The sequence below is a fragment of the Vanellus vanellus genome, assembly GCF_965231255.1.
Source record: "Vanellus vanellus genome assembly, chromosome: 2".
Lineage (NCBI taxonomy): Eukaryota > Metazoa > Chordata > Aves > Charadriiformes > Charadriidae > Vanellus > Vanellus vanellus.
Window position 1 is genome coordinate 27554811 of NC_138906.1, and position 143717 is coordinate 27698527.

Sequence of the window (143717 nt, forward strand, 5' to 3'; positions counted from 1 at the left end):
ATTATCCCTTCCAGGGCACTAGCTGGGTATTGCATTGCCCAGGATAGGTCTTGATGTGTGACCAAGCACCCAATTCTGAGACTAAAAAGTAACGTGAGATGGAGCTGCTCACAGATTTTGGGCTCCCTTTAAATCCCAGGTCCACTTCCGTATGCCACCCCAAGATACTCCTATAAAAGTCAAAGACCCAGTGAGGTAAGAAGTAATAGCCCATTTTCTCAAACATGTTATCAGACATCATACCCCACAGTGACGCTGTTAAATGACGGCTTTCCTCTACAGTTAAAAACAGCGCTTAAATTGAACTTTGACTTATGAAACGGGCCTGGTTTTTTAAGCCATGGTCAGAAAGCTGCAACAAACGCAAGTGGGGTTCCCTAAATGACAGCGCCAGGTATGTAAAGATGTTCAGAGGGACACTCTGGGCCACTGCTCTAGGCAGCATGGCCAAAATTCACAGCCCCAGGGAAGGGACACAGGCAGGATCCATGGGGTAGGGTGGCCAGTCTCCCCCAAGGGAGGTTAGACTGTCCCCATTTCTGTTTGAAGGCCAATTACCAGAGAAGAGGTTTGGTATGGGGGACACACTCAAAACTGTATCACTAGTTACCTGCAATTTTCTGTCACGGAGCGTGCTCATTCATCCACACTAAGTGATACGTCAATTGAAATAAGAAGGTTTTTTGAGATTGAGAACCAGAAATGGAGTAGGAGAAAGACTAAGGCAAGCACAGCTGACTGCTTTAATTCAAAATCCAGCGGTGAGAGAAAAATCAGTAAGAAAAACAAATCTTGACTAGTTTTCCCATCGTGTTCCCTCTCTGAAAATGGGAATACAGCTCATGCCTGAAATTTTCTAACTGAAAGCCAATGTCATTTCAAGCAAATAGCCCACTACCCTCACAAAAGCTCTTCGGGTAGCGCAACATCAAACAGGAGACCCAGCAGCAGGCAATCAGCTTAACTAAGCACCCCTTTGAGAGCAGCTCTTTAGGGAGAGCCAGCTGAGCCACAAAAACTGCTGGGGATGAATGACATCAATGCAATTTACTGGCTTTCTTCAAATAAAGACCTCAGCGTAAGGAAATGATTTAAGAGACAACTAAACTCTGTTAGAGTCATAATGAGTAAATAATAGGTTCCATTACACATATTGGTGTATACAACTAATGCAGGATAATTAACAGAAGCATACGACAGAAGACAGAAGCAGCTCTCTCTTTTTTCACAAAAACATTTTATTAACATTACTTATGAATTCATATTTAGAAAATATTGTAGGTGAAATTAATTGAAATTCAGACATGGCTCAAATACAAAACAAAAGAAGGTGCAATAATACCACCATAGGCATAATCTACCATAAGAAATACAATAGTGCCTCAAAAGAGGGATTACATGAAATTCTGCTTTCCTGCTTTAACAGCCACCGCATAAACACAAATATCAAGATCCTCAGCAAATGTAATCAGTGTAGCTCCATTAAAATCAATAAAAAGATGCTGACAGGAGGATCTGGAGTGTAACTTAGCAGAAATTTCTAATGTCATGAAAAAGTAACGGCTACATTTTCATTTTAATACTCAAGTAGCTTATTCACTGCCTTTGTCAGAGTGTTTATCAAAGTACCCCTATTTCTAATTTTTTCTTGTGGGATGAGCCAGATTTAAGTTTGCACTTCTTTTACTGTTATGAAAGCTTCTGAAAGCCTTGACTATGAACATAACTGTAAAGCACAATCTACTTAAATGATAGTGCCAAAGTATGTAAAATGGCATGGCAATAAACTTCTGAACATACTTTTGAAAGGTTGCTTATCTTTAGCAAGCAGAGGATGCCAAAAAAAAATCCATGGTAGAGATTTAGCTTTGTATTCTCCTTAGTTATACTATGAGACAATTGATTTTTCAAATCTGAATTGATTTGTAACAGCTGAAATATCCTCCCAAGGCAGTAGTAACATTCCCCCATAAAAATATGGAAATCTAAATACCTGGCTTTGCCGAAGTATTACTGCAAAGACAACAGAGCAGAAGAACCAAACTTAGGCTCGTTCTTCTTCTATTAAATGCAGTTCTTTATAAAAGTAAGTTGGAAATAAAAAGCAGTTCTGAAAGACAGAACTATGTCAGTGTATAAAACCGTGTGGAAACTATCTTACAAAAGAACATGGAATCAAAAGGTGGTGTTTCAAACATCCAAGTGCACATCAGTTTTGAGACTTCGGGTTATAAGGCTGAGGTTTTTTAATCAGTTTTCTCATCATTTTTCTGCGGAACACATTTGTTGGTTTGTCAATTCTTGGTTTCTGAGTCCCTGCTAAGAAAACAAAGGAAGCAGTTAGGGAAACTATGACAAAACTGTTACTACTCTTTATTGTTTGGGCTTTTATTTTTTTCATGTTACACTGTTTAAGCAGCTGAGCCAATAATAACAAACACATCAGAAACTGTAAAATGTGTTCTGAACACCCCATTCTCACACACTGTAACGTCTCCAATGTGTCCACCTTTGGCACTGGAGTCCTATTTTGCTGCTCTTTTCCTGAGCAAGCATCATCATAGCTTTTCTAGCTATCCTGCAGTCACAGTAGAATGGAAGTAAACACGCTGCTCTATCTGAGAAAAAAAAAAAAAAAACAACCAACCAACCGAAAAGATCTATTACTACATTTCTCTGAACAACACTGGGGAAAAGTCTTGTGGGAGATGAAAAGGTGAAATGATTTGGGTTTCTGTACAGGACTCTGTTTCACACAAAAGCTGTAGAGTGGCCAAAGACAGTCAGGGTTATCTCCAGGGATGCTTACGAAGGCCTCATGAAATGTGTGAATCCAGTTCAGAAAACGAGTACTTTGCAAACCTGACTGAAAATCTTATGTCTTTATGCCACCTGTTCACCTGCACGCAGAGCCCCTGTGGCCAGTTCCCAATCCTGTTGCCCCAACGTATTTATTCTGTTTTCCAGTATAATTTTTTTGTAATGAAATGAATCAGAAACCTTTTCACTCCAAAAGCTATAGATCAGCTCAAACAGCCGTTGCATATTTGCACAGGGAAGGTCAACTGAATTCAACTTGAGACTCCAAAAGGTAACAGGAAAGATGCTGGGGAGGGAATTATAGGAGCGGGAGAGAAGGAGTGGCTTAAGTTGCTTTTAAAGATTTGCTTAATGCTGCTGTACACTCCCAAGCTATAGAAATGAATATGTATAGCACAACATTAATTAGCACTAATTATGCCCTTAACTATGGGCTTTGGCTGTAGCAAGCCTTACTGAATTGTGAAATCCACGTTAGTGAAAAAGCTTACAGCCGATCCTTTACGTTTGGCTACCTGGTGCTCCAGTTACGAGGCAGACAGCGTTTCCTTACTTCTTTCTTCCACAAAAAGAGTGAGGAAGAGAGAACCCCCAGGTGGGTCTGGCTGGGAGCGGGCAGGGGCAGAGCGCGGAGGCGGTTTCCTCCCTCCTCCCTCTTTGCACGCTTGGGCTGGAGCCTGGCCCTACCATTTCCCAGGTACTAATAGGTGCGGATTAGATAATCACAGATAGACTTAGCATGCTATTAAAGACTCCCTTACCATACTCAAATGGCAGAGACGCACTCAGACTTGTCACCCGCAGAAATATTACTGCCATGACTAACTGGCAGACAGTATTTTTACTTCTGAGGACTGTGCCTGGGGTGCAATCCTTGCTCCAGCCCTGGATTTCTAGCTCAGAAATAAAGAATCATCTCCTGACTTAGGCATTCTGACTACACATCTTAAATCATGACATACTCAGGCCTTGTGCATATCTCGTGTTTAAAACAAAGCTACTTTTTGGCTTTTTTGATTTTGTTTCCAAAGTCAATGTACATGCTAGATATAGCCTTAATTTTTTTCCCCATTAGTATCATTTTTTTTAAATATTGTGCTGTGACTGCTTCCTGAGCGCTCTGGGGGTCAACATTAACTATGCTTTTCTCCCTCTCATTGATTTATATATCAAATAAATTAAGCTAGAGTATTAAAACTTGCAATAGATGGTATGAACATAGGACTGCTGGTAAAAGCACAACTATTTTGACCTACAAGCACAGCCAGTAGCTGATTTGAATAAAACCATTAAGAAAAATCAATTAGCACTCCCAACCCTTCCCCCCACAGCCACAGAAGCAGTTGACTCAGCACAACTGATGAGGCAGAAGTCTTCAGTAATGGGAATGGGAAATGGGAACAGGCAGTGGGGAATCAAGGGTGGATGTGGAGGAAAAAAGCAAATGGATTTCACAACTCACTTTAATCCTACTTTAAAATATCTAGAAGAAAATGATACATTAACTAGCGTTCATGCAGGTACCGAACAATTTAAAGACTGGTTCCTTGTGGGCTCCAGTAAATTAATTAGCCTTTTTGTGTGCCCTTCTCTACGCTTCATTCAAAAATGGTGTAATCACCTCGCATCACACTGTTCTTCTCAGAAGGATTTAGTGTTGCATCTGTTTTCCCTGCCTTTTAAAACACCGAGTCCAAAATGCAAAAAGCATACGCTGGTAGCAAGTCAAGGTGAGTAAAAGAACACTGAGAAAACCTGTTACTTGGATTACTTTATCTGCTTATGACTGACAAAATACAAAAAAACTTACCTTTTCTGCAGACATTGTAGCAATCCGTTTCAGTAACAAAGTTATTGGCATTTCCACCACAGCCAGTGTATTTGAACTCCTTACATGATTTAGTCTTGGCGTCATAGTAATAGCGAGACACAGAAGAAGAACACAATCCTTCATCCTTTGGGCTGTAGCATAGCAGAGGACCAGCTTGGAAAAAAAAATAAAAAAAGAAAAAAGAAAAAAAAAGGGAGAGAGAGAAAGACAAATTACATAAATGTAACCTCTGCCTGGCTTCTTAAAATGTGCCCTGCAATAAATTTTGTGGCTAAACAGCACCTGTTCCCATTGAACTGACATGACTGTTACCTCAGACTTCAGAGCCTTACTACATCTTATTCCTGGGAGTTATGAATTAAGAAAGCAACAGATAGTCCCAGAAAATAGGATTACTATCCCGAAAGTGAAATTCATCAGCTTTCCCCATTTGTGGTGCCATGCATACAACAGCCGAGATATTCACATGGTCTGGCCAGAAGTCGTGTTCCATATACATAGGAATATGACAATAATTCCAGTGGAACTACCTCTGTAGAGAAAAAAAGGCACTATTTTATTTATCCTTGCTATGAGTTTGCCAGCAAACCCTGCCCGCTTGCAGCAAAAAGTACAAAACCCACCAAGAATCATGTTTCGTTTTGCCTTAACAAAATTTTACTTTTCTTGCTGGAGATCTTTTACCAATTTACGGATGGGCAACAGAGAAATGAAAAATAGTTCAGCATTCACCTAAGAAAATGCTGATTACCTGCCATCAGCCAAAAATAACTGTCCCATCAAGCACTAATAAAGCTTAGCCACTGACAGCTTTTACACATTCTGGTAGATCTCTCTTCTTCAAAGATCCCGTCTTGCACTGGATATTAACCTGGTGTTTATGACAACACTTTGGTATAGTCACCTGCTTATAATTACTATCTTTCTTCTTTGAAGTTCATATAGAGAGACAGTGAAGAATCATGTCAGACAAAAAACTTTTACCAGTTGAGCTGGTGAGTGCGGAAAACCCCAAGCCACCTAATACCATCTCTCAGGCCTCAGCTGTAGAAAGGCACTGCTGCTTTATAATAGGATACCGCCACCCTGAACGTGACTGCCACACGTCTCATCCATCTGCCTCAACACAGAACTCCCAACCTTATTTCCCTTCAAATTACACATGTACAGCTCTCTACAAGTCACGAGATCGGTTGAGTGTAGCTGTGGGCACATTTAAGGTCACAACATTAAACTAACACAGCATTTTGCTCTTTCAGTAACAGCTGAGGCAAGTGCACCTGAAAGTCTGTAGACAATATAAACATCTTTTTCACAAAAGTCTTCAAAAATACCACTTTACGGGTATCCAGAGGAAAATATCAAATAAAATATCATCTTCGTATCGCTTTCAAACCATCTATTTTATTAAAAATTTGGAACAATCATTACTTTTCTCTGGGAGACAGTGGTCCACACAAGACTGCAAATCTCTGAAGTTGTTGCCATTTCCGTAACAGCCACCATAAATGAATTCCTCACACCTCATTGAGCTCAAGTTAAAGGCGTATCTTTTTAGATGACTCCTGCAAGGTCCTCCATCAGCCTCCATCCGGCATAATTTGGGCACTTCTGCAACAAGAATAATTTCATCCTCTGTAAAATCAGCGCTTCATGCTCCCCCTATTCAACAACACGGTAGCGTAGCCAAAACACTATTACTCCGGTCGCAGGCAAGTCCCGGCTTGTCCCCACTACCTGCACTCTTTAAAAAAGTGGGATAAGCTTTACAGGAGGAATCCGATGCATTAATTAGCAACTTGTTATAATGCTACATTACATTCAAAATATTAATAGTTAAATTCCGCACGTTGCCTCTGAGACGACTCCCTCTGCTTTCTCTGCATCAAATTGACATCAGCCAGCCAGTCGCGACATGCAGGAGGGAGAGACAGGGCGGCTGCACAGCATCCCACCACCAGCGCAGCCTCCCCACTGCTCCCACAAGCCCCCCCTTAGCCCCCTGCCACCCCGAGGGGGACACATCGGGGATGTGGGCCCCGCCGGCTCGTCCCCCCGGGGCTGAGGAGGGCGTCGGGGCCGGTCCCTGCACTCACTCTTGATGGTCCAGCACCTCTTCTCGCAGTCGTCGAGGGTGAGGAAGTTGTTGGCGTTGCCGTGGCAGCCCCCGTAGGTGAACTCCTGACAGCTCTGCGTGTACCTGTCGTAGTACCAGCGCGGCACCAGGGCGCGGCAGGGGCCGTCGTCGGGGGGCAGCAGGCAGGAGCGCTGCTTCTCTGCGGGAGACACCAGCGACCGGGGCTGAAGCCACCTCGGCGGCGGAGGCGGCCCCGGCCCCGGCCCCGCGTAGCCGCCCGCGGGGTCCCTACCTGTGAGGGTGCGCGGGGCCAGGGCCGCGCAGGCCAGCGGCAGCAGCAGCGCGGGCAGCGGCAGGCGGCGGCCGGCGGCCATGTCGCGACGGCGGACGGGAGGGAGGGACGGATGGAGGGAGAGAGGACGGGAGGGTGGCAGCGGGGTCCCGGGAGCGAGCGGCGCTGCCCGGCCCGACGGCAGCGCTTTATATGCGCCGGCACGGCTTCCCCGGGCCGCCTCCCTCCTTGCGCATGTGGTGGGAGGGGAAGGTCTGATTCAGCGGGGCAGCAGGTCCCCGCTGACCCGGGCCGTCACCGGGGCGCGGCGGGATGCCCGCCTGCGTGAGCCCCAGAGCCGGGGGGCGCCGGACCACCCCCGCCCCGCCGCCGCCGGGAGGGCCCCAAGGCCGGGGGGGAGAGCGGCCGGGGAGCGGGGGGCGCCGCCGGGGCTGGCTCGCCATCGGGCTGCGCTGCCCGCGGCGGAGGGGCCTCGTTGCGGGGAGCTGGCCAGGGTCCACGGCTGTCCCGCTCCCCCCCTCCCTCCCCCCCTCCTCCTCGCACATTACGGGATGATGCTCAAGGAGCATTTCCTGTTAATCACGGCGAAATCCGGGACGGGTCGCTAAGGGAAAGTCCTCTCCCCCCTCGCCCCCGTGGTGGCCGCTCCCCACGGGAGGCGGGATGCTGAGCATCAAACCGTGGCGCCTCCGGCGGGTCCCGATCCAGGCGGGTGAAGCAGGGGCCGCTTAGCCTGTGCCGCTAGAGATAACACCGGTAAAACCGTTTACTAGTTTAATACCGTTGTGTGTCACGCTAAAGAACTTGTGAAAACCATCAGCGGGGCTCGAACTCCAGGGAAACCCGAGGGGATGAATGGATGAAACCTCTGGCTCGTTTGGAGAGCTGGATTCCAGAAAATACCATGACTTGTCTTATTCTGTAGATTTTAACCCCACCAGGCAATCCGGAGTGATCTGGTGGAGGAGGGGGTGAGCAGCGAACGGCATACTTTCCCTCTCTAATCGGTTAGAGCCATTACATTAATTAGTGTTTACTCCAGATTTAATACAGTAAGAGAGATAAGAGTGGCTGCAAATTAGGCATGCTTTCTATAGATAACAATAAACTAATCTGATCTCCTATTGTTCTCCACTCCCTTTACAGCCACTGTGTTGGGCCTCAGTCCTTCAGGCAGGCGCTGCCGTCGATGGGATTGCGAGACAGGGCCCTGGAAATCCGTGGCCTGCAGGAATGAAGCCACAGTCCGTACCGGCTGTAAGGAGGAAGAACTTCATGGCACCCTGATTATTTCAGGAACTAGACTTTCTTTCCATGGCTTTTCTGCTTTTGTAATCTCACAGAGGATTACAGCAAACATTAGTTTTCTGACATAATTTTATTTTTCATAAAGACAAGAAAGAGGAGCAAATTCAACCCCCGCCCCACCTAGAAGATATGAATGGTATCTCTCTCCCTCCTTTTTCAGCACTGTTCCTTTTTTTCAGAATCTCCAGTTGCCAAGGGAAAAGTGGGTGCTTTAGTGACAAAAAAAAAAAAAAGAGCTCATAAACCGTGAGACAGTTTGAGACATCACCATGGGACACATCTGCTGTATTTTGAAATCTTATAACTACAACTGTTAGTAACAGGTGTCCTTCTTTGTATATTTTTAAGCTTATTAAGCACAGCAACTATAATAAAGCTTAGGTTCCTCCAAGGGGGGCGGGGGGGAGCAAACCAACATACATTTTCTATTTCCAGAAAAAATCAAAAGACCATTTTTCTAATATTAGGAAACTCTCAAGTGATTTTAATATTACTAGACTGATGTCCTTTAGTTTTCATCAGATTTTGCTGGAATTGCAAAGAAAGTCATTGAAATACCACAAGAGCAGTAAAATGAATGCTGTCATGCAAATACCATTTTCCGTATTTTCCATTTCCTCTGTGCATGCACACATACAAATCAAAGTTTGAGCTAAACCCACCTATCCATCAATGCTGCAGCACGGTGCAGTATTTATTCAGTGGCTCCTTTGCTTTAACAGCAAAGAAGTTCACTTAGATTAGGCAAGTATCTTTAGAAATATATGACCTCAAATAAAAGTTAATATAGCAAGTGGTAGAAAGTCCTTTACTAACTTCCATCAGCAGAGCTAGTCTTGTCAGCAGACAGCTGACGGCAGGCTTCCCATTACAGGGTTATCAATACCAAGCTGCAACTGTCCTTCCCGCTATCACGATGCTAATTGTGTGCCAGAGCCCACCCTCAGCTCGCTCCCGCACCCTACACCGGCCACCGCCACACCACACGCTGTCTACCTCTCCGCACTGCAATATTTCTGCTCCCACCGACAGCCTCGGCTCCCCCGAGATCCTGACCAGCCAGCTCCTTCCACCTGTTCTGACTGGCCCAGGGACCAGCAGCTGGTGGGGTCTGGGGATGCAGCTGCCAGTGTAGATTATGGGGATGTAGAAATTGCATACCGACAGCTGGGAAGGGGGAGAGAATAGCCAGAGGGAGGGGAAGAGGAACTGATGTTAGCGAACTGGCTAAAATAAAACAAATACAAACCCCAAGAGCACTACAGGAGCAGCACTGGAGAAGAGAGATGTAAATCTTGCATACTGCTGACAGCTGCTTACATCTGGTGAGTGGGGAGAGGAGGAGAAAGGAGTGTCTTTAAGAGGAAAAGCCAGAGATAGAAAGAGAGAAGAGCGACTGCCTATAGGGACCTTTGAAGTGCCAAATAACAGAAGGACTCATACAGGCCCATTTTAATGGCCTGCAGCTTTGTTCTGCATAACGGGTCCTGGATTCTGCCTCCACTGTTTTTGCAGGAAAGCGGCTGCTGGGGTCAGAGATGCTAGGTGTTGTACAAACACACATGGAGGGATCACCGTGTCCCAAAGAGCACAGTGCCCTGTTTGGAAACTAGACCTCAAAAGTATATGCAGCCATGGGAGAAGAATGGCCTGGTTCCTTCTTTTAACCCATAATTTCTCTTACAGACAGTGCCCCATCCTCAACACCCGTCATAACTCCATGACTCCAGAGATGCTCTGTGTAGGTTGGCCATGACATCCCTCCCATGCGGAGTGGCAACTCCGCTTTGCAGACACAGCTACCGACAAAAGTTGTTGTGTCTGCCACTGACTGCCTGGCCGCCTGCGGGACACTTGACCTAAGAGCGGCTCCCTCCCCTACCTTTAGTCCAGTTTATTCATAGTTTCAAGGCACAAGTATCGAGTAATGTGCCCGCGCAAACCGCTTGCTGCTGCCTTAGCTGCTGGGCAGAGGAGCACGGCCCCGAGGGATGCTGGTGGCACGGGAGAACAAGAACCATGGCTAGGGCCAGGAGGAGCAGAAGGAGGCGGCAGGGGGAAGAAACACCCCACCGCTGGGCCAAAACACCCGCCCCACCTCGCCGCCTTCGCTCCACGGTGGTGGCGGAGAAGGAGAGGAGGGGGGAGGCCAGCACTGGAGGGTCGCTGCAGCTCCCCTCTCCCGCCGCCGGCTGCCCCACGGGGCGCCGGGGCGATGCGGCGGCGGGGCCGAGCGCCCGGTCCGGGGGCCGCAGCGGGTCGGCCGGACCCTCCCTGTGCAGGCAGGGCCCCCGTCAACGCCCCGGCGCCCCGGCAGCGGGGCCGCGTCGGGCGGCGGGATTTAATCCGGTTTAGGGGGGGGGGGGGGATTAACGTGTCGGTTTAAAGGCCGGAGCGGAGCGGGGAAGGGGTGCCAGGAGCACCGGAGAGGAAGCGGCCGCCGCGGCCGCCGAGCAGCGGGGCAGCCCGGACGGCACCGTGTGAGTGAGCCCCGGGGGCGGGCCGGGGGCGGCCGTCCCACCGCCCCGCCGCTTCGCTCCCTCCCGGGGGCTCCGGCCCCGGCGCCCTGGCTGCCCAGAGGTAACCTTTTGTCCTCCCTCCCTCCCTCCCTCCCTCCGCGCGTTGGCAGTGTAGACGATGCCAGCCATCAACATCGAGGACCTGAGCGAGAAGGACAAACTGAAAATGGAAGTGGAGCAGCTCCGGAAAGAAGTGAAGCTGGAGAGGCAGCCGGTGAGTGGCCGCGGAGAAGGGGCCCGGGCCTGCCCGGCCGCCGGGGCAGACGGCAGGGCCGGGGGCCGGGAGAAGCCCGTTACTCCCCGGGCGGGGGTGCGGGGGCTCATGCGGCGCCCGGGGGCACGTCGGGCGGGCGGCGGGGCCGGGCCGCGGCAGCCCAGCGCGGAGCGGGAGCGCCCCGTCCCGCCGCGGCGGGGCCGGCGGAGGAAGGGGCAGTGGGGCTCCGAGGAGCCGCTCTCCGGGGGAGCACCGGCCGTTTTGGGGCGAGCGGAGTTTACACCGACGGGTCCAGACGCCCCCATTGGGGCATGGACCGGGGAGAGCGCTGGCGACAGGCAACCGCTAACACCGTGTAGGAGCGCGGGTCCTTCGCGGGGGTGGCTGTGGAGCGAGGAGCGGGAGAAAGGGGCGCACCGCCCCCGGGGTAAGGCACCCCGAGGGGCCGGTACCGGCCCGCTGGCTTGCGGCTGTTCCCCTTTCACTTGCCCCCCCCCTTGGCTTCCCCTCCCTGGCGAGTCCCTGGAGCCCAGCGCCAGCACAAGGCAGCCTTGCCTGGCGAGGGAGGAGCGCGTCGAGCCCGGTTCCCCTCCTCTGTAAAACGCGTTGGGATCTGCCAGTGCCAGGTGAGGGGGCGGTGTGCCGGAGGGACGCCCTGCGGCGGCACCGCTCCCTGCCCCGTCCCGTCCGTCCCGTCCCGGAGCGCACCGCAGCCGGCGGGGGCCGCGGCCACCCTCTTCCCCAGGTGGGCACCCGGGCAGAGGGCAGGAGCCGAAGGACTGCTGGTGCGGAGCCATGATCCATCTATTGACCTATAGAAACACCGCACTTTTGGTCATTTACGCTGATTGTTCCTTTCCGCTGGTGAAAATTCCCAGTGAAATTTTTGTATTTTTGCACATTTTCTGTAGATGAAAGACATGCAGGACTGATCTTGCTCCATGATAAAACTGCTATTCTTTTTCTTTTCTTTTTTTCTCTCTGCATGCCAGCAGAAGCAAACTACATCTAAATAAACGCTTCAAGTTAGGACTGAAAATACATTTATATGTGGGAATCAGTGACATCAGTCACGTGAATTTCATTGCAGGTCTAGGTGTTCAGCCTAGAAAATAAGAAAGACACAGTTATGTTTTAGCTGTCAGTTAGGTATCAGTGATTGTTGGTGTTATGGTATAGTCTGAAGCTCCAGCAGTACTGAAGACTCCACATCCAAGTACTATAGAGATCTATATCATCCCTCACAGAGTTTCCAAGCAACTGAAATATACTCTGTAGGATATACAGATTTCAATACTACTACTACTACTACTACTACTACTACTACCAATAATGATAATAATATTTTCTTGCCTAAATAGTTGGAATAAACCAAAAGCCTTATCACTTTATGGAAAGGGACATTTTCAAATCACCTGTAGTAAAGCACAAACAATATCCTCAATTTTACCAGTACATTACAACAGAAGTTTCACTGTGAGAATGAAATCTGTGTTGCAGTTGTCACAGTCCCCTGGTAGCTGTATGGGTGTTACAGGGACAGGGAAATGCAGAAGCCATACTTCTGTGGTCACCAAAAGTAAAAATGTTTAGCCAAAGTTTTCTTGACCCTTTCCTATACCTTTACAGCACAAAGAGGAAATATCCTTTTGAATATTTTTTTTTTTTAAATAATAAAAATGTCTGAATGGGTATTTAGGCAGACATTTTTTTCTTATTGCGAAAAAGATCCTGATAGTGCTGACTGAAGTAAAACAAATTGCAGTCCTGCCTATACTTTGGAACACACTTTTACTATGGCGTAAGGTGCCCAATTTGAATGAACAGGTTTGCGAGGCACAAAAAAGTGAGGCGTATGTAATGGGATTTGCAGGTCCAAATCTCTGCTGTAAGGCAGCTAGCGGTAGTTAGACCTTATTTTATGCACTGTTTAATTGGGAATTAATTCCGAGTTCTTTCTGATGGCTTAAAGCTTAATTTTGCACAGGACACACTCTGTTGGTCTGCGATACAGCAGGTAAAATCATTGTTTCTCTTGTCACAATTTTACCTATGGAGTAAAATATAATTAACAAAGAAGGCAAGGGGCCTTAAATTAGAGATACTAGTCATCTAGTGGCCTGGCCGACAGCTGGTTCCTGCTGCTGACTCTGCACCGCTGTGCCTCCGCAGGGACTGTGGGTAGGAAGGGAGGAGATGGGGACAGAGCCAGGAGCGTGTCCTCAGGCATGTCAGGTATTCAAGCACCTAAGGACAGTTTCTGCTGACATAGGGCAGGGAAACAAGAGACGTGCGTGGACAAGGATCCTCTGAAGCTGGTGGGATTTGCTTGTGCTTTGCAGACACTGTTAGTACACGTGCTGCATGTTGTCCTGTCTCAGTGAACGCAAAGTAAACCCATTTAGTCTTCACAGACGGGTTCTGTGCAGGCTTACCTACATCAGTGCTAGTTTGCTGTGAATGTCATGCAAAGTGTCATGCATATTATGTTCTCTCATAACACGATAGGCTGTTTTATTAACCATTGTTCAAAATAACCCCAGGTAACCTGTAACTAAATTGTCTTTCCAAGGCAGGTCTTTACTCCCATGGTTGCTATTGTAGAACTGCAAGATGAGAATTTGTTTTGCCACTGAAAAGTCATTACTGAATGTTTTGTTTGGGAAAAACAGGCAAAGTCATAAATACTTTGAAATTGAATTGAAAGTTACCGATCCAGAACCCATTGACCATAAGTCATGCTGATGTCAAGAGAGAGTGTGACCTGCAGCTTAATAAAACTGTATCAGCTAATAAATAAATAATAAAAAAGCAAGTTTAACTATGCAACAACTGCTGTTCCGAGTGGCATATATATTCCCGGTGATCCTCACATGTTCTGTGAGTGTCAGGCCAGTGGAAGGAAGCCGAGTCTGCACATGGTTTAAGTGCTGCTGGCTCTGCGGTCAGATCTTTTATGTTTGTTGGGATGGCAAATAAGGGGAAGCAAGGGTGTGAATTCTCTGTTTCGCTGTTGTGACATGCACAGAGAGCTCGGGCCGTAATGCAGCCGCTTCTCTCTTCTTCCGCGGCAGGTGTCCAAGTGCTCCGAAGAGATCAAGAACTACATCGAGGAGCGCTCGGGCGAGGACCCGCTGGTGAAGGGGGTTCCCGAGGACAAGAACCCCTTCAAGGAGAAGGGAGGCTGTGTCATCGCTTAGGAGGACGAACCCAGCGCCTGCCACCGGAGCAGACACTCTCCTTGTACCTGTAGGGAGTCACTAGCGTGTCCCCACCGCCGCCGGTCCTTGTTGAACGAGCACAGGAGCGGATTTCTTTTCTTTTTTTTTTTCATTTTTTGTTTTGTTTTCTTACACAAATAAAGAAAACAACCCGAAAGCAGCCGGGAACCGCGTCGGTGGCTCGGCAGGAACGGCTGCCCCCCCTTCCCCCGCCCCCTTCCCCGCTCCCGCCGGCGGCCGGGACGGCTCCTTTCGCTTCGCGGCGCCCGCTTTCGCCACCCGTTTATCGGTTGCTTCATGGCTGTTCCTTGGCATTAAAGAAAACCTGCCTGTAACCCGAGAGCCTGCCGTGGCCTGCTGCGGGGGAGAGGACCGGGAGGAGGGACGGGGCGGTGCGGGGGGCCGCCGGGGCGACCCGGCGGAGCCGTTAAAGCCCGCCGGGCCAGGCCGCGGCCCTCGCTGGGGCGGAGCGGAGCGGGGCAGGCGGCGGCGGCGGCCATGGCGCTGCGCGGCGGTGGGCGCTGGGCGCGTTTGGCCTCGGCCCTGCGGGGCGGCGCGGCCCCGGCGCGCGGCGGCAGCTCGGGGCGGCGGGAAGGAGGGCACCTCGGTGACACGCCGCAGCACCGCGACTTGCGGGCGGCCCTCAGGAAGGTACCGGCCGTGGTGGTGGTGGTGGTGGGACGGACGGCGGGAGGGGGGGTGCTTCCCTACGGTGGGACGGCCGCACCGCGCCGCCCCGTGAGGGGAGAGCAAGCGGGGCAAGGCCGGCGAGCCGCCCGGAACGGCTCGGGGTGTGTGTAAATAAGTGAACTTCACTTCCCCCTCCTTCCCCGGCCAAGTGTCAGAAATGAAGCCATGTGTGTCCCTGGCGTATGGCGGGCGGAGTGGCAAAACGCGGGTGAGGGTGCGTTTGGGGATGCAGAATGCAAGAGAAAGGGGAATGGAGCCCCCGTGTCGTTGCGCTGCTCCCAGAAGGGGAGCAACAGCGGGTTGCTGTAAAGCTGAGCCATAAATCAAGAGGAAAGGAGGCACTTCTCGTCAGGTAATGCATAAACTGCATGGTAAATGACAACCTGCACGTAATGGTGGTGAACTCAGTGTATTCTCACCAGTGTCACCTGTGGAAGGCTGTGGTATAATGAAGCCCACCTGCTGGAGGTAGGGAATTCAGGGGGTTGAGGGCAGAAGGCCCTGGTGTGGCTGCGGGAGAAGTCCGCCTTGGAACTATGAACCCCTGAGACCAGTGCTGAAGGTCAGTGCTGACCACGAGGAGTGCGCGGCGTTATCGTGGCAGCTGCATACGAACAAGCAGAAGGTACCTTCAGAGGCAGGCGTTACGGAGCAGAAGGACTTGTCCCTCATTTATCTGTAACGAAGTTTAAAAGTCCTAGCTGGTGCTGCAAGTGCTCACGCTGTAGCTTTTTTAAAACCCATATGCAATGCATTGCCAAATATTAACTCATTTCATGTGGCTTCGGAGCTGTGCTGTCATATCCTTGATAGGTGCTTTTTAAGATTACTTGAGGAATCTTACATATTCGTGGATAAATGTAACCTTTTCCAAATTTCACCTCTTTCCCAGCTCACTGTGGGCAACAGATAGTGGAAATACTTCTGAGTCATGTGATTTTTACTTTTCTTTGGGTTTTCTTAAGAGTCAACTTTCCACTTCCAGTGTTAAAACAAGATATCCCAAAGGCCGTTTAATTAATCAATTTTTCTATCACTGAGATGACGCCAGTTATCCCTGAGCTTTAGCAGTTGTGGATTCATCTTCTGTGTTACAAAAAAAGAAACCTGAGCAATAAGGAAAAGCCATGCACGGCCAGTCTGTTTCCTCAGAAATTAATTCATTAGTTTAAATTCCCAGACCTTCTGCATCACAGAAATAAGGTGACAGAAAGGATCAGTAGAAGTTGGAAATGAATCCTCTTCTCTCACCTGGATTAACAGTACAGGATTTTGCAGCTAATACCATAGTGTCAAGTTTGTGCTGATCCCGTCTGGAGCGAGCCTTCGCTCTGGGAATCTGCGGAGTTGTCTGCCCACTGAACTTGTTCCCTGGCACACTGCTCATGATTACCTGTCTGGGCACTACAACCGCATTGGTGAAAAACTAGTGTCCTTCTGAAATACAGAGGACAGAGCCAGACCTTGTGAAGGCAATAATCTGGATCTGGAAGATCTTAAAAGTCCTGCTTTGCTGGGGATGGGTGTTTCTCAGGTGTTCTCACATATTGTTGCTCAGGCACACATTTATCTCAGATGTTTGCAGCTGTGTATTTGCGGAGGGATCGGGAGAAAGTGGCTGTGTCAGTGTCTGCTGGTGCAGTGTTTGCTGCTCTGCTGTGTGACAATGCATTTTTTTACAAATACAAATACTTCTTCCCCTTCCCCCCCAGCCTTGTTTTGATTCCCCTCATGCCTGTTGAAGTGCAGCTAAGAGTATGCCCTGCTGTGTTGGGTTTAGTGGGGGTAATTGCATCATGGTCTAAGAGGGAACGTGATGCTACATTTATCACATAAATCCCTGTGATGAATATATTGCAGAAGAAATTATAGTAAACAGCATAAACCAACTTTTATCATTGTCCTGTATTTTACAAAATGCTTATACAGCATTTATTTTAGATTTTTTTTTTCTGATCATATAGAAAAATAAAAGTCAAAATCACCAGTTTATGTCAAATCCAGTCTGATCACCCCAAAGCTTCTAGCAATAAGTGTTTGTTTGGGCTTAAGTTAAACTTGTCCTCAGTGCCTTCAGGATAGACTGAAAAGTAAAGTCTTTGGGAGAGAACGACCACTCAGGATCTGTAACAGGTTTTAAGTGTGCCTGTTACGTAATTTAGAGCACTCTCCTCTAGTTAAATCCAGATGCAGCTCCCAAAGAATTCGGAGAAACGAGTAGTGCAATTCCATGAGTGAGAGCTGTTATTTTTTTGTCTCCATTCATTTTATTTTTTTAGTCTATGAAATTAATGGATTTTAAATGGTCTGTAATTTTCCAATTGTTCTGAGCAGGATGAGGAAGAGACTTATAATTCCAGGGGGCTGTTTTTAGCAAGGGTATTGAAATAAGCTTGTGAGTGGTTTCCTTTACAACTTTGTAGGTCACCACCCTTCCTCTTGGAAATCGAAATCGTAGCGTAACTTGTTGAACAATGCTTGCAGTGCAGTGGTATCCTGCAGCTTGCTGCAGTAACTGAATTACAGTATAACTGGCTGGAAGGAAAAAGATTTAACCTACTCTCTGTGTGTGTGTGTATGCATATATGTGTAGGATATATCCATGCTGTCTATTTTTCTTTTCCTCTGGCATTAGTAGTAAGAAGCTTTGGGAAATAGGTTTGAAAAGGATTGGCACATATTTTGCAGGAGTTGCATGTAATATAAATGAGATTTCATTTTATATCCGGCGGTGACTTGGTCTACTTACCCTGTGTTACATTTCTGTAGGCTAAGGGGGATTTTGCCTGGGACAGTAAGACTCCACCAAAGGACACTGCTACCTTATTTGCCACTCTTGGCTTGTATGTCATGAGTTTCTGTTTATTAATGTATGTATTTTTGCAAGAATTAAAGCCCCTTCATATTAACAGCATGCAGGATCTGAATTAAATACTGATATTCACATTAACTTTCCCGTAAAATTACTGTAAATACTCTGTCTAAAGATTATGGCTCTTTTTGACCTTCTGCAAAATACTGAAAGGTGACCACCACTGCCACTGGAACACCTTGGATGGAGTTGGTTTGTTTGTCTTTGTAACAAATCATAAACCCCGGTAACAGAACAGCAAAGTAGTAGGTTGCTGGTAAGTCAGTTTCTCACTAAATTGGGAGGGAGAAAAGACATAGCTGAATCTGCAAAATACATGACTTTCATCTGTAATTTTAAAACCTTAGTTATTGTGCACCTGAGGTAAAAGTTTCAGGAAGGAGACAGTTAAAAACTGTGACTGCAGTAAGGCTCACAGATTTCCACTGAGTGCTGTTCTGTCTAAGGGAAGTAAAATGTATTCCCAGATTCTGGGGTGTTTGCAATAGCCTTTGTCCTCTTGTGTCGGACAGAAACATCATATAAACATTTAGGGGCTAGTTCTCTTGCTGGTATAGATAAACACAGCAACATGCTTTACTACTGCCAAGAATTTTTGGTGGTAATTTAACAGAGAGGAAATTTTCATAATTGATTTTTGTTGTTATTGGAAGGGGCAGCTGGGATATACCACTGTAGTAAGAGGGACCGTCCAATATGTTCACTAGCACCCTACCAAGAATTGCTTTTAAATCAGTTTAGGAGGGCAGGAGAGGAAAAAAAAAAAGAGCTTCAGCACAGTCAAGCAAGCTCTGTAAAAAGCTTTTTCTGATAATCAGAAAAATGTCACTCAATGCGCAAATACTTTATTGTGTAGCAAAAATGCAGTAAAGGCAATTTTATAAGCAATGCTTTTATTTGTTACTCAGTGTCAGAGTAGTGTGTACACCTGAGATTGCAGTTGCTGCGCCCAAACATTTTTCCTATCCAATACTCATGTTAGAACAAATTTCCACTGCATCTAGTTAGACTTTTCAATGAGCATCTTTTAGTAGGAGAACTGGGCCTACGGGATATTTCTGTGGGCTCAGGTCTAGCTATTATATTGCTTTATCATTGTCACACCTGATTGGATTAGGCAATACAGGTAGGCACTTCTGACAACTAAAACTGTGTCTTAATAAGCAGTTTATGACTGAGCAGACATCTGAGGTTTATATAGGTTTTGCCACAGCTGTTCAGAAAATGTAACTTTGCTTAAATCTTTTTAGGTCACATCTGCTTGGAAACATGCAATTAAATCTTTCCCCCTGCCCGTGTACCCCTACTAATGAATGTCACAGTTCCCAGCCAGGTGTCGGGGTGATCTGAAAGCTCATCTGTGCTTCAGTTCGTCTTGCTCTGGACTTTGACTTTCTGGGAGATTTTTCTCCCCACCTCGCCCCGTGTGGACTCGGAGTGTGAAAGCTTACATCCAGCTCTAGTCCTTGGAGATGAAATTTGATAGATGAACGCTTATAGATTATGTGAGGAGACTTCCAGGGTACTTGGTGTGCTTCTTAAAGTTATCTGCTGTCATGCAGCCAGGCCTGTGCATCTAGACAGTGATTGTTGTATTTTCAATGTCCTTTAAGAGCCAAAGATCCCTAGTCACTAGCCCTGGTAGCGCCACCTGAGCTGTATGTTTTCTCAGATAGGTTTCAATGACTAGTTTTTAACTTCTCATTAAAAAATTAGAGCATTAGTTTCTCTGTAGGAATAGGTCAGGACAAGCTTGATATTTTAAGTATTTCCAGGAATGCCATTATATCTGCAATCTGCCATTTTATATATGGCAGCCTTCAAAATATGCCACGGAAACTTGAAATTGGGCAAATTGGTACAGGTGGCATACTGCATTCCTGAAAGAGTCAGAAGTGTATGAAATGGTGAGATGCAGAGATCCTAAGGAGAAGGGAGTAGTGGGGAAGCCAAGTTGTTGCACCTGAAGCTGCTTTTCAGTGGTGGATGTTCTGCTCCCTGCCCACACTGCGTGCCAGGCCACCCGGGGAGAAGGTGCTCCATGAAAGCTAAAGGGTGGAAGGGCTGGAGTATGGAGTATGCTCCAATGCACTCTTGACCATGGCTCCTGGTGTCCGGTCTCTGTCACCGCTGCAGAACCAGCAGGATTTTGTCTGTCATCAGGAGCCTTTTTTCTTCTCTGTCAGCATCACCCAAGCCTGGTGTGGACAGATGCTGGGTTGGAGAAGCACTGCAGTGTTAGAAAGCAGAGCTGCTCTTCAGGCAGATTTGGGAGGGTTTCTTGGGAGCGTGTCTTCTCAGACCCCCTGTGACAAATATTGCTGTTAGAAGTGTGCAGTGGGATAAGCACAGTGGTGTATGTGGTGAATGCATTTCCAGAGGCAGAAAAGGAAATCAGAAATTCCTGTCTTATTCTTCAGAAGAAAACAAATTTTCCTGGGAAACTGATTAAATGCTGGAGAAAAATCACCTCCTTTGGAGAGAAATGTGGACCATTTTATTTCAACTTAGCTTTCTCTCAGCCACAAAAAAAAAAAAAAGGGTAGAAGGAACTAGACCGTACTGAATAAAAATGTTTTGCATGATGTTGGAGCAATGCAGTAAGTAGGTCCTGTGTAAACTTCTTGTGGTTCAGATGACAGTCTAAATCTTTAGGTAATGATTCAGTATTATGAACTAGCAGACCTTTAGCTGTTTTAATCTGTGAGGATACCCCAAACTTACTAGGTACTTGGCTGATATGGTGATGAGCACAGTTTAAGTGCTAGCACATATATAAACTGGCATAAGCTGCAGGTCTGTGGTGGGTCTCCATCTACAGTTCAGCATGTGCAGAGCCATTCTTTGAATAGCTCTAGAAAATATTTTTTCCTCTTTCAGTGACTCAAGACAAAGAAAAAGTGAGGGTGGCAATAGAGTTAGGATCAGTTCCTTGGACTGGGTATTTTCTGTTTTATCTGAAGGATTCAGTCATAATGTGGGCCTCTTAGATGCAGTCAGGAAACCCTGTCTACTGGACTACTTGTCTGGGTACAGGTGTGCCAGCACAGATAGCCCTGTCTGAATGTGGCCCACTGGTGCACCTGGAAGTCCTACAGGTATGACAGGAGACCCTGGTTGCCACTTGTGGTCCTGGCTGGTGAAAAAGCATCAATGAACATTGGGAGCTCTGCTAATGGAGACAGATGTCTTGAGGATGGAAATCCGTCAGTTCAGATGAATGGTGTAGCCCAACCAGCACTTGATGCAACATTGCTTAACAAAGCCAATCTCTCCAACTTCTATCCAATTTTCAGGTTGCACTTCTGCCTTGGTACTGCATTAAGTCCTCAGCCCTGTGACGGGGAGCAGTGTGTGGGTGGCAAAGACAGATAACCTCCAGAAGCACATGCCTTTGAAGTTGGATCCCATGGTGTAATTCCACGATGCACTGGTACCTTGCAGTGGAGAGGTGGTCTGGGATGGCATGGGCCACAGTTAGATAACTTCTTTTGTTCCTGCAGGGGTGTAACCCAGAGTCAAAAGCAGGATCCAAACCCCAGCATCCCAGCCTCTGGTGGGCATTACACTATACCTCAGCTCAGCATCTCTGCGTTGGAAAGTATGAGTTGCAGGGGCAAAAGAAATTCTTCACGTGCTCAGTTCTGCATTGCTTTCATAAGTGGATGGCCATCCTAAAGTCTTCTCTGAGATCAGCATCTAGACTGACATGGCACACGTTTTTGCTCTTGTAGGACTACCCTGTTTTGAATGCATCTGCCTTTATATCCTAGGAATAGCCATGCCCTTGGTGCTCACTTGTTCTCACTAATTCTGGGCTGCCTGTATGCCAAGCCAGAAAAAAATCCCATCTTTGCCTATTGTATTGTGAAAGTGTGTGGTTTGTGCTCACTCTGGTTTCTTCTGGGATGAGCCTTCCAGTTGAAGGCCAAGATGATTGGGACAGTCCCATGTGGGAGTTTTTGGATATGTTGTAATTTGTGTGTGGGGGGGAGAGGTTAGTGACAAGATTAAAATTGTGAAATCATGTGTTCTGGGGGTTGGTGCTGTGAACAGCCCCACAGAGCACCTGGAGACGTTGCTTTGTTACCAAATACGAAGAATCACATTTCTTATGAACAGAACTTGTGGTTGCTGTGGATGTATCTGAAACCAGTCAATTGATGGCTGGTGGGAGGTGAAAAACAGGATTTCTTTGGCCTGTTTTTTCCCCCACAATGATACCACTTGCACACGTGGTTCTTGTCCAAGAAGAACACAGGGCCCCACGTGGCTTAAAACTCATGGTGTTGAGTATCAAATGAGAAATGGTCTTTTGATGGCATATTGCTTTGCCCGTTGTGGTGTGGTTCAATGGAAGATGCAGTAGATACTACCAACAGAGAGGTAGCTTAAGTAAAATACAATCTGCATGTGTTCAAAGGAGAGAAGGTGAGAAAGTCCATGGAACTTAACACAGAACTGATTGTCTGATCTCGGGAGGCTTTGCAAATATGTTCCTATCCTTCTCTGCTGGAGAACAGATTTCAGAATGGTAACTGCAGTTCTTAAGAGTCCAGAGTGGGTAGGAAATTTTGGGATCCTCCCCTTTCTGCCATGTTCTTGGATAGGGCAGTTGAACAGGGTTGTGGTTGGGAGAGGGTAGAGACTGCCAAGACCTCAGGTCTGTACCGGACGGATTTGCCTATGCAGCTGTCCTGGGAAGAAAGACATAGGGAGACATTAGAGGTTGGCTAGGATCCTGTGGGGCCTTCCCCAGTTGGAGCTGGTCTTCCAGCATGTCATTCCTCAGGAAAAGGTTAAGCTGGGCTCAGTCCCAGGTCCTGGACTGGACCTTTTACTTTCTTAGTATGGTGATGTTGTGTGCCTTCTGCTCCAGCGGTGGGGCTCCCAGATGCACCAGCAGCTGCGCAGGGTGGATGGCAGTGCATGCTTCTGCACTCCCTAGCAGACTTGTGCGTTTTTAAGTTTTAGGTAAGCATTGGCAAAAACTTTGTTGTTGATTCAAGGTGTGGGGTTTTTTGTCTCCTGAACTGAAAACTGTAGCCAGATATACGGGACCAAAAGATTTTCAGTATTCAAATTTCTGAACCAATCATCAGCTTTGCTTTACGTGTTATGTATGTTGCGAGGAACTGTGTTGCAGTGAAAGGGAAGAAACACAATGATTTAAGCAGAAGCGTGTCCAGTTACCGCCAAATGAATAGACCAGGCAAAATTGCAGACTACTCATAAAATGCGTTTGTTTGGTTTTTTTTTCTGAAAATCAGATTTTGTAAAAATAGATGAGGGCAGGTATGTTTTATTATATAATGAGGTGTTGCCAACTCTTACATTACAGGGTTTTCCCCTCCACTATTTCTTTTTCCCCTTTGAGAAAGGGAAAATTTAATTTAGTAACAGTTTGTTCCTGTATTTGCTGATCACTGCAGTCTTTGGTACCCAGTGCTGTAGCAGATTGCATGATTCCTTTGTTGCCTGTGGCACGGCATAATTGAAGGTACAAAAAGGAATTGTGGTGCTCTAATTAATCAATTTTAAATATACGTCTCCCTATTTCAGCCATGTATTTTCCAACACTCAGGAAATTTTTCTGTTTTTCTCTTATATGAGTCTACTGAGTATTGGTTTTAAATCCACTGGAAGCAGCTGTGGCCAGAGCCGAGTTTCCACAGAAATGTGCAGTGGCAGTGGAGAAACCCAGACGTGAGCCAGGCCTCTTCACCCGCACTTAGAAGCAATGAACAGAGAAGTAGAAGTATCCCAAAGATACCCAAGGCGCTAGCGATGACATGTTACCTGCCCCTTTGAGCCAGCTTTATAGTGCTAAGCTGGAATGGCTGGTTTTCCTTATTTCTTAATGCCTCGAGCTTACGTACCACCCATTGGGAAAGGGAAAAAGGGAAAGCTAAACAGCGTGAAATCTGTTGTATGTACATCTAAATGCGCACACATGCACAGAGTGGATTCAGGAGGGGTTATATGTGACATACCTGCTGTGGTTGACAGAATCATAGAGTCGTCTGAGTTGGAAGGGACCTTTAAGATCATCTAGTCCAACCATTAACCTAACACTGCCAAAACCACCCCTAAACCATGTCCCTCAGCACCCCACCTACCTGTCGTTTAAATACCTCCAGGGATGGTGGTTCCACCACTTCCCTGGGCAGCCTGTTTCAATGTTTGATGTGTCTATTTCTTTATTCTGTCTAGTGCTTAGTATATTTAAAAGTGAAATAAAAGATCAGCAATGCAGTCCATGGAGAAAGAGAGTGACGAGCATAAGTGCCTGCCGTGGAGCCCATGCTCGGCCAGGTACTTCAGTGTGATTGTAACCTTAGCTCTGTGTAATCCCACCAAGGCAAGGGGACTGGCAATGTGTTTAATTAGGGTAGGTGGAACCATTAGTTTGCTTTTCAACATCTATTTCAGGTTTTTAGGTATGGAATTAAAAAAAAAAAAGATAAATTTTAGTTGTAATTGATTTGGCTTTTTTCTCCTCAGTGATATCTTCTGGCTGGCTTGGAGTGTCCTTTTACATTGAGAAGCTTTTTTCACCAGGCTGGTCACATCTTGTCCTATGCAGAGTGGTTGGGTTCTGCACGTGAAATGCGAGAAAAGTTGGGGACACCAAATAATCTGAAGGGCAAAGACAGCAGAGCATAGTCTTTTGGATCTCCCCAGGTCTGGACCTTTTCAAGGGGTGGGCATTGGCAGCCATCCTGCCTGGTGTATGAATGTCTAGCATGTTCTTCAAAGTTCATGAATAAAGGACAAAGTTTTGAGAGTGACTTTCCAACTCTCCCTTTTTAAGTATTCCTGGAACCACTCATTTCTTGCTCAGAAGTGTTTGTTTAGTGTTCAAAAAGATGCTGGTAAGAACAGCCCATCCCACTGTTTAATACTGTTTATTTCCCCAGGACTTCTATGCGATTGCTTTTTAGTCCGTGAATTTCAGTCTGTGCATCTCTCCTCTGTGGGATGTGCTTGGGGTGATGTCAGTGAGCTTGTTTATAAGGGCTAAACACATCACATTTCACGTTAGACCTGTTAGTCCTCAATTATAACGGGGAGAAATGTAATAAAAAGAGATGGAGAGTAAACCAACGATACAACTTGAGGGACATTTTTTCCTTCAAATGCAGTAAAGGCTTTTTAAAAAGACATTAATATGTGTAGGTAGTTCCTCATTCATTTTAGGTTTTCACAGGAGGGAAACAAGATTGAAAATTCTGAGTAACAAAATGTTTAGAAAAAAATGTTTCCAGTAGTCATAGAAAAATGAGGAAAGAAATCAAAGCTGTGATTTATGTGAAAGTTTAAACCACACTCTCTAGATTCATTGCTACTGGCTGTAAAGTTTTAAGTTAGACAGATACTTAAATAATGTGTGTTTTTCCTGCTGTTCCCTCCATATTCTATGGGCTGTATATTCTGTTACTTAGTATCTTGATGATGACTTGAAAATACTGAGACTTTACAGCAAACTGCCATCTAGCTTATAGTTTTAGAACTTGTTGTTTTGGGGCTTGTAAAATGAATCATGCAGCTCTAAAAATCTTAAATCAAAATACTTCATTTTTGGTCTTTATTTTAATTATCTGGATGTTCTGGTTTTGAGACGTTTTTTTTTCTGCCAAGTGTTTTTCACAGGGTCATGAAGCGCATGTCTATGCTTAAATCAAACTTTTTCAGTTCAGCCCTGTGTTGTTGTGGAAAACACTTTCTTGGCTTGTTCCCAGCAACAGTCTGATGACAGCTCAGAGTACAGAAGTTTCCATATCATCATTGAGGCCCAGTCCCAAATCCTGTACTCAAATAGGGCAAATTCCTCTGTGACAGCTCTTGTGACACCTGGGCAAAGGACTGTCTACATCATGTGTTTGGCTGAGTAGTCAAGTGTGAATTCAGAATGAGAGGCGCAGATTGTATCCAAATGCCAAATCTTTCACACTGTGGGTGAAAGGGAAACTTGCCTTCCTCATGCAAAGGGGAGATGTGTTTTGGCAGTGTCTATGACATTTGCTACCTTGACAGAACCCCTTGCGTAGCTGTGAGCTATTTTTTACATGTATCTCCTATGTGAGTCCTAAACAAGAAAAATATGTATGTTTTTACAAGGGAATGAGTGAGGGCTATCTCCCTCGTTTCAATTAATATTAAAAAACAAACAAACAAAAAATCCCCAGAAAAAAAGTCCTGCAGAACTTCCTGAAAAGCTTTCCCCTGTGGTGGTATGTGTCCGGAAAAAGGAAGCGGTAGGTTGCAGCTTTGCTCTCTAGATCCCTTCAGGCCTCAGGCAAGCTGGTAATATTGGATTTTGGTTGCCAGAAGAATGTGCACTAAACCACTTTGTATGAGCAGACAAGGTTAGCACTGCAGGGAATGTTTTCTGCTTGCTGTGTGGTTAAATCATCTTTGTGTGATGGAGTTATTTTTAACCTGTTGTCGTCTTCTAAGTCACATGCTGCCTCTGCTTCTGCATGGAATGTCATTGGAGACGGAATGATTGCCTCTTCCATTGAGGTACTGACCGCTGCAGGTCCAGGCTTGTCACCACCAGGCTGGGTGATCTGGGCACTTGGGTGGCTCATGGCTGCTGCCACAGTCAGGATGTCTAAGCACATGTCACGGGGACTGGAAACACAGGAGCAGCTGGCATCCTGCCAGCACTGAAGGGACCTCACGAGTGCAGGAGGGACAGCAGGACCCAGCTTTGCTCACCATGTGCCAGTAGAAGTCCTCATCAGCAAGGTGCCATGGTAGAAGTGTCATTCTCTCCACAGCCTCTCTAGTAGGTATGAGGAGTTGACCTCCTTCTTTCACCCACCTGGATTTGCCCCAGTTCTGTCCTGAATGTGTTTCCACATCCCAGTCTCTTTCCCTGTGCCCTTTCCCTGCCTTTCTGAAGAATAATACTGGGAAAGGATTGGCCACCAAACTTTGTTTAGTGCTTTGGTGGAGCTGTGAGGCAGTTGAGGGGGACCATGGCCTCCAAACCCAGGAGTGAGAAGAAACAGGGAATATACACTGGAAAACTCGTTCTGGTGTGCTTGGGATGCCTGCCTTGGGGGGACTCAGGTAGAGACCAATGTGTAGGAAATGAACAGCTGCTGTTTGCATGTATAAGTGCCCCCTCCCGAGGAGCAGCTTGAGAGGACCCGCACAGGCTGCGGCACGGTGGCTGGCGAGGAGCTCACCGGTGGTCCTGGCTGCCTTGTACCCATGGGGTGGGTTTTGGCAGCCACATTGGGTATCGCCCATGGGTTTGACCACCTCAAACTCTGCCTTAGGTCTTGCTGGAACATTGCCTCGTCCTCAGCACTGGCATTTGTACGGTGCCGAGATGTCTCGCAGTGCAGTTGTTGCTGCTGGTGGTTGTGAATAAAACCACAAGGAGAAATGTTGGGTTTTGGGCTGTTAATTGTTTTCTTTAGTTATTGCTGGTGTTGAAGGCAAAGGGCTCTCTGGTCTGTTACCTCCTTCCTTTCAAGTCAATGTTATGCTAATGTCTAGATATAACCACTGAAGAACTGTCATTAGTGGTTTGTTGCTTACTGATTAGCTTTTTTGTTACATTAATAATCCCATTAATTTTGTCATCTTTGGTTAATAGAGCTAAGTTCAATTACTGTAACTTGATTTAAAGGAAAAAAATGCTCCTTGTAACATAATATGGTACAGTTGTGTGGCACCACTAAATCCATTTAATCTTCTTAATACAAAATACCTTTTTCTCAGACATTTTCTCTTGCTTTTCTAGTAAGTAAATCTAATCTCAGCTTAGTTATAACTCACAGGAAGCTTTAGTGTAAATTTCTGTCATTTTATAAGAATTCAGTTTTTTGTTTTCTTTTCAAGATTCATCATCTTGCTAATTGTGTGCTGAAATACAGTTCCACTGTACAGTATTATAAGGGATAGATATAAGAGGTATTGTGTGTAGAAGTGGTATGGCCTTTAATTTCTGATTTTAATTGCCTGATAGAAAGTAAACTTGCTTGTGAATAATGGGAATAAATCTTTAATTGCTGTAAAGGAGATCTGTACACACTCTCGGTAGCCAAATTAATTCAATTACAGTTTCTACTGCTGTAGAAATAGTGTATTTATTTTAGAATCCAGTGAGAATTAAATGGCAATTGCTAATGTTTCTGGATAGGTGCTGGTACAATATCAATACAAAATACTGAGTATCATGTGAAGGAAAATCCCCAAATGTGCGTTTTTGTTTCTTTTCTCATTTAAACAGTGTACTAACTTCCAGTGGAAAATAATCAAAACGTGCAACTATCTGGCAATGTTTTTGGGAGATATTTTCATTGCTCTGTTTTAGAGAGAAATTAGAATAGTCTATAACAACAAAAAAAAAAAAAGCTGAATTTCTGTGTTTATTCCCACCCCAACCTGCCACCGCATTTCCCCATTCCTGGGCAGGAAGTACAGGTGCTGTTTTCACAAAACTTTGTCAAGACTATTTTAAATGAAAACACTTTTATTTTTCTTACCTTCTTTCAACACAAAGTGAGTTTGGCTTGATCGGTTTCCGACTGGGCAAATATCCATAGTGGTTTTTGAAATAACTCACAGCTGGTATCATCCCTGAAGCCATTCTTTCATAGGCTCCCTGGAGAGCAGCCCAAACTCTCGCTGGGATGCAGGCTGAACCAAGGCTGCCTCCACAGCTGAGTCTTCAGTGTGGCGTGCATCTTCGTGGTTTGGATGAAGCAGTTTGGGAAAAACACCGGTCCAATACATGAGACTTATTGTGCCCTCACCATCAGGAAATTAACAGAGTTTACGTTATGGTTTACTGGTACTTCATCAGCAGGTGGGAAAGATATATGGCTCCTAAACTGTCTTTACATGCCAAATTCCACTGAGATTTGGCTAGATCAGGTAAAAAGATTTCCTTCGTGTCTGTTAGATAGCATCTGCAGTGCTCTGTGTTAAAATATTTCTACTGAGAGGAGTTTTAGGTCTTGTTACAGTCAGTATCCTAGTGATGCAAGTCTAAATGCTATCACCCGTGATTTCCACATTTCTTATGATAAAGCATATAAAAATAAACAATCCAGCCGCTCACCTACTTCTGAAAGTAGTAGTATACTTCTGTATACTTGTCAAACACTGCATGTTTACCTTATGATTTAGGTTAAAGTGCCTGCATAATTTGTGCCTGCAGCTCTCGGTGTTTGCTTCTTAAAGCTGTGTGCATTCAAAAAAAAAAAAAAAGAAATTAATTCAAAGTTAATTAGTCAAGATTTAAACTAGTTCAAGCGTGAAATATTTCTCTGGAGGCACAGATGTGATAAACAAGGGAAGGGGCAAATTAAGAGGCTAGGTATGCAGCATGAGTTGACCTGCACCCACATAAACCTGTCTATAGTGATGTTTTAAGCACATGTTCTCTAATTTTATGTGTTTCTTCAGTCATTGCTGGCTTGGAGCTCTGAAAATATCTTTGTTTCAATTTGCTTTTATGCGAAGGGATGATAATATCCAATAATCAGTACTGAAGCATCGGCCAATTGCCCAGCGCTGCAGTTCTCCAGCACTGCGGGTTATGTTTGTACGCGGTGGTATAAGGGGTGGTGTTTCCCCAAATCCCCTCTCCCATCCAAGCCGTCTGCCCTCTCATTGCCCCACAGCCTGCTCCTCCCCTCTGACTCTGTGCAAATTACCGGAGGATGTGCGTTTTCTCAAGGCTTATTTTGAGGGGTGATACTTTTAAAGGACTGAGATTGCATGGCTGCAAGTAGGTTAGTTTGTTTAGAGTCTTACTTATGATTGTAAATAGCATGTGGGATTTTTTTGCAAATGATTTGTTTCTAAAGTTTGAAAAGCTTTTGTCAGAACCTATTTCATTTTTTTTCAAAAACATAGTCTAAAGCGAATGGTCCAGTGGCTAAGAAACAACTATGGATATCAGTATCTGGACTGTGATAGTCTTTTTTTTTTTTTTTTTTTCTTCAACTCAGAGGCATGCAGTGTTTGTGGTTTGTGCAGCGAGGCTGTCTTCATTTTTTTTGTTGTTGTGTCATGTAAGGAAGATCTCGTTTTACTCAACATGGCAAACTTCACCTAGTAATAATTAAAGTTTGTTAAACAATTTGAGTTTTACTCAAAGTCACAGGAGCAAGCAGGTCATAATTTGTAGAAATGACGTAAAACCACTTCTCTAGAGCCTTAGTCATTCTTCTGACTCCATTTAACTTCAAAGGTTACTTTGTGTATAGGCTGTGAAGCATTTGGCCCAGTACCAGCCATAAGAAGCACAAAACTGTGTTAGTACCTTCACTTCATACTTTTGCCAGGATCCATCAAAATGCTGCGATAACTTTCAGTACATACTGCATAACCTCTTTCAGGCATTTCCCTGGATGTAATCCAATGAACATTACCAGATGTCGTTACAAACAATAACAACTCAACATTAAGGGCCAGCATCCTAGAATCTGAGCGTCTAGGATATGGCAGTATAGAAGTTAAATGTGCGGTCTCCTAGATAGTGTCCTGGTGAGTATTTTGTTACTGTTAATCATGAGACCTACGTTATTCAGTGTAAGAGAGGGAGAGAGATGATGATTACTGAATGAGTGGAACATTCAGTATATACATTTCTCAGAATTTGGTGAGAGGAGTGAAAAAGTGATTTTTCTGTTACCAACAGTGAAGTATCTTTATTTCTGTGGCCAACTGGGAAGCAGAAAGCAGCCATATATGGGCTGAAATTCTCTGAAGAATGTGCAATAAATAGATAGCTCAGAAGAAGGCTCCGTAGGGTCTCATGAGCACAGCAGTTTGGGAGGGAGAGGAGTCTATTTCCAGCTCAAGAAATAGTGAGCACCACAGGACTTGTTTATTTATTGTGGAGAAAAGACTAAGAGGAGTGAGTTCTTAAAATTATAAATTCTCTCTTTGTAAAACAGTGTAGCAGTAAAATTGCAGTCATGGATTAAAGACATTTACTTTCTATTGGGAATTGGTGTTTGTTTCGGTCAGGGTGGCTTTTCTGTTTTGCATTTGGACCCTCTTGCACGTGCTGACCCAGGTACACACTGCACTTGGCGACACGGCAGAAGCAGCCTGCGCCAACCCCTGGCTTGGCTTGTGGACATAGGCAGGGGTGGGCACTATACCTATAGCTCCTTTTCAGAGCTATTGAGACAATAGGTGGGTAGGCACGGGGAGCAAGAATGAGGTGGCAGAAGTGCGAGAGCCCGGTGCACCATGTGGCATAAGGCCATTTGGCACAGAGCTGGCTCTGTTTGGGAGTTACTGCCATGCTTAGAGGTCGGCTGCAAAACTGCAGGTTGCCCATTTTTGCTCCCTTCCCATGGCCAGGGAAATCTGGGAGTTTCTGTGGCGAGATGTCCAATCCTTGTGCTGTGAAACCTGGAAGTGTTACTGAGCGTAGTGGCTGTACTCCAAATGTGTTTTGCCTGCAACAGCTGGAAGAGAAGACAGCGACTTGAATAGAGCAAGGGCAGTAGCCAGACAGCTAAGGACAGTGACCTTTGGAAGGCGTGCAGCAATAGCCCAGTTGAGAGTTGTTCAGGGACTAGACTTGGAAATGCCATAAAATCTGGAAGACGACCATTTTTCCAGTGTGTGTTTTGTCAGATCCTAGGGAAGTCTAAATGCAGACTGGATGCAAGTGCCCTGAACAGTGCTGACGTCCTTGAGAGCGTTTCAGGCAAAGAGAGGGGAAATGAGGTCTCTCCCCCTTGCCTGTCTTGTGTACCGTGTGTGGTCATTGTATCATCAACCTTCTTTGGCAAGGTCCCTCTGAGGCCAATCCAGGTTTCCCTTCCTGTCACCTTCTAGAAACTGTAGCAAATGGTGAGGGGAAACTGCCACTTTCATAGGTCTTGGAGAGGCTTAAACCAGCCCTGATGACTTCCTGTGGTAGTAGTTGTAATTGCTAAAAGAATTATTTATATTTGCCTCTTTGCATCTGTTGTAGTAGTTGTGAGCGGGTAGAGAATAAGGGCATCCAACAGAAATTAAGAAAATTAATGTGTTTTCAAAATTCTGTACATTTTTTTTTCTTTTTAAATTAAAGTTTTTAGACAAAAGTAGTCAAAGGTGCTTCTGTAGGAATGTCTGTGTTAATAACTTTTAAAATTTATTTTCAAATCTAGCTCATCGACAAGGAGATTAATCCCTTTGTGGACAAGTGGGAAGAAGAAGGACAGTTCCCAGCACATAAAGTATTTAAAACCCTGGGACAGGCTGGATTCCTTGGTGTGGATAAGCCAACAGGTAGGAAAGTGTACAACTGCCGAGTATTGATGTTGACGGTGACAGACTCATTATGTTATCTCGAGTTGCTTTTGCCCCAGATCAAAGCATGGTTCAGAATTCAGTGCAAAGTTTACTTATATTCGTCAGTCACAGGAGTGCTGGTTACCAAATACAGAAAATTAGGCTTCTGAGTGCTTGACTTCATATTCTCCTAAATAGAAACATTATAAAAAACCTGAGTGATTGTTATTTTAAGGTCAGTGAAATGACCGTCGCTTCAAGTTTCAACATGCAATCTATGTAATGACTTTCCTTTCCTCTGGATCCAGACACATATGGAATAATCTCAATCTTCATTAAAGGAACCACAATTTGAAGGCATTGAAAGTGTTGTAAGACTGACCTATTACACTTCCTTAACCTGTAACCTCTACATCATTCTAATGTATTCTGTCTTGCTGTTCAGAGGATGAGGTTTGTGTGGATTTTAGGCCGTTATTTCCTAGACTGTCTTTAAAATGCACTATTTCAGCCCAGAGAAGCATGTACAGAATGAGAAGCTAATGATATACATAGCAAGGACAGAACAAGTTTCATGTTTACATATATATATTTGTGAGCAAAAAAGTCAGGAAGTCCAGAGAGTAGGAGGTATTTCTACTCTTCAACTAAATATATGTTCCCCTATTTATTTTGTTCATATGCGATGTAATATATACATGATTTCTTCTCAAATGTTACTGTTACGTGTCCCTGTCAGACTTCGCTGAGGGTTTTTCCTCCATTTTCTTCTTTGTGGTTAAAAAGTGTAAACCAAAAGCAAGTTTGCATAGGCAAACTTTTAGCAATTGTGGTGAACTCAGAGCAGCCCAAGTGACAATGTTTGAACAGTTAACTGCAGATAATCGTCTATATGGAGCAGGTCACACAACCTTAGCTGTGCCACACCACATCATTGTATTGCTAAGGGACGGGGTTTGAACTGTGGAACAAATTATGTCTTTTTACCACTTTTTTCAGAGGAAATTTTTCCTCTTGAAATGAACTTTCATATTGTTATACGTTCCAGCGTGGAAGGTTTTTTCTCTAGCTGTTCAGCTGTTGGAGCTCACAGAACTGTTTAGCTGTGATTTTTCTGACAAATCCAATTAGGTCTGAGCTGGTATTTCTTTACAAAATGCTGACAGTTTGAAATTATACTTAAGATCTATTTAAAGGACAAATAGGATTACTGGGGGAGGGAGAAAACCACCTCTACCTTCTGCTGTAATTGTTTGATAGGCAGATTTAAAGTCTGTCTCAGAGGGATCTCCTTCACACTACTAATATTCATGCTGGTTGTAATAATGGTGTGTTGCACTGCTGCCCCATTACAGCCCCATCTTCTTGTTATATTCAGCTTGGGGCATGCAGAGGCCTCAGCTGGGGTAAAGAGCCTCAGTGCTGAGCATCCTGCCCATAAAACATTGTGGAGGTGGGAACTTTGTGTAATGCTCACAAAATAGCTAGGACAAGAAATAACTGGAGTGAAATCTAGTGAAGAAGGGACTTGTGGAGGTAAAGATGGGCACAGAAGGTTGCGTGCACTGGCTACGCTTGTTATACCCATGATTAAGAATATTTTAGCCTTGGCTTTGACACTTGTATCTGCTGTTGGTCTAATTTGTTGGGCCTCTGCAGCTACATTTTATAGAAGCTATGAAAAAATGGATAAAATTCTCAGCAACACAGGGTCCATCTCAGTTCATCTTCTAGAGCAAGAAGGGTATTGTTGGGTACAGAAAATGCGCCGACTCCCTGGAAGGTGCTGCCTTTGCAGCATTCCGTTGTGCAACAGAATGTCACCAGACCCAGCTTTGTTCTGTAATGGTATAATACCATCAGGTACATCCTGAAAGTCCTGAAACTTTCTCATGATGGTTAAGTGAAACAGTCAGTTGTGCAACAGCGCAATCTCAACAGCAGGACTTTGGCAAAGCCTGAAATTCTTTATCTTCTACACTTCTACGAAGTGCTTGCTGTATGATTACTGTGTATTGGTAGTAGTAATTAAAAATAAAATTAAGACATATACCTTTTATACTCTGCTCAGCCACTTCTACTATTTAACTGCTGTGTGCAGAGGAAGAGAGGTCTTAAGAGATTTGAGGAAGGCAAGAGCAGCTAGAAGTTTTGGGGGGATGTTGGGAGAGGTCTGGAGAAGAGTGGTTAATTAATTCAATGCAGAGCCGTGTGAGTAACAACCTGGCCGACTTTCTCTTTCCAGCACAAACCAAAATTATAATTATCATGTTGTATCCCTTCAAACCCAGATCGTAAAGCATTTTGTGTAAAGAAGACTAAATTTTTCAAGTGAATTCACTTCAGTAGCAACTCCGGTTTCGAAATACACGTTTTTCTGATTTTGTTTTCCAGGGTCATTCTGTCGTGTACAGGATGGTTTTTTTTCCTGTAGAATTAATTTTGAAGCTTTCTGATTGGGCAGAAACAGGTCACAAACTTGTTTTGCTTAGATAGAAGGAAACATCTGTTGGATTTCAGATTTGTTGAAACTGGACTTTTTCCTGTGTAAACACCATTCCCTTTATGAACAATGAGCCGCTTAATGGGAGTCAGGTTTTTAAAAGAACGTGCCTTACATGTGTCCCTTATCATTGGAAACTTTCCCTGCGTGGGGAACTGATTTGGGGCACTATTCGTATTGCAAAGGCTCCATCAGTTCTCACCATATGCAGTTGTGGGCTAATAATTTGTCAGGGTTTTTCCTGTCTGTTTTTTTCACAGTTGTTTATGTTTGCAGTGAATGTTGTGCTGTAGTACAGTAGTTCAGGATGTTAGTTGGGGGGGGGTCATGTAAACACTGTAGGCAAAGCCTACTCATGCACCCGTAATTGGAGAATCCTGAAGATGATCAGTGGATTTAACTTACTATGCTGTCTGGTCAGTCCTCTGCCAGAGAAAGATTTTTCTTTTTAAACCATTTCTCTGCTCTGGTATTCTTTACAGAACTCAAAAACAGTGCATGCACTGGCTTTCCTTAGGAAAAAGTGTGTATGTGTTGTTCTGTTATATTAGGAAATTCTTCCTACTAGTAAAATACATGCTGAAAAAGTGAACATTATTTATGCATAAAAAGTGTCTTTTTACTCTATGCAAAATGTCTTTTACAGAATCACTGAGTCCAGCCTGAAATACTTAGTTTGAGGGGAAAGAACCCCCAACATCTCTATACACTTATTATTCTTCATTTATGTTTACTGTGTGTTTCTCCTCAAAACAAGGTTTCTGGGATACTGAGGTACTGACAGTCCCAAAGCTAAGGTCAGAAAATATTAGGGTAGGGAGCAAAAATATTTTAAACAGTCTTAGTAGTTGGCCATTGCCTGTTTCGCTAAGGGAAGTGGGCAAGATGTATTCTTTGGAGTGTTTTATGTGCAGATTAGATGAGATATTGGAGTAAAAGTTGAAAAGATCTATGTGGTCATTAGTGATCCTACGGTTTGTGAGTCAAAGCCTTGGCTGTTGCTAAATTTTAGGATGTGTTGCCAAAGGCACAGGCTCAAAACATACTGTTATGTGCCTGTGTATGATGATAAAAAGTTTTTTTTATCAGCTGATGCGTAAGTACAGAAATCCTGTAAAGGCTCAGGGAAAGCAAAGAGGAAGGGAGAGAAAGGTTTGCAAGAGATCAGTGTCTGCTGTCCTGCATATTCACATGGCATCACTGTGAGACATAAGCGACAATGATGCCCACTCTGGGTTTTTCACTAGTGTTTTCACTGGCGGTCCTGTAGGAATATTTAGCAGAATGCAGTTGCGCATACAAATAATTATGACAGTATGTCCAAATAGCAGCTTTCGTTTATTCCTGTCAAACGCTTAGCAGTGCACTGGCAGAAATATGCTCTTAAACATATCAAGAAAATGAGGAAACTATGGGGTAAGACTTGTGTGGGAATGGGAAAATATAGTGTTACACTATCCCCTTCCCCTACTGCTGGGATACATGCTGGATACAGGACTGGAGAAAGTAATCATAGAATGGCTTAGGTTGGAAAGGACCTTGAAGATCATTGAGTTCCAAGCCCCCTGCCACGGGCAGGGACACCTCCCACTAGACCAGGTTGCCCAAGGCCACGTCCAGCCTGGCCTTGAACACCTTCAGGGATGGGGCCTCAACAACCTCTCTGGGCAACCTGTTCCAGTGCCTTACCACCCTTAAAGTGAAAAACTTCTTCCCAATGTTCAATCTGAACCTGCCCTCTTCCAGTTTAAAGCTATTCCCCCTCGTCCTATCGCTACATGCCCGAGTAAAAAGTCCTTCCCCAGCTCTCCCGTAGGCCCCCTTTAAGTACTGGAAGGCCGCAATAAGATCTCCCCGGAGCCTTCTCTTCTCCAGGCTGAACAGCCCTAACTCTTTCAGCCTCTCCTCATAGCAGAGGTGCTCCAGCCCTCGGATCATCCTCATGGCTCTCCTCTGGACATGCTCCAGCAGGTCCATGTTTTTCCCATGCTGAGGTCTCTGGAGCTGGATGCAGTACTCCAGGTGGGGTCTCACAAGAGTGGAGTAGAGGGGCAGAACCACCTCCTTTCACCCGCTGGCCACACTTCTTTTGATGCAGCCCAGGATACGGTTGGCCTTCTGGGCTGCGATCGCACACTGCTGGCTCATGTTGAGCTTCTCATCAATCAGCACCCCCAGGTCCTTCTCCTCAGGGCTGCTCTCCAGCCGTTCCCCGCTGAGCCTGTATTTGTGCTTATCACTTGAGACAGATAAGCATCTGTGAAACAAAACAAATGTTTCAAATGATTGATTCAACTGCAATTGGAAAATGATGCAATATCTTTCCTTAAGTAAGCCTGTTTATTACATGTGTCTGTGTTTTGAATGTGGGAACATAGATCTAGACTGTCCTCTAAGGTTAATTTTGTTTTCTTCACAAGTATACGTTTCTCTGGTAAGATGAGACTTCATGAGAGTTTGGTAGCAGAGAATCACTTGGAAAGAGTGTGTGTGGTTCTTTCTTTTTTTCTTTTTCCCTTTCTGCAATACTGAGCTTTACTATTATTCGAATGAGCAAAAGAAGGACCTGGGAGGAGCAGTGAATTCTGTCACTAGAAAGGGACTTAGTGGTTCGGGTGAAACAGGGGGTTTATAGTCTCTAAGAGAGTTACTGAAACTTTTTTAGGTGTATCTATGGATAGAAGCTAAAAGGGATACATTTATCAGAAGAGAATGAATTTGCCCAAACCATTTCTCTGTGGCAGGCGTGGACCAGCTGCAATGTTTGTGCTCTGTTTAGCAGATTTAAGCAAAACCAGCTGAACTAATTGCTTGATGTCTTTCTCACTTGCAAAGGAGTGCAATAGTAGTTAATTAATAATAGTTGAGCTCTACAAGTTTGAGAGAGAAGCCATAGTGCCATGTTTTCAAATACCAATGAACTGGTAAAATCAGCAGTCTGAAATGTTTACCAGCTAGGAGGTATACCTGGTTGTCAATCAAGAAATAATTTAGATAAACTTCTAAAAAACAGTAGACCAAATTCAGTCACTGTTTTATTTGAATCCAATTGATGACAAAGTTAGTGATGGCTGGCAGTGGTTTGGAGACCTTGATCAGATAAGTACAAGAAATTTCAGGTGCTTGTCTGACCTTAATTTGGTGGATTGGATTGAAATCTCAGGAAACAGGTTTTTGTTTGTGTACATGTAAGTTCTGTGTGGGCGAGACTTTTTTTCTCCTCCCCTCTTGTGAAATGCTGACAATTCAAGTCCCGTCTAGCATCTTGCAAGTGCAGGGTGAAATGCAATTGAAAACGGTAAGGAGAAAACAGGGTTTTTTTTCTGCATTTCACAGATCATCAGATATTCCTGCTCAGACCAAGGAAATGAGTGCTTGAGTTCATCTTTGGGTTTTCTTGACTCTGCACATGACTTGGAAATGGGAGTGCTTCGTTCTTCTTGGCTGGTTAGGAATTGCGGCGGTAGCTCTGGGAATAGCTTGTTCAGCGAACAACAGCAGTTTTGTAGGAACACCCAGCAGCGAACAGACTTACTGAAGGACAGCAAGTCTTTGTGGAAGAGGTAATCTCCTTTTGAATGTGTTGTTGGCCAAGGGATCGGATTAGTTCCTGGGATTCTGCTTTTGTACTTGAGATAAGGCAAATCCTCACACTTGTGACTTGTAATGCAGGACACAGCAGTAACTCGTCCAGTTCAAGTATGTGTATACCAATACCTTAGGGGCAAACTAGGAATTTCTGAAGTCTGGTACACGTACCACTGGTAGTTAAAGGTAATGTCAAAATGGTATTGAGAAAGACATTAAAAGTGCCTCTTTCCTGGAAGAAGTTAGAAGTATCTAACTGGGAACAAATGCTCAGCTATGTATGTGCAATTAAGCGCTTGAGCTCTTGACACGCAGTTCTCTCATGGCGTACCTGCTGTGCCAAATTCACTTCTGTGTATTGCAGGTTTTGCACAAACTGGCAGATCCACGTGGTGTCTTGAAGCTGACTAGGAGCGCTTAGTCTCTGTAGATAAGAGATAGTTACAAGCAGCTGTCAAGCTGTCACTGTTCTGTCCCCGTTCCGCATGATGTGTGGGGTTGTGCCCTGGGTGGTGCAGGAGAGTCTGTCCTCTCTTGTACTTGACTTTAAGTTAAGCATGCACCAACTCGAGTGCTTTGTATGAGGCTTGTTAATGAAGTTTCACGGTTGAACAAAACTGTATGGACTCCCATAGCAAGTATGCATCTTTAGGGGAACATAGTCCAGAAATGCAGATGGAAAAGCCGGGGGGGGGGGAGGGGGAAGGGAGGGGTAAAGGTACAGGTACAGCTGTTGGAAGGTGCAGATGTTGTTGGAAGGTCACACTGAAATGGAATGTCAGAGTGAGAACCTCGGTTTCTAGAATCCAAACTGTGGTCTTACCTACTAGATAGCTGGTTCTGTCTTTTTTATGTACTTATGCCTCCAGCTTGAGGACAGATGAATCTCATCACTAGCTAGAGTTTTCTCTTCTCCCTAATCCTGAAGTTGCAACAATAATAGTTTTCTTACCTCAATAAAAATGTGAGAAGAGGACCTGCATACTGCTCTGAGGTCCAGGTGCTGAATCAGGAGTCAGATCTAACCTGTGGAAGGGAACTTATTTGACGAGTTGGCACTGAACAGGACTAAAAGCCAGATGATATTTCTCAACATAATATCATGATAAAACACTGGAAGAAGCAATCAAGACTCTTGGTAGTATCTTGTGGTCATTTATTTGGAGGTTCACCTGTTTCAGAAGCTGTGCACTGAACACTGTTAAATTGAGTTGCATACTTCAGTTAACTTTTGTGACTTCTTTGTTTTATTCTTGTGTGTGGTGTTCTTGTTTTTGTTTTTCTCCTGTTCCCATGCTTCTGAAAATCTCTGTATATAACGTTGGTTTGGATTTCCTTCACTTCTGTAGAAAATTGTTGGGTTTGGGGATTTTTGAAGAGGCAAATCTGCTAAAAATCTGCTGTTCTTAATTTTATAACTGTGAATAGGAAGAGTTTACACTAAAAAGAGCAGCTGAATAGATTAAAGAAATATGAAATATTACACCACCTGAAAAGAATATAGGGGTTGAGACATTATCAAGTAAGACATACTGTTTGGGAGTTTCCATTAGAGGAGCTGAGTTTATCCTTTACTTCTGTGGATCAAATGGCAAGATTGTCTCTTGACAAAGCGTGGACCAATGAATGAGTTTCTAATAAAATCAATTTGGTATTATAAGTCTTTCTAATTTACGCATAACTGTCTTTTCCCAGTCTCAAAAGTTTGATGCCAGATTCTTGACATCTGTCATATACCCAGATGGCATAATGGGAAAGCTTTCTGAAAGGTATAAATGCACCTTTTAGACTTTGAGACATGTCAGTACACCGAGTGTGGAGAGCGTGGGAAAACTATCTTTGTAAAACGTAGGCTTGAGTCACTTTTACCCACTCACTTTTGCATTATGAACTGCCAGGAGTGAAGATTGATTTCTTTCCTGGGGCGGAAATGGGGAAAAATATTGTGAAACAGTCTGAGGTTGACATGGAAAATCTCTGAAGAGCTGTTGACTTGTCAATGCTTGCAGATACCATAGGTCAATAAGCAAATCACAAAATTTGACATCTGACTTGAGGAGAGGATTGATAAGATTGCGGCAAGACTGTGGTGTTCCTGGCCAAGTGTTTCTATCCCAAACACTTGAGCAAGATAAGAAGCTGGTGTCCAGCCTGCGCAAACCAGAACATATGTAGCTGAGTAAGAAGAAATTAAGAAAGAAAATGACAAGAAATGTGTTTAGTTTTGGTTCTCCTATTCTGATCTAACATTTCTCATCCCTAGTAACCTAGTTCATGCAAAATGATAAGCATCATTAATAGTCTAATCCCTGGAGATCTTGCGTAAGCCTTTAGTCACTCCAGCGTCTGCAAGGAAGTTCAGAGGTCCCCATACCAGTGAAGTGCCTTTTCGTGTAAGTGAAAACCAGGTCTTGACAATATCTTTCTGTCTTTCTGACAGGTGGCTAACACTGCAGCCACCTTCGTGAATCTTGTCATTACCCTTGCAACACAACCGTAGGGCTTCCCCTGCTGTAAGCTGGACTCCTAGGGATAGCACTAATCCTTTTTGGCATTTATCCCAGAAAGGACAGGCAAAGGCACGGACCCAGTATTTGTAAATCTGCGTGTGGCAGGAGACTTGCTTACAGGATAAGTAATGCACACAACACTTATTACCATGTAGCATGCAAAGTTATTAAAAAGATGTTAGGGAAGGATGGCAATATAAGGACTCTAGCTCCTTGGGGATTAATACTTAGATAAGGTTAGAGCTGGCAATTCGTGCTTTCCCATTTGATGGTCTGGAACAAGCACGTTTTGAGGTTAAGATGCAGAGAACTGAGACTGGAGTGTTTTTAATCATGCTGTATTGTGTGGAATAGATACCACCATTTCTCAACAAGCCTGGAAGTTAACCGTATCTAGTTATGTGACATGGGGCTCATGTTTATACTGCTTTTAGGTCTGCTTTGATTTCGTTTTTAACCCTCATGTAATATTGATACTGACATCAGAGACTGCGTGATATCCTCTAGTGGTGAAGCAGGAAATGGAAAAAAATGGGTTTATTCTGAAATATTTCTGAAGTCTATTAAACTGGTCTGAGAAATCCCATATGGAAAAGTAATATTCTGTCCTGCATAATACTTTGTAGTGATAAGCATGATTGTATATACATTATAAATTTATATATATATTGCAGTAAAGTAGGTTTCATTTTACTCATGTATTTTATGTGGAGAGAAGGAGTCTTTGATTTTTGTTGTTGTTGTTTTAAACCTCTATAAAACCTTAAAGAAAGGAATATCCATCTAGGCAGCATCCCATCCCATTCCCCAGCATTGCGCTGAAATTTGTTTGGAATTACTCAATTCCGTAACATTTCCCAGGAGCTGAGGGGTTTGGCGGTGCCTCGGGGCTGGCAGTCTCCCAGGGGGTGGTCAGGCTGAGCTGTGCCTGGAGCTTGGACCTACCAGGAGGAAGTTATCCATCTGTCTGACCTACAAGTTTTCTGTTCCAGCCAGTGCTCAGGGGTCTTGCCTGACACATAAAATTATTCAATCTGGAGTCTTCTGTATGCCACTAAATGAGCAATCAGAAGGATTATTCATGGGTCTCAGAGTTTTTACAATTAGGTTCATTGCCCTGTTCTTAGAAACCATAAATGGTCTGCCAAGCAGAACACTTCTCAGCAAAGCACTTAGGTATATGCTTAAATGTTGTGATTTAAGAAAGTAAGATTTGAGAGTGCCCTTTGCTAAAAGAAGAAATAAATCTAGAATGCAAGTTTATCGACTCTTTTTGAATCTACCATAGAATAAACGTTTGGATTTTTTTCTCATGGACATCATGTTCCTGGCAGTTGACAGAGTTGACCAGAAAAGCTTGTGCTCCTTGGCCTGTCAGCTACTCCTCAAACCTTTGATCATGCAGCGCAAGATACCTTTAGCCCTTTCATTTAAATATATGCTTAAATGCATTAAGTGTCTGGTCTTACTGCTTTGGTTCCTAAGGAACATGGCTGTGAACTGGTTGCCACTTGATGTCAGGTACTCACACTTAATCTGTTTTTTCTAATGCAATCTATAACGTCCACGGAGAACAACACCAATGTGTTTTCCTGCAAACTGTAATCCGATAGAGAGAGGACAGTGATAAGATATGATGAATCGATAGCTTTTTTTCTTAGAATTTTGACTGATAGCAAAGGAAATTATTCGATTCATGCTAGAGTTTTTCAGATTTTTCTTTTTTGTGCACCTCACAGGACCAAAAAAGAATATAAGCAAATGTTCCTTTTAGAAGCTGCTGAGGGCTTGGTTTGGGGTTTTTTTAAGTCCTGCTTAGGTAAGGTGCCCTTTCTGCAGACTAGCATCAACATGCTGGAAGTTTATTGTAGTAGTCTTAGTGGGTTTTGTTTATCTGGTCTCCTGCATGTTTTCAAAGAATGGTGCAGAGATCATGTTTTAGTGGAAACGCACACAGTTAATGTTTGGGGCAAACTGCACCAGGGGGGTGCAGCCTCCCTGGAGAATGGGTGCACAATGCAGTGTGAAAACGAAGGATGGGAAAATATCACAACCACACGGCTCTGAAAAATGATACCAGTCTTTAGGGGTGGAAGGAGCACTGAGCAGGACTGGTGGATTAAGTGTGCTGGGCAGCGTGTTGCAGTCTTGCCCCTGCGGTGTGGTGCCAGTGAAATCTGAGCAGCTCTCTTGGTTGTTTTGCAGCTGACCTTGTTGGCGGAGACCTTGGGAGGAGAAGTGTCAGAAGTTTATTGAGGTAGAGGTTGGGGAGTGAACATGGGATAATGGGCTTCAGGAGGAAACAGGGGGAAGAAGCCGCAAGACACTGTGAAGATTTCTTTAACGCTTTTATTCCAGGTGTGTTTAGTTTTGTGCTGTCAGTTCAAAGTCATGATCATCCAGAGGCCATACAGCTTCACTCTGTTTGAAGAGAAGAAAACAAATAATAGGAAAAGTGTGTGTCAGTTAAAAAAAAAATTGTGAAAAGGAAGGCTGAATTAAAACTTCCTTTTTTATTATTTTTTTTATTCTTTTCCTTCTGTCCACTCAAGAAACCCTTTAAATACCTTAATCTTCTAGGGTTTTTTCAGTAACATAAGGAGTTTGGAGCCTTTTTGGAATGCAGAGAGCTGTTAAGAAGTATCTGTTTATGTATTTGAAGTGTTGGCCAACTGCGAAGGACAATGTGATGAGGAAAGTGTTCTTCTAAACACCAGAATTGTACATACACTGAAATTTAATACCACTCTTCTGTTTTACAGAATCAGTTTTGAAATCAGACTTCAGTGTCAGAATTTTCTTTTTTTGTTGTTTTTGTTTTGTTTTGTTTCTCAAGCAGATGCATGGGAGACCATTTGGGACAGATGAAGTATTTCTTGCAGGACAATGGTATCCTGAAGAACATGCCTGTTTGTTACCGTTCTGCCTTTCCTGGGGTAGCCTAGAGGAGCTGGTTTCTCAGTCATCTCTAGTGCAATAGCTATTGTTTCCCATAAGACCACAAACCCGCTCTGTGGTCTTGTCTGCTCTGGGAAATGTTTTCAGTGCTGGGAAGCAGGAGCCGGGAACACAGCGAAGCTCTGGAGGAGGTCAGGGACTTTTTTTTGCATAGGACCTTTGAAACACCATGACCTGTGTTTGTGCATTTTCCTTCAGCCTGTGAAGCTGGCAGAAAACGTGCACTTGCCCAGAACCTCAAGCATTTACAAATTAGCTTCACTTGTACAGCTGAACAGGGAAACAAAGGGTGGAATTAATGGAAAATTTCCTTGAATGAGTATCACAGGGGCAGGTATTTGAGTTTTTTATGGCATCGTTAAATGGTTTAAAAATCTCTGAAGGTGACTTTAGTCAGCATTTCTTCTGCTTCCTATTCAGTACGTCAGAGGAAATGAATGAGACTGTTATGCTCACCCTCGCTTTATTATTCAAGAACTGGGGTCTCTCGGCGGAGTGGAAGATCAGTGAGTAATAAGCCTGCTGAAAGGAATTCTTTTTTTTTTTCTTTTTACATTATGTATAACCCGTGAAACTCATCCCACAGAAATCACAAGGAGCAAAGTTTAATAGGAATCCAGAAGCTATTACATACTTTATAGATGGTGGGACCATCCACAGTTACTTCAGGGAGAGTAATTGTATTTCTGATCATCAGCTACTCACTCGCTCGGCTGGTGGATACACCATTTCACAGCTTCTTACACTCTGTGGCCTCTACTGTCTTACTAATACCCCCCTGAATAGGATATTTACCACAGCTCTGCATGCTGGGGTCTAAGTCTGGTGTGAGTAAAGTAGCAGATAGGTGTATCAGAGCTTTATTCCCATCAAGAGATTGTGGTTTTATGCAGGAAATCTGGACTTTATCTCATGGCGTTAGGAGCCCCCCTGGGCTGAGATGTGGCATATAGGATGTTGGTCTCACCAAACTGCTTGAGAGCAGAGTTCAGCCTTTGGTTATTGCAGATGCAGCTGAAGGGTGATTTGTGCTTCTCTGGATGGAGTTTAGTGCTTCAGCTGGATAGCATGGGTACCACTGTGTAGTTGAGGAGGATGGCACAATGGCCTGAAGAGCTCTGGAAGAAGGTCCAATTTTCTTGACTGACACATTTCTCTCTACCTGTTGATCCATGGGGAGCTTTGCAGCTGCAGGACTATGATAGAAAGGGTTGAGTGCTCTTAGCCACTTGAGAGGTATGTGGTGAGCCCTGTCCGAGGCCGGGCTCACGCAGACACCCCATCAGAGCCCTCTCCATGTGCTGGTGGAGCACCAGAGGGAAGATGACATCAGGCTGCAGCCAGCTGGTCCAGAGTAGCTGGGGGTTCAGGTGGAGCGTGGCAAAGCCAGGGATCGTGTGGAAAGAAAATAATCTCCTGGGGAGCTACTTCTAGCAGGAAAATATTTGCTGCAGGCTTAGTTTTGCCAGGAATGAAAAGCTCAAGTAATTAAAAAAAAAAAAAAAAAAAAAGGCAAACCACAATGGATATTTCAGCTTTTCAGGATCCTCCCCCAGCCCAAGAGAGGAAGCTTTTCATTTCTGCGCTTCCCTCCTTTTTCATATACTGGAATGGTTATGATCACATTTTTTACAGGTCATTACTACCCATATTTGTTTTCTAAACCCTTCCAGTTGTTTTCAGCCACCTCTGTCTACTCATGTTGTCCCACTGAGCCTCTTATCTCTTTCTTCTTACATTTTTTTCCCATCTTAAGAGGATTCAGGTGGGTCCTCATGTTACTTCTCTAACAACTGCTATTTGCTGTTTCTCCTTTTTTAACTTATTTTGGAAGGACTGAGGGTAATAAAAATATTTTGCAGAAATCTAACGAAATTCTGGGTGTAAGGGGGAGTAAGAAGTCATCTTTTATGGTCAGATATTCTTGGCACTACTAAAGACCTTAAGGTCCTGAAGGCTGAGAAAGTTGGGGCTTTTTTAATCATCTGCTCCCTGTGGATTTATCCTTCAAAGCCAGTGCCATTTAAGAGAAATTTAGACAGATGGACTTCGCTTTGTGGGGAAAGCTTATTAAAGATTAAATTGCATATTTTTTCCTCGAGCTAGTAACGTGCTTTGTTTCTTTTACCTGGTCTTTTGTTTGTTCTTGCTCAATAACCTTTTCAGGAGTTTTATTTTGGAAGATAAATAGAATATCTTACTCCTACGGCATTCTAATAGGGATTTGCTTTCCAAGTCTTTCTTCTCATAACTGAGTACTTCAGGCAAAATCCTGGTATCGTGGCAGTCCATGTTTACAGACCGAAACAAAAATCCTCTGAATCTATTTTACTAGCTTTTTAGGCTTTGTTTATTTCTTTCTTTTAGGTAGAATATTGAGGTTTTTTTCCCCTTTACTTCTAAGGGAAGCAGCACGGGAGCAATTTGCTCTTCTGTAGCTGACAGAAAGAAGCTGTTAGCTGAGCTTGTTGCTCGCAGTGAGTCAGGAAATTCTTTCCAGTGTGTCCAGATGCTTCCTGTGCACAAGGCTGGTGTCATACTTGGCACGTGATTAAAAAAAAAAAAAAAAACAACCCACAGTCAGGCTGCTTTTTATTTTGCATTTAGCGGGTCCTTTGGCACCGTGGAGGGAGGATCGCCTTGCTGGTTGGACAGTGTCACTGTGCTTGGGGTTGTTTGGAAGAACAAAAAGGAACTGTGTAAAATTTTTTTTCTTCTTTTAGCTTTTGAAAGTCTCCCTTGGCTTTCTTCTCCTTGCCACCTGTATGCTGTCATCCTTGAAATAATAGACTAACTCTTATTCTGCACGTGTCAGGTTCGGCACTGCTGAAAAAATAGTTATAGCAGCTGGGGGATTTGAGCTGACCTCCATACATCCTCTGACCCCTTTGTAGATTGTCTCGAGTTTTTTCCATTTCTCTGCATGGGAAAAGTTCTGTAAACCGTATGTCCTGGTTTGTGCTTGTAAAACCTGTGGGCTGGTGGACCTGTAAAAGAAAGTACGATGCCTTTGCTACCTTTGGACGTGTCTCTCCTGGACTCCAAGTCACCACACTAATGAGATGTCTGGATAAACCAGATTCTCCCAAGAGTAAAAGCAGTTTCCTATGCTCTTTCCTTACCTCCTTCCAAACACAGGGTTGGGAATCCCACCCTCTGTCTCTGCCCAAGTTGTAGCTGGATGTCATCAAGTCCCATAGTCCCAGAGGAGGATGTGGAGAGAGGAGAATACAAGAGGAAACAAATACCAGGAGGAAAGTTCTTCAAGCAGGAATCATTTCAACAGGAAATGTTCTGTTCCTTTCGGCAAACTTGCTTTGTAACTGTTTTCAATATGCTAATCTCACTTTATTCCAGTTTTGCATTTATTTCTTGCTACTGAGAATCCAGTCTCTTCTCTCCTAGAAGAGAGATGTGTATTTTGGTTTTTGAAAATTTTGTCTGCTATTACTGATCATCAACTTTGAGTCACCAGCAGATCTTTAATGTACAAAAAAGGTGTTACGAGTTCTGCTGGGTGGGACTTTTAAAACTGAAGGAATGCTCAGTTTTGGAGATGCCCACTGCACATCCTCGTGCAAACTGGTGTGCACAAGAACTGACCTGGCCCATAGACTGACTGCACTGTGTAACCCCTAAGAAACTCCAGGGCTTTCAGAATTTCACCTGTCTGTTATAAATCAGAATCTGGGCATTGCATGGTTTTTGTGGTGCTGGCGCTAAATTAGAAAACAGAGGGAAAGTGCCAGTTTTCTGTTGGGGAAACAAGCGAAAGAGTGGACCAAAATGAATTGGGCTTTCTCTGAGATTGATTATTTTCCAAGCAGTTTAGCTATGCATCTGAAACATAAAACATGTAAATGCAGAGAATTCCTAAATCTTCCAACTGTGATCTTGCTAAAGCTTTAACGGGTTTTAATTACACCCAGGTTTAAGGCAGGTGACTTTAAAACCATGTAAGATCCCAAACCGAAAAATAGGAGATTATTAATGTTGGAGATTTTTACCGTTGCAGTGACCATTATCTAGATCTATAGCATAGAGTGGCTTCTGCAAGGAAAAGTGTGGAGCAAAGTAGGGAGGGTGGAGATGGGAGAACATGCTATGTTGTAGCTTGTGCCTGCATGATGGGGAATCGGGAGACAGCATCAGGTCTTCCCTCCTACTTCCAAGCTGTCTGGGGCTCATACCAAGTACTGTGGATGCAACTGCCCTGCGTGGCTTTAAAATGTTTTGCCTGGATTTGGGTAGATATGTGTTTGTCCCTTGGTGTGGTGTGGATCGTCTTCCACTGATGGATTTAGTGAGGAGAAACTGGATAGAGAGTGAGTACGTTGATGTGGCTGGTAGTTTTGTGGAGTGAACCTGTCCCCCTGCCTGCCACTCCAGCGAGTGCTGTAACAAGCTCACCTGTAATGAAAGATGGAGAAAACCTCCAGCAGAAATTTTCTGTGTCCTGATGTGGAGATGGAGCAGCACGTGTGAAGGGTGGTGATCTCTAACACTAATGATCATCATCCCCTCTGCTGTCTTTTGAATTAAGACACTGATAGTGCTTAAAGGAAAAAAAATAGTTGATATTTTAAAATAATTTTCCCTTCCTTTCAGTATTTTATTGATTCAGTGGGTAGTAGTGAGCTGTATTCTGTAAATGCCTCCACATGCTGAATGATCTCATTTTTCACGTGGGAGTACAGAATAAACTTCAGAACACAAAAGATTGCATGAAAAGGTGGCATTAATTATACAAAATTACCATCAGAACACAGATTATTACACAGAACATTCTTTTTGACATTGTGAAACAGCTTTTAATTTAATATTAAGTTTAATCTGACAACACTCAGAAATAACCACAAAGCTCTGCAGTTTAATTTCTGGCAAGGGAATATCCTTAAAGTTAGTTATTGAAGCATACTAACAGGTTTTGGGGGAAAAGGAATTTAAATATAAGTTCTCCTGAATAATAATGAAGAAGGGCTTAATTGAAATAAGTAATTTTTAGTCATAACACAGCTCAGTGAGAAAAGGTGAAATGGAACCATACCCAAATTCTTCTCAGAGTCCCAAATATCTACTAGCTGTGAAGTAGTTAATGTCATGGACATGCAAATGTAAACATAGAAGTTTGGAAAAAAGAGAGAAAAAAAAAAAAAGAGGATGACAGTTGATATATTGTTTAAAGAGAAGGAGAAAAATTAATACAGCAAGTAAGAGGAGAAATCAAAACTCAATGTAGACAGCAGGCATCAATTTGTCTGTGGCCACAGTTGCAAAATGCACAGTAAAGCAAACACTGGTGGGGAAAGGCTCATGTTTTGCAATTATCCCTGGCTTTGGAGCTGTACAAGCCCTTACATGATTCCTTTTTATCCCTATTTATGCCAGAGAAATACTGGCTTATTTTACAAGGCAAAAAAGAAAAACGACCCAAGAGCTACACTTGCAGGGTTATGAAAGTGGGATGGAAACTCTCATATGGTCATAATTACTTTTGCTTGTGTCTGGAGGCCACTGCTGTAAGCAGGGCCTGCGATGCTGGGTGGGGGGTAGGTGCCCACGCCGAGCTCGTGACGGGCCTGAGCCAGCTGCCAGGAGGAGGATTCACAGCTGGGAGCCGGAATTCAGCGGTGGCAAAGGCAGTCTGAAGCAGGGCCAGTGACCAGTGACTGGACCCTAATTTTCAGAGGCTGAGTAGCTGGGATGAACATGGGAGATGGGAAATTCCCAATCAGGATGGTTTGTGTTTGCCCTCAGAAAATCTTGGGGAAATTACTGTTGTCCAAAGCTTGGAAGACCCCCAGCAGGTGAACCTTGCAGAGAAGTGCTTACCTCCAGCATCTCCCTGTGTACCCACTCAGCTTCCCCTCTCCCTCCCCGTTTTTGTCTGATGTTTTTCAGTCGTTTTTGTTGTGAGAGTGGTTAATTTCAGAAATATGGGAAATGTTTTAAAAACATTTTAAAAAATGTTCTTGCTGCTCAGACATCAGGCTGTGAAATCACTTGGCAGGGGTGTTTTTATTTCAGCTGACCCTGGAGAATCTGAAGGATACCACAAATGCATTTTTAATGGTCAGCTGCAATTTTACTTGTAAGTAATAAATTGCAAGCAATCAGAGCATCATTTATGGTGAAAAATAGCTCAACAAAATGAAGTCATTCTAAAGCTTAGGGCCAGATGAAAATATCCATGTTCAACATAAGCTTTGAACTCGTCGTGTTTGTGAAGATGGGCAATAAAAAGTAGAATCAAAATATAGCTTTATTATTTTTTTGTGTGAGATGTGTGTCACAACCTACTCCACAAAGGATCAAACTCAAGGGATTATAGTTAATCTTGTTTTCGAGATGATACTCTGTGAAGACCATATTTCAGCGTTGTATCTTGTTTGTGCAACAGGACTTTAAATGCTCTGGCTGCTGGCTGGGACTCTCGGTAATGGAATATAGCGTTCCTATTGCTTACCTGTGCCTTTTTAACTGCTTAGGGGCAAATATGACCTTTCTTTAAATAACCTCTGTGCCAGATGAGGCCTGCGTGTTCGTTATTGTCTTTTTTCCTATTGAATATCAAGGAGAGTTGTACACATATTTGCAATTCTAGTTTTTTGAAGATTGAGATTGCAACGAGAAAAAGGAAGCGCTGTGATAAATATGCTTCCTCTTTGCTTAATTCCTTAGGACATCTTTCCTTGTTGGTTTCTAATAAAGCCTTCAAGCTGCCTTGAACTGCATAACCAGATCAGTTGGTCTGCCCAAAATGTTTAACTGCTGCAGCTCTTTCCTCTCTCCCAGAAGGATTATTCTGGTGCAGTGCAGAGCAAGGAGAAGGTGAAATGGGTGGTGAGTCCTGCTTGTGGTGGCATCCTGGGGTGCATCAAGAAGAGTGTGGCCAGCAGGTCAAGAGAGGTTATCCTCCCCTTCTACTCTGCCCTGGTGAGGCCACATCTGGAGTACTGTGTCCAGTTTTGGGCTCCCTGGTTCAAGAAGGACAGGGAGCAGCTGGAGAGGGTCCAGCAAAGGGCTACAGAGATGATTAGGGGATTGGAGCATCTTTCTTATGAGGAAAGGCTCAGGGACTTGGGTCTTTTTAGCGTAGAGAAAAGAAGACTGAGGGGGGATCTTATCAATACTTACAGATACTTAAAGGGAGGATGCCAGGGGGATGGGAACAGTCTTTTTTTTTCGGTGGTGCCCAGTGATAGAACAAGAGGTGATGGGCACAAACTTGAACATGTAACTTGCTCCTTCTAGACATGAGGAGGGACTTCTTTACTTTGAGGGTGGCAGTGTGGCACAAGGATTGCGAGGTGATTCGGGAAGAGAAGGGTTAAAGAACAAAACCCCAAGCTCTACACATCTGATAAGCAGAGACCTGCTGGAGCTTGTGGGCCATAGACCTTGCTAAAAGGTTGAGAGGTTGCAGGAAGGCGCCACCTGATGAAGAGGTCTTAAGTGGGACACGCACATACAGGGGTGATAACAATGGGCTGTGAGAAGTGCCAGGAAAGCCCCTAACAACGGCCTTCTGATGTTATCTTTAGCCAATTAGAAGTAGTAGGGTTAGTTGTACATGTTTGAAAGAACCAACCAGATTGTGATGCGATCTCTATATAACCCCTGAAAGTTTTCGAATAAACGACTTTCTGCTTGCATCAAGCTGTATCCAGTCTCTCAATTGCGGCAGCAGAGCCCTGGCACAGGCTGCCCAGAGAGGTTGTAGAGTCTCCCACTCTGGAGGCATTCAAAACCCGCCTGGACGCCGTCCTGTGCAACCTGCTGTAGGTGACCCTGGTCTGGCCGGGGGGTTGGACTAGATGATCTCCAGAGGTCCCTTCCAACCCTGACCATTCTGTGATTTTAAAGCCAGCATCCTCACTGACTTTAATGAGCCCTGGATGATTAAAGGGTAGGAAACATCTCCTGCAACTTCTCTGTAACTGAGGGAAGCTCCCTGAGCCACCCATGGGTGTGCCAGCTCTGGGAATGAGCAGATGTCACCATGCCCCCTTTCTTGTCCAGAACAGCTTTTAAAGTTTGGACAGAGGTTTACCCATGGTGAAACAACACTGATGCTACCTGGGCTGCAGTGGTGGTCTTTGGAAGTGAGGGGAGTGCTGAAAGCTGTTGTTATGAAGCTGCGATGTGTTTTAAGTTGGCGTCCTACAAAACAGCTCTTACCTTTTTTAAGTGCTCGGTTTCCTTTAATACTTTTGGATGTTAGCACGCTTAGCCAGATTTATTCGAGGTCCAAAGATAACCAGTTCCCACGTGTCTGAGAAAGTAATTAACCGAGTGAGAGGAGCGAGACAAGAATGAGTGCCACCAAGAAGAAAAACACGGTGGTGTGAGCTGAAGTCGTCCGCTCCCTTGGCCTGATACCTGTTTTACCTGCTCCCTTGGTATCAGCTTAGGCAGCTGCGTTTGGAGCTGCTAACCCCATGGGCTGCCTCTTGCCCAGCCACTGCCTGGGGGCATGGAGGGGGGAGCTGATGGTGCAGAGCCCTGAGGAGCACAGGACAGTGGGAGCGTAGCACCAGGAGGTCTGCTTTTCAGACAGGATTTCCCCTGACGTGATGGCAAAAGTTAACCACAATCTAATCTTTTTCCTTTGCTGGGTTGCCAGGCAGAGCAATGTTCATCACTGATGCCATAAATATTTATAGAAAAAAATTCCATCCCATCCTCCGCTTTCACTGATGTTTTTTATCCTCACTGTTTCTCTGCTTATTGTCAAATTACCCATCTGATTCATTTTTCATCATATATATTCCTCGCTCTACGCTTGTGGGCTACTGTAATATTGCATATATCCAGGTTATTGTGAGAAGAATTATTGTGCTATTTTTGGAGGAGTGCTTTTTCACTCTATATTGTGCTCACTAGTAATAGAGTGTTTCTGTATTGCTTTGAGATGGTATGTTACTATTGTCAAATGTTTTGGGTTTTTTCTACATTAGTTACACAGCAATGAAGCTTTTTTGATATTTTAGAAAAGATTTCACTGGTTTGTTTTTTCAAAGGAAATCTTTATAAAGCCATTTTCAGTAGCTGTGCTTTACATATTCATGCATTTATACAAATTTTACACAGCCTAAATATGTTAAAGAAAACTTAGGGGTCAAGCAGCAGCTCACAGATCCAATTAATGAGTTCCAGTAAATGCCCTTAAACCCTTTGTGCATTGGGAGTGGGGCACAGAAAAATCTCTCTTGATGCTTATTTCCACTTACTGCTTCAATATTTAATTAGCACGGCTTAGTTGCTGTAATTCTCAGTGAGTTTTTAAAAGACTTAATTTGAAACTAATTGGACTAATGCACTGACTAGTAATTACCCAGACCTGCAGATGTAGGAATGGTAGGAAGTTGGTCCATGTGAAGACACTGGGTGCAGTTCTAGGTCAGGACTGAAGCTCAGGTGTGTCTGAGTAGACTTGGGGAGATCTCTCCAGCTTTCCCTGTACCCCTTTTTGTCATTTGCAGAGAGGGAAGAGGTGTGAGTGGCTTAACAGCCTCGATGTACTTGGCATTTGTCTTACGAGGAGAATCAATGAAGCCCTAAGCAGTGGTCTTCAGTCACGTTGTCTGTAACGTGAGTAATAGTGGTAAGACACGTTGCTGGTGTGCGTACGTGCGTACCCTTTGTATACACACGTGTCATACATATGTGTGTGTATGTGTACATTTACGCATGTTTAGACACATCATAGAATGACTCAAGATGCAAGGGACCCATAAGAATCATAGAGTCCAACTCTCTGCCCCTTGCAGGATGACCTAAAACTAAACCATATGACTGAGGGCGTCATCCAGACGTACATATATTTTCCAGGCTTTAAAGAGGTATTAATGAACAATTTTTATTTTGCCATAAAATTTGAAAGGTGAAATAGTTGTATTGCTTGTGGAATATCATCTTTTTTTTCTGAGGCCCATTCCTGATTGGATTTACAGGTATGGGTGGTCTGTGGGGGAGGCCTTATTTCTTAAAGGATCAATGTGCCTTTTTTTTTTTCCTTTGGCTAACAGACATATGACTAGTTGGAGATGCTCATTTGTTAATCAGCAAGTAAAAATTCAGTGATGTATTACAAACTCTTAAGTTTTGTGTTCTCACTACTGGGCAGATGGACATTACTGTAAATTTGCAATAAATGTGTCCTTGAAATGTGAAAACTTGCCAGTTTGATTAAAGCGAGGAAGCTTGCTCATGCTTCATAACTTGCAGTTTTGTGTAAGCATTTCTTAAGCAATCTCAAATTGTCATGAAGAACGTACACCCGAGTCTCCTTATCAGTTCAGAAAATTTTGATGTGGAGGCTCAGAGCTCACTCTTAGAAGAATAAAAATAATCATAGAATGGTTTAGGTTGGAAAGGACCTTGAAGATCATCGAGTTCCAACCCCCCTGCCATAGGCAGGGACACCTCCCACTAGACCAGGTTGCCCAAGGCCACGTCCAGCCTCCAGGGATGAACACCTCCAGGGATGGGGCAACCTGATCCAGTGCCTTACCACCCTTAAAGTGAAAAATTTCTTCCAAGAAAAATTGTGCTCTTTTTTTTTTTTCCCAACATTTTCTAAAACAATGCTGTCTGTTTTTTCTGCCGATAGCTCGGTTCTTGCCTGTGACTTTAGTCCAAGGTCTCACATCTTGCAGAGTGGTTAGACGTGACTTGTTAGCAGTGGATTTGTGGGCACAGAAGCATTGCTGCGGTGTGCTGTGTGAATCCCGCCCGGCGAGCTGTTCTCCCACGGACCTGCAACCCTGCCAGGCAGCAAAAGGTATAGATGGAAGAGCAGAGAGCCTGATGTCTGAGCAACTGCTCTGCTGCTGCAGGGTCTGATCACGCAGTGATACGGGGATTAGGTTTTTCTGTCCATCTGTCTGTTCGAATGGCAGCATGAACTCAGCTTCTGCCGATTAAAACCAGAACAGTAGTAACTGTGATGAGAATACTAGCAAGGCTTTTTTTCTGTGACTTTACAACTGTTCTTGGTGTGGTGGCAACATATATTTCCAAATGAATTACTGTTTGGAGGTGTGCCCTGCATTGTGGAGACCCTCAGCTACTGTAAATCACAGTAATGCAGAGTGAGGGTTTGTTCTTCACACTGACACCAAAACTGTGGCTGCTTTCACACTCATCTCCCAACCTCCCATCTCAGGAGGGAATGAAGCAAGCAGAGCTGTCTCCTGAAATATCTGGGAGATGAAGTGTAGCTATTTTCATGTTTCTTGGAGGAGCTGGAGGCTGAATGCCTTGAGTCTGTAGTAGGAAGGGTGACTGCAGTTTCTCTCACCCTTCGTATTTAGAAAAATGAACAGTAAGTAAGATTTCTCACTTGCAGTAAAGTTGGTATGGGATCTCCATGCATCAGCTGCTCCAAATCCCAAGTAGCAATTGAGGATATTCTTATGTGAGGTATCTTTTAGTCGATTATCTATAGTTAATGCAGTATACATTATTGACTAGGAAAGCTGTGGTTTATTTGTTTAAGAGCTTAGAAACAGCAGAGCCCTTTTCCTGGCATGTGCCATGTCTAGCAGCAATAAAAAGAACTTAGATCTGTTTTCAGTTTTTTCTAACTCAGCTTAATTTCTTATGTTTCTTTTGTTTTTCCCAAATAAAAAATACTGAAAAATGACCATTTTTTTTTACATGCTGCTAGAGACAAGTTAATAGATACAGATATGTATTTTATATGGCATTATTTGGTCTGTGATCTTGATTTCAGACTTTTTTTAATAAACCATCTTTCCATCAGCAAGAGAGACATTTTTAAAAGCTGTTCACGTTTGACTGTTGGAATAAATTTGCTGTAGTGCTGGACTGCTTCTGCCAGTAAAAGACCTAAGTTCAGTAAGTAGCACTGAACCACTTTCTGCTGTCAGAAGTTTGCAGTTATCCTTTATGTAAGTGTGAGCAGAATTTGATCCCTTCTTTATTTTAAGAAGTTGTTTTCTTTTTTCGCTTTGCTACAAGGCTTTTTACCGCACATGTTGCAAGGGTCATCACTGTAATTACTAGTGAAAGCTCAAAAAAGAGAGAATTGACCTTTCCTGTGTTTCAGGGAATTTTCATCTACAACTCCTTGCCCAAACCTGAAATTAACTGTATATGTTAGTAAGAATAAGGACAGATTTGGAATGGGAGCTCTTAGTTGGGCATGTCTTGGCCTGAAAGTTTTTGGCAAGCTAATGAGTTCAGGGAAGAAACCTCAAAGGATTGATTTGTAGGAGCAATTAAAGAGGTCAGTAGTTAAGCTAGGGAGTGATTAAAGGCGTGTGATTACAATGTATGTGTCAGGCATAAACAGGGAAAGGAGGAGCTATTTGGGACAGTGGAAGAAAAGAAGAAATGTAGCCTGAAAAACTACCAGCAAATAAAATGGTGAGATTATCACTTATCACCAAAAGTTGGAAAGTCTCTCAACTGCTGGAGTCGTACAGGTTGTATTAAATGGGCAGGAGAAGAAATGCAGCTGGGACTCACTGTTCTGGAACTCATGGGATTATTTAATTTCTTGGATTCTCTTACTCAGATTTAGTGGCAAGCAGGGGACTGCTTGAGCATGTCATCTGACAGGGGTAATTAAGTTCCATGCAATAATCAACTGATCAAACCCAGTACTTGTGGATAAATTAGAGAAGTAGGTTTCAGCCTGTGGCCTATGGATCTCTGTAGATTATTTCCAAGATGAATGCAAAAAGTTAATGAGGACAGCGAGCTTCTTTTCAGTAGGCTCTAATATTTCGTGTAAAAAAAAAAATTATGTCGCTGAAGGAGGGAGGAAAAACCCAACAAAACAGAGGAAAGCAGTAAAGATGCTGTGTATGTCTGTATATGCTTTAAAAGACCACAGATTTTAATTTTTGTAGAGGAATAGTCGGTGCGCTATTTGGCAAGATTGTTATAGCGGTTAGTTATACTCACTGATGAAACTCCGTGTCGTGTTTCAAGACTCATTTTTGCTATTTTCCTCTTCTGGCTTTTGGATCATGTATTACCTACCTTCTGCTGAATCCTACTTTGGTTGTGGAGTTAAGGTGACAGCAGGGAGACCAAAAACTACCATAGATGTATCAAAAAGCAGCATACCAACATAAGTTCGTTAACAAGTATTTGAAGGGGTAACGTCTCCAGCAGGTTTCAGGCCAGATCAGCTAGGGTCTTGCATTTTTTGGAGTTGGTGTAGAGTGGGTAACCTCATACTGTGTGCTCTGGCTGATGTGACAGAAATGTGCTTATGCCTGATCTAGGCTGAATTTTTACTGTGATGGAGCTGCTAAAGCACTGGCCTTATGTCAGCGTTTGGGGAGTCCTGGCTTCTAATAATCTTCAGTGGTGCAACTATCTACGATATTTTCTGTATTATGATGATATCTTCATATATATATATAAAAATTTGGACTTCATCTCCCAGATATTTCAGAAGACAGCTCTGCTTGCTTCTTATATATGATGATATCTGATTTTCTAATGATTTTGGGGGTTAGATTTTTTTTTTTAAATCACTGAAAAATTAGTTATCTACATATATATTTTTTCATTAAACTCAGGAAATGCTATAAAGGGTTTTGCCTTTGAAATAACAATGAAATAGTGCAATGAGTCATTTCAAATCTAGTTTTCATAACAAAAATAAAGGAAGTCCTATGGTCAATATTAATACTTATATATGAAGTATGTAAGTAAGAAATTAATGAATAGTCTTTAATTTATATAGTTACTTGTAGAGTTACTTGGCGTTATTTCTCATGTCCTCAAGTGTACTGTTTAATCATCAGTAAGAGCATCTTTCTTTATAGATAAGATACAGATATAAATAAGTATTTTTTCAGTGAACAGCGTCACCATATGAATAGTGAAAAGGGAATAAGGTTGGTATTGACAACAGGCAGTTTGTTTTCAGAATCTTCATACATTTGTTCAGAGAAAGTGTTTATTAAACAATTTCTAACACGTTTCTAAGTTTGTTCTGTATTAGCAACAGACAGAAAGACCATTTATTTCTGAGTGGAAATTATTATTATGAACATTTCAATCACATATATAACTTCAAGTATAAATTCTCAGTAGTGAATTATTTTTTTGTTTTAAAGTTTTGCGCTGTTTCTGTGTAAAAGAAACCCGGCTCATGGCATCATTGAAAGTAGTGAAAAATGCAAAGTCATTTATCATTAAACTAATGAGAAAATAATCTCAGCTGTAAACAGAAAAAGATAAACAAGAAAAACATCAGTCTTTAGTTTTCTTGTTATTCCCTCTAGACAGCTTGTTAAGTCACACTGAATACAGAGAGTGTATGTGATGTAAAAACACCTAAAGTAAATTTTGTGGAACAAACCACCAAAATCAGTGTGATTTTGCTCATGTCTTTTGCTATTCTGTCATCTAAAAGACCCAAATGGGGCATTAAACTGACAAATCTGAAGCTTTTCAGAGAGTTTGGATATGTTTTTTTCATATACATCTAGTTTGATTTTGCATTATTCAGACAGCCCTTCTGTTGTGGTTAGTGACACTCAGAGTGTGTAGTGTTGCTTGTAGCATTAGAAAAAGGGAGTTTTTAAGTGGAAGCATACCTTCTTGCCACAAAGGTTCTTTGAAAGCTGATGTAAATATTACAAGTTCATTAGAAAAAAAAAAAAAAGTATCTTTCTAAGAATTAAAAGTTGGGGACCTGCTATGTTGTGCAGGGAGACAGGATAATCACTGAAGTATACTGTAGTATAATTTAAACCAATCTGGCACTTTTTAGTACCAGTTATTTCCTAACTCTGCATTTGGGCAGTTGTGATTGTGTGGCTGAGGGGTGGGGAAACAGGCGGAAGCAAATTATTCTTAGGCTGAAATAACAGCAGTGCTGCTGACAGCAGGACGGTGCAACGGTCACCGCTGCTCCAGGAGTCAAAAACTCTCCTTCTGCTGACTTGTAGAAGTGGCAGTGCTTCATAATGACTTAGGCATATTCTGTTATCTTCAAATCAATCTTCACAGTGGGATGAGGAAAATGACAGTCCCAGTTGGTAAAAGTCCCTGGTCCATGTTCGGGGTGGCAGTCTCTGCAGGGCTGGGTGCCCTCACCCTGTGGTTAGGTTTGTCCTGTGCCTGCCCATTTCCATGGAGGCCACTCTTATACCAGATAAGGTTATTGGATAACAGTAAAGAAGCTTAATCTATTCAAGCATGCAATTAAATGCCTGGCTGCAAAATAGGAAATCCAGAAAGATTTTTTTTTTTTTTTTTTTTTAATTCTGGATTTAACTTCATAAGATCTCAGTGGTGTCCATATCACCGCTTTGGACAGTTGACGCTGGCAGCTTCTTCTCTCCACCTGAGGGCTGGTTTGCTCTGGAGGCCTCCAGCTTGCATCTTGCCCTGCTGGTGTTTGAGAAGAGCCCTCTGAGTTACTCCGAGCCGTGGGGCCGGGTTGTGTTTCTCCAGGGTCTCCACCTGCCTCTCAAGCAGCCTTCTCTTACTGTTTGCTTTTGCCGAAAAGAATCTCCAATTAGAGCACACACCAGGTTGGTTGAGAGGATTCATACTTCCTTCCCCCTTTTGCTTCATTGAATTAGATTTAAAAATAAAATACTTTTATTCTTAAACTTCCTTCTCCTTTGTTTTGTGCAATGGAGAGCATCACTCTCCCCATCTGTCTGCCTTCCTTCCCCGTGCACTTCCCTGAAATTACTCCTCTATTGTGTTCCCTAATTAATTACACTCTTCCCAGCTTCAGGCTTTTTGTTCTCTCCTTTGACTTCTTCAAGATTGTGGTAAAATCCTGTAATTTGTGTATCAAGGGACTTGCTCGTTATACCTCTGTTAAGTATCTTGCAGCATCTACTTTGCCATAGAGACCATAAACTGCAAGCAATGCATCTTTTCGTAAATTACTTTGTCCTTCCACACCATCCTCTTCCATGCCTTTTACCAGTTTTGTGGATCCTCCTGTCATCATTAAGGGGAAATAATTAAGGGGAAATAATTTTGTCTTTTTCCTAAGTAGTAAGGCATTTTAAAAGAAAGTCCATGGTATAATATCGCAGCTTTAATGCCTCATTGGCCGTTTATTTTAAAGGCATGCAAAATGCTTCTGTGCTTATGCACAGATGTTGCATAAGTGGAAATGAAGGTAGATGGAGATGTGGAAATGAAGGTAGATGAGTGGGTAAATGAGGGATAAGAGGTACAGGTGTTTGGCCTCTCTCTTCCGTATGACATTTTCTCAGCAGGAAAGACCTGGTAGCAGGTAGCACCCTGTGTCTCCAAAGTGAAACCTGACCATCAAGAAATGGGGATAGCAGTGAGGTGGTGTGGGGAGGTGAGGGCTTTTTGCTCAGCGATAGGCAGAGCACAGCACCGTGGCTGTTTTTGGCCACAGTTGAGAAACTTAGCTAGAGGTCAGATTGGAAAAAAAAAAAAAAAAAAAGAAAAAGTGAGTCAACAGGGAAACGTCATTAGGGCTAATGAAATTCCAATATGATTAGTTTTTATATAACCTTGTTGTTGCACATTCTCCATTGCTGGCAGGCTAAACAGAGAGGTCTCCTGATCCAGCTCTAAAATCTGTACAAATTTGTTTTGGTTTTTGCCATCTTTTCTGTTTTTGTAATCAACAAAACGATCAGATCAGCAATGCCCATTCATCTTGCTAGGATATGCCAAAAGCATCCTGAATGTGGCAAAAAAGAAGATAAGTCTTCACTAGCATAAGGAACAGGACTGGGTGATGCACAGAGCCCAAAGCTGGGTTTACACTGGTGAAGACCTTTCAATGAAGGAGAAATTGGGAAGCAGTTTCATCCCAGGTCAGGATGAGAAACACACACCAGAGAACAGGGTTTGTCTGAAGACGCATCCTAGCTCTGGAAAGTCAGCATGGAAGGATGCACTGAGAGATGGAAAACAACTGGAAGAAAAAAAAAATCATATCAAGATGTGGTGTTTGATTCATCCATACTTGTCTTTGAATAAGATTAACCAGTTTCTTAAAGCTCTTCATTCCTATCTAATAAAATTTGGTAGGTTGTTTTTTTTTTTTCTGTTTTGCTCAGAGTTATTTAACCTTAGGACTAATTTTTCTAGAAGTTGTCAGGCTGCAAACACCTTTTCAACTTGCAGGGCTGGATTAAACAGGACTCCAACAGCACTAACCACTCCAACACAAAATGAGGAGCAAGCCAAATCTTGCAGAGTGAATTGCAATTAAATTGCAAGTGGGAGACATTTTCTAGTGGTAAAACATTAGCCAGGGTAACCTCAGTCTGTGGCAGCAGAGCTCCCAAACACAAGAATTTCCCTAAAATGGTAATACGTTGGGGTTTTGTTTGTGTTTCTGGGTTTTTTCCTTTTTTCCCTCTTCATGGCAATACTTCTAACACATAAGAAGAATCTGTGAAATAATAAAATATATCTGCTGCTTTTGTATAAGCCTCCTTAAAATGCAGAGAATAGTGACATGGTTTGGTTTGAGAGTGTAATTGCTAAGATCTGTGTTTTAGCATGCTGTTCAGATGAGTTTGTATTTGGTGCATTTTTCATGTCTTGCCTTAATTAATCACTCTCAGTTTAGTCCATACTTTATCAGTGCTACTCTAAAATTTAGAAAACAGCATTAACCCCACTCACAGTGTAAGAATGATTTCAAACAAGGAAAGACTCTTCACCATGACTCGGTGCTGTAAGAAAAACAGAAATTCTGTACCTCAGTCATTACAGTTATTGTGTTTGCATAAATGTGAGCAAAATAAATGAGTCTGTTTTTTCCTTTGTTTTTGGGTTGTTGGTTTTGTTTATTTGAGAAGAAGGTATGCATTAATTCCTGTTTGACTTGTTTTATGTTGCTTGACCTGAAGTGTCGAGGCTGTAGCCTAGGAGATGCTGTGATCTTTTCCAGATAGAAAAACTTATCTCACTTTCTCCCCCTACCCCCCCCCCGCCTTTTTTTTTTTTTAATGCAAAGACCATTTCACTTTAAATTTGAGGAATAGTTCATGTAACTTTTCATTGTTTCAATGAAGTATAGCATGGTCTTAAACCTTATTACTAATTTTGAGGCCACTCAGTATTCAATGAACGATGCTTTTGTTCTTTCCTTGACTATTTTAAACATAGAGTGAGAGTTGAGCATCAATTGATGTCTTTGGTGTGGGCTTTCTCATTCTTCATGGTTCAGTATAATGATGTAGTTGGGAGAAAGGAGGCACAGTCACTGCTGGTTTGCTCACTGTTAATTTAGAGCTGCCAGAATCACTCAGTTTGGGCCTACCTAATGCTGAGAGATGCTATAAACTGGGTTTTTATTAAGCATAATGAGTTAGCAAATAGTTGTAGTCCTTGAAAGAAGGAGAGAAAACATGATAATAATGCAGCACTGAAAGGATATGCAGTATGCTCATCATTGTGAAGCTTATGAGTTTTAATACATTTATTATAATTTTGTGTGAGACATTGCAGAAACTTCAGAATCGGTCACTGATTAAAATCTATGGCTGCTCATATATCACTTTGCTTCTACATCTAGCTCTGGACTTTGATCATGCTAACATTGCTGAAAAAGCTGCTTTACAAACTTGGACAACTGATCTGGCTCTTGGGCAGTTTGTGAAGACAGTCTGGAGTTGGTGTGGGATTAGTGTCTCCACCAGACTAAGGGTACACAGAGACGTTGAACTTGCTACATTTTTCTTTCCATGGGTGGGAGATACAAACTTTGTGCTGGAAACCCATCTTTAAGCAGGAGCCATTCCAGGGCAGGCATCTACACGTCTGCTGGCTCAGCTGCGGGTGAATTCCAAAGGTCTAGCAGCAATGGGTTCCTCGTGCGGTTCGGAGGGATGATGCTTTCATGCCCAGCCAGCTCCCATGTCACGCACTGCCCGTAAATGAGCAAACAAGTTCAGCCCAGGATCTCTTTAGGTGTCTCTGAAATACTGCAAAGCTTATCGGCCTTAAGAGTAATAGGAAGGTGGTGGAAAATATTTTTCTCTCTGATCAGAAAGAATGTCTAGGAGACCGGGAAAACAAAGGATGCATCGGCAGCCTTGGTAGAGTGGTTACACAGTGAGCCGTCTAACCGTGCTAAAAAAGTGCCTACGGTAATGAAATCCCGTTCAGTTCCCTTTCTTACAGCCCTGTGCCACTCAGCAGGGACTCATGGCAACAGAAACCTGTTGTGTTACAGCTGGATGGAAGGAGGCACATGAAAATCAGGCAAATATTTTTGTGGCTATCGGATGTGTTTCTAAAATAGTGCCTTTTATGAGCTGGAAAGGAATGTAACTCTCAAAATGCATGGCAAAAAGCCTTAATATATTAACATAGTTTTATAATTGTGTGTTCTGTTTCTGGAGATTCATACACCTACGTACCAATAAAATGACTGTGATTTTTATTTCAGATGTTTCAGTTACTCGTTTAGAAATAGTACATACAACACGATAATAAATCCTTGGTATCAGATGGAGGGTTGCCAAGCCTAGTGTGTTTTTAAAATTGTTTGTTTGCAATTAGATGGATCTAATGGAAAGTGGACAGTACAAGACCAACTTAAAAAAAAAAATAGTAATAATATATAGTTTTGACAAGTGCTTTTTCCTTCATGGAAAAAGCTACCTTTCCCTCAGCCATCCGCCCCAGTTTCCATCTACTTATCGATGTGTGGGAGAGATGGGAGAAGCATGATGGACCTGGAACATTTGTCTCCTCAAGTGGTGGAGAGGACTCCAGCCTCACTGGTATTTTTCTTCTGATTTGCAAGGAAAAGTATGTTATTGGCTAGATTATTGAGCTGTGAAGATAATAACTCAGATATTTGGCAGTACTTCTAAGGTTTTGTTCCAAATGTGTTGTGGAATAACGTCATAATTTCTGGGAATAAGGATCTCCCCAATACATGAATTTGTTTTCCTGCTTTTATTTTCTAAGGTGATTTTTTACATCTCAGTTTCAGAGTCATCCCATAAGTATGAATATATGCAATATATATGTTGATTTAATATATTTTCTCTTCAGAATTACTCAGCGTATGCAATAAATTTAATTCCTTTGCATATTTACTATGTGACCACGTATTCAAGGTATTCTTTTCCTGAAAAATATGTTTATTGCTGTGTTGCTCTACTATGACATTTTACAAACAAGAATTTAGCATGTAATTTGTTGTATAGCTACTTATAAAAAAGCAAAAGATTGAGATGAATAGCCAGCTCCTGATGTTCTTGGAGCTGCTGAGTGGTAGCTTAGCTGAATGCATGAACGTCTGTGCTTGGGTTCCTGAATGGTTTGTACATAGCAGAAATAGTATTCACCATCAGGAGAGGTCTGTTTAGCTGCAAGTGTTGATGCAATCAGTGGAGAAAATGAACTTTTACTATAGGCTTTAATTTGCTATGGCTAAATAGGGTTTCTGTTGTAAAAAAATTACAGTTAAACTGTATAGTAAAAGTGTAGGTACATAAATGCTTAGGATCATTAGTGCTAATTCAGGTAGGATTGGGAGTCAGGGAAGGTGGAAAGGATTTTCTGGGCGGTTATGTGGTTTCTGTCTTAACTCATCTCACTCTTCTCTGGATACCTTTTATCATGTCATTGTTCCCTTTTGTCCTAGGTTATTCTCTTATGTATGGTACAGACCTCATTGTGTCAGTCAGATAATTTTGTATTAGGCAGTATTAGGCAATGTAGCGTATTTCACATTGGAGACTGCAATTCAGATTAGAATCCTGTTGTGTTATCACTTTCACAAACAGAGAGGGATAATCTGTTCTGTGATACAGTATGGCTGATAAACCTTAAGGGCAAGGATGCACACAGAGTGATACGCAAAAATGAGAACGAAACCAGATATTTTCAGCTCTAGAATAGTGCTTAAAGTGTTTGTCCATGCTCCTTAAACCTAATAAAAGTTGTCTATGAAATGTTTTTTCCATTAAAATTATCAATAATAGAGCAATCACGGGAACATGTCCGTTTCTTTGTTGGAGAAAAAGATGGGGAAATGCGTTGTTTTGACACTGTGAAAAATCTTCCATTTTCATCCCAGAAGGAGGCTTTATTGTGAAATTTCCTTTGTGTGTCTTTTGGGAAAAAAAAATGGCAAAAGAATACAATTTCATGTTACAAAAATATTCAGTTTTTTGTGGTTTTATTTTACTTCTGTTTCCAGTCTGAGATCAAACTCATGACCTTTCCTGGAAAACAGAAAATTTGGGTTTTATCTTAAACAGCTAACCACGTTGTATTGCTCAGAAATAAGGAACCTCATTTTATTGCTTTGCTTTAGCTAACTCAAAGCGGTTTCAAAACCAATCAGATTTCACAAACAGTCACAAAAATACAGAAGATGCTGTCCTTTGGTCTGTGCTGTATTTGAGAACCGAAACATCTGGAGATGGTCCTGCAGCACGACAGGCTGCCCCGCGGGGTGAAGGCTTGGGAGCTGCTGGGGATGAGGAGCTGTGGAACTGGTGTTCCCAGCCCTGCCTGTGCTGATGGCTGCATCATCTGTGGATACAGATGTTGCCAGCTGAAGAGAATTTTGCCTGTTAATACTTATAAACAAGGAGATTATCTAATGACAGAGGGGTGTGCTTCTAGCTACAGCATTAGTTGATAGATGTCTCTTTAATAATTTACTGGCTGTGACCGTGCTAAAAATATGTTGATCTGCAATGTGGCAGGTATTCTGGGATGGCATGGCATGCTTTTTCGGTAGCTGGCCCAGCTTCTCAAGCACTTAAGGAGTCAGCCACTGGAAAATCATTTGGTCTTGTAAGCCTGTGCTGATCAGAAATTCCTGTGGAAGCCTCCTGAGGTGTGCTTCTGTTCCGAGTTCAGCACTACTGCACTAAAACCCCCGTGCTAGCCAAGGTTCTAGAGCATGTCCAAGGTTCATTTAATTATTCACTGCATACATGCTGAAATCTTTTTTCTGGAATTTATTCAAAACCAGCATTTGTCAAGTTTCTCCCCCCCATGCAATTTCAGTTCTCGGTTTATAACTCCATTTGGAGATTGCAAGTTTTGGAACTTGTGATTTAGTAAAATGTATGTCTTTGGGTGTGACATCTTGAGCTAAGTGGTTAAAGTTTTCCAGGTCAGACAAATCTGGATTTCCAACAAGCTGTTTATCAGCTTGGACTGGAATAAAAGATCTTGTAGGGAAGAAAATTAAACACAGCTTTCAGCTGATAGTCAGTCTTTGTATTAAATCTTAGCATAGAGATTTTAATAAGTAGCAACTGTAATAAATCTCTTTAATCTCTGAATCATGTAGTACTGCTTTTCAGTTTAATTATTTATTTATGTGGAATTCGGAAGAGCCAGAATGAGCTCTGGATCTTTTGCATGTTGATTCTATATCCTGATGCCTTTAAGAAATGAAAGTAATCTGGTTTTGCTCATAGGGTTTGCTACGAAACAATTTCTTCTGATTTCAGATCTTTACCCCTCTTCCTCCAGCTTTTAAAAAATCCTTGCAAATGTACATACTTGTGTTCAGTCCTGTTACTCATCTTTTCTTTCTGTTTTGCTTAAACTGGAGAATGTTCTTTGGGCTCTTTGTCTGTTACCTATTGATAAGTTTATTCCCATTTTCTTTCCATGTTCAGCTGTCGGAGGTGAAGTGGCACGGACTCCGATATGCAGGATCAAAATCCGCTTTATTAAGCAAGCGTGCTCTTTAGATACTTTTCTACCAACACCAGTAATTTTCTACTTTACTTGTTTACACCATCGCGTACTCTAGAAGATCATGTTCCCACCGAAAAGGGAATCTCTCTTCTGTGTGAGCAGCACCTCCTTATCTAGGGAGTAGCTTCACACAACTTCATCGTCTGCCAGAACAGTGCTGCAGCTGCTTATTCCTCCTTATTAGTTCTACCGCACTTAAGCCTTCTTTTGCCTCAGTCCCCACATTCACCTCTAGGATGTTGAATGTCTGTACATTACTTTAGATTCCTTATAATATCTATTTGTGTATTCACATTTCAGCTCCTGTTGGAGGAAAACTTGCTGTGATGCAGAGTAATGGGAACTTCTTGTAGTAGTTTGTCATGGTTCACATGAAGGGAAGAGTCCTGAATAGGAGCACCAGCAGCACATAAAGATGATGTACCTGCTTCATTCTTGTACAGATGTGAGATTAATTGATGTATTACCTGTTCAAAGTGAATGAACGTGTTTAAAAGAAGCTAGCTGTGCAGTCATGTTCTTGGGAGGAAGAGCACACTTTACGTGGGGCTGACAGATGCCTCATTGAGCCTGAAGGCGGATTTCACTGCCTCCAAGTGCTGATTCCCACTGGTGTCAGTAGGACTGCAGTGGACACACACCATATCAAAGGATATTGATGTAATGTTGGCTTGTTTGTCAGAAGGGTGGCAACCTTCAAGCTGGAGAGAAGCAGTATTCCCTGCCAGATAAGCTTGACTCAGAGAATTAAATTGAGCATCCAAAAGCAAAGCTTAAACCAGGTGAATGTGCAACAGGTTGTAGGAATGTCTATGTTCAATGTATTTGGGGAGGTTGGCAGCTGTTGCTGATTGACTGACCTCAAGCAGCAGGGTGGTTGCAGTGGTGATATTCTTGAAACCTAGGCTATGGTTTGTTTGTGAGCTTGCCCAAAGGGAAACGCCATGAGAAGTAGCGCGGCTTTGCCACTGAAGCTCAGGAGGTGTGATATGCAGCCTATACACTGCTTGACTTCATTTTTACGTGTTTTTTTTCTTGTTTTCTTCATGCTGTGGCATTTATTTTGACTGACATTTTCAAACATACAATAATGGAGATCTGTACTTTTTAACCTTAAAGGAAAAAATTGTAGGATGGTTTAACTAGGCTTCTGTGGAATTGATGTTGGGTCAGAGCTGAGGAGGAAAAATAATCTCAGTTTAAAAGCAGGCAGAAGACGACTGAGGAATCTGTGACCAGTGATTGCATCTCTGAGTTGGAGCTGATGCAATAGCTGGTGCTTGGGACTGTGTGCAATCTTGGATTTTCTTTTTTCTTTTCTTTTTTTGACTACTGCATCTTTTTACACTGTTAATGTTTCTTATGTTACCATGTGGACATTTTATTCTATTGTACTGTGCAGCTTAGCTTTTTCTTCCCTTTAATATTGTTTGTATACAATTTGATGGGGGGGAGGGGGAATTTTTATTTTTTTTTAAGAGGTCCAATATCCTTCTGAGTTTGAAGATTTATGCAGATGTGATTGCTGACTCAGATGGCACTCGGTGACACTGCATAACCATTTAGAAAACAAAGAAAACGTACAAATTTGTGTGGGAGGTTGTTGGAAGTCAGAGCGTAATAAGTGCAGCTGTTGTCAACAAGTGATTTACAATATACTGCTCTGGCTTTCTAAAGCAGCGTCCTATACAGCTCTGAACCCTCTTTAGATGTGTCCATGCTGTCCCCAGCTAGGGCCAGGCCTGTGTGGTGCATTTATCTGCTCAGTGGCAGGCACTGCCGAGTTCCCACTTGGTGTTTTGTGTTGGTGTTGTACTGGGGGGGCTTGTCCTTCTGCTGTGGAGGAAGTTTCTCCTGTATTTTCCAGTGTAGCTCTGTCTTAACCTAAAACGGTGCTAGATGGATCCAGTCACCGTACTTATCTCGGTAAATTTAGCTTCTAAAGTGGCAACCGTGATGACTTCTATGGCAATGAGCATTGCAGGAATACACAATTTGCACTGTTAATCGCTTAGGGATTGTACTTGCGCTGCTAACTGTATATGTTTGAAAAGGAATGAGCAGCCAATCCTTATTTTTCCTTTTCCAAAGAATACTGGATCAGAAGAGTGATACTACAAGTAAAACTTTGGTTAGCAGGAGAGGTCCTTATCTGCCTTGGATTTTTTGCATGAATTAGTGAGTATCTGTGAGAGATCAAGTACAGTATGTGGTCGTGATCTTTCTCGGATCAACCAAATAAAATTATAAAGCACTAATTTTTTTCCTGGATTGGGACAAATTTTCAGTTAAACTGAGGGAGTTTGATCCGTCTGACTAAAGCAATCCATTAAGGGGAACTTTGCATCTGGTAAAAGGGTTTTTATTTGTTTCTTTTTTGGTGTGTTTTGTTTGTTTTTTTTTTTTTTGTGAATCAATCCAGGGGAAATAGCCAAAAAATATAGATATGTTTGTCTCAACAAGGCTAAAGTGAACTCACAGTGTTTCTGTCACACAAAATGAGAGGTGTTTTTTTCCACTGCTCCTGGAAAGAAGCAAATAACCAAGAAGGCAGGAGGTGTTTTCTGAGCTTGATCAGCCTCAACTTTTCCAAATGGGTTTGTAAGAAATTGCACAATGCAGAGAGTACACCTTTGGTAATTCTTTATATTGCTTTTATGTAAAGAGGAAAGGGATTACAGTAGGATTTCTGTACTGTCCTACCTGATGACATTTGCAATTATGTAACTTTAGGGCTCTTTGTAGTCCTCTGGAGTTGAAATTCTTGAATTATATTTATGATATGTGAGTAAGGTTTGAACACTGAAATTTTGCTTTGGTTGATTTAGAATTGTAGGCTATGATGAAAACTGGCAATTAACTCTGTCACCCTAGTGTCAGATGTGGGAGTCTCAGACCTATCTTCAAAATGGGAGTTGATTCATGTTTTGTCTTTCTAATCACTACAAATAAGAGCACGTGTTTGTTTTTTCTTGCACTGAATTAGGTGCCAATAGTAGAAATAATACTGCGTGATTTCCTTTGGTGTAGATATGCTTTATGTGAACTTTGGAAGGTATGTGAACAATCAAGATAAATTATATAAGCATTTAAGATTGAGTTAACAGTATGGCTGTATTGTGTTTTTACCATTCCTTTTTCGAGGCTCACTCGCATTCTTAAAACACTGTGAAGATCCCCGGTTTTGCCTTACGTTAGGTCACTCACAGACCCTTTTCACCATAGATGTTGCCATCCCCACTGACAGCTACTAGATGGGGTTCAGGAGCAAATTCCAAATAGAGATACTTCTAAACTCTTACAAAATTTGGACTAGAGACTTCAAGCTTGTCTCATCGTTGAACAGAGTCACATTTGAACAGTGAACAAGTGACAGGAAATGTCTTGGTCTTCACAAAAATGAAACGGTTATATGAAAGACCTCAGCTTCTCCTTTCCAAGTCCTTTTTCATAGACATTCTTTGCCTTTGTTTTACCAACTGATCATCTCAGCGGTGTTTCTGTTTTGACGTGTTGCAGCTGAAGATCAGATAGTCTTGCTCTTTTATTTGTATTTTTGGGCATCGTCTTTGCTGTCTGCCTATATTCATATATAAAAGTCCTGATACCCTAAATTATCAGATTTAGTAGAATCTACATCTACATCTTTTATAAAAACACGTTTTTTAAAACTTGCTGGTTTTTTTTGGACTCCCGCTTCACTGACAATGTCACAAATTTAACAGTGTAGAAATAAGTAGGTCTATATAAAATAAGACTTTAAAATACGCTTTTTTTTTTTTTTCCTTTTGAGGGGTTAAAAAGATGTGGTGGTGGTTAGTAGAAAAGCACAGAACCAATTTAAAAGAAAAATAGGTCAATATGCAGACCATGGTGTGGTGGGTTCACCTTGGCCAACTGCCAGACACCCACCCAGCCGCTCGCTCGCGCCCCCTCCTCAACAGCACAGGAAAGAAAATACGACGGCACAGCTCAGCTGTCGAGGTAAACTCGGGGACACTGCTCACCAAGTACCGTCATGGGCAAAGCAGACTTGGCTCGGGGAAAATTAATTTAATTTGCTGCCAATTATAATTCATTTGTGTAGTGAGAAACAAAGGCAAATTAAAACAACGTGTTCCCTCCATCCTCTCCCCCTTCTTCCCAGGCTCAGCTTCAGTTCTTCATTCCTGAGTCATCTCCCTCCCTCCTCACCCGAGCGGCACAGGGGGATGGGGGATTCCAGTCAGTCCATAGCACCTCCGCTCTGCTGCTCCTTCCACCTCACACTTCTCCCCTACTCCAGTGTGGGTCCTGCCCATGGTCTGCGGTGCAGAATCTTTATTTATTTGCATGTCCATGTGTTCTTGCTTTGGGCTTTATAACTTAATTTCTTTGTAAAAGAACCCGAAGTCGAACAATGGATAAGATATCAAATTAAGCCATTTAACAGTGGGAAGTTGTGCTATTGTCAGCAAAACAGTAACAATTTGAATATACCAGAGTTGCCTTTTTCTGCCTGTTTTGAATTATAAAAACATTAGCGCGTTAGACTTTCTGCCTAGTTTTGCTTTGCTTAGTTCTTTTAATATTTCTTGCAAATTAACAATGGAAATGTAACCAAACAATTCTCTAAACGTCACTCATCTCATTTTAAAGTTAAATCAAATATTTACCGTAGAAATCTTTTACATGTGAATATTGACATATAGCTTGTTATTCTTTTTTTTTTTTTTTTTTTTTTTAAAATCACATCTGAAATTGATTTGGTTCCTTTCATTATGGATTTTTCACCAAAAATTATTTTAGGCATGGTGTTTGCTTTTCTGAATTAAAATTAAATTGACCTATTAGCATTACATCATTGCACAGTTACTTCCAGGAGGTGGTGTTTGTTGATGAGACTGGCGATCACGACCCTCCAACCACCAGCTTATTCCCCTTATTGCAAACAAGAGTTATTCCAAAAAGAGTAAGGCTTATTTCAAATAAGAGTTAAGCTTTCATTCTGTAAAACTGTCACTATAATTGCTGCAGCAGGTGGAAATAAGAACGGCCTCGTGGTTTTGTCTCAGTTAAAGAGCTGAGTCCTGTGGCACACAGGGTGATGTGCTCGGACGAGCCCCAAAATAGCTGGCTGGAGCTCCGGCCGCGGGGCTGCCACCATGTCCTGGGGAAAAAAGAAAGTTGCATCAGTGCTCGGGGCCAGCGCTGCCTGCTATTGCTCTGTGTGGCACTGCTGGCAGCGAGCGCATCTCAGTGCAGAGATCCAGTTCTCCAAAGAGATGGGACACAACTGTCTTTAGCCATGGCATAGGTTACCCAAATTACTTGGGGACATACCTGCACAGACTACACTGACAAGTGAAACTGTCTCGACCGAGTACCTTGGGTTCAAAAGAGGCGTTCCCTATAATCATCTGTCAAACCACCCGTATTTCTCTATGAAACTCTTTCTCCTTCGCTCCTGGAACAGAACTGATGAAAATTTAGGTGTTGTCTGATTAAGGTTTTTACCATTTGCTTCTGCCCTTCCTGCCTGTCTGCACCTGTGGCTGTCTCTTGCATTAATCTATCCCCAGATTATAAAATCTTCCTGATGATGCATCATCTCTTTTCCTGGTAGGGCTTCCCCCCTCCGCCTTCTCAGCTCCTGAGGCTTCATTCTGATCGTTTCCTCCCTTTGATAGGAAATTCCTTCAGTGTCGTCACTTTGAGAGCTGGCCTTTTGCAGCATTTTGCTTTTAAAATGTACCCCTGAGTCACTAATCTCAAATGAGAACAAGGCAAGTCTGTTATATAGTAATATATAACAAATTGTGGTATGAACAAAGAATGCATGTAACCTGTACGCTTGCATAAAACGGTCCTTCTTTGGGTCCTGTGACCCTCCTGTGAGGGTGCTTTGGGTAAATCAAGAAACTAAGGTTTTGATTTGTGAAATTAAGTGAAAGACAGGAATATAACTGCTTGGTAGGCAGAACTAAAGACAAAACTAGTAATAACTGTAGTTTGGCAATAAAATGATTGACTGATTTAAAAAAAAAAATCCAGTGGAAAGCATTTGTGCAGTGTCAAAACTAAGGTTATCTATTATAACTCTACTATAGATTGATATAAAATTAGCAAAAACTCTCTCATACAACACATCTTTAAATGGCCTTGCCTTTGCGTGTGCGTACATTCCTTGCTGTTTCTCAGAGCATTTATTTATTGACGGGGTCTTTGTAAAGGCAAGAGAATTGGATTATATATTATGCTAAAGACATTCCCATATTACTGTTGTTGCACTGTACTGCTTAAGCTCCCAGTAAGAATTTTAATTTTGTGTCTGTTTTTAAGAAACATTCTTTATTTTCAGGTAACAGTTTGGAAAAGTAGCTTTTTTTTTTTTTTTTTTAATTCTGGCAATCCAGACTATTCAGGATGACCCACGGAGAAATGCTATTTGAAAATTCAACTTCATGCTTAGCCTTTTGCATTTTTGTTTTCCTTTATTTCTGCAGAGAGAGGATGCACAAAGATAGTTTCTGTGGGTTTAGGAAACAGATGATAGCACACAAAGCCCTGTGTTTATATGCACTGTGGTGTTTTGATTGGTAATTAATGGTGCTTTTTGAAAACTTCAAAGCAGGTCAGTAGAGGGGTGCGCTCAGATGGTGTTTGATGTCAGCAAGTAAAAATGGAAGAGGGTCGTCTGCCTCTTACTGTGTGTTGTGAGGGGCGGGGGATTGTATCTATTTATTTGAAATTTTCTTAGTTGGTCTTCAAATGAGTGAAAAAAAAAAAGAGGAAAATGTTATCTAATCAAAGCTTCTCAGTCAACTAATGACGTCAAGTAGTAACTTTCTCACCATATTTCCTTTGGACTATAAACTATTTAATACAGCTCAAAATTACCTCATCCATCATAGCAATGTAGCCCTTTTCTGTGTTTCGCTACGTGGTGGGTTTATCAGCGCTGGGCATGGGAAGGAGGTGAAGAATAATATCCTCTTTAATTGAATGTGCGGATTGGAATGCGGGGAGGAGGAACGGCCCCTGTTGGCGTCCGGCCAGTGCCCTGGGTCATCAACCTCCTGCTAATGAAAAATGCTTTAACGACTGCACTTACCAGGTGCCAGGATATGAAATACGCGTGTTTGGTATTGTACTTGTGTCTAACATGGATTTTGAGCAACGGCAGTAACTTAACACAGGGACATGACCTGCATAGGGTCTTACTCTGTGCTGACTTGACTGCTGTGTGTGAGAAAGGTGAGCTCCGCTTGAGTGAGTTGGGGGGTGAGAGCGGGTGTCGAGTCTTATCATGGAGAAATAAAAGCACTTCTTACCTTGTGGTGATTTGTTCATACACGACCTTGCTGTTAGAAAGAATAATTTTGCCTTCTGATGTTATTTCCAGCAGCACGTCATTTTTTCCTGCCGTTTCCAATAAAAGTAATGATGCTACTTAGGCTATTCAGAGGTGACCTCACGTGCACACGGGTAATTAGAGCAGGTGTAATTTTACTTTCAGGTTTTGTAAAGAACAGTGTGGCACCGCTTTTCTGACAGGAAAGCTGATAATTGTCAAATATTTAAAAATTAGCAGTGAAATTGCAGTTGGCAAGTCCTTGCAGTAGCAATATTCTATTTTTTTTCTTGTTGCTTTTGCCTGTCTAGAACATGAGTGTCATAGGTTTGTTTTTTCCTCAGAATATGGCGGCATGGGCTTGGACTTCTCCTATAACATTGCTGTGGCAGAAGAGCTGGGAAATATCCGCTGTGGAGGTATTCCTATGGCTATTGGAGTGCAAGCTGGCATGACTACTCCTGCTCTTACAAGGTAATTTTCAGAAAGTTTGGTTTAGCCTGGAACCCAAATCCTCATGGGTTTAGGCTTAAAACCCAAGCTGTATAAGAGTAAGAAAAAACATTACTGTGCAGATTTATTGTCTAGTTGCTCTCCAGTAAAGGCTGAGGAAGGAACCTACTCTAACTCTCTCAGACAGTTTAGTTTAGGGGAGAAAATACATCTTTTTTTAATGTTAGAATGCTATATATTAAAAAATAGGCCTTCTTCAGTAGTAGATGATATGTTTACAAACACAGAACCTTGGTGCCGAAACCAATAAAATAATTTTAATTCCAGAATCCCCCTATTCGTGTTTGTGTCTTTTCTTAGCCAGATAATCCCAGTGCAGTCATACTAAGGATGCATTTACTTTTAATAATTAGGATCAGTCTAATTCTATTTTATAATTTACTTGCTTTTTTCCAGCTTTACAAGGTGCCCCTCACTGACTGTGACTTTTCAGAAATAATGATCAATATTGGTGTCATTCCTAAAGTTGCAGAACATGTATAATGCTTCCTAAATACTCCCATTCCAGGCAATTACTCATTTTCTTCTTCTCATCTGCTTGTGTCAGTGTTCCCCTTTTATCGCTCGCTGTCATTCAGGCTCCTGCACTTTCTGAATCTGTTTTGTTGTTGTTTTTCGTCCCTCAATAAAAGTGGCAGTAAACAACTTCTTCTTCATGTAGTAGTTTCACGGACATTCTGCATCAAAACAGCATCTTCCAAAACTAGAGGGAGGCAGCAAGCTAGTCCAGCAGTTTGCCCCTGGAATATGGATAGACCTGAAATTCTGGAAGGTAGTGGTGGGGATTAAATGCAAATAATGATGAGGAAGTCAGGAATTTCTCTGCACAAAACAGATATACAAGAGGGGAATTTTTGCACAGAAGGGCATTTTAGAGTTGGGTTTTTTGGTGGTGGGTTGTTTTTTTTCCCCCATTCTGAATGAAAGTACCTGTAAATCCTCTGTAGAGTTTGGAATTTAGGCTCTGTTCCCTTGACATCCCTTTATCCTTCTGCTAGCTATGCATGACTTCAGAGGTCTCAGTCATGGAAAATCTTTCTAAAAGTTTTCTTCTCCTTTCTGTAATACACCAAAAATTTGCTGAAAGCATGGAGTTCAGTATCGCTGTTGCAACAGTAGCTTGGTTAGAGTCCAGCTGAGAACAAAACTACTATTTTAAAAGACTTCAGAGATTAGTACTTTGCCCCGTGATAGCCTTTAGTTCCCAGGGTTTAAAAAAAAAAAATATCTGTGGGTAAAAGAAGACAGGATTTTATTTTGTTCCATCGCAGTTTTTTGGCCTTCTGTTACTCTGTTCTGCTGTAGTGAAGCAACATACATTTGTGCTACTGAAATCCCAAAGTGGATGTTCTTGGAAAGTAAATGTGAAAATGTCATTAACATGATGAAATCTGTAATTGGATTTGCATCTGTATTAGTGAACTTTTCCTCCACTGTCAAGTCCATTCCACTGACTAGTTATACAGTACAGTGTCCCACTCTTAAGATGTAAAAGTGAAACTTAGTAATGAAAAGCGAAAGCTGGTTGCTACAGGAAATTTTGCACAGGTGCAGCTTTACTTTATGCAACATAGTGAGAGGGCTAACTGCTTGTCCTGGGCCATGGATTCAAATTGCATTCACAATCTGGATATTTTCTTTAAAGGTATCTGTGTATTGTGGTGATCCTAAACAAGTTCGAAGAGATAATCCAAGTTTTGCATCTTAACTATGCATTATTACACATGACGCATCAGTGATGCACAAAGTAAACAGTAATATGGGAATCAACCATCATCCACTAAAAAATTTTAAAAAAGAAGTCTGGAGCCCTTTGTCTGCTTTCTTACCTTTGGGCTTTATTCAGCATTCATCAAGCATGTATTGAGTGCACCTGCGCACCAGCTCAGTGAATGTGATACGTCATGAAGATGCTCTGCCACTATAAATTAGAGATGTTCCCTCAATTAGATATATAAACAGTGTGGTAGTTTGAACAGATGGATACATTTATGCACATACACACACATACAGAGCTTGTTAAATGTTTGTACTTTGGAAAAAAAAAAGTCTTAAAAGATCTAGAGTCAGGATGCCTCCTGATGCTGTTTCTGCAACTTCCATAGGTTTCTTGCTTCAGTAACAAGCTGTTGCCAGGCTCAGTTTGTGAAGATCTTTGAGACATTCAGTTAAGTAGGAAGTACATTGTAGTAACAGTTCTAATCATATAAATAATAAATTTTGAAAATGTTGCCTGTATCCGTTTGCCTGTTCACTCTTCCTGGCCCCTTTTACTTCTTTCTTTATGATTTTTTTTTTTTTAACAACCTTCAGAAAGTTATATTCATGGTCATACTTGGAAGCAAGCCTGCAGATTTTGGTTTATATGCATGTCTAACTGTGCAGACAAATATAGGAAAAAACAGTTTTGTTTCACTTGAAGATGCCCAGATGCACCATTTTTTCCCCCAGATTCCTCTAAGTGAAGCAGTAGCACTTTCTAAATTTGAGAACTAAATGCAAAATGTTTTGTCAGCAGTGATCTGACCTTTGATGTACCTGGTTCTCTCTGTCAGGTCTTTCAAATGCATTCAGATATAATATATCGTGTGCTTTCATGCTTACAAGAAGAGTGGGGGAAGTAGGTCTGAGCTGAGACAGTGAATAAGATAGATTTCCCTGAGCTTATAAACAAACCTGTAGGTTGACACATCCATAGTGATACCAGATCAGTGTAGCACTCCTTTATCTCGGCAGTAGGTAGTAAACTTTTCTTTTTTTTTTCCTATTATTTATAGGAAAATAATAAGGGTAATGATGATTATTTAGTGGGAGGAGAGTGCTTCTCTATTTCATCAACTTACTCGTCACTGGTTCTTTCTCCAACCTGAACAGCAGCATATCTGAGAATTAATGTTGAAAAAAATTAGGTTTACTATCTCTTTTCCCGTTTGCTTTAAAGGAGAGAAGCTGCAGCTGACAATCAGAACAGCAGTTTTGAAAAGCAGGATCATCCACTTGATCAGCTGGGAAAAAGGTGAAAATGGGAAGAGACCATTCAAGAGCTGAGTGGCATTCCCACTGGCATAGCGTAGGGGAAGCTTGCTTTTGTGCTTCTTCAAGAACAGACATACTGAGTTGTCTTGCTGTCACATTTGGTACTTAATTTGTATAGTGCGCATAAGGTAGGCCAGGTCTTGCCATGAGCCAGAGCAGAGACTGTTATAGGTGCAGCTTTCAAAATATCATTAAAAGATATTGTTAAGCATTGCTGTCGTGACGGCTAGTTATGTTGCGTCCATGTTGCAGGTGTGCTGCTTTGTGGTTTTGAATACCTGTGAGGGTCTCACCTGGCCTGAGGAATACGGTGGGGCAATATGAATTCAGGTAGCTGCTTCTGAACTAACTTTCCTCAAAACAACTTCGCACTGTTGCTGTACCCTTGAGGTTTCTCCAGCTCCTGGTGACAGCCTGGCCGTGCTACGGTGGCAGGTTGTCTGGTGGGCAGCCTTGAGGCCTCCAGCTCTGGTGTGGTAGCAGCAGGACACCAGCCATGTGAGTAGCTGCATGATCTGAAGAGGGTAATCTTTAATCTAACTCTTCTTTTACAATATCTGCATTTTAGTGCAAAATGCATTGCTAAATAAATAGAGGATTGATGTAATCATTCTTAACCAAAACCCTTCAGGTAGTCTCATCTGCATGAGGTAGTCATACCCATCAGGTCGTCTCATACAGGCTTCTCATCTGTATTCTTCTCAGAACATAGCAGTAGCTTGAACTGAGCAATTTATTTCATAAAATCTTCAAATAACTGAAGCTTAAAGGCTTGATAAAAACTGGAAGCCAGAGCCTTTTTCTTATTCCTTTTTTTCTTACGCCGTATTTCACAAAAGGTAAATAAGTTTTCTAAATGCAGGTGTTTTCAACTCACATGTCGTCTTATCTTGACTAAAATAGGGACTTGAGAGAAAGCTGATTGCAGTGTGGATTCTTTTAAATCCAGGTTATGTAAATTACTGAACTTAACGAGGCTTCCATGCTGCCCAAGGGTGCTTGCTGCTGTTCACCGTGCATTTCTAACCCGTTCTGTGCCTGTAAAGAGCTTCTCTTCCCTTTGGGGTTTTTGTTGCTTCTTTTCCTGTATCTTGAAGATCCAAGGAGTACTGCTAAACTGGACCTGGACATCAGATGGTAGGATGGCTGCACAGGACTACACTGAAGCAAAAGCATGGCACGTGGCCACTGCATTATTAATAGTCTGAGTCTACGAGCAAAACGTAAAAAGAATTGGGAGAAAATTACCTTGTGCTAGTCTGTAAGAAGGAAAGTGACAGTAGGTCAGAGTTACACTCTTCTTTGCCCAAAGGAAATCTTTATATTCCTAGGAAGTCCATGAGTAAACTATTGTATCATGTTTGAGATACTGTAGAGTAATGCATAGATCAGATGAAAACTTCTTTTTTTTTTTTTTTTTTTTTTTTTTTTTTTTTCCTGTGGTGGTGAATAGTGGTGAATAGTGCTCAAATGTGTGAGCTCCAGTGCAAGAAAGCTTGAGTTGGTCAAATGCTGAGCTGTGTTAGAATTGTCTGCAGCTGTTCATACTCAGAATTTCAGTTTGCACTTAATAGTGTATCATACTACTGTATCTGTCAGTTCTACTCAGAACTTTCCTTGCTAATTTAATTAATTCACTTCAGCCCAGCATTTTTTCCCAGAAGCAGAAGAAACAAAAGCAAGTAAGATCTGCAGTTCTACCAAGATGATTATCAGCCCAATTAAGTCAGAGTAGTGATGTGCGATAGACATATTTTCATTCAATGTAGCAATCTAACCTGTCAGAAACCAGTTTTTTATATATATGTTTGAGATGAATAAAGGTGACTTCGAATTTCTAACTGGCAGAGCACGTAAACAGAACTACGGGGATCAAGGAAGTGTTCTTACATCTGGATTTTACCATGGTTTTATTTTCCTTTTACCCACCATTTACAAGATTCTATACCATTGTCATTTTTGTGTTTGTATTCTGAAGTTCCACCAATGTTACTTCTAAAATGTGGAGAAAGAAAGGATGGACCACTTTCATGCAACTCTTAATGTGTCAGAATCTCATGCTTGGACTTTTGGGTTACCCTGCATCAACAAGGAGCTCCGGTTTATTGACTGTAGACTCGTTTGTGTGTGTGTGTGTGTGTGTATACATACACGCGTGCATGAAAATACATTGTAGAGCGATGCTAAGGCTGCATAGTTAATCACATGGGAAACTGTGCTCCGGGGTATGGACCCAGCCCAGAAAGCAGACATACTCTGGTTTGTCTTCTGTCAGAGCACGATCTCATTGCAAACAGAGTTTTCTAATTCCAGAGCTGTTAAACTGGAAAGAAATGAGTATTGCATTTATGCAAACCTGAGATTTTTCTGGGATGCGTTTAGGATGGGTAGAATTTTACAGAGAAAAACGTATTTCTAACACAGTAGCTAGCTGTTTGCTGAGCTGTGTGCCCTTCCTTCAAGGCGCAGAGACCCGTGATCTTCTGAAGGTAGTGTTGCCAGAATTTTTTTTTTTAATTGCAAAATAACTTCTGTAGCCTCATTTTTGGGAAGAGCTGAACTCTTTTTCTGGAACAAACCAAACAAAGAAAGATATCAAACCAAAAACATTATTCTGAGGAAAGGTCTTGTCATGGGAATCCTCTGTTGAAATAACTAAAGGTTGGCAAAGTTTTAAGCATCAGAAAGCGTTGCCAAAAATCCCTACTAGCTCCTCTTGTAATCTGGTTTTCATGTTGTTGCTTGGTTTTGTTTTGTTTTGTTTTTGTCTAATGAACGTTCAGCTGGCTGTACTTGATCATGTCCCAAGGAAAAGCTGAAAAGAAAAAAAAGTACACTGCATAACAAACCAGGGGACTTTGTCCCAGTATGCTGGAGGAAGGAGTAAACAGTCCAGGCTTGCTTCTTGTATTTATTTGGGATTGCTGCCATGATTATCAGCAGGGACAGGACTAGGAACTGAGCTCCCTGTGTGCACAAAGTGAAAGTGTCTGCCAGCTGCCAGTCTGTTCTCCGGCCGCCCCGTGCCCTTTGGCTGTTTTGTGTTGGGGTTGGAGTGGAGGGGAAGGGTCAGGGTCTTAGCTAAAATGGCATCGCTCCTTTGGACGTACTGGGACAGCGTTTTAGAAGGAGGTCCCCGGTAAGTGCAGCCTGCTTAGGCAGCCAGCGAGCCTAAGGAGATGAGTGGAGATGCTGACCTGAGAAGCCTCGTACCAAAGAGGAGGCTGAGGAGGAACTTGACTTTCACGAATTTCTGCTCACAGAAGAGACATCTCATGACCCGAGGAATTTTTCAGTCTAGCACAAGAAAGGTTCAAGAACTAGACCACAAGCTCACCGTTCACGCTGCGAGACCAAATCAGTGAATGTTAATTAGGGCAAAATCAACCGTGAAATGAGGTGGACTGTGTTTTGAATCGATGAAAGCAGCTAAATGTTGGAAGAAAAGAGGGTGCTCTTAACTGAATTGCAATCTGGCCGAATGATTTTTTTGTGTTTAAATGCCATCAACGGTTTGCTGTTTCCCTTTTTATTTTTGTGGGGACTAAAAGGACAGCTAGGAAGAAGCACTGATGGATTTCACTGTGTGATTTAAATGCAGATATAAAATATTAATAATGTAAAAACAGATATTTGCAGAGGGTGACCATCACATGTCATAAATTTTCAGTCACGACTAAAACCTGGCAAAGAGCTGGTGCAAAAATCAGAAGATGTGCAGAGAGCAGGTCCTGTGTTCTGGCTGACTGCAGACTGGTGCAGGAGCATTGAGGGGAAACCCCAGGGACTATGTTTGTTTAGTTCTGATAGCTCTCAAAACAACCGTCATAAAGATCAGATTTGGGGCATCGAGACCACACGTTTCTGTGGGAGTAAGATGCCTGAATACTTGTAAAAACCTTGTTTAAAATGACTGTGACTGCACTTCTGGTGAAGGCTCTGAATCAGAGCTTTGGAGGGTATCTATTCTGCCTTTTGGCTCTGGGACAGGTTTTACCCAGTCATAGGAAAATTGATCCCTGTGTGGGTAGAACAAAATTTCTACCTAACTTGTAAATAAAGTTTACCTTCAAAAGCTTTTAATATCCTATCTTTCTCATTATATTGTTGCAGGTTTGGTTCTGATGAGTTGAAAAAACAGTTCCTCGTACCAACTATAGCTGGAGATTTAGTGGCTTGCTTGGGAATCAGTGAAGCTGGAGCTGGGTCAGATGTCGCAAGTAAGTTAACCTAGCAAATTGCCAATTTTAGACAGCCTGGTATTTTAATGGAAAGAATCTGGTTTCCCTGACCCTTCCCTTTGCCACTATTATTTATAAGAAATGCAAAGGAAGGAAAGTCTGTTGTGGTGAGGGCAAAAAGTAATATTCCAGGAGCAGTAACACATACCTCTGGTGCATCCAAAAGCAATCAAATTGAATGTATTTGTCAGTGAATCAATAGCTATAACCCCGTATAGGCTGAGCGCAACAGATGAATATGCAGCTGTCGTGCTGCCCCTGGATCTCTCCTAGTGTCTGTCCTGCCGCTGCTGCTGCCTCCCCTGGTCTCTCCAAGCTCACCACTGCCAGGGAGGACTCCAACACCTCCTGTAGTTGAACAGCCACCATCAGTTGTGCAGATCCACATACATACGTGACAGGAGGTGCGGCCCCTTCAACCGTACTAAAACTTGCACTTCCTTAAAACAGACCTCTCCACCAAACGCGGGCAAATTGCAGAGCTAGTCCATTCTGAAAATGATGGCATCACTTTCACAATGGGTTCCTCTTGCTCATTCTTACCTCACCTCAGCCCCTTCCATCCTTCCTGTGCAGCAAAAATGTCTCTGAGCTGGCTGGTGATTGTTTTATTTAGAGCTAATGAAGAATTTGCCACGTCAAATCTATTAGCTTTGTGATTTAGTTACTTTGCATGCAACTGTTTTTCTTGGTTTAGTGCAAGAATATGTTTAAAAACATGGACAAATGAAACTATTATTCTGAAGTGCCTGAGGCAGTAGATGATGTGAACAATTAGATATTGTAGGAAAAGTAAAAGATGTCTCATCTGACTGTGAATTGTGGACTTCAAGGAAAAGGAAATGACAAGAAACCACTTCTAAAGGTTCTGTTGTTGGACACAGGATGGCTAAGTTGAACACATTGTGCTCTTACAAATTACTGAGACAACGTCTTCCTGCAGACAAAATTGCCAAGTTTGACAGAAGGCTTTTGATCAGCAGAGTCCTATGTCCATCTCCTTGACCAAAATCGTGTTGTTTTCTCAAAACAAATAGATAATTATTCAGTGTTAGAGCAAGGGAGCAGCAGGTGGTTTTCAAGAGAGTTAACAGGGATAATGAAATAAGGGGACTAAATCTTCCTGCGTGATCCACTGCTGTTTTCCTTTCCAGATAATTGATTTTGTTTGTAAGAAAAAATCCATAATATGTATAGACTTGTTTTTCATTAAAATAATTTGAAATTTGAATTTTGCTAATGTAGGAAATACAACATCATTTATTTTAATTAATGCCTCTCTAGTTTAATTAGATGATTATCAGAACTTTCTAAATATTATTTTAATTTTTTGATGCACTGTTCCAGATAATAAGTAACATAAATATTCTTTTAGCTGCATGTTGTTTATCTTCTAGTTTAATTGGTATGATACACTTGGATTAATACAGTTAAAGAGAAATTTGGGATCAACTAGGATTATCTGAGGAACCCAGACTGCAGCTGGGAGGCAGACTGCAGGATGAAATGATGATACTTCTTCACCTGTCATGGAAGATCTGATCCCTGGTATAAATCCAGAAAACAGCTTACAATGGGTAATTAAATGGACAACTTAAACATAAGCAACAGTAGCTTATGTTCTCAGTAGCAGTAGTTTGCATGAGGCAGAGAGAACGTATCATGTCCTGGTGTCCCAGCTTTAAAGTAGACTGAACTTCATGAAACTGCACTTGATACTTCCTTTGATTTCTCATTCTATTGGGATGTTTGTCTCCCTTATCTAAGTGAGGTAAAGCACAGCAACTGTTCACATGTGAAGGTCGGGGACGTGCTTTTGCTGTGTGAGCCAGTATATTTTAAACTGAAGAATGATACCAAATAAGGTATGTCTAGCATTATTCTTCTGCCAGTTCCAAAATTACTGAAGGTGATGCGAACAGAGGAAAAAAAAAAAAGTATTTCTCTACGTGAGAAGTGAAAGGTGCCTGGAATTAATTTGTTCAAAATTCAACAGAACAAAAAGGACTGTGTGTATTATTCTAATATAAATTTCAACTCAATCTGGAAGACCAGCAGTCTGCTTTGAAAAGCAGTTGTATATTGTACATAGTATTGACCATGTACAACAAAACTAGCGCAGAGATGACTTAAGAAGCAGAACAGGACAGAACAGTTGGTATAGAAAGTGTCTATCTTTAATTTCAGGATTCTTGGTACCACAAAGCATACACGTTTGTGTCAGTTTTAATGATTTTTGTCTCATTCTATCTCACTGCTGTTCCAGAATTTATTTTGCTGATAGTCTGTGGGGGATATGTAAGAACACATCATGGAAGACACTTCCTCTTTCTTCAAGTTATGTCGCCCAGGCAACTGCACCAAGTAACCCTGTTCATGTCTACCTTTTCAACATAGATATGTTGCCCCATTTTGTCTTGGTGGAATCCAGTCTTTCTGCTTTTCTGGGTGTAGGTCGTCTTTTTAAGCATGAAAACCCAAAATTGCACATGGTGTCTGTAATGGCACAAATGCTTCTCCAGCCCTAATAGAAATGTTACCTTCTGATATGTAATGTTACACAGCAGTTTGCTGGCTTGCGAATCCTGTGGTGAACTATGGAGATCATCTTCATTAGGGATTTGCTATTGAAACATTGTAAGATACAGCAACCATTCTTACTCCTTTATGCCTAAGTACTTGTACTTGCCCTGTTGAAGTTGAAAACTCAAGATCATTCCTTTCTGCCTGGGCGATACCTCAGTTGTCTGTGTTGGTGATGTCTCCCAAGTTTATGTCACCAGCAAATTTCATTAGTTTATTCCTATTCTTCTTTTAAAGATCATTAATGGAAATATTCAAAAGGTTTTGTCCAAAGGCTAATAGCCAAGGAGGAGCTCCAATAGTACCTTTCCTGCACATCAGCACTTCCCCTTTTAAAGCAACCTGATGCAATTTCCCTTTCGCCAAGTTCCTTACCCACATTTCCGCTTGTGTCCTAATTCTTATCTTTTCAAAATTTTAACTCATAGTTACTTAGTGGCATCACTTCTAGTTTGCTTGGGTCCAACAGGATTTTTCCTGGTCTGCTATTCTCTAGAAAATCCATTTTTGTAATAAACAAATCAGGTTGGTTTTAAATAAGATCCCACTGGTAGACTGAATTCTCTTTTCTTTCCAAATGTATTCTGAGGCCGTGTAGACTGCCAAACACAACAACCTCTGTTTTCACTAATTTTAATTTCTGTACAGTCCTTCCTGTAGATGTCTTGCTTTGTCAGCTGTATCATGTAATCTCATGTGAAATATTTCTTTAGTTTTGAGGTGTCCTCTATATGCCTCGTGTTTTTTCTCATTCTCTCTTCATTTCTGTGTATGAAACGTTTTTGTTTGCCACCTCAATCTTCTTCAATTTTTTTGGTTTTCATCTGCAAAATTTAACTTAGGTTGACCTGTGGCACTTTTTACCGTCTGACCTCCGAACTGTAGCTTACTTTGATGATTAATCTCTTTCCTTTTCTGTGGGCCATCTCCTGTTTTTTGAAGTGATTATTCATTCAGTTAGACTTGAAGCTATTTCATGCAAGTTTTGGTTTGTTTTTTTTTTCCTGTGCTGATTATCACGGAATCACGGAGTTTTCAGAGTTGGAAGGGACCTCTAGAGATCATCTAGTCCAACTCCCCTGCTAAAGCAGGATTGCCCAGAGCACATTACTCAGGACTGCATCCAGGTGGGTCGTGAAAATCTCCAGAGAAGGGGACTCCACCACCTCCCTGGGCAGCCTGTGCCAGTGCTCCGATTATGTAAATTCCAGATACGTGATCTTCGTTTTTCACTTCAATGATATGTGTTTGTCCTGGTTTGAGGTAAAACAGCCTATCTTTGATCGTAATATTGACCTTAAAAGTTGAAGCCAACTTTGCCTTTTGTCAAATCTACTTAGGTGCATGGCTGGACTCAAGAGCACAGTGGAGAAAAAAACTTGGGGCTCAAGTATGTTGTGAATTGAATGATGAAGTGACCAGCCCTGGTTGTTTCTATGGCACTAGCTGTATCATGTGCCTTTTGACGATGCCCTGTGGTCTTTGCTAGCAGGGGTCCTCACACTGTGCTTTGTAAGTTGTTGAGTTATAGGCACTACAGGGGCAGTGGTGGGGACCTACCAAAAATGAGTTATGGAGCACCCACCGAAGTAGGCTTTTCCCAGAGCTATGCTCTATCAGGGAGAATAGTTACAGTCAGTTATTCAAAATTATGTTCATAGCTATATCCCTGAGACTGAGTCCACTTGACTTTAGTAAATTGTTAAGTAGGTTTTCAAAGCCTGCTCTATTTTAAACATAAAACTTACTTATTGACTTGATCATCTTTCTTCTAATTAAAGAGAATCAACTCTTCAAAAGTTGATGTTAAATAGTCGTTTCTCAAGTGTTTGAAGCAAACTGTCAGCCATCACATCTGGGAGTGCTTGAACATTCTCATTAGTAAGGCATTTGTTCTATAATCTGTATTTGGGTGGTTAGTCCCCTGTGATGCCATGCTTGCAAGAACTGTTTTCATTTGTAATAACATCACAGTGCTCATTGTTCCTCTGCAGGCCTTCCATTGGACCTCCATCTAATCTCTTCAGTAGCTGTTGCACAACAGAGAGATGTGTGATGTCAGTCACTGTGTACGCTCCCATCCTTTCACAGTACTTCAGTGGAGAATCCTATTTCTTATTCTGGCTCTTGTGTGTCCTTCATTTATTATTTAGTCTCCATGTGTATGATTGTCCAGTGTCTGCGTCTGTTTATTATGAGTGTCAGTACTTTAGATTCCTTCAGTTTGTTGGCCTTCAGTAGTATACAGATTTCATATCAAGTCCTTTAGACAGATTTGGCATAGTCCTTTCACTGACTGAATAGCAATACGGCTACTGTTTTTATTCACATTAGTACTATCTCTTTCCCTTGCTGTTCATCATTATCTACTTGTAAGTTCCTTTCGCCATAGCTATATCTGATATTTCCGTGTCTTATACCTCGCACAGTTTTCTCCCATCATTTTCCCCCAGTTTCTTCATTAACAAGACTTCTTTTCAGCCATGCTGTCCTCAGTCCCAGTTTGCCTTGTAAATGAAGATCAGCTACTTGGTTTTGCTTTGGTTTTTGTTTAGAGCCTTTGGGAAGAAGGTTCATGTGCAGATTGAGGTGGGTGTGTATGAAGGTGTAACCAGCTGACTTCGATGTGTCTGCCCACTCCACTTGGTGTCTGACTCCTACCCTCCAAAGGCTACTGCCTCCCTCAGTAGGTGGGCTCTTATGAACTGTATAGTCTCATTAGATTCACAGGTGCTGTTAGGGGTGTGGTGGGGTTCTCTTATACCATCACCTACTTACAGCTAAATATCTGTTGGAGAGTCTTCCTCAGTTGGGGTTTTAGTTGAAGAAGGTCAGTTGCAGGGGAAAGCAGCCAGCTCTTTGGAAGTTCTGCTGGAGTGTAAATAATAACTAATGATTCACTCAGGCTGTCTGTTGCAGGTAGTGCTGCTTGCAGCGTGGTGTGAACGCTCACGGGTCCAAATAAGATTGTAGTTTTTTGCCAGGGGGTATAAATAGCAGGTGTTTAGAACTCCTTCACGTACAGACGTTCTTAGCATTTAGACTTGGCCTTTCGAACGTTTACTAGCTTTGAATTTATTACGCCATTCTGACCAAGAATGTGCAGGAAGTGCGTGTATGTATATCTTTATGCATACACAGATATTGAGGCTTATGTTTGTTTAAGTCAGAACTCTGAAATTAATGGCCTCCTCAATGAATAACGTGCACAGTAACAGAAATGCGTAATAGGTTACCTCAGGCTGAAATGTTTCTGGCCGGAGTGTTTGACAACCAAATTTGCTTAGGGAGAGTTTTCTGCTTTCATCCACTGGGATGAAGACTCCACCTAAAGGAGGGTGAGAGAAGTGGTCTGGGTTCCTTGGGTCGCCTTCCAAGGGTTGTCCAGACAGGTCTGCGTTGTGGAGCCTGGGAGGGCTAGAGGACTTGGGGAGGGGGAGCGGGTATGAAGGGAGAACCAAATACTAGTTGTCTGTCTGAGAGCAACGGAGTGACTCTGCCAGTCGTACAGGGATCAACTTATCCCACCTTCACAAGAATAACCCTTCATTTCCTGTGTTTTGAAATAGATATCAAGACGACAGCTGTGAGAAAAGGCGATGAATATGTCATAAATGGTGGTAAGATGTGGACTACGTCTGGGTGCCAGGCGGACTGGATGTGCCTGCTGGCAAACACCAGTGAAGGACCTCCCCATCGAAATAAATCTCTCATATGTCTGCCAATGAATCTACCTGGTAATAACACAGAACTCTTTCTCTTCTAATTTGATTTTATTGGTTTTTCTGTGTATGCCTAATACAAGAAGGAAAGGTATTTGACAGAAAGGACTACACCCATAAATGCTTTTCGAAGTTAGGTTTTTCACTGTCATGCAAATTTGGTTCTGAAACGCATTTGCACACTTCCACAAAAAAAATAGGGGACAAGAAGAAACGAGAAGGAAGTTAAATATTTTGCAGACTTCAGCTTGTGACTCCCAAACAATTTTATATGTAGAGTCCTTTTTTTGCCAAAAATAAATTTATAAAAATTGTTCAGAAACATTTGCACGGGAATATTTCATAACCTTCTGTGAGAACGAATAGACAAATCAATGCCAAGGACAAAATTAATGCCTGAAAGAAATCATTAAAAATAGACCCAACATTTTTTTTAAAAATATTTAACATCCAGTGTCTTTTAGTTTTGGAGAAGTTCCACAAAAGTTTTATCTTGGTTTTCTGTCCCCAAAAGACATGAAGATGCAAACAATCCGCAAAATAAATAACGTATTACTCTATTTACATATATAGTTCATATGTAGCAAAGGTCTGTAAAATATTCTTAAATTATCTTTCCAAAATAGCATTAGACAACTTCCTGTTTTGTATGAGGACTGGTGAACAGAATATATACTTCTTTTTTCACTGAATGGATGTGTTTTTAAGCTTGCTGTCTTATTTCTTCAGAAAATATTGAAAATGATTCTCAAACGTGAAAATAAAAGGATAAAGAGTTTAGATATTTCAAACTTGGGAAATACCTCCCAAAACAATGTTATCCCACATGCCAGCACCTGCCTCACAGGAACCCGTGGGCAATATCTGACTCTGTTAGGGTATGTTTACTGACCAGCTGTATTGAATCCTAGAAGGGTGCAATGCTGTGCTGTGGTTGTATTGGTTGGATGGTCCTGATCTTCCTCCGATAACCATCTTCCACCACCCAGCCTGGCGGGCTTGCTGAAGAGAAGTGTGGGTATACCCAGGGTGCTTCGTGGTCGTGCTCTGCGAAGGGATCTTTTTGCCAGGGCACTGCTATCATTTAAATCAGTTTAAATCACCAAAGCAGTCTGTGAGTTAAATGTGGGCTGAAGACAAAGCTTCAGAGGTCTTGGAAGTAGGGATTTGGTTTTGAAGATGACTAGTAATTTGGGTGAAGACACTGAAAAAATACATCCTGACCTAAGGGTACAAGTTTCAGTGGTACAGCCCACATGGTGTCTGTTCCTGAGTAGCCTGCAGACCTTGCAGCAATAATGTGCTATATGCATAAGGGACATCATTCAGAGAGGATACAGTTAAGGTTATGTTGGCGAGGACCTTTTGCAGTTTTAACACCTGCTCAAAATTTTTTTAACACTTTTGGTTTTCACTCATTTGAATATTTAAAAAATTGTGTAATATATTAATTTACTTCATAGATAAAGTTTAATACAGTTAACACATATTTTAAATATATAATATTTACTATATAATCATGTATATTAATGTATTTATATATTAATATAAAATATTAAAACCTATGACCTTTTTTTTTTTTTTCATTCAATTCAGAGTATTTGACATACAAAATATATGTCATTGTCAGCATTTCCCATGTAGGGACACAACCATGGCAGTGAAGTGCAGGTCTGTACGTTCACTTAATGGGTCAGACTGAGAACAAACCCCAGGTCTCCAATGCTGCAAAAGAGGGTGGAGAGAGTACTTAAGGGAATGTCTTGTAGGTGAATTTTAGTATGGAGTAAGTCAAGCAAGTGAGTTACATTGGGAATTAAGCGAGTTCTGAGTGGGTTGTGAGTTCTGAGTGGGTTGTTCTACAACCTCTGCTCATGCAAAACAGGCTTTGAATGGGAGCTCACAGAAGACGGACCTGAGCTGCTTCACTAGTTGTTGACTTTGTCCTTATTGATAAGTGACGAGTGAGCATGGAATTCAGAGCCAGAACCTCCCTGAATTTCCAGGTAAACTCACTTATCAGCCGTCTGCATGAAGTCCTCCTTGTGATTTTTCGTGAAAGGGTCAGAGTGCAAATGCAATACTACTTCTCTGAGATCAGTTTTCCAAAAACAGCAAAGCAACCAACCCACTGTTAGAGGCAGATCAAATATACAGATACTGACTTGGAGGTTTCAGCTACTTTGCTTATTTCAAAAAGACACGTGAGTCATTGTAGCTTTAAGGGGGGTGTTGTTATGTCACACAGCCTATACACAGACCTTCTTTACCTGCAGTAAATAGATTTTGAGTAGAAAAATTGCCTGAGTCAACTGAAGCTGATCTGCAGAAGTGTAGAAGTCTTCCTAGAAACAAAAATTGCACTCCTCAAAGAGTATATGTTTTCATTCTTCTGTGTGATACAGATACTGACCCCCACAAAGGGTCACTGTACCAAGATTGGTGACCTTTTGAAATGAAGTATTAAGACGGTTCATTGTGCTCAGTGGGTGGGTCATATCAGAAATGACATTTTTCAAGAAGACAAGGCGGAAAAGTATGAAAAAGGCTGCCATTTGACACAGATGTGAGGAGGAAGCTCCAGCTGTTCTGATACATCCTTAGGATGTCTGTCTGCCAAAGATTGTGCTCCTTGGAGGGCAGCAGACCAAGACTGTACGGGAAGTGTCTGGAGGACATCACTGAATGATGCACTGTCAAGCGTCTGTAGATGTATGTGTGTCAAAGCTCAAAACCGAGTGCAATGGAGAATGAGTGTGTTACATCTGACTAATTGCAGTAGTCACCAGCCTATATGGCAGGGTAGGAAGGGATCCATGGCACAGCGGTAACTCGTTCCTTGCTAGCAGCTGGGAGGACATGGGAGACTAGTCCAGCATTTCTCACAAAACTCTTAATTGTTTCACACTGGTATAATGTGGTGATAAGAAAAAAAAAATAAAAAAAGCTCCAAGTCTGAAAGCAAATTACTAACTTCAACAACTGCTAGTTACTGGAGCAATGAAGTAGGATTTGCTTCTTCTAATTTTAGGTGTGTGCAGTGTCTACTCTGGGGTGAAGCAAATCATGCTCTAGATTTGACAGACACTGATGAATATGTTTCTCATAAAGGGATTTTGGATAATGGCAGTGTGGATTCACAGTAGATATCCAAATTAGGTGAATACTCCTCATGCTAATGATGTCTTAAAAAAAAAAAATAGCTGAATTTCTCCTACGGTGAAAGAGAATCTAACAAGTCATAAAATGTCTGTGTGTGAGATTTATAGACAAATGGCTTGCAGCCCCAATCTGGTAACTATTTGTGTGCTGGTTTGTCCTCTGAGTCCTCAGATAGCGCTAGGGTAGATTGCAAGGAGGCGGTAATAGAGTGAAGAGCATCCGGGAAAGGGGAAAGAGCATGTTTCTCGGGTTGCAATTTAAAATCTGCCTCTTTCCATTCGTAATGGCACTAAATGGTGTCAGGAGAGAGTGACTGCCTTTCTCTCAAGCTAGAACGTAGGAAATAAAAGAGATTGTCAGAAGGCTGGAGGAGTGGGAGAAAATGAAAAAATCAAAGACACCCGGGAAGAACTGCCCAGGAAGAGATACAGCAATCTATCTCAGTGAAACTGGCGCAAGTAGCACAAATGGCTCTGTTAGAGTCATTTTAGTAAGTCAGGCACTTGGCCTTACTAGATTGAGATTTGTGCGTTATTGGATGGCTTGTGATTTATTTAATACAGACAAACTCCAGCATTTGTCTGGGCAGATGATTTCTACTGTTGATGGTAATTTTTAGTATATAGTGCCCCTTATGAAGAGAATTAAGTTAATTAAACTAAGTAAAGGAAGATTTTGGTGCCCATATTGCAGCCAGAGAGATGATTATGTATCATTGCCTTCAAAGAAGAGAAAATGTAGAACGTTTGCTAGCAACAGAAAGGGCACAACATGAAGCTGATGCTGTTTGACCTCCTTCTGAATGAGAAACTTGAATTAATCTAAGAGGAAGTGAAACTGGTAAAGCACAACAAAGGGGGGGATGCTGCTGGATTCAGGAAACTTGAACACACAGCCCAATCTGGAAGAAGTATGGATGGAAATCATTAACACATTTAGCTCCTCTAAGCAAACCTGTAAGAGCTTTCTTGAACAGTTGTTGTTGTATGTGCATCTGGGGATGTACACAACGTGATTGATTTAGCAATATAAAGAACTGGCAGCAGTTGTACTTTTTCCACCAGAGTCCTTAGTAAACCACCCACTAACAAGAGCAGGAAGTCCCTCTTTGCATGGGTGAGGAACAGTGATTGCATAAAACCAGCTGGAAGTATACCAAAGACATGATCTCTGAGACTCTCAAAGAAGCCAAGTAGTAATATTTCAACAGGAAAAGATGTTCCAGAAATCATTTGGGCTTGTATATGGTTCAGTGTGTGTTTGTTTAGCTCTGAGTTTAATACAGAAACAAACCACAAACACTTTTCTGGAATGACTGGGTGCAAATTGCCGGATAATTTTCGATCCAAGAGTCAAAAATTTTTATCCAGCTGTCCTGATTTTCTTCCTGCGTTGAACACATATCAAAGCAAGTATTCCTAACACATAATCTGTTTATAGATTGGCTGGTGGAGAAAAATATTGAGTAGAAGGTGTGGAAGTCTATGTGGACCTTATTCTGAGAGGAGTCTTGGCATTTGGAAATAGTGTCAGTATTTCATCTCTGTGGAGAGATTAAACTTGCTCTATAACCTTATTCAGTGCAGCCAGAGAGAGTGAATTTGAGGGGAATGACTGCCAACTTCTTCTGCCTGCAGAACCAAAGTAATTTTCATGTGGCTGAAGGCCTCCTGTCAGTAGAAGTTGAGATATCTATATTAGTTCAGAAAGAGATGTTCACTGAAAGTCATGAAGGTACAAACAAGTACAGAGAGGGACCATAGCAATCTGTCTGGTGACCAACTCCTACCAAGCTGCGTTAAGGAGTAGTAAAGGATTGGGAAAAAAAAGTAGAATAACAAGGAAAACATTACCAGAATACCTCCTCATAACAAAACTGGTTAAAATACTATGTATGTGGGTAGTAAAATGTTTGGTTTTCTGCAAAGACATATATGCTGATTTGGAGGACTGTTTTTCTACATATATTGACTTAGCAGATGCAATCAGCATGTTTTGCACAAATCCTCATACCTGGTTGTTGTTCTTAGTTGTTGACTTCCATCCTGAATATTTGCATTAGCCCCAGAGCAACAAGGAGGTAAAAACTGAAAACAAGCAATTTGCCGTAAAAAAAAAAAAATCAGTGTATATCTGGTAAACCCTCATGGAACAGTGGTAAACCATGCTTGCATCTGAACAATAGCAAGAGAGAAATTGTAGCTAGGAAAAAGCAAATGACAGGAAAGAGTCCTACCTGGTGTGACTTGGTGGCTGAAGTCTTACATGGCCAAACCTGAAGGAACCAGGTTCGTCTCCAACAGACCATTACATGTGGAGTCAGAGGCAGTGCTGTGTAGGGAGGTCTGTGGGGAAGCAAACCCTCTTCACAAGCGTGTCCGCATGAAAACTTAGAGGAATGAATTATGATCCTTGTGAACCTTTCTATGACTACTTAGATGAACTATACAGTATTCTGTAGGCCATCATAAAATACATAGTTTTAACAAAATTTGGAGTTGACATGGAATTGTTGGATGGGTGTAGCAATTATGAATTTGAGTCTAACTCTTTCTTATTAGGAAAAAGTGATGTGGTGTGATTACAAACTCTCTCTTGTACAGGATAGGCTAGAAAGAAGAGGATAAATGTGGAAGAGAGGAAGAGAAGAGGATTGCCAGGAGGAAAAATTCTCTAGCTGCAGCTTAAAACATCGCTCTGCTTTTGTCATTATTAAATATTTCTCTGGTGTTTCACAGCAGTGCAGGCACTCAGCAAATACTGCTAAATTGCATTCCTGAATTTTATTATAGTGCACTAAAAATCAAACATAAGCAAATAAATATTGCACTGTTTCAAGACGTGGATGAAGTAATATTATTACTACTAGTGAACAATTATTATTTGGGGACATAATGAAAAGTTGGACCTTTACAATTGCAGTGTCTGATTTGTTAGTTAAATAAAATGGAAAAACTCTTAAAAATAGGATGTTGGCCGTTTTACTTTTAAATTCCAGAGTACTGTTATGTTTTTCCTAAAGTTAGATTTCACTGTAGTCTTGGCAAGTACCTTCACATCTGCAAACTTTGCTTTCTTAAAATGCTGTACTTGTACATAGAGCTTCTATTTGTTGTGTCCTTTCTAATACCCCTTTTTCTTCAGGCATTCATGTTGCTAAAAAGATAGACAAACTGGGCATGAGGTCATCAGATACAGCTCAGATCTTTTTTGAAGACGTAAGGGTCCCCAGCAAAAACCTCATCGGTGAGGAAGGAAAGGGTTTTACGTATCAGATGTTGCAATTCCAAGAAGAGCGGCTGTGGGGAGTAGCCACTGGTAAGTCATCATTCATGCTTCTGGGGCTGGGCAGGGACACAGGGGTCACCCTTCGCATGAATAACAGCACTTTCCTTTTATTGTAAATTGTAATGAACTCTTACAGTCTGTTTTTGAAATCTGTCATAGCCTGGATACAGACAACCTTCCCTTTCTGTAGAAAAACTGGAAATAGAAAATATTTTGTGAGGCATCCCAGAAGTTGGTTTTGCCTTGTTTCTTTCTCTTGGTACTTTTCTGCTGAGAAGAATATATGGCATCATTTTATGCCTGCTCAAATATAGTACAAAGGCTATCAAAATACTGGCATGAAATAGGAGGACGGTGACTTTTCCTTTGGTACAGTAAGCTATGATGTTTATCCTGGATTTTAGAAAATTAGCTTAGTGGCTGTGTAAAGACGTGGCTCTTACAGGATGAAAGCTCTTTGTTTTGTGGATCTGTTTTACCTCTGTACACTTTGGACATAAGTGGTACAGCACCAAATTCCTTTCCCTGAAGTCACGCTGTCACAGAGTTCCTGATGCTGTGAACTCAGGACATACTCTAATCCGCATATTTGAGTTATACGGATTCTGGATATTCCAGGTAACCAGATCCGAGTCTGGATTATCCATTTGCAGCATCCCAACCTTCCCCCCCATCCCACAGTGTTTGTTTCTTCAACTTAAATATGATGTGCTTCACTGTAAGAAGATTGGTCCTCTTTAAATTTCAGGGTTGTGTAAATAATCTCATCATATTCGTGCTCCTCTGCATACCCTCTGTTACTGTCTCTGTGTGGCTGGGGAATCGGGAACTCTGAGAAGTGATTTTCTGATTCAGTGACCAAATAAAAAAAATCACTCCCTGTTGTGGGTTGATCCCAGACCAAATATTTTAGAGTTCAGATGCTTTAAAAAAATCTTTGTTTTTGGCCAAAATTCTTCATCCAGCCTGAGATAAATAGTAAATGTGGAAGCAGTTTTAGCAAAGAATAGGAGGTTAGGCTTGCAAAGGATGCCACTGCCAGCTCAGGCAAGGAGGAGACATGGTCCTACTGCTGGTCCTGCTTCAATCAAATGTACACAGACTGCAAGGACGTGCATTGTGCATTTTTGTGCTTAGTTTGAAGTCTAAGTTAAACAAAACAGTCAGAAATGACGGGTTGCAGCGATACTCCCTAAGCAGCAGAGTAGCCCACAGTATATTAGTCACGCCCCAGGCAAAAGTGACGTGCACTGACAGCATCAAAACACAAAGCCTGGCAAGTTAGATCACTCCTGTTAAAACCACTGGCAGCTTGGTACTGTCCAGCCTTGCACAACTGCCCGGCAGCCACCATGCTCTGCCAGGAAATGGGACACCAGGTTTCAATTCTTCTTTTTGCCCAGAACAACACAGCAGGAGCTGGCAAACCCTTGCCCTGGATGAGCAGTCTGGGAAGGGCACCTTCGCTCCCCCTGCCATGGCCAGGCAGCGGCCATCAGGGAGGACTCACAGAATCACAGAGTGGTAGGGGGTGGAAGGGACCTTCGGGGATCATCTAGTCCAACCCCCCTGCCAAAGCAGGTTCACCTAGAGCAGGTTGCACAGGAATGCATCCAGGCGGGTTTTAAATATCTCCAGAGAAGGAGACTCTCCAACGTCTCTGGGCAGCCTGTGCCAGTGCTCTGCCACCCTCAAAGTAAAGAAGTTTTTCCTCATGTTGAGATGGAGTTTCCTGTGTTCCACCTTGTGCCCGTTGCCCCTTGTCCTGTTGCTGGGCACCACTGAAAAGAGTTTGGCCCCATCCTCTTGACACCCACCCTTTAGATATTTATAAGCATTGATGAGATCCCCTCTCAGTCTTCTCTTCCCCAGGTGAAACACACCGAGGTCTCTCAGCCTTTCCTCATAAGAGATGTGCTCCATTCCCCTGATCATCTTTGTAGTTCTCCGCTGGACTCTCTCCAATACTTCCCTGTCCTTCTTGCGCTGGGGGGTGCAGAACTGGACACAGTACTTCAGATGCAGCCTCACCACGGCAGAGTAGAGGGGAAGGATGACCTCCCTTGACCTGCTGGCCACCCTCTTTTTAATACACCCCAGGAGACCACTGGTCTTCTTGGCCACAAGGGCACATTGCTGGCTCATGGTCAACTTTTCCACCAGGACTCCCAGGTCTCTCTCTGCAGAGCTGCTTTCCAGCAGGTCAACCCGTAACCTGTACCAGTGTATGGGGTTATGCCTCCTTAGGTGCAGGAAGAGCCTTGGAGCTTACCAAGGGAGGGGGAGCTGCCTTCTGCAGCACAGCAGCTGACCTTGCTGGGCCCTCTGGTTTTGCTTTTATCCACTATCTGATATAAAATGCATGAAAGCACTGGGAGCAGGGACAACACCCAAGGTTTGAGACAAGTTGCAGACTTTGGAGGTAACCAGTTGTGGTAACCAAGAAAAAAGAGTAACCAATGTTCAGAAGGGATCCAGGTGCTTGATGGATGCAGTTTGTTACACCAGGACATCTAGCTGTTAATTTCCAGTCCTGCAAACGGTTTTACATATGTGCAACCACAAGTGTTTTGCTGAAGGCTCAGATGTGCAAAACTGTGTACATGCCTTCAGTAGTTTTGTGATGAGGTCTGCATGTGTAATCCTAGTCCTCACTTCTGGCCCTCAGAAGGATGTTTCTGTTCCTCCCCAGTTCATGACTATTCATGTGACATTGAAAATCATCAGTCTGCTTTTAAACACTTTAGGGACCAGTCCTGGCATCCTCACTTTCACTTGTTCCTAGAATTTGGAAGAAGCGGTTGATTGCCATTCTTTTCTTTCTTTTTTTTTTGGACATTGTTTTTTTGTTTTGTTGTGTTTGGGGGTTGTGGGTTTTTGTTTTATTTTTGTCGTTGTTTTTATGTACTTTTAGTATCAAGTATCATGTGCTCTAGCCTTCTCTGTGTTTATTAATTATCATCTTTGTGGCCAGATTTCAGAATGTGTGGGGAGTTTCCTGCCTTCTTCCCCTTTCTTCTTTTTCCTTTTAAAATGAATTTTCAGTCAAACAAATTTAAAATATAAATGGAAAATTAATTTCCTGGAATTGCAAAATGTGGCCACAGGTGTGGTCTTTTCTTCCAAGTGACACATTATCAAAGGCATTGGTAAAAGTCGCTCTATTTCTTGCTTCACTGAAAGAGAAGAGCTGCCACTTATCTCTCCCATATTGTGAGACTTGGTAAACACCATCCATTTGTGGACCTGTTGCACTGATCACAGGAAAAGAATGTTGCTGTGGCAAGAAAGCAAACAGTTTTTTTGTGAATTGCTTAACTTGGAGGCAAAGAGGGAGTTCAGTGTGTGTGAGAGAGCAGAATGGCACTTTTCTAATGACTTCTATCTGCTCCTGTAGTCTCAGTGTTATGAGCACCATTGAGTCATGGCCAGTAAGCAGGATGACAGAACCTTTTGCATGGGCAACGCACATCCTTAAGAGAGAGATTGCTCAGCTTGGAGCTCACTGTACATCTCACTAGAGAGTGATCAGCCACAGCCTAAGAAAAAATACATTAATTTCCTTTTGTTTTGAGAGGAGATGTAGCAAGGCAAAATGCGTTTGCAGTGAGCAGAAGTTTCAAGTGGAAAAATATAATCTGGATGGAGGTACGAGGAAAAGATTATTCTGCATCTGGCAACTTCAAGTGCTTTCACAATTCTGGGCTGTGTGGTAGACCATGCGTTCCTTAGGCTGCCCTAGAGTGACGTTTCCTGTATGTGTTGTCAGTTGAAACCCATGGGGCCAAGTTTGAGGGTGTGGAGAACATTGTATGACAAAAGAGGAAACAAATATATGGGATGGGGGGACACAGGGAAAAGTTCAGAGAGAAAATGAGTTTTACTGTTATGAATGGCATTTCTCTGAACTTACATGACTGGCAAAGTATTGCGTGCTGTTATGTTGTACTAGGCTGTTGGCAGTCATGATATCCACGACATGCTGCTTTTTGTTGCTGCTTGCTGCACAGCTACGCTTTGCTGTGTTAGAGCTATGCTCATAGCTCTAAATACGAGCTCTAGTCATAGCATCACAGAATGGGTTGGGTTGGAAGGCACCTTTAAAGACCATCTAGTTCAACCCCATTCCATGAGCAGGGACATCTTTCAGTAGATCAGGTTGCTTAAAGCCCCATACAACCTGACCCTGAACACTTCCAGGGATGGGGCATCCACAGCTTCTCTGGGCAACCTACTCCAGTGCCTCACCGCCCTCATCATAAAGAATTTCTTAGAACCATAGAATCATAGAATGGTTTGGGTTGGAAAGGACCTTAGAGATCATCTAGTTCCAATCCCAAAACATTATTGCTTATGTTCAATCTAAATCTACTCTCTTTCAGTTTAAAACTGGTGGCCCTTGTCCTGTGACTTCAGGCTCTAATAAAAAGTCTCTCTCCGTCTTTCTTATAAGCCCCCTTTATATATTGAAAGGCTGCAACGAGGTCTCCCTGGAGCTTTATTTTCTTCAGTCTGAACAACCCCAAGTGTCTCAGCCTGTCTTCATAGGAGAGGTGCTCCACCCCTCTGATCATCTTTGTGGCCACCCTCTAGATCTGCTCCAACAGGTCCATGTTTTTCCCATGCTGAGGTCTCTGGAGCTGGACGCAGTACTCCAGGTGGGGTCTCACCAGAGTAGAGTAGAAGGAATCACCTTCCTTGACCTGGTGGCCATGCTGCTTTTGATGCAGGCCAGGACTGTCCTTAGAAGATTTACTCTGTTTTATTTCTGCAGAAGGGCAGTGATGGCAGCTGAGGAAACGGGAGGATGGATCAGCTGGGGCAGGAAGGAGGCAAAGAGGCGGATGCTGTGAGACCAGTTTTCTCAGGCTCCCCACTCCCAGCCCTGATGCGTGGTGACAGCCTGAGCAGAGATGGGCCACAACCCCTTCATGATCTTCAGCCCTTTTTGCCAGCAGGACATAAATAGGTGCTGTTCTGTTCCTTTCCACCCGGTCCTGCTCCTGCCTCCTCTTTGCTCTTCCCCGTCTCTTCTTTCCCTGGTGCTGGATGCTGGGAACCACACGAGCCATGCTGGAGCACCGTGCTCTGACAGACCAACACAAACTAATCCCTGGCCCTTATCCCTTCCACCTCCCTTCTGCTCTCCTAGCACTGGCATGTGCTCTTTAGTTTCCCTCCCAGCAGCTCAGACTCAGCTCTATGCTTCCCAGGTATCATTTTGGGGGCAAGGGACAAGAGGTCCCTAGATGCTTCTTGCTCTTTCTTTAGCATCTCTCAAGCTGGAGACCATAGACATACAAGTGAAAAAGCTGTTAGTGTTGCACACGCTACAGTGTTGTGTTACATGGTCCTTTGGAAGAACACGGATGTTCATCTGTACAAGAGATATCCCTGAAAATAGCAATTTATTTTCCTGTCCAGAAAACGAGCATTAAGGTAGCAGCATAGTGTACTAACACAGAAGAAAGGAGGCCATTATTGTGTATGCTCTGTTGAAAAATAAGCATTGAGGCTAGTTGTTTGAGAAAGAAAGGGAAAATATTTAAGGAATGAGAAAAGCTGATCACCTTACGGAATGTGGGGACAGCACATGAAAAACAGTGCTCTGTGGAAGGGCTGGTGAATGATCATGGCAGGGGCGATTGGTGGGATGCAGAGTCTGCATATGAGAACAGTGTAGGGATGAAGTTTTAAGTAGAGGTCATCTTGAAAGTGATGCAAAAAGGAATATGGAAGCACGCCAGGCTCCTGTAAGGACCTGTCATGTGGGTAACTGGCAGGTGGGAAAAGGGACTTTGTCGTAGACCAGGGCTTGGTTGTATTTTGCATTTCCGATTCAGAGTTTTGTGGATTAGATTCTACACGTCAATGGATGTGGATATGCATATTTTGAAAAGAGACTATGTGACCTTTCTCATACAGCTGGACTTGTGAACTCTCCCTCTCTGTACTGCTTGCCATAGTGACATGGGTCCACATTTGCCAAACAAAATTCTCCACAGATTCAGCACCTGCTGTTATTATTATTACTGTCTTGCTAAACTGCAAGAGACTGATAGCCTACACCTTCACTTCAAGGCTGGTTTGCCTCGGAAAAGAAACTTTTCCCTTTTCGTCTTGCTTAAAACAGGGTATCTCCAAGTTTGCTAAAAAAGTAGCAGCAAACTAGTTCTCTTGCTTTAAAGCAGTGTCTGCCATCTCTCTCACCTGTCTTCCAGCAGTATCCTATTTTGAGTCTGTTTCCATTAGAAGCACTGTTTAGCATTTACTAAAAAGCAGCTGTGCATCTTAATGTTTTTCCCTCCCTTTCTATACTGGGATCTGGTCACAGACGTAGTAAGCAGTCTGTTGTGTTCCTTGATCTCTGCATAGGTTTCTGGCTTCTCCCTGAAAGCTTCCTTGAATTTACATTTATATAGCATTGCTCAGTGGGCACACTGTCTGCCTTCCCATTTTCTTTCGGGTTTGTAACAGCCCTTCAGGACACGGGTATTATGGAAAGCAGGAGTTACCACAAGCTTTTGCAAGGGCACCAAATGAGGCGTTAAGGATAAAGTTTACATACTTGTCATTACATACTGCTCTCTATGACTTTCCTTCCCCCCTCTCTACCGCCCCTTCACTCTCCGCCAAGTTTTGGCAGTTTGGGGCTCAGGTGAAATAGGGATAAAGAGGTCTTCAAGGTAGAAGGAAATACCAGGCTGCTTTCAGAATTGAAACTGCACCCCAAACTGAGCCTATGGAATAATTTACTTTAGAAAGCCTAATGTATTTTTTGTACAATGTGAAAAAAAGATCTTTTTCAACAAGTAGAAAAAGAACAGGTCTGGCTAAAATGACGTCTTGTTCCGTCCTTTGCTTCTTCAAGTCCTGACACCGCTGGAAACTGTAATACAAGAAACTATTGACTACACTCGCCAGCGGAAAGTGTTTGACCAGTCCGTCCTGCACAACCAAGCCGTGCACTACCGCCTGGCCGAGCTGGCAACCGAAGTGGAGCTCCTGCGCTCGCTGCTGTACCGCACTGTTGGTGAGATCCCACATCTGCCTTCCCAGATGTGCTTCTCTTTGTGCAAAGAACGTCATCAGCCTAAAGGAACATGGGGAGGTGCTTGCCAGAGAGGAACGCTGTGATCAGTGACCCTGTGTGTATAACTGTGCTTTTTTATTCCTTTTTGGGTTTTTTAGCGCTCTATGTGGAAGGCAACGATGTGACAAAATTGGCTTCCATGGCTAAGCTAAAGGCAGGCCGTCTGGCCCGTGAAGTGACTGATAGCTGTCTCCAGTTTTGGGGAGGAATGGGATTCACCAGCGAGGTTCTGGTGAGCAGGTTTTACAGGTAAGCGAGTGAGTGGTGAAAGTAGGATATGGCTTTACTGAAATTTGGCCTCTTAAATGTCACACTAAAAGATCACCCGCTGGAAAAGAGCACCAGCACCTAGCCGGTGTGAATTGTATTGTTCCACTGAATGGCATGTCGCTGATGTATGTTGCAGCTGCAAGGGCAGCCACAGTCCCGTTGACTTTGGGGTGACCTGTGTGAGTGTCAGGACGTAGGTTGACTATTCCTTTGCCAAATCTTGGCTTTGCATTACAGAGGTGTAGTTGGAACTACCCACAGGTTAGGCTGAATGTCAGGTGAAAGAAGTAAACTCCATGTGTTCCCTGATGGTCCTCTGGTACCTGCCAGACAGTAGGACAAGGGAAAAAGGGGGAAACCTACCAAGAAGTGATTTTTTTTTTGTCTTTGCTCTTTGTTTGCTTGTAGTCTTGATTACAAGAACAGAACTAAAACAAAACAGAAGCTTTCTTCTAAAACCAATGAAAATCAGCTTTATCTTTTTTCCCCAAATATACGTGTGAATCTGGAGTTCACCATTAGGCTCCTGCACCAGTCTTTTCTGATAGCAGTCTCCACCTGATTAGTCAAACCAGATGCCATGTGAGATGTATGAGAGATGTAGCTGCGTACAGCAAGTTGTTAGATCATTAAAATAGTACAGAGGCCTTTTTGCAAATTAATTAAAGTCCCTTCAGATTTTACCATATACCTACTTAGAGCAAAATTATCTCTAAGCAAACAGTTTTCTTGGCAGCTGTTAGGAAAATTCTGGCCCTGGTGTCTTATATTCTGTCGAAGGACCAAAATGGAACTCGCATTTTCTTGCAGTAATAGATTTCAGCCTGGAGAAGAGAAGGCTCCAGGGAGACCTTATTGCGGGTTTTCAGTACTTAAAAGGGGCCTACAGGAAAGATGGGGACAAACTTTTTAGCGAGGCCTGTTGTGATCGGGCAAGGGATAATGGCTTTAAACTGGAAGAGGATAAATTTAGACTAGATATAAGGAAGAAATTTTTTACAGTGAGGGTGGTGAAACACTGGAACAGTTTGCCCTGAGAGGTGGTAGATGCCCCATCCCTGGAAACGTTCAAGGTCAGACTGGACAGGGCTCTGAGCAGCCTGATCTGGTTGAAGATGTCCCTGCCCATTGCAGGGGGGTTGGACTAAATGACCTTTAAAGGTCCCTTCCAACCCAAACTATTCTACGATTCTGTGATTTCAGTTCAGCCCTTATATATACAATACCTTATCAAAGGTTAGCAAAATTAGTTAGTGGTTCTGTTAGTTGAAAGTTTTGGTAAATGTATCTGTGTAAAGTGAGAGCAAAACACTTAAAAAAAAATCTCTAAAAAGCATATTTCTTTTTAGTAGGTTGAAGTATATTTTTCTATTTTTAATAGCATTTTATGAACAAGAATGCCATTGTGGTAAGTCAGAGAGATCCTCAACCTTTTTTGACTTGTGGATTGCTGAAATTTTCTGGTGAAGGTACAGACTGCTGTATGGTGATAGTTTTAAGCCAGCTGTCAATATGATGGTTTTTCTTTGTTATTTTTTTCACAGCCTCTTTATTAGCAGCTAATGGTCCCTGCTGATGCAGATGTTCAAAGCTACTGCAGTAAGCACTCTGGATAAAATGAATCCTTGTCTTCAGGTGCTTACTGTCAATGTAGTGATGTGTATAGATTAATGTGTATGTGCTTTTATACATCTTTGATTTGTCTTTAGATTTCCTAGCCCAGTATATTATTGCTAACTATGGGCAGGGCGTATCTGGGTGAATTCCAGAGCGGTCTCTAAGTATACCAGCACAGTCACATTTTTCCTAAGACAAAATCCAGAGTATTTCCTATTGGTATAAACTGTGTCAGCTGGCTAAAGAAACAGATCTTTCTGCCCCTAAAACAAACAGTGTTATAAATGACGCTAAAGGTGGTGTGATATCTATACTCTAAAATTTTCTATGAATCAGTAAAATTCCATTATTGAGTAACCACAAACTCCAGGAAGGGAGAAGTAGAGTATTACCTAAATAAACAATTACAGGTTCAAGTCAGAATCTTGTTAATCTGTAACGATAAGCAAAGCAGCAACTTTTCTAAGGCCGTTCTTTTTTGTACAGCAGTCTGAGTAACCATTCACGTCACTGTGATATTTGTCAAGTAGCAAGCGGCATAACTGCACAGCGTGACATCTAGTCATAATGTACAAAGACTTTTGTAGCATAATCCTTACTGAGTTTCCAAGCAAATGTTAGTCTTTGACACATGTCGGGCTGTTACTCCTCAAAGAGCAGACAGCATAATCCGCAGTTAGTGCATGAAGTCTTTGAATTTTAGTTATTAGTGTTGGCGGGGAGATAATAAACAGACCCGGCAAAAAAAACTGTCTGCCAAATGACTTTATTCACATCTGTCGTTTTAATCATTAGTCCTTTAAACTTTGTAGAACAACTGACTTTTCTAAAGTGCAGTATTCTCTAGAAGGCGTAAAGATAGCTGTTTCACCAGGTAGGTGCCCATAGTGGGCTGATTTTATATGTGTAAAAGTCTCGTTTTCAGTTGTAGGGATTCTGAGAAGGAGAATGGGTTTGAAAAAAAGTTTTGAGCCCAAATATCAAAGGGTTTTATAGAAAAATACAAGCCAAGATAAAAAACAATTAAGAGTGTATTTTCCAGACTTTACCCTAGTAGCGGGATTCTGGAGAAGGAGAGCACCAGACTGGAGTTGTGTTTTGTTTATTTTACTCTCCCCTGTATGAAATGGCTCAAGGACATCATGACTTAGGAGAAATCAATGACTGAACAAACCCACAACCTATATGAAAACCCCAGGTTGTGAGAGATCAGAGGGAAGAAAAATTTTTGTAGCAAGTATATTGTGATTTTTCAGACTTCATAACAAATTTAAAATAATTTCAGATAGTCATCTATATATCTTAATAGTAATTATGTGCACTTCAATTGTTATAGAAAGAACTTGTTGGGCCTTCTTCAAAAAGTTCGTGGTTTGGTTTTTTTTTTTTATTTAAGATTGTTTCTAAGTACTAAACACTGTGTCTAACTGCTGCCAGTTCTTACAAGTTTTAATCTTGTGGGGTGTGATGGGGAGAATGTTGTAATTTCTTTACTTGATGCATTGTGAAAGACTCAGCAAAGCAGTAGTGAAAAATATTGATAGGCTATTCATGTGAAATAGATAAAGTGTAAATAGCAGCGTAAATGCACATAGCTGCAGAAAAAAAACAATTTTTTTTCCCCCTCAACTATCACCCAGGTTTTGCAATATGAAGTTTTATTTGCCATTCAATATAGTTTTAAGTGGATTTTTTTAATAAGTAATGTGTTTCCTTCTAAATTATTATTTTTTATTCCTCACATTCAAAAAGTCTGTTGAAATATTTTATTCAGTTTCAGTCTTTATTTCATTTTTTAATATTCTTTCACTTTTTACAAAGCATGTCTAAACTAGAATGAGTCTGGGGTGGTTTTTTTTCATCTGTCTTTGTCATTATCACAATTTATGGTTGTACCAAATGAAACGAAACCTATCAATTTCTGCTGACAAAAACAATTTGCTTTGAAGTCAGTAGCTAACTGTTGGGACAAGACTTAATAACGATTCTTCAGTCATCTGTGAAAACAAATCTGTAGTTCCAAACTCTTTCTGCAGGGGTTTTGAGACAGGCGCCTGTCTACCACTTTGGTTGACTTTTATGAGTACCTTGAGAGGGAATTTAGGAGATGAAGCTCATGACATCTAGCTCTAATATGGCAAATCAAAGTAGGTAACTGTACAGTGATGACTTTAAGGTGTCCCTTCAAAATGCCCCTTCGGGGAAACGGGCAGGACCATGCAAACTGGCAGGCACGGCCACTGGTGGCTGGGCTGTGCCAGCCTGGCCAGGGGCCTGCCACGCTGGGTGGTGGCACCTCAAACTTCTCCTCTGGATCTAAAGCCTTCTTTAGACGCTGCTTAATTTGAACAGCCTACAAGCAATCTAGCTGAGTCTGAAGGTGGAAGAAGCCACAAAATATTAAATTTGAGGGTACAGCAGTATATTTTGTGAAGAAAAGTCTTGCCAGTAATACAACTTTAAAATAATAATTGTGAGACAAAAGGGTAAATGTTTTGTAATCAGGTGTGATTTGTGCTGAAAGGAAGCAGCATGTAAATGGCCATCTGGGAAGCAGCGACACTCTGAGCCGCATAAACCTTGGGAAGGATTTACCAATGGCCTCCTAGCCAGGGAAGCAGGGAGCAGCATCTCTGAGGGACCGCTGCCATGAAGCCAGCTTGCTAGGGAAAAACAAAGCTGAAGTCACCAAAACTGGCTTTCTTCCACACATCTGACCGACACTGATCACTGCCAGAAAAAGGAAAGAAAATTACTTAGTTTATTTTCTCAGGGCTTCAAAGTTATGTGAAGGTATCTGCACTGAAGACAGATAGTGCAGCAGGCTCCTCTCAGGGTGTTTGTGAACAGATAGGGCTTTTTAGATCCCAATGCCATATGGCTTTCAAGTGGACAACATAGCGTAGAGTGGCTCCCTGAGCAGGCATGGCTCCTCGGCTGCAGGTACTAAATGGTAGTGGGATGCACAACTGCAAACACCATCACGTTTTATCAGCTTGAGGCTACAAACAGATTTAGTGTGCCATTTGCCCAGGTGGCCAAGAAGACCAGTAGCATCCTGGCTTGTATCAGAAGTAGTGGGGCCAGCAGGACTAGGGAAGTGATTGTCTCCCTGTACTCGGCACTGGTGAGGCCGCATCTCAAATACTGTCTTCAGTTTTGGGCCCCTCACCTCAAGAAAGACACTGAGGTGCTGCAGCGTGTCCAGAGAAAGGCAACAAAGCTGGTGAGGGGTCTGGAGCACAAGTCTTATGAGAAGCAGCTGAGGGAACTGGGGTGGTTTAGCCTGGAGAAAAGGAGCCTCAGGGGAGACCTTATCACTCTCTACAACTACCTGAAAGGAGGTTGTAGAGAGGTGGGCGTCGGTCTCTTCTCCCAAGTAACAGGCGATAGGACAAGAGGAAACAGTCTCAAGTTCTGCCAGGGTAAGTTTAGATTGGATATTAGGAAAAAATTCTTCACCAAAAGGGTTGTCAAGCATTGGAAGAGGCTGCCCAGGGAAGTGGTTGAGTCACCATCCCTGGAGGTATTTAAAAGACGGGTGGACGTGGTGCTGAGGGACATGGATTAGTGGTAACTTGGCAGTGTTAGGTTAATGGTTGGATTTGATGATCTTAAAGGTCTCTTCCAACCTAAACGATTCTATGATTAGCTGTGGCCTTAGTCCCTATATAGTACATCAAAAGTTTTCCTTGTGCTGTGAGATAGGTACCTGTCCCTACTTCATGGCTACTGAAATCACATGCAAGGGAGAGCACAGACTGGAGCAAGGGCCTGCCCTGATTTTCAGGATAACTGGGACCAAAAGGTTTAGTAGCAGGGTGATGGACATGACTCGGCTTGAGCAAAACAGAGGCTGAGTGGCACTCTGGATGCAGAGGGGTCAACACAGCCAAAAGAGGAACATTAAACTGAAGGATTATACTACTCAGGAACACATTCAGGCTATAAATTAGAGGGTTCCTAGTAATTAGAACAACTTTGTTACGTGACAGCCTTCAAATTAGCATAGTCCAAGAGTAAAGGGAACTTTTTTTTTTTATTTTAAAAGCAGTGTTTGATACATTTCTGAAGGATGTTGTATGACATGGTACCTACAGAGATGGGAAACTTGATGACCTGGAGGGTCCTTTTTGTTCCTTTCGCTGCCCAACTAGAAGTTAGTGTTCGCCTGGATTGAGTTTGGTGGGTGGGAAGGGCTACTCACCCTCCCTCAGAAGTAGAGTTTTTTAACTCAGCATTGAAGAATTTTTATTTTTTTTTATCCATCAAAAAACAGATTGCTTTTTAATATTTGCATCTGTTGATTTGGTTGAGTAGAATTAAGTCTTACCATAGAATGGTTTAGGTTGGAAAGGACCTTGAAGATCATCGAGTTCCAAGCCCCCTGCCATAGGCAGGGACACCTCCCACTAGACCAGGTTGCCCAAGGCCACGTCCAGCCTGGCCTTGAACACCTCCAGGGATGGGGCCTCAACAACCTCTGTGGGCAACCTGTTCCAGTGCCTTACCACCCTCAAAGTGAAAAACTTCTTCCTAACGTTCAATCTGAACCTGCCCTCTTCCAGTTTAAAGCTATTCCCCCTCGTCCTATCGCTACATGCCCGAGTAAAAAGTCCTTCCCCAGCTCTCCTGTAGGCCCCTTTTAAGTACTGGAAGGCCGCAGTAAGATCTCCCCGGAGCCTTCTCTTCTCCAGGCTGAACAGCCCCAACTCTTTCAGCCTCTCCTCATAGCAGAGGTGCTCCAGCTCTCGGATCATCCTCATGGCTCTCCTCTGGACACGCTCCAGCAGGTCCATGTCCTTCTTATGTTGGGGACTCCAGAGCTGGATGCAGTACTCCAGGTGGGGTCTCACGAGAGTGGAGTAGAGGGGCAGAATCGCCTCCTTTGACCTGCTGGCCACAGTGGATGGTGCGTGGGATTTCCTGAATAAGAGGAGACTCTTTGCAGGGAGTGTTTTAGGAGGGGCAGAACATAACAGTCAGCATTTATCTCTTTCCTCAGGCAAACTCCCACTCTCTAAGGAAAACAACATTCAACAAGGAGCTAGAGGTTTGGTCCCTCAAAATGACACCTTTACGTAACTGCATGGTGCGTTGCAGGCTGGTTCCTCACTGTCCTTGTTCAGGGTGAAGCCATCGCAGGTCGGTGCTCCCCTCGGCAGGGGGGCAGTGACAACGCGATGGAGAAATCAGAAAAGCAGGATGTTGCTGTGCCAGATCAAAACCATTCCAGGAGTAGCTTACCTAAAGCAATAAAATTCTAATAGTAATATATATTAAAATATTTATATGCAGTATTAATAATACATTATTGATATACTATAAACTATCAAACTGTAAACTTACAATAAATAGCTGATATACAAGCTTACTTTACTATGTCATCTTCCCCAGCTTCCTCACAGAGTTCCTGGCAGGATAGTTAATCTTGTGGTTTTGTTTTCTTAGGCTGAAAGCAAGTCTCTTTCCCAGAAGAGGGCTGCTAGATTAAAATCATTGGAGTCCTTTGTTATCTCGATCCTCTTAAACTAGGTGAAACCTTCTGTCCTGTCTCCCTGGGGGAGAGCTTGGCATTAATCGCCTGCCTGTAGATGCTGTAGGAAATATTCCTTATCTCACCCATAGAGACAAAAATGTAATCGCTAGCAATTTTGTAAAGACACACACACATATATGTATATACACTCATAAAAACTTATGTGAAAGGTGTTTTGTTTTTTTAAAACACATATAAATATGTTATAACCTGACATGTTTGTCACACACCACCAAAGCCTGATCTTACCACTGCCTATTTCTAACTTCACATAAACAAGCCACATGTGTCCAGCATTCCTGCTGCAAACGGAGGATTTTTATCGGCATCACAGAGGAGTTCTGAGGATTAATTACTTACTGTTGCTGCAGTGCTGTGAAGATGCAAGATGCTAAGCGCTGGCAGGGGCTTTCTGCAGCTTGAAAAAGCAGACAGTACCGCAGCAGGAACCACAAGTAACCGACCATTGTTGCAGCTCTGCTGCCTTCAACGAGGCCCATAGGAAGGGGAACCTTCAGGTTATTGAATTAAGCAGAGGTAGTTTAGCAGAACTGTTTGTGTTTTGGGGTGGGTTGTTTTTTTTCCTCTCCCCAAAGGAGAAAAGAAATTTGTGAAGAAAATTGCTTAAGGTTGCAGTATTTGCAGTCTAGATAGCACAGGGAACTCAGGCAATACTGTTAGGGATGACTCAGTGATATTAATGGCAGTTTTTAAATGAGTGTGATTAGAAATATCAAATCAAAAGTAAATAAGCTTGGAGCAGCCATTCATTTTTAAAGCAAAAAAGCTTTATATACTATATACTACAATACTATACATCACTAATACTATACTGTAATACTATATAATACTATACTATACTACTACATAACACTAATAAGGATTATGCCTGAGCTCACGTAGCCATTAGAGAGACCAGGATGCTTGTCGGTTAAAAAACTTGAATGAAAATTGTACCTTCTCCATACAGTTCTCCGATACCTCATGTCCTGATTGACTAATACTCTTTTTACCACGCAGTTAAACAAAGCGAAGTACTGCCGAACACTTTTTGCCGCTGGCCCTCCAAAAGCTCCCTCCCCTCCTAAAATTCAGCTGCAGGCTTAGGCACCTACAGCTTTGGCAAAGGAACAGCGGGGATGTTGCAGGAAGTATTGCAGACCATCTCACCAGGAGGAGGCAGTGGATAAGGTGTTCTGCAGACAGCTGGCATTAGTGTGTTAACATAGAGGTAATTTGAGCAGTCAGTCCAGCAAAAAACCCTGGGAAAAGCCCGTGATGCTTTATATGTAGTCCGTAGTGGTAAGACCTAAACAGAAGTCTGTATGGAGTTGAGCTGCAGGAGGTCTGGCTGGGCTTAAGCAGGGGCAGTTGTGTGCTAGGAGAGGTTTTAACTTATTTCAAATTGGAAATACAGTATTATGCCAAGTTAAGGTTATTAAAAAAAAAAAACAAACAAACAAACAAAAAACCCCCCCAAACAAACAACACCTGAAAATTGGACATGCCAAATTATATCGTAAGCCTTTTGATTTTGAATTAGCAACATCCCTGTACACAAAAGGGTATTTACAGTGCTGACAACGCATTTCTCCACGCCACGTATGTACTTCTGTAAACAAGGGCTTTCAATGTAAAAAAAGCAGCTGCTTAATAAATGCATAGAATAAATGCATATGTACAGTTCTGTACTTGTTCCATCAGTACAGAATGCAAATGTTTAAATCTACTCTTTATATTTCCACAGAGACTTGAGATTAATGTCAATAGGAGGTGGTACAGATGAAACCATGCTTTCCATCATATGCAAATACATGGAAACACTTCCAAGCAAGTGACACAGCTTGACTCTTCCTTGAAAATTAAGCAAGCAACAGCATGGCTTGTACTGCACACTGAAGGTGACAGCCAGTACGTGTTTCAAGGGTAAAAGAAGCAGAAGACATAACAGTAATTTTGCCAATGAACTACTTATCAGGGTCTTTGACCATTATCATTCTACATGTTCTCCAATATCAAATTTCTGTTGATGCAGAGCAGTCTGAAAGCATGTGGCCTCCTACAATTTATATTTTTTTTTCCTTTTTTTCAGTGGGTTACTCTTTTTTTGGGGGGGTGAGGGGGGTGTCTAGTGAGCCACACTAAGCACCCAGAAAAAATGTTTTCTTTAATCAAGGTATATCTATGTTTTAGAGCATCTAAGCCACCAATTAAGAAACACAACTTCCATATAGATACAGCTATGATTTCACTAGTAGCCTAATCTAATTTCAGTGTAACTTTGCTTTCAAAATCAGTCATTATGGCACAAATTATTCCCTGCCATATTCAAATACTGGAACAGTGATTTGGCTCTCAATTACAAGTACCTTCCCTATCTTTCAATTTTAGCAAGTAATCATCAAAATGAGCTTTGTCATCTTTGCCAAGTTCACATCAACTTGTACTACACACTGTCATAGACATTTGGTGGTGGGAACAGAGGTTGATTTTTATTTGTAGAATTCTACAAACAACTGTTTAATTGTATCTGAACCTTTTGGAGGCCTGAAGTTCAGCAGTAAAGTATCATGTTTTGTGTGTAATTATTGAAGAAAAATATTAAAAAAGCTCATGTTAATACAAAAATTGTGTTATTACTTAAATGAGATGGTACAATTTCTATATGCCACAGTGACCTTCAAGCAAAAGTGTTTTCAAAATTACTGTGCTTTGTTACACAAAAAGTCTCACTGAAATATACATCTGCTATGATAAGCACAAATTCTTAATTTGATCTTCTTCAAATACTGTTCTTAAAATTTACTTTCATATCAGCCATACCTTCAAAACCAACATCAGCAACTCTTCCTAAGGCAGCCATTTAAGTCAGGAGAGACAACCTGCATTACTGCAAAAAGCAGCTTCAGTGGAATTTTCCTTGTTACCAAATGGATCTGTTAAGGATTTTCTAAGAAATCTCCATAATATGGGAAGGTTAACAGTTTGATAGTTACAAAACTGTATTTTCTTCCGCCTGGAAATAACGTGTATGTTTGCTAGGAAGATTCTAAGTTACATTAAACTGAGAAACACAATAGATAAATATTGTGTAAATAAGATTTCAAAGGCAAGAATAAATATAATTGCAGTATTCCGATGCAGCTGCTATTAACTACAACTTTGTAAAAGTACAATTAAATGCTACTAGTATTTTTCTATCTTATCCACTGTATAATGTATTTTATTCTACAAAATCACACTATAGCATCCTGAAATCTTGCTATTTGTGAATTTTAAGGATTGACAGAGTAATACTTTTCTCCCAGAAAACAACCAGTAAAGCAAACGCAGATGCTGAGGAAAATGCTAAGGCTGCAACACATGCTTCCCATCAATTGCCCCTTCCCAAGTGAAATATTCTCAAAGCTGTTTCACCTTTACATAAGTCACCATAACCATTCTAAGCAAACTTGCAGGATTTCAGTTTAAAATCTGAACTGAAAATTGATGAAAGTAAAGAAAGGCAAGTGTGCTACATCCTGTACTTGTTCCAAAAGTAAAAAAAAAACCAAACCCAAAAACATAAAACCACACCAAAATATGTCACAGTTTTGACTACAGAACTTTCAGTTACCTTTCAGTTCAGAAAGTTCATGTTAAAAGAGCCTAACAGAGTTGTGTTTTAGCACTTAATTAAAAAAGCCCTTGTGTATTTTCTAATAAACATAAAGTTGTTTGGAGGCTTCATATATTCCTTGTGCTTAAGCTTTCTCCCCATTTCCTGCCCTTCCTAGACAACAAAAAAAACTGACGACCCTCCTTAATTGAAGGAACACAGGAAGGAAGACATAGGCTTAAGATCCCCCCCCAATTCATTTCCGCTCCTTCCTGTGCACCACTGGGGGGGGGGGGGGAGGGGGAGAAAAAGACCAAGTTCCTATTCTGCTTTAATTACCTTTTAATCTGTTTTAACATTTAAAAAGAAAATCCTGTTGGTTTTACACATGATCTGAAGCACTGGTAAAAACTGTTCACCAGCATGTGCTCTATCAAGACTTAAGGAACACCCTAGCATATTTTTCAGAACAAAGACATGCCATATAACTAGCTGCATCCACCCATTTTTCTACTTTGTATTAGGTAGTTAAAACCTTTTTCCACTTAATGGTAGAGCAGATTGATTGCTAGGGAAAAAAAAAAAAAAAAAAAACCACAACAAAAAAAAGGAAAAGGGTCTAGAAATTGTTCAGACACCACATTTAAAAGCCAGAAGTATATTTCTAGAAGATGGTCAACTATCAGGGGAATGTGGTTGTCAGTAATTATCATCTCACTTGTTAAGTACCTTGCACTCCACTGTCTCACTAAAATTATAAAAGTGCATCAATTTTGGATGACAAACTGTGTCCTATTGACTAGCTTTGGGAATGCTACACTTGTTTAACAAGTCTAGCAATTATATAAAGACAATGCATTACCCTGGTGTTAGTACTTAGATATTCTGTTATTTGTAGAAGCATTGTAGACCTTTTAGCAGTCAAAAGACTGAATCGGCTAGAAATAGCTGAGCTTTACTTTTACACATTTTGTGTTTTGTATTAGATACGTGATTTGCATGTCACACTTGTATTTGAAATCTAACATGAAAGAAATGTAGTGTACACCTCCATTTCTTATTTTAACAGTGCTCCCCACACAAGTGTAGCCCCTTTAAACGCAGCACTATTTCCAGAAAATACATTGGTATTCTACAGTAGAAAAGAATGTATATAAACAACACTAGTTACAATACTACAGGACACTTTATTTGTCAGTTTGTAATTAGTTATTAATGGCAAAACATTATACAGTATTTCTAGAAAACTTTTTGAAAAATTGTAGATACAGTTTTCAGTATCTAGGAAACTTAATTTTTTGAATATTAAACTCAGCAATGTAATAGCTTCCACTATTAGAAACTATTTGGTGAGCCAAAGCTAAGTTTTCAAAATAAAAATCCTTAATATGACAGCACCTCCAACAGGTGCATCATAATATACTTTAATATAAAATTCAAAATATCTAACCTCGTACTTCAGACATCATGTGGTGTAGATTTAGGGATCATCACAGATTGAAAAGTAAACATACTAATGGTAAAAGTTCTCGTGATTCAATGGAATCATTAAGTTTTAGATACTTTAAATATAAAGAAAACATTTGTACTGTGTCCATATTGGTTGATCCCAATGGTCAAAAGTATTTGCTTAAAACAGTAGATGTGTAAGCATGATTTCTCACATTTAAATAAAAAAAATAATCAAGTTTTAAGGAACTTATCCCCAAAACGCGCAGTTTAAGCTACTTGAACACTTACATTATCAAACCTATCCACAAAAATAATTTTTGGGGGTACCACCATTACATTCATTAGCTTTAGGCCAGCCTTTTAAAAATCCACTGATAAAACCAATTTAGAAAGTATTCTTCCTGCTTTTGCAACCTAGAAATTACAAAATGCCTGAAACAGGAGCTCTAATTTAGAGCACGGCCCAGAATGAAAAGCAGAATAAAACAGAAAGCCTCGTAATTCTGCAGTTACTTCATATCTGAACAACCATTGTTTTCTGTATTTTTTAAATCAATTCTATAAACTATTTTCCCCTAAAAAAGCAACCTACTATGCTAGCAGTTTCTGCATATTTACAAATAATCCCCCCAAAACAGGGGATGATGGGAAAAATTCTGATACATTAAGAAAACTATTTATAACACTGCATTAATAGTTAATGCAATTTACAACAATTTCACTGTGTTTTATCAACAGAATATGCCACTTTAGATCAATGTCTTCATTAATTAAGACTGCTTTGTAGTTGAAATTACACGATTTAAACATGCATCACCTCAGTTTAATAATCCAGTATATTACAAAAAAAACAAACAATGCAAAGAGCATCATGTAGCATAATAGCTTTGTCTGGCTTCCTCTGGAGAGTGTTCTCAGTCTGCCCATAGTTGCACCTAGAAGTCCACCCGTAGAGTCAAAATCATTATCCTACATTTAAAAACAAGCAAACAAACAAAACAACAAAAAAAAACACATTACTGAGGAAAAAAAAGATTACCCCTAAAGCTTCCTAAGTGTACTTTTTCCTGTTTTTCCAAAACTAAAATTATTTCACAGGCAGTTTCTGAAAATTTTCCAGGAAAAACTTTTGCCCATTTATCCAGATAGATGTAAGCAAAAAAGGCATTTCTGACTTCCTTATTTTTTGTTTCCCTCTTCTATTCTTAAACACATTTAAATATAGAACTGCCTTTTTAATAACGCTATACGTTTACTAATTGAAAACAAATAGTCATACCTGAAGTAGAAAAACCTTGGTTGCACCTTGGAAGTAAAGCATTTGCACATCTATCTTTTTGAACAGAAATACTGCTGCTGAATTAGTAACATTTTACGGTTAACTATAAGCTGTCAACATTTTAATACAAATGTTCATACTAAAAGGAGGAATGCTTTACATTACTAACTTCTTAATCCTGCCCCATATTTAAAGACAGTTAGTGACTGAACACTTACCATTTCTGATAACATTTTATTTTGGTTTTTAACTTCTGTTCCAATTTCAATGGAAAGCTATTAAAAAAAAACAAAACAGTAATCAGTTATGCATAGATTAGAGAAACCAGTCTAAAATACATGACTTGACTAGCATGTCCCCAGGTAAAGTGTGAAAACAGTACTTGGTATTTTCCAAAACCAAAATAACATGCCCGGTATTCTGTCAATAACCACGAGGAAAGTAAGTATTTGACTAGATGAGTCTAGAGAGTCACAGAAGGTACTCAATGCTCCTCCTCCCCTTTTCTCCTTCAACAGAGAAATCCTTGTTAGAATTATCACATGGACTTTCAAAAAGTCAAGATCTAGTCAAGTCTAAGTAGCAATTATCCATTTCCTGGAATAACTGTTAAAACTACTGGCACACAGCACAGGGGACCACGAGCACTCTTTTTTGACTCAGCAATGCTGGAGTTGACACCTGTAATCTGCTAACACATCTCTTTTGACAAGTTGCTGCTACAAACGGGAATTTCTTTTGTGAGCTTGTCTATTCCTTCTCTGCTTTGTGTCGTGAAACAGCAAGGGCGCAGCAGGACAGGGAGGCAAGCGAGGGCCAGTCCAGAGGCAGTAACCAGGGTCAGCGACAGCCTGGTCATCACCCACCACATCCACAGCTATGAGACAGGTCCAAGGTCAAGCCAGAAAGTCCAGTCTCCAGATTAGGGTCGGAATCAGGGAGGTATGAGACCAGGCACAGACAGAGCTGCAACATAGCAAAGGTGGGGGCCAGCCAAGAGAATCTCAGCTTAAAAGCAGCTCTCAAGTGAAACAGGAGAACCTGAAACTTCTTAGCAGCTCTTCCTCCGTAACAGTTCTTACCAGCACACTGGCCTCAAACAACCCTGGGAGAAATGTGCTCCAGGCCCCGATGCTTTGGATTAGTGAAAACCTATAATGTTTTTTGTGACACAACCTAAATCTCATTATTTCTTACTGCTGCATTCCACCACAACCTATCATCAAGTCAAGAGTGAAACGCAAGGAACATCTATGAAGATTCTCTGAAGACCACTCCATACTCCGAGATCATTACATTGCACTAAAAGATGCAACTGCAGAAAAAGCACACATGCTGCTCATGGGGCACTATCAACCACACTGTAGACGAACCCTGGGACACTGATTTGAAAGATAACATACCAGAGGAGACAAGAAATGAAACTCTGTAACAAAGGTCAAAGTTTTTCTTTTTACCTCCTTAACTTACTCTAAATTATTTAGGTGGATAATTTCTTAACTTAAACCCAAGGTTTTATTTTCTATTTGAGGCTAAACAAATTACTTTTAAGCAACAGGATATTATTAGCAATAGGAATTTGAAGGAGTTTAGGCCTAGGAATTCATTGGCTTGTACTACATAGAAACAGCACCTATTGCTAAGGATGTATTTAAAAAAAAAATAATCTTAAGTTGTTAAGGAAAAAAAAAAACAACACAATTTTAATCACAGAGCTATCTTTCAAGCAAGTCTAACTTAAGTAAGTCCTCAATCTCTGGAAGGAATCAGAATGATTAAAATAACAGATTTCTCTTTCAGAGTATATTAGCATGCTATTTCTAACAGCTGTTTTCACATTACAGATTTATCAGCAGATAGAGCAGAAGCTGATGAGCCACAATGATAGCACCAAAAACAAGTAGTCCATTTTCTTAAATGGACCTGAGCCAGTTTACTGACCTAAACTCAAATTTTCTAGTTTCTGCAGGGACAGTAATTCATTCTGTAGGAGAGTAAGCCATAAGTAATACCACAGCTGTCCTAAAGATTAGCAAAAAAGGACACCTCTAGCTAAAAATCTAATTAAAGGAAGAATCAGTTATACAAACGAATGATTGTGCACTTCAGTTTAAAACATAAATTTAGTACAAGAAAGAGTTACTGTCAGCTAAGTCTACTGCTTGACCAGTCCATATAATTTAAATAAATAAATGTGACAATACCACTATAATTAAATACTTACTGATTTAATGGCACTGACTTTTGTACGCAGACTTTCTGTTAACCTTTCGTTTTCTTCTTCATAAACACTGTACCCACTATTGGTATAGCCATAGTTACCAGCAGATGCTGCATCGCCTATAAACAGAAGAGTCAGTAGTTAAGACAGAAAACATCACTGGAGCAAGTGCTCTTCACACATGGAAAAGCACTCTTTCCATTTAAAAATGCATTTCCTTAATGTCACCCTTCGCAATCAGGAAGAGGCACCACATGTTCCTGACACAGAGATTCAACCTTTTTCAAATGTGTAAGTTCTCTTTCAATATGCAAATCAAAGACAAACTGAGGAATGGTTGTAATTTAATACTATGAAATCTGAAACCACTATGTGGGGGAAAATTACTTCTATGGAAATCAATCTAGGCATTACATGGAGATGTGAAGGGAGCATTGAGGCCACTACATAGAGTGGTAAACTTAACTCAAAATAGGAACATTTGATCACACCCACATTTAAAGGAGAGAGCATACTCTGATCCTTACATGTATTTCTCTACAAACAAGACCTCAGAAAAGAAGCCAGGCCTCTGAGCAGAGCACTGCTATTTCTGTCGCCATTCTGCAGTTCTATTCCCACTCCTGCCTTTGCTTTTCAGGTGCTGGAGCTTCAGGACAGTTGTCTGGAGCTCCTGACAACCGACTCCGCAGAGTAAGTGCGACAGAAAGGAATGAAAGCTCCTCAGCTCTACACATTCTCTTCCTCCAACCTCCAATAAAGATCTCCTACAGACTACAATCGGACAGCAGTACAGGCACAGGAGAATTAAAGCTGTGTCCTGTCTAGACAAAAATCAGTCTGAAGCCTCAATTCAAAGATTTGAGACCAAGACTGAGAAAGGCAAACAGAAAAAAACTATTATAAGCTTTACAATAAAGACCCTACTAGATTAATTCAACTAGCAATTCAGCTACAACATTAATGAATATTTATGGCTAGTCAGAATGCCACACTGAAAGTGTCTGAATGCCTTTGGTTAATTCCTCTTCAATACAATTTAAAGATTTTTGTGTTTGGGTGAGGTTTTTTTTTTTTTTCTTTCTTTTTTGAGAAAAAAGGAAGAGAGGCACCAACCACATTCACAGATAAAGCTCCATCTCAAACAGTCTCACTGTGTACTTGGCATACATAATATTAAGATTTTAAAAGATGGAATTATGGTGCTACTTTTATAATAGATGTCATTTCATATTAAGGCATAAAGCTGTTCTTTAAGTGTAAGTAATGACAATCTTTTAGTTTGTACTTGTAAACGGTTTTAATGTTATTCTATAAATTAAGCTAACAACAAATTCTCAACAAGACTGGGTGAAATGCACTTTTCCATTTTGTCACAGTGAGCGTCAATAAGTTCTCCCTCTTTCCAATCAAAAGTACCAATGCCAAGTATAGAAAATTGACTAAAATGACATCATTTAGAGTGTCAGGGTTGTTCTCTTTGTCTTGTTTCACATATGCATCCAAGTACAGTGCTTCCTACCAAGTGACACACAACTTTGAATACATTTATAAGTTAATATACCATATAGCTTCAGGCCAAAATACTATAACTATGATTATTACATAGACTGTGTCATGACAGATGTGAACAACTACCCCAAAGCTTTTAAACAGGCAGAGCAACTTCTATACACGTAATAGAAAGCACTAGGTAGAAGCCTGGCTACTGCTGTCTACAGGAAGGATAGAAACTCCAGCATGGCAGTTCTATGGCCTGTCTTGCAACACTGTTCATTGACAGGACATGACCACAACATAATCACAGGCTAAGAAAGAGGCACCAGGTAGCTGGTGCCCAGCTTCTATTTACAGCCCACTAAATAAAAAGGAATTGTAGACCAACAGTTGAAATGCCGAGGGAAAGCAGCAAATTCTACTGCAGCTGGTAACAGTTATAATAGACATTTAAGTCTTCTGCTTGACCTTCTAGCAGATTGTCTAAGTCGTTTTAGGATGTTCCTTAAGGCACTGTTTGCCAGACACATGCTAAAAGAAGGCATGCCCTTTCCTCTGCACTCCTTCCATAAACATCCACCACTACTTTTTCAGAAACAGCATACTGAGCTGGATGGCCTTCAGTCTAACCCCCCTGAGTTCATACCCAAAAGCGAGCTGTTAGCGTGACTAAGAAAAGCACTGAAGACCTAAGCGTTATCAAATGCCCACCTTTTTATGATAAACATCCCAACACCTCTCTTGATCTAGTATGAAGCATATGCAAGACTTGTTTTATCTTGTGAAAATACTATTATACAACACAAATCAGAAGTGTGGAAGTAAATCTACAGTGGTGTTACAAACACACCTGGTTTAACCATATGGCATTTATCAGCCCCTAAATACTCACTGTCTAGGAAGAAGTACCAGAATTCAGACATAAATTTCTAAGGCATAAACATTACCTAAGCTTTACAGCAAGGTCACAGCACCTATGTGGTTCTAGAACGTGACATGGGAGTTCAAAGTTTATAGTCATCAACGTGGCTGCTGGTGGAAACACAGGGCCCAAGCTTCTCAAAACACTCAGCAAAAACTCTGCAGAGATTCCTGCCTCTACATCAGATTGTATTTGTAATAAATTCACAACAATTGGGTGGGCTTTTTCCCTCCCAAAACCAGCAGGAAAACATACAGAAATACTAAAATTAAAAAGCAACTGAGAATTTGCAAAGGACTTGACTGAAGAGTGACCAATTTCTCCGTCCATGGAAACACGGCTCAAACTAACACTACACTAGAACCACTCACGAACACAACTAAATACAACTCCCGGTGCTGCACTGTAAGCCCAGCTGAGCTGGAAACAGAAGACAGACGGCTAGCAGACACCATACTTTCCCCACCCAAAGCTCCCGAGCCCTGCTGCAGGCCTACACCCTCCGGCACAGCCCCTCTCACACAGACGCCCCCTCCCCACGGAGCCCCCACTCGGGGCCGGGCCGGGCCGGGCCCTGCCCAGCCGGCTCCGGCAGCGGTTCCCGCAGGCCCGGGCCCAGCGCGGCCTACACGGGAAGACGGGCTGCCCCGGCCCGTCCCACCCAGCGCTTCACCCCCCTCTCCCTTTAACCCTCCAGCACCAGCCGAGGGCCCCCGCCAGGCCGAGCGAGTCACCAGGGCGGCTGCAGGCCCCGCCGAGCAGGGCCACCGCGCTTACCCAGCCCCGCGCGCCTCATGGCTGCGCCCGGAGCTGCCGGGGGAGGAGGAGAAGGACGAGAAGGAGGAGGAGAAGGAAGGGAGCAACTCCCGCGCCCACAGCGCCTGAGAGAAGCGGGACTCGGCGGAACAGCCGCGGTCCAGCTCGGCCGCCCGCCTCATTCACCCGCCGAGCGCCACGACAGCGGTCCGCGCCGCGCCGCCCGCTGGGTACGGCGGCGCCTTGGGCCGGGCCGCGGGGGCTGATGGGGGCTGTAGTTCCGCGCCGCTCCGTGCCGCTGAGGGGAGGCGCGGCCCGGCCCGCCCCCGGCTCCGGCAGCTGTGCGCGGCGGGCGGGTTGGCGACGAGTCCCTGACAGAGGCGGTCCCGTCCAGAGCCTCCACCCTCGGGGCGCCCGGTTCCATTTCCAGGGCCTGCCCGCAGCACCCCGCGGCGCTGAACCAGCGCGGCGTTTCTGAGGGGACAGGGTGACAGGCCCTTCGGCCCACCCGCCCGCTCTCTGTGTGCCCGGCAGGTCCTGGAAATGGCGTGATTTACTAAAAGTGTACGTTTCGGGCAGCTGGGCCGTGAGGCGGTGGTGTCGGGGGGCAGAAGAAGGTGGGAGCCCCGCCACCAGCTGGAGCGGGCACTGGCGGAGCAGCTTCTTCCCTCACCACGGCTGCGGGAGAAGAGTAAATTCTGTGGAATAGTCGTGAATTTACTCAACACATTACCTATTCCAGCTGGCATTAAACTTCTAAGAATTGATCCTGAAAGGAAAAAAAAAAAGCCAATCTAAGCCTTCGTTTCAGGAGGCCATCAGTACGTTACCATCTTATTGTTCGGGAAGGGAAGATTCTTGGTGGTTGTCTTGTAACAGGCAATCCAAAAATCAAAATCCAGTGCTGAGTGGAGCTTTACCACTGTTTTTTTTTTCCCCACCATGTATTCAGAAGTAGCAGGTGTGCTACTGCAGCATACAGTAACTTGAACTGGAAACATGCAGATTTCATTATTATTGAATTTTCACTTCTCTGAATGATTTAAATTGCATTTGCAAAGGTTATTTCTCCTTCATTCTTTAACCTCTTGCAGTGCTTTATCAGAAATGGGGTTTACCTGCTTTTATTAAAGATGTGACTCACTGTATCTATCAGTGGATTGAATTTGTTTCCCAGGATGATGTCAGGATGATTTATCGGTACTTCAGCATAAAACAAACAAAATTATGGAGTCCATTTAGAGTTTGCTATTTCAGGTGTGGCATCCACCAGACTAAAGGAGCTGCATTGACTTTTCCAATTACAACGTGTTGCTATGTCATTAATTGCTTTGATACACATTTGATTTCTAGAGGCCACTTACAACTCTGAAAATTCCGTGATTCCGTGATATTTGTGTTCTGGTGGCGACTAAGACACCTGGTATTGGACCAAGACCCACTTTTAGTGTACAAGCTATATAAATGCAGACCAGAGCTCCTACTTTGATGAACTTGCAGTGTAACACAGGTCTTCATCTAGGCAGGTAAAGTTGTAGAAGGAAGAATAACTCTTGAAGGCCTATGCTCTCCTGCTGACATCCTGTAAAATTGCTGTAAGACACCCCCTGTATCTTTTTGCAGTGCATAAAACCACAAATAATTGCAGCATTCCTTTTCTCTCCGCTTGCCAAAGTTCAGCTGAGACATTAGTCTTGTATCAGCTGAACTTTAGGATAGACATTGAGAAGCTGTTGTTCACGTGTTTACTTCTCAGTCACATCGGATGCCTACATCTCAAACAGCATTATAAAGCATAAAACGAGTAGAATGTGGAATCTGGCCCTTTAGTTTATTTAATATTTGATAATTGTAGCGGTTTATCCGAAATTTCAACCAAGGCATTGGTCACACATACAAAAGAGAAGAGAAGGCCAAGGAGAAGAAATGAACTGCAGAACTGACACCCATCCTGCACGATGTGAGGCTCATCTCCATGGGATTTTGTCTGGAACTCAGCAATTCTTACAGGAGTTTGCAATCTGCCATCACTGGTGACTTGAGGCTTGATTTCCGTCAGTTCAGGGAAATGCATCAGTTGTTTCAACAAAGGGAAGAGTACTATCGCCAGGTAAAGGTGCTGGTCATCTGGAGATGGGCCCATTTCTTACCTTACCAGGACAAAAAGGTCTCTGAAAGGATTACACGCTTAAACCAGCAAAATTTAGATGTTAGAGAAAATGGGCAGATTCTGAGAAAGCCTTCTTCATGAGTGCTACAGATCTGAACGAGCTCTCTGTTAGGAGCAATATCCTCATCAAACACAATTTTTGAAGGAGGGTTAGGGTGACAGTCTATGCAGTAACTAAATAACCAGAGAGTAAAATTGAGGCTTCAGGAGGCAGTAGGAAAATGTCTTTTAGTAACAGCTGGGCTGAGTCTCTCATTGTTATGTATAATTTTATTTACTTTTTTTTTCATACATCATCCAAGAAAATGATTACATTTGGTGGCATTGCTATATGAACAGATTTTTCTTATTTGTGCATATTCTATGTCACCCTTCTTTCCCCTCCATGACTCTTCTTCCATTTTTTAATAAATATGGATTTATTCATAACTAGGTAAAAAAAGTACATCTCCCCACTAGAACTGTAGTTATAATTCATTGTTAAGGGTCTCCTTTTTAATTTTTAGTTATTTTTTTTGTAAAATAAGATTCCAATTAGCCACATGTAAGGTGTTCACAACTCATAGCGTTTGTGTCTAAACCTGCTTATGATGTTTTGAAATAACATATTGAGTCTATGTGCAATTTATAAATAGCACATTTAATTCTTCACAGTTGCTTACAGCAAAGCTTGGAAACGATACTGACATGATTAATGTCTCAAATCCATTTTTATCGTATTGAATTTATATTTTTTTCATACACTGAAAGTGCCTCGTAGAAAATTTAATCTTATATTTCTCCTGACGTTACAATAATGAAATCGCAATTCCATCTCACAAGAGAGGCTGGACATAGAGGTCGACTGCATATCGTTAATATTCACTATGTTACATTTCCATTGATTGTTTTAATTTGTATTAATTATTTCGCAGAATGAATCTGTGGAATAAGTACAATTTTTCTGTTGATGTGATTAATTGTACTGTTGGCTTTCAGGCCGGTTCCCTGGCAGCTGTCCTACTCGGAGGCCGTGCCCTGGACTCCCCGGCTTTGTAAACCAGCTGTGCGTGCTTAGCAGGTGTGGCTGCAGCTGTTCCTTGGCATTTGCAGTTCTTCCTGCCAGGAAGCCTAAACGAGTAGTAAGCAAGTGGTTTTTTAGTGATTGACTCATCAACATTTTGTTTATCAGTAACAACATATAGGAAGAAAAAGCACATGAAAAAAAAAAAAAAAAGAAAGTTTGCGAGATTATCTGTTGACTGTTTTTATAATCTCTTAATAGTGGCTTACACAGATGTGTCATTGTCAGACACACTCTGCTTAGGCAATGTGTAGTCTCCTTTCCCCCCCAAATTAAAGAACAATTACTCTTTTTATTAAAAAAAATAAAACCTTTTCTAAAAGAGGTGTCCCACATGTCCTACCAACTGTCCTACCACTGCTACCATTTTTTGGTTCTCTTTACTCTCTCCAGTTAAACTAGATGAATACACTCACATAGCAAACAGCCCATATATTTTATTAGTAGATTACTTCATCGCAAAAACAATAAAAAGGAGAAAAAAAAGTACAGGGAAGCTGTCTGAAAAGATCCTGTGTAATCAAACTTCCAATACACAACTGAAAGCACAGGAATCTTATTAACATGATAATAATAGTGACGTGATTATCACTGAATTATTAAATAAGTAACCAGAATGTCAATGTTCTTACATGTTTGATAAACAGGTTTTCACAGTCATCATGATTAACTTGCTACTTTCAGCAATTACAGGCTGTGAAAACAGCCTAACAAGTCACAGGCATCATTAAAGAGTTGAAAAGCTGATATTGCATGATATTATGTTAGTCTCAGGTATTTCAATCACTGTTTTGTTAAGCAGTAAACGTCAATTATTAAAAAAAAAAAAATTGCCAGTTAAATCTTGTATCCATTGTGCAATTAAGTAACAGCTGATGAGTCATTTCTAAATAAAACTAATACGTTAACCACATAGAAGCAGAGCTAGATCACAGAAAATTTTTAATTAAGACTCAGTATCTTCAAAAAGGAGTGATGTCAGCATCTTTCATCAGTATCCTTGTCACTTAATATCCCAGTTTATTCTAATGCTATTTAGCAAATTAGAGCCCTCAAAGTGCTTCTATTCCAACAAACTTAATGAGATCACTCAGGTATTTCCTCCCATAGTCTGAAAGCTGAAAAAACTGACATTGGATTTAGGATGGCATCAGTCTCATTCTTCCTGGTTGCATTCTCCAAATAGTGCCGTAATGAAAAACGGAAGATGCCATGTAAAACCACACCTTCCATAAGACTTTTAAGTGGCTGAAGGGGGCTGATCACAGCTACTTCTCGTTGCCACCTAGACTGTCACCCAAAGAATTAATCATGCAAGTCACAAGTGCAGTCATTATTCAAGTTCTTTAATGATGAGAACGTATGTAAATCACTGCAAGTACTGACAAACCTATCAGTTTCACCCGTCACAATGATTCAAAACTTCATTAAACACTGTCAAATATCCATGGCTGTTTCTGGTCTTAATGCACTTCCATCATAGGCGGCAACTATGGGATAGGATGGGATAAGGTTTGGAGTCATCTCGCTCTGTATTCAAACTACGTTCATTTTTTTATGATGTTCTTTTAATATAACCCTTACCAAGTATATCTGCCAAAATAGCCTTTTATTGTTTTTAGGAGATAACCAAGGAAATACTTGGACAAGATCCTGGGAGCTCCTGTTTATCTTTGATAAAACCGTGTTGCTGGGAATCAGGGGAGCTTCCTTGAACATGTGCAATTGTACTCATCCATGCCTAGTCATCCTAGGCCTTTCCACACACATGTGCAAAGGATCATTAACACTTCATACCTATGAAGACTTCCTACCTCATAGCTTTGCATGTGTGTATGATTACAGGTTGAGAAATCATGTAAACTCGTACTAAGATTTTACAACTCTGTAAACATGCTTAGAGCAAAATTTACGGGGTGCGTTGATACACAGTTGTGGCTGTAATGCATTCCATGTTATTTTTCTTGTTCCTGATTTCAGCATCATCTCCATTTTTCCAGCCGTAGTCAATGTTATCCTGAGGGAGGCCTCGGGGACCTTGGTTGGTCAGATGCGCGCCAGCAGCGAAGGCCCAGCTGAGGGAAGGAGCAGCAATATTTATGGTCGTATCAGCAGAAAGTCTCTAGTAAGAAAGTAGTCTTTTTCGCCTTTACAACACTTGTTTTAATTTTTAACAGTGAAGGCATCTTTCTCCTCACTTTGATATAAGCTATGTCTGAGACGTGTTGAGCTTTCTATTAGCTCATGGGTAATATAATTTAAATATTTAAATGTTTTTTACTTAATTTTGTCGATAAATACTTTGATTCTGCTTATTCTTTCCTTTAGTTACTTTTCAGTAGCATAAGCTGCTCCATCTCTTGTGTGATTTTGCAGGGAACACACCCAGAAATCTCTGCTGTATTTTTATAGATTTCTTGTCAGCACTGTTAAATTGCATCAAAATAGAGAAGGAAGGCTACGGACACAACTGCTGTTTTACCTCCTAAATTTCCTTACATAAGGCTAGAGTCCAAATTTACTGAAGTCATGGAGAATTTTTGTATTGATGTTGGATCAGGCTATAAATTTTTACTAAAAAAAAACCCCACAGCTCTGCTGATTCTTTGTCTTCCAAGTAGTGTATGCTGTGTAATCTATGAATAATTCTAGTCATGAGTTCTTTCTCTAATATTAAGGTACCATTTCTGATGTCAGCTTTGACTGGGTAATAATATCAGCTGAATGAGTGATAAGAATTCTGAGCCATTGCAGCAGCCTGAGCATTAATAACTGTAATGTCTAAAGAGGAGGACTAATACATTTAAAATGAAAAGTGGAAGTCAAAGTAATTTTTCATTTCAGTAAAACAAATGTATGGGATGAATGGAGCATACAGTTCCAATGCTTCATAAGATGCAATTACCCAGCAATTTGATGATTTACGTTGTGTTTATTTTGACCTTTCAGACTATGTGGGAAAGGCTTTCACCAGTGAAAACAGAGAATTCAAAAAAACAGAGACTTCAAGCACAATGAATTTCAGCGAGGGGAGAGCTATTTTGCAGACCTGTATCTAGGCAGAGCATTTTCCTACGGCATATTTCTCAAGACAAATGGGGCAGACTTCATCCTTTTTTCCTTGTCCAGCAAGGCAAATTTGAGAATGTGAATCAAGATTCCTGGATGCTGGAGCTAGCTTTGTGCTAGCTTTGTGCTAGCTTTGTGCTTGGCCACTGGAGAGTTACTTAAAATAAAGGAAAAACAAACACAAAAAAACCAAACATCATGTACTTCTTAATTCTCGTTAGTTTTCTCATAGGTCAACAAATCATGCACAAAACAATTTGTTTGATGACTAATTAGAGAAGCTAGTGCTTGAACATAAATCTGCAAAAGGTCTTGCAAGTCCCTTGTTTTCCAGAAAGACCATTACAAATAAATTACCTATTCAAAACACCTTTATAAGGAACATTTTCTTAGGCTGTTGCATGGAGTGCAGCAGCAGAGCTAATTACCTGTACTGGAGCATGGTGCTAACGGGATGACGTGGCTTCCTGTACTGTGGTGGCTCATTCAGAGCTTACTTGTGTCTTTCTGTGTAGCACTATATTATGCCACAAGAATATATATTTAATTTCTGTGTTCGTATTATTTGCCAGATTCAGTGTAGCAACTGGGAAGAAAGTGTAACATTGTTCTCCATAAAGATGCACTTCTAAGAAAAAGCTCCTATAACGCACTGAAAAGCAGAGCACCTTATCTAGGTTTTAATGAAGGCAGTAACAAAATGTCATCGATCTTTATGGCATGGGATCAAGACTGGAATAATTATAGTGTGGAAAGGATCATTAATTATAGTGTATAAAGGATCATTATATTTCAGAATTAAAAGTCATAGGTTCTTTTAATGTTTTTCTGTAAATACAGATAAAAGCAAACTTAGGCTATGCTTTATGGTATACCATGAAGAAAGATTTCATCTCCCACAGCCCATTCACCAACAGAAGATATCTTTTCTTGAAAATAACATGAAAAGTCATTGTCACTTGTACAGTCAAAAAGGATGTGATAAATGAGCTAGAATTAAAGGAAAGTCTACACCATTATACCACCACATACAAACATCTACTGTGTGGATACAAGCCATACTCGTAAACTCATAATTGGACAGTAACCAGAATCCTCTGTCCCTTTAGGGATCATGTTAGGCAAAAGGTCTAGAGAACTGCCTATAGGATAAAAAGGTTTCTACCCCATTTAAACCCAGTTCACCAAACCTGAATCCTGTTGTGGATGTCTTGAGGTCCACCGGCCCGTGCCCAGTGGTGGGTTGCCTCTTGGTTTAAGGTCCACCAGCTAGTGCGTTGTTGCGGATTGGATCCTGGATTACAGCTCAAAGTCTGCCAGACTGCTCTTACGTCTGTTATCTCTGAGTGCTGGCCTAGCCCTGCTGGAACTCTATACCCCACTTTGACTTGTGACAAATTAAGCAGCTATCTTATCCAACACATATTCCTTCCTTCCCTTATATGCTTTGCTAAGGAGGCCTTATTCAGCCCAGCTATCCTAGAAAACACCGTTTTATGCCCCTGCTGCTCAGATAACCACCACCTCTTTGAATAATTGACATCTTTAGTTCTACATAGCCGAGTAAAGAGGGGTTGGTATTTTTGAATCCTTTTACCCAGGAAATCAAATTATTCAACTGAACCTTCTTATCGAAATCTCTTTCCTGAGATCCTGAATGAGGGGAAAGGGTCAGGTTGATGGTTTCTACAGAGTAACTGTCCCCAGAAGGGTTTAGGAAGGATGGAGAGGATACTATACACAAGCAAACTCTACTCAGTGATGATCCTGAGTTGAATCCATATACTACACAATCATTCTAGTTAATTTAGTTGGAAACTCATAAAGTTAAAATGCGAATGTTAGTTTACTACAGCAATGTGAGTGTCTATATACCCCACTGATGTAAAAGAAAATGTAGATGTTTAGCATATCTGAATTTCATATTCATGTATCTTCATTTATAAAGATAATTTTTCTTTAAATGAGATTACTAGGATAGCCTCAATTTTTTATTAAAAATAAAACCTGTTATTCAATAAGATTGTCTTTTAAGTTATGTATTCCATATATATTTAAAGGCTATGCTTTGGTAATTACTAAACAAAGCATTCTTCTAGTGCTCCAGTCAGCATCCCTGTTTCCTGACAGGATACACGGTCATATACACGGTCATGCATCTGGTTTCAATAGATCCTCTGATGGCTTCCTGCTGAACAGTGTAGACCGACAGTAGAATTAGCAGTGTAAACTTCAGACCACATTCCTCCTTCATTGGATCAGTGTTGACCACAGTAGAGGTAGGGATGATTCTGGCCACATGATTCTGGTTTAGGAAATGAAGTTTTCTGTATCTGGACAAATCATGACCAACTGCAGTGTAGCCAATTGCATGTTGCTTCTGGCTTTTTCCAGAGATTACAGTTCTTAAGCAATTAGTAACAGAAAGAGTCTGGAAAGGACAGCAAAACCAGACGGCAAACAAGGCAGGTCTGAGGCACCTGGTACATACGGATCAGCTCTTCCTGTGCCAGCCCTCAGACTGGAGAGGCACTGGAGCCACTGCTGGTGTGCAGTTGTTCTGCTGGAAGTCTAACACCTCCAGCATGTGCCCTGTGTGCGCAAGTTCCATGTGCTTGTGCACGTGCCACTGGATCTACCACTCTCAGATCTGACTCATGACCTTTATGAATCATAGGTAACACAGAAGATCCTGGGCCAAGTCCCAGGGAAAAATCTTGGTGAGCTGCCAGGAGAGCAGGTCTAGCTCTAATTCTAGATTTGTGCCTCCTAGCACGGTGGCACATCAGAGGTGAGATTCAGTGTAGACTCATATGCTCCTGCCTGGAGAAAGGGCAGGATTTCCTCATATCTCCTGCAGCACACGGTGCAGATGCCGGCTCAGAAATTGTGGCCAGAAAGTGATACACAGGATGGAGAGTGAGGATAATTGGATTCTAAACTTGCAAAATGAGTTCTGGGTTGGAGCCAAATCTTTAACATCTCTTTTCCTCTATTTCCCTGCAACTAAAATGTGAATTTCTTGCCAAGGATGTTAAAAGGCTTATTTAATCATTTTTACTAATATGCTCCAACACCTTGAAATGTGGCTGAAGAAAGAAAAGTATTATTCAAAGACAGTGGAAGAAGAATGTCCACTATTTGCATTACAGTAGAATCAAAAGACCCGGTCCGTCACGTAGATTATATAGGAAGACATGATTCCTCCCTCAGAGTCAGTGGGAGAGGAATGATCATTTTTTACATTACAATAGAGTCAGATGATATGGTCCATCTTGTAAGTTCTATACAAAGGCATGACACCTCTCCCAGATACCTTATAACCCTTATGACTCCTGTAGTATCTATTATGTTATTGTAGGTATTACATTTTCTGCCACATTTTAGCAACAAAGAAGCCATTTGAAGGAAAAATAAATAGGAGCAAAAATTTAATAAAAGTATGTTAATACAATATGAATTATATTCATAGATGTAAGTTTTTAGAATAAAGTAGAAAAACTTTTTTGTTAGAAATAGTGCATATCTTGGTAAAAGAAGCTATAAGTTTTGATGGTGCTGCACTGGATTTTCCTGTTTTATGAAAAAAATACAGAATGTGAAAACAAGTTTGCAAAATCATATTCCCCCATATCACCAAGCGGCTTTATAGAAAGAGCTTTCATGCAAGGCTGTTCAAGGTCATGATTTATTATGGACTAAATACAAGTTCTGTGTATGTACTTACACTTCTGGTAATGAGAATGTATTTAAGGAATCACATAATTTATGGAGCAAAAGTCCGTTTTAAGAACTATGAAGAAGTATTCGGTGCCTATCACCCTTTAACAAATTCATAAGAAGAACTTTTTTAAATGTAAACAAAACCAGTTTGGGTTAAAAGTAGGCAAATGCGCTGTATTGTATTCTACCAATTGATTTCATCAAAGCTTTTTCCTGACCTTCCCCTGCATCTTCCCCCACAGTGATTGTCAGAAAGGGGAAATTAATCTCTCCCTTATGGCCCCGAGTGGCTGGACTTCCAGCGCGGGACAAAGCAGTGGGTAACATTCAGCAGGTTCCCTGCACCCCGACATGCCAACTGCTGCCGGGGTTTCTACAGGTGGAGAACCGGAGGCAGAAGAGATGCAGGTTTCACAGCTGTCTCAGGCTGAACTTTTCCAGCATCAGCCTGGGCGATTCACGTCTGCCGCTCCTCCCTGAGGTGCCCAGGGCACAGCACGGGGCCCGACATGAGCACATCTGCTGCCCCCTCGGTTGGCCAAATCCAACAGCAGCCTTGGGGCTGGACCTGAGAGGAACCAGGAGCAGAGAGCCAAGGAAGGGGCAAAGGAGGCACCCTGAGAGCTGCCGGGGGTGTAGTCAGCTCCAGGCTTTACCATGAGCAGTGAAGGTAATGAGATCTTTCTCCTCTGTTTTTTCTCTATTGCCTAAAAAGCTTAAGAATGTGTATAACAGCTTTCCCTCCACTGGCCTGTTATTAGGGGGTTGTTTTTTTTGACTAGTCAGGTATTTTCAGGATACTTGTGGGAATTTAACGTCTTTAAGGCCATAACCCTTCTCAACTTCAATAGCAATTAGCGAGTGCTTGTGTTCAAACAGAGGGACTGAAGACAATCTAACTGGGAGACAAATATCCTCCCGATGGCCGGGCAAGACTCCTCTGCCAGGGAGGTGAGGGGCAAAAAGGGAGAGAGACCTCCTTCGGCTGGAAGAAAATACAGGGGGTGGCAGAAATAACTTAAAGCCTTGTGTACGGTCATCACAATTACAAAAGCAAGGAGGTTATGCTGTGTAGGAGATGTCCTAAGGGAGTTGAGATATTCAGCTTTTCCTGCCTGGCAGAATTCTCAAAAGACGATGAATCCTTGCTGGATGCTCACACGTGGCATAAGGGATGTGAATATCATAGGCACCTGAAAGTGAGAAAATGATACTTTGTTGTTTACTTTTGCCACCTAATAGCTAAGATGTTAATTAGACGAGTTGTTAGAGCTTAACTTTTAGGTTCTTCGGTGAACTGTATTGTATACAACTGGTTTTCAGGAATACCCTATGTGAACTTTGATAACAATAAGTTCTAGGCAAGATTTTAAAAATAGACCAACTGTTCATCTTCAGTCTTTCAAGAGATTATTTTTCCTAAAACTCTGGAGAATATAAAATCAAATAAAATTGTTTACATATACTGTGAACGATCAGCAAAACAATTGAAACTTTTACCAGGAGACCATAACACACTGACAGTTAAGATTTTATTTCGTGGAATACAAATAAGGATTTAAAATTACATTTAAGAAGAGAATATGAACAGATTGTTTTCTTTCCAGAGCTGAGTTATTAGTAGGTTTGTACCGAGTTGCAGGATATCATTAATATTTTTACATCAGTAATGCCTTTCTAACCTCAATTAGCAGGAGACCAGAAGCCACGCTATGAATCTTTCACTGAAATGCAGTTGTCAGCTATGTAAATGACTTTATAAATGTGTCCTGAAAATGGAAATGGTTTATGCAAATTAACTTGAACCACAGTATGCAAGATGAGAAGTATAAGAAATGATGGAATTAACTCAGTGGTGTTTGGAAGCATCCTTGGACTCCAGCTGAAAGGAAAAGTATCACTTGGAGAATCAGCTGAGTTCCACCAGTGGGAGGAAAGGACACCTAGCTAATGTTTTCAGAAGTGCTAGGGTAAGTGGAGGACACCTCTCCCGCTCACCCCTTTCCCCTGTAAAAGTATATTTTAATTCTCAGATTTTTTTCTCTCGTGCAAAAAGAAGCATCATTTTAAATATGCACTGACCACCTGGAAAAACCCTACTACAAATGGAAATAGATTTAAAATGAAGAGATTAATATTTCACACTCCATACTGGTAGCTGGCTCTTAAAAACAAATATGGAAAAAAGAATATGGAAAGAAATATGAGAATCCTCAAAACCATTCAATTTGAATTATTTGAGAGCTGGCAGCCTGAAAAAAATAAATATAAATCTTTTTCCTTCCTTCACAAGTCCCGAGTATTTGCTAATATTTGGTATTTTATCCATTATATTAAAGACTCATCATGAACTCCTGCTCTGAATTTGCTTTAGTCATTGATTATTAATGTGTCACATACTGTCATGTGAGACATTATTACTCAATGTCTTTAGTAGGTTTAACTTGGTAGAATCTGCAACTGCTGCACCTTGGTCAGTCTTTATTTTGCCTGTGTTCATACAACTCAGGTGGAATTTCTGACCGAAGAGGTGTTAAGGGAAGTGTCAGTATTGACCTTAAAGAGGCAGAATTACAATCCTGAAATCAGAACGAATAGCTGAAGGAGGATCTGAAGGAGGACCAGAAAGCTGTCTGATGTGAGACAGCCAGGTGTTAGGTTTTAGCTTGTGCATACGCACAGATTAAAAAATACACCTTTCTCGATTCTAACAGCCATATTTTTCTTCTGTAAAAAGTATGGACCCTGTCCTATGTGCTTTCTCGAGGGTTTTACTGATTCCTTTAAATTTATTCATTCAGAAATGCTGATAACCTTTTGTTAAATGAATGATAGTTTCTGTTAAGATAAATGAAAATAGCAAACCATGATGATTTTAGAAGTTGGTAATTACAGCGACTTCCCAAAAAAATGTAAGGCCAGTGCCATTTAAGAAGCTATCATTATTTGTACAAATATGTTTCTCTTCTAACTTTATTCTTGATGTCTTAATGAATTTGCCAGTTCAGTGTTACAAATATATGTCATGTTGATGCATTCTTTATCTTCAACCTTGAAACCTCTCAGAAAAAGTGAGATATTGCACCAAGTAGCACAATTTATTTGTAATGTCAAAATTTCCCTAAGTATCAAAAATCTATATGAAGAATTGATTAAAAATTCTCCAGGTGAAGGGGCTTGAAAGCTAATCTGTGCAGCTAACATACAGACCACTTACTGATAAAGTAAAAATAAAGACTGACAGTTTCACTGAAGAAATCAACTTCACAGTTAATCTACAAGGCTTGTAAAATAAGGTTTATGGAGGTGATATAGTGTGATACGCTTCACTCTGTGATGTGAACCTTGACTTCTAACTGCTGTGTGAAGCTGAGTTGCTATTTATAGTCTGTAATAGGAATACTGTGATAAGCATGGGGATTTTATTTTCTTTAATCTTCATCTTGTTGCCTTGTCTCTCAGTTTAAAAAAAAACACAAACAACAAGGATAAAACAGCAGGAGGGACCAGCAAAGCAGCTAAACTAGAACACTGACAATAAGACTGGATAACATCTGGGTCTCTGTTAGAGCATAACACAACTATAATAATCACCAGAAGCTTCTTAGATAGCTGTTTTCCATAGCCAGGGTTGGTCATAATTAAAGGTGCCTTTTCCAATGATGCCTACATGTCCTCTCAGTTGCCACATACCATGCACAAGTAGTCCGCGCAACTGACTGTGCTGCTTGGGATGAGTGTGCTGTTCCGAGAGGAGTAACAGGAGTGGGTGACTTGTGGAGGCAAAGTGCTAACACAGTGTCTGGTGTACAGATATGAGAAAAGATGGCATTTAGGAAACAGAGGAGGAAGGAACAGTCTTTTATTATTTTTTTTTTTATACTTTGGCATCTGGCTTTATCAGATATCTTGGTTTCTGCTCAAAACTACTCTTCCTTCCCAGAATAATTGAATAATTTTTTCTTTCCCTGGAAATCAGGCCATCTCTGAGTTATGGTCTTTTAGTTCTAAGAGTCTGTGTCGTGGTTTGGCCTCAGCCAGCAACAGAGAACCACGCAGCCGCTCGCACGACTCCCACAGCCGTGGGAAAAATCAGCAAAAAAAGGGCAAAACTCGTGGGTTGAAATATTATAATTTAGCAGAACAGACAAAGGGAAAAAGAAAGAAAGAAAAACAATAACACCGGTAAAGGAATACAAGAACGCGATTACAGTACCGCCGCGAAGCGCACCGACCGGACCCGCACCGCCGTGACCCGCCCCCGAGTGGCGACTGACTCCCCCGACCCGGCTAGCTCCTTTTATAGCGGGCATGGGTCACGTGGTATGGAATACGTGCCTCCCCTGCCGGCTCCTTGGAAATTAACCCCATCCTTGCCGGAACCAGGACATTATCCACCCCTTATTCCATACCATCTATGTCATGCCCAGATCTTTCAGTTCCCATAGTCTATGAGCCATCCCTTAAAAATGTCCATTAAGCTCACGTAGTCCATGACGGTAGGCTCCAGCAGTGAGAACAGTCTCTCAGGGCACATAAGATGATGTGTACTGCTGAACTGGTGGGTGCTGTATTTGAAGCTCGTTACTGGGGAATGCAATACAGTCCATGCCCACGGTCCACAGGTTGAAGATGTTGATCTCAAGGAAAATTGCTGGGCGCCAGATACTAAGATCAGTTCTTATTACATCATAAAATTATTCACTGGCTATTCTCACCCAAAATCAAATCCCCATAAGGTACACATCGGACCTCCCCATCCTCTCGCATCACCCACCAAGTGCACCCGGGTCCTTGTGCAAAAGCAATCCCACGGATGGGTTTGCCTTTGCCTGAGGCAGGGCTAACCCAGACTGTCTTTCCTAACATATTCTTCATATGCACTACAGGGACTTTATCCCCTTCTACTGTACGTGGAAGTTTTGATTGGGCAGGGCCAGCTCGATTGGCAGATCCCCTAGTGTTAACTAACCAGGTGGCTTTTGCTAAATGAGTATCCCAATGTTTGAAGGTCCCACCCCCCATGGCTCTCAGGGTAGTCTTTAGCAGTCCATTATATCGTTCTATCTTACCCGAGGCTGGTGCGTGATAAGGAATATGATATACCCACTCAATGCCATGCTCTTTGGCCCAGGTGTCTATGAGGCTGTTTCGGAAGTGAGTCCCGTTGTCCGACTCAATTCTTTCTGGGGTGCCATGTCGCCATAGGATTTGCTTTTCAAGGCCCAGGATAGTGTTACGGGCGGTGGCATGGGGCACAGGGTATGTTTCCAGCCATCCAGTGGTTGCTTCCACCATTGTGAGCACGTGGCGCTTGCCTTGGCGAGTTTGTGGGAGTGTGATATAATCAATCTGCCAGGCCTCCCCATATTTATATTTTAGCCATCGTCCTCCGTACCAAAGAGGCTTTAACCGCTTGGCTTGCTTAATGGCAGCACACGTTTCACATTCGTGGATAACCTGTGCAATGGTGTCCATGGTCAAGTCCACCCCTCGGTCACGAGCCCATCTATATGTTGCATCTCTTCCTTGATGGCCTGAGGCATCGTGGGCCCACCGAGCTATGAATAGTTCACCCTTACGTTGCCAGTCCAGATCCACCTCAGCCACTTCAATTTTAGCAGCCTGATCTACCTGCTGGTTGTTTTGATGTTCCTCAGTGGCCCGATTCTTGGGGATGTGGGCATCTACATGACGTACTTTCACAACCAGATTCTCAATCCGGGCAGCTATATCTTGCCACAGTTCAGCAGCCCAGATGGGCTTACCTCTGCGCTGCCAGTTGTTCTGCTTCCACTGCTGTAACCACCCCCACAGAGCATTTGCCACCATCCATGAATCAGTATAGAGGTAAAGTACCGGCCATTTCTCTCGCTCAGCAATGTCCAAAGCCAGCTGGATGGCTTTTACCTCTGCAAACTGACTCGACTCACCTTGTCCTTCGGTGGCTTCTGCAACTCGTCGTGTCGGACTCCACACAGCAGCCTTCCACTTTCGATGCTTTCCCACAATTCGGCAGGACCCATCAGTGAACAGGGCATGTTTCTTCTCATTTTCTGGCAGTTCATTATACGGTGGGGCCTCTTCTGCACGCGTCACCTCTTCCTCTGGTGATATTCCGAAATCTTTGCCTTCTGGCCAGTCCATGATCACTTCCAGTATGCCTGGACGACTGGGGTTTCCCATTCGAGTTCGCTGGGTGATCAGTGCAATCCACTTACTCCACGTAGCATCAGTTGCATGATGTGTGGCAGGGACCCTTTCTTTGAACATCCAGCCCAGCACTGGCAGTCGAGGTGCTAAGAGGAGCTGTGCTTCAGTGCCAACCACCTCCGAAGCAGCTCGAACCCCCTCGTATGCTGCCAATATCTCCTTTTCTGTTGGGGTATAGCGGGCTTCGGATCCTCTGTATCCCCGACTCCAGAACCCCAGGGGTCGACCTCGAGTCTCCCCTGGTGCTTTTTGCCAGAGGCTCCAGGTAGGGCCATTCTCCCCGGCTGCAGTGTAGAGCACATTTTTAACGTCTTGTCCTGCCCTGACTGGCCCCAGCGCTACTGCATGAACTATTTCCTGCTTAATTTGTTCGAAAGCTTGTCGTTGCTCAGGACCCCACTTAAAATCATTCTTTTTCCGCGTCACTTGATATAGAGGGCTCACAATCAGACTGTAATTTGGAATATGCATCCTCCAAAAACCCACAACACCTAAGAAAGCTTGTGTTTCCTTTTTACTAGTCGGTGGGGACATAGCTGCTATTTTGTTGATCACATCCATTGGGATCTGACGGCGTCCATCTTGCCACTTTATTCCTAAAAATTGGATCTCCTGTGCAGGTCCCTTAACCTTACTTCGTTTTATGGCAAAGCCAGCTTTCAGAAGGATTTGAACTATTTTATTCCCTTTCTCAAAAACTTCTTCTGCTGTGTCGCCCCATACAATGATGTCATCAATGTACTGCAAATGTTCTGGAGCTTCACCCTGTTCCAGTGTGGTCTGGATCAGTCCATGACAAATGGTGGGGCTGTGTTTCCACCCCTGGGGCAGTCGATTCCAGGTGTACTGGATGCCCTTCCAAGTGAAAGCAAACTGTGGCCTGCACTCTGCCGCCAAAGGGATTGAGAAGAATGCATTGGCGATATCAATCGTTGCATACCACTTGGCTGCCTTCGACTCCAGTTCGTATTGAAGCTCTAGCATGTCTGGCACAGCAGCGCTCAGCGGTGGTGTGACTTCATTCAGGCCACGATAATCCACTGTTAGCCTCCACTCTCCATTAGATTTTCGCACTGGCCATATGGGACTATTAAAGGGTGAGCGAGTCTTGCTAATCACTCCTTGAGTCTCTAGTTGACGAATCAACTTATGGATGGGAATCACAGAGTCTCGGTTAGTACGATATTGCCGTCGATGCACCGTTGTGGTAGCAATCGGCACCTGTTGTTCTTTGACCCTCAACAACCCTACCACAGAGGGGTCCTCTGAGAGACCAGGCAAGGTGGATAACTGTTCAATTTCTTCCGTCTCCAAGGCAGCTATGCCAAAAGCCCACCGGTATCCTTTTGGGTCCTTAAAGTATCCTCTCCTGAGATAGTCTATGCCAAGGATGCATGGAGCCTCTGGGCCAGTCACAATGGGATGCTTTTGCCACTCATTTCCAGTTAGGCTTACTTCAGCTTCCAGTACAGTCAACTCTTGTGATCCCCCTGTTACTCCAGAAATACAAATGGGTTCTGCTCCTCTGTAATTTGATGGTATTAAGGTGCATTGTGCACCAGTGTCCACCAGAGCCTTATACTCCTGTGGCTCAGATGTGCCAGGCCATCGAATCCACACAGTCCAATAAACCCGGTTGTCCCTTTCCCCCACCTGGCTGGAGGCAGGGCCCCTCTAATCCTGATCATAGTATACATTACTCACCTGTTGCAAAAATGATTTGGAAGTCCCTTCAAGAGGATCGGAGGTTAGATCAGGCCTTCCATTCTGTCTGGGGAACTGTCTGCTGGAAACAGGAGCTGCACTTTTTCTGGAGGGATCCCCTTTTGTGTTTGTTCTTCCTTGCAGCTCACGTACCCGTGTCCGTAGTGCTGAGGTAGGTTGTCCATCCCACCTCCTCATGTCCTCTCCGTGGTCACGCAGGTAAAACCACAGGGTGCCTCGTTGTGTGTACCCCCTGTACTCTTCCTCTTGAGTAGGGAAACGCCTGCTCCTAATAGCTGAGATGCTGGCCTGTACAGGTGGGGTGTAGGACATACTCTCTTCAAGTTGCTGGACCTTCTGGGACAGTTTCTCCACAGCTGAAACGAGGGGGGAAGATAGGCTTTCTTCATATTGACGGAGTCGTCCAGCCACCTCATCCACCGTTGGTCCCTCTTCACCTCTCCATTCCATCACTGCCAAGGAGTTGGCATATGATGATGGTGCGCTCCGTACAAACTTCCGCCATATGGGCCTTGTGCACTGGACTTCATCAGGATCTGTGGGTAACTGCGCATTATCTGGGTCAAAGTAAATCATCTCTCGTACGGCTAATTCCCTTAGGTACTGGATACCTTTTTCCATGGTGGTCCACTTGCTTGGACGACATACAACATCTTCACTGAAAGGATACCTTTCCCTTACACCTGCCAGGAGTCGTCTCCAGAGGCTGAGGGCTTGTGTCTTTTTCCCAATTGCCTTGTCAATGCCTGCCTCCCTAGACAGGGATCCCAGCTGCTTAGCTTCCCTGCCCTCTAATTCCAAGCTACTGGCCCCGTTATCCCAGCATCGGAGCAGCCAGGTGACAATGTGCTCACCAGGAAGTCGACTGAAATCTTTTCGCATATCTCGCAGCTCACTCAGGGATAGGGATCGGGTTATTACCTCTGGTTCTGTCTCTTCCTCCCGTTCCTTTGATGGCCCTGGTTCATCATCATCCTTTACTATGCGAACTGATTTCTTGGTGTATTTCTTCTTCTGTATAGGAGCAACTGATACTGGCACAGGTTGGTTGTCCAATTCAGCTGCAGTGCCTGCCACTGGGGTTTGAGTGGCTGCATTGCCTGTCACCGGAGTTAGAGTAGCCTCATTGTCTGCCACCGGAGTTGGAGTAGGCATAGTGCCTATCACTGGAGTTGGAGTAGGCTCCTTGTCTGCCACCGGGGTTGGAGTAGCCTCCTTGTCTGCTGGTCTGGCTTTCCCCTCTTTCCCCTGAAGGTCCTGCGTAGTACTGAGCAGTGTTTGGTAGATACTGGCCAGGGCCCAACACAGTGCCATAAGTTGTGCCTCTCTGGAATAGCCACAGCATTTTCCTTTGAAATATTCTATTACTTTATCAGGGTCCTGTAGTTGTTCAAGGGTGAAGTCCCAAACCATTGGAGGTGAGAAGTTCTCTAGATATCTGCCCATGTTCTCCCACATCCCATGCCACCCCTGACTATCTGGCCTTGGGACAGATTTCTGAGTGGTAGTCTTAAACAGCTTTTTTACCCTAAAAAAGACTTGAAAAACATTCAGGAGACATAGCAATAGGAACACGCTGGTTTGAGCATCCCAAGGATATTCAAAATTCTCAAGAGGTGTTACACCTGGCCCAAAGGAGAAAAAGGAGGCAAAAGAGCTGGGGAAAGTATCTCCCCCTGTTTCTCCCATAGATTGGGTGTGATTATTGATAACTTCTGAGAGACGGTAACCAAGGTATGGACAGGACAGCAATACTACATAGAAACCCCAACAAAGCCACTTGAATAGTGATGTTACCATATCATAAGCTGATATTGCACAGGACAGCAAAATTATAGTCCTGATCCCTCTCCCTGAGATAACAAACAGCATCACAGGGAGTACATACAGCATATAAGAATTTACATAACACAGCCATGTAAACAAACGAAGCAACATTGTAACCGGCAACTATTTAACTAATAGGAGAAATACATATAAGAAATCCGTTTTAACAAGCTCTGGTCAGATCTGTTGTTATTACAACCCTTCGAGCCCCACGTTGGGCGCCAAAAAGGACTGTCGTGGTTTGGCCTCAGCCAGCAACAGAGAACCACGCAGCCGCTCGCACGACTCCCACAGCCGTGGGAAAAATCAGCAAAAAAAGGGCAAAACTCGTGGGTTGAAATATTATAATTTAGCAGAACAGACAAAGGGAAAAAGAAAGAAAGAAAAACAATAACACCGGTAAAGGAATACAAGAACGCGATTACAGTACCGCCGCGAAGCGCACCGACCGGACCCGCACCGCCGTGACCCGCCCCCGAGTGGCGACTGACTCCCCCGACCCGGCTAGCTCCTTTTATAGCGGGCATGGGTCACGTGGTATGGAATACGTGCCTCCCCTGCCGGCTCCTTGGAAATTAACCCCATCCTTGCCGGAACCAGGACAGTCTGGAAAAATTTCAGTCTCCACATTGTACTGAAATATTTTCTGATTTTTGTTTTAACATACACCACCATCTGTTAAACTTCTGAAGATGAGAACATCGTATTTTATTTTCTACTGATACCACAAAATCAGAGAGCCTTTCCAAGTGGTCTAAAACTCAGTGACATAAGGTTTAAAAAGTCCAGTTGGTACACGAGCCACGATCTTGAGCGGAACTGAGACAACAGAAAATGTAACATTTCTATTTGTGTTTCATGCTTTATAGCAATAGCTATCCTGTTCTACATTGCTGGAGACCAGAAACAACTAATGAGTTCAACTATGGTGAAATCATTCCAGTGTAGTCAGTGATGTGCCACCTGTGTTTCAGACTGTGGTCTACATTTACTTTCTGGGAAAAGATTTTAGAGATTGGTAGGCCTTTAGCAGATGTGGCAATTAGCGGGCTGGAAACCGAAGCTATACACACGTAAACTAGACGAGGTATGACGGTTAGTGGAAAGGACATTCAATATCACACCTTACTTAGCAGCATGGATTAAGACAGATGAGACTTGAAAGTCAGAATTAGATGGCTTTACTTGACAGTTTAAATAGAAGTTAGGGCTTTAATGAAATAGCTACTATAGCTTCAGTGCGATGACTATTTAATTGCCTTTGTGCTCGCCTCTATGAATCTGAAAAAAGACTTTTGTAGAGCTGATAAAAAAGTGCATCAGTTCACCTTGAACTTTTAAGTTCCTTATAAAAAATATTCACAGAATCACAGAAGGGTTGAGGTTGGAAGGGAGCTCTAGAGGTCAGCTGGTCCAAGCCCCTGCTCAAGCTGAGTCACCACCAGCAGGCTGCCCAGGACAATGTCCAGACGGCTTTTAAATATCTCCAAGGATGGAGATTGTGAACCGATTACCTGGTGTCTCTCATTGTTTCTTAAAAATATTCTGAAGCAGGATAAGCGTTTTTGAGAAAGCCCCCAAGACAATTTTGACTATTTCAGAGCTGTGAAATAGACAACAATTGCACTGCTCACTATACAGAGGGGTTACCTGAGAGTCTGGGTTGAGATTCATCTTTTCCTGAACACACTGGAATGGTCCAGTTATGTCTTAAGTTTAATATTTTCCTCCTACTTTCATTTGTGTCACTGGGAGAAATCTGCTGAGGAGTTTCATGAGCAGTTACAGCGTTTTTATGAGTTTTCAAATTATATTTCCAGTCCAGCCTCTTTATCAAACACACAGCAGTTTGCTGACAGCATTCACTGCTTCATTTCAAACACTCCACTTATCACCTGGTTTCTGCTGGATGCTTTCCCTGTCTTTTACAAAAAGCTTAATCTGAGATACCAAATAGCTTTCTTAGTACTGAGTATATGTTAGTCATTATGGCGACAAATAAAAAGCTTGGACACATCTATTACACCAGAAAAATCTGCAAACATAAAACTTATTTAGCAGCAATTTCTTGTAGCATCAGGAAATTACACTGATTTTAGGGCAGAGGATTTCTTTGAAGTGAATAAATAAATAACCCTTAATATACAATTCTATGATATATAGTTAATTCTATTTTATGCTTTTATTAAACTATGCCAGTTGGGTTTATCATTGAATAATGGAACATTAATAGGGAAATAGGTCTCATTCTCATGAGACCCCACTTGGAATATTGCATCCAGCTCTAGAGCTCTCAACATAAGAAGGACATGGACCTGTTCAAGCGGGTCCAGAGGAGGGCCAAGAAGATCATCAGAGGGCTAGAGCATCCCCCCTGTGAAGACAGGCTGAGAGAGTTGGGGTTGTTCGGCCTGGAGAAGAGAAGGCTCCGGGGAGACCTTATAGCAGCCTTCCAGTGTCTGAAGGGGGCCTACAAAAATGCTGGAGAGGGACTTTTTACAAGTGCATGTAGTGATAGGATGAAGGGGAATGGCTTCAAACTGGAAGAGGGTAGATTTAGATCAGATTTTAGGAAGAAATTTTTCACTGAGTGTGGTGAGGCACTGGAACCCAGTTCCAGTTGCCCAGGGAAGTTGTGGAAGCCCCATCCCTGGAGGTGTTCAAGGCCAGGCTGGACTGGCCTGAGCAACCAGGTCTAGTGGGAGGTGTCCCTGCCCATGGCAGGGTAGGTGGAACTAGATGAATATGAGCACCTTAAAGAAGATATATTTTCCTATGGAGACAAATCCAAACTGTACAGTTGAAAGGATGTGGAACTACAAAAGTCCTACAGAGTGGTAAAAAACTACAGACGGAAGTAATTAGAAATCTAGATGAAAGAAGTAGCCTAGACAGAGGAAAGAAAAAGTTAATCTCTTCATCTATGCTGAAAAAAGGTGTTTTTTTTACTGCTACTTGATCAAAAAGCAAAGATATTATTTTCTCTGTTAATATTTAATATCATACTATTGTACATACCAGAGATATGAATAGATGTGTTAGTAAAGGCAGCTAAATATTGGTTTTCTGTATTCATTTCCGTCGTCTGGCTTCTAAATGTCTATTCTGTGGCTGTCCTGTAGATTCAGGAATCATAGCTCATTTATTACTTGCTGCTTAAAGCCCAGGCTGCAAATCTCTCTCCTGTAGTTTACAGAACCATTGCACTGTGCTTCTTTGTGTCAGTCTTCCACATGCAAGGGCAATTAATCTGTCCTGAGGCAATCTAGAAGAAAATATCTATTTCCTATCTATCTGAATGTCTAAATGAGTGATTAGGAATTATTTTGTCAGAAAGGCCACTGCTTTTCTCACCATGAGAAATGTTAGTTGTATCTCAGGTTGCTCAAAGCCCCATCCAGCCTGGCCTTGAACACTTCCAGGGATGGGG

General features: G+C 42.2%; 4 protein-coding genes across 5 annotated transcripts; 2 read left to right on the forward strand and 2 right to left on the reverse strand.

Moving 5' to 3' along the window:
* Positions 1–1218: 1218 nt before the first annotated feature.
* On the reverse strand, positions 1219–7166 carry TFPI2 (tissue factor pathway inhibitor 2). Its single transcript, XM_082499369.1, has 5 exons — positions 7021–7166; positions 6748–6927; positions 6083–6262; positions 4631–4804; positions 1219–2319 (listed from the first exon to the last, which is right to left on the reverse strand). The coding sequence occupies exons 1-5, from the start codon at positions 7100–7102 to the stop codon at positions 2210–2212; spliced, it is 726 nt and encodes a 241-aa protein (XP_082355495.1). The 5' UTR covers positions 7103–7166; the 3' UTR covers positions 1219–2209.
* Positions 7167–10674: 3508 nt separating this feature from the next.
* Positions 10675–14611, forward strand: LOC309668668 (guanine nucleotide-binding protein G(I)/G(S)/G(O) subunit gamma-11). 2 transcript variants are annotated; one of them, XM_082479141.1, is made up of 3 exons: positions 10675–10808; positions 10958–11061; positions 14136–14611. In XM_082479141.1, exons 2-3 carry the CDS (start codon positions 10966–10968, stop codon positions 14259–14261), a joined length of 222 nt encoding a protein of 73 aa, XP_082335267.1. In that variant the 5' UTR covers positions 10675–10808; positions 10958–10965; the 3' UTR covers positions 14262–14611. The 2 variants fall into 2 exon arrangements, with proteins under 2 accessions (XP_082335267.1, XP_082335266.1); XM_082479140.1 differs by lacking the exon at positions 10675–10808 and having other exon boundaries at positions 10834–11061.
* Positions 14612–14746: 135 nt separating this feature from the next.
* On the forward strand, positions 14747–112415 carry LOC309668896 (putative acyl-CoA dehydrogenase 6). Its single transcript, XM_082479437.1, has 9 exons — positions 14747–14933; positions 31992–32112; positions 74053–74182; positions 81371–81477; positions 87651–87818; positions 94110–94283; positions 101125–101286; positions 101445–101595; positions 110520–112415. Exons 1-9 carry the CDS (start codon positions 14781–14783, stop codon positions 110608–110610), a joined length of 1257 nt encoding a protein of 418 aa, XP_082335563.1. The 5' UTR covers positions 14747–14780; the 3' UTR covers positions 110611–112415.
* Positions 112416–113546: 1131 nt separating this feature from the next.
* Positions 113547–120699, reverse strand: BET1 (Bet1 golgi vesicular membrane trafficking protein). Its single transcript, XM_082479052.1, has 4 exons — positions 120519–120699; positions 117326–117441; positions 115320–115376; positions 113547–114791 (listed from the first exon to the last, which is right to left on the reverse strand). The coding sequence occupies exons 1-4, from the start codon at positions 120535–120537 to the stop codon at positions 114636–114638; spliced, it is 348 nt and encodes a 115-aa protein (XP_082335178.1). The 5' UTR covers positions 120538–120699; the 3' UTR covers positions 113547–114635.
* Between the last annotated feature and the right edge of the window lie 23018 nt (positions 120700–143717).

Coding starts and splice junctions, on each gene's coding strand:
- TFPI2 (XM_082499369.1), bottom strand. CDS start 7,102: ATGGCCGCCGGCCGCCGCCTGCCGCTGCCCGCGCTGCTGCTGCCGCTG. Junction 4,805..6,082: donor CCACTGTCTCCCAGAGAAAA/GTAATGATTGTT, acceptor TTTTTTTCCAAG/CTGGTCCTCTGCTATGCTAC. Junction 2,320..4,630: donor CTACAATGTCTGCAGAAAAG/GTAAGTTTTTTT, acceptor TTGTTTTCTTAG/CAGGGACTCAGAAACCAAGA.
- LOC309668668 (XM_082479141.1), top strand. CDS start 10,966: ATGCCAGCCATCAACATCGAGGACCTGAGCGAGAAGGACAAACTGAAA. Junction 11,062..14,135: donor TGAAGCTGGAGAGGCAGCCG/GTGAGTGGCCGC, acceptor CTTCCGCGGCAG/GTGTCCAAGTGCTCCGAAGA.
- LOC309668896 (XM_082479437.1), top strand. CDS start 14,781: ATGGCGCTGCGCGGCGGTGGGCGCTGGGCGCGTTTGGCCTCGGCCCTG. Junction 14,934..31,991: donor TGCGGGCGGCCCTCAGGAAG/GTACCGGCCGTG, acceptor TTTCAAATCTAG/CTCATCGACAAGGAGATTAA. Junction 32,113..74,052: donor TGGTGTGGATAAGCCAACAG/GTAGGAAAGTGT, acceptor TTTTTTCCTCAG/AATATGGCGGCATGGGCTTG.
- BET1 (XM_082479052.1), bottom strand. Junction 115,377..117,325: donor AAGTCAGTGCCATTAAATCA/GTAAGTATTTAA, acceptor TTTTTTTAATAG/CTTTCCATTGAAATTGGAAC. Junction 114,792..115,319: donor ATAAAATGTTATCAGAAATG/GTAAGTGTTCAG, acceptor TTTTAAATGTAG/GATAATGATTTTGACTCTAC.